The sequence below is a fragment of the Thalassophryne amazonica genome, chromosome 7 (genome assembly GCF_902500255.1).
Source record: "Thalassophryne amazonica chromosome 7, fThaAma1.1, whole genome shotgun sequence".
Classification (NCBI taxonomy): Eukaryota; Metazoa; Chordata; class Actinopteri; order Batrachoidiformes; family Batrachoididae; genus Thalassophryne; species Thalassophryne amazonica.
The window spans coordinates 84,498,697-84,628,001 of record NC_047109.1 but is presented as its reverse complement, the minus strand read 5'-3'; the positions used below and the strand labels follow the sequence as shown (position 1 = coordinate 84,628,001).

Sequence of the window (129,305 nt, the reverse complement as noted above, 5' to 3'; positions counted from 1 at the left end):
GTGGCGGGATGAGACTCCAGCGAGATAAAAAATAAAAAAACTGCAGCAGAGGAAACTCCAGCGAGTTATAAATACTGCAGCAGCCTCCGGCGGGATAAAAGTTCCAAAACAATGCAGACCAGCGGGACAAAAATCTGAGAAAAATCAACAACGGTGTACCACACGCACAATCCAAGTGCAGCAATGTGCGATCACAAAATGGTGCCGAGTAGCGCGGTCTTTCGAGGGTGTGGCTTCGAGTCATGCCCAGTAACGCCTCGTTACCTCGAGTAACGCCTCTTTGCCCCCGCTTGCGCTGGAACCGCATCCTTTCTGCGTCGAGCAGAGGACGCCAAAAAAATTAAACGTTTAATTTTTCGGCGCCCGACTTGCTTCCTCCTTTGCGCACCTCGCGCTGTTGTGGTGCCGAGCTGCATCGTCTCGGCAACGCGTTGCGCCCATGCGGCGTCGCACGGCGCAACTGGGAGCAACTGGGAGCAGCCCCGGTGTGAAAGGGGCTTTAGAGACTGTAGCACGAATAAAAAGACAGGAGGCACAGCTGGAGGTGGCAGAGCTGAAGATGTGATTCTCTTTGGAGTGATGAAGATGGACAGGATTAGGAATGAACATATCAGAGGGACAGCTCACGTGGGACAGCTTGTTGACAGATGAGATTGAGATAGTTTGGACAGGTGGAGAGGAGGGACCCAGGGTATATAGGGAGAAGGATGCTGAGGATGGAGCCATCAGGCAGGAGGAGAAGAGAGAGGCCAAAGAGGAGGTTTATGGATGTGCTGATGGAGGACATGCAGGTGGTTGGTGTGACAGAGGAAGACACACCGTGTACGTGGTTTGCTAGCTGCAAAGTGGCAAACAAAACGTCCAGAGGGTTACCAAAGTGGCAGAGAAGATCACTGGGTGCCCTCTACCCACACTGAAGAACCTTCATGGCTCTTACTGTCTCAGGAGAGCCAACACCATCCTAAAGGACTCATCCCACCCTGGCCACTCTCTGCTTGAACTACTGCCATCAGGCAGACTGTACACAGCCATTACAGCAAGTACAAATAGAATGAAAAACAGGTTCTAAGCAACTGCTGTTAGATCTTTGAATGCCACTGCAACCAAACAGCCAGGTCACATGGCACACTTGAAATGAGTGCAATATTTATTTACAGTAGTGTTCAGAATAATAGTAGTGCTAATGTGACTAAAAAGATTAATCCAGGTTTTGAGTATATTTCTTATTGTTACATGGGAAATAAGGTACCAGTAGATTCTCACAAATCCAACAAGACCAAGCATTCATGATATGCACACTCTTAAGGCTATGAAATTGGACTATTAGTAAAAAAAAAAAAAAAGTCGAAAAGGGGGTGTTCACAATAATAGTAGTGTGGCATTCAGTCAGTGAGTTCGTCAATTTTATGGAACAAACAGGTGTGAATCAGGTGTCTCCTATTTAAGGATAAAGCCAGCACCTGTTGAACATGCTTTTCTCTTTGAAAGCCTGAGGAAAATGGGACGTTCAAGACATTGTTCAGAAGAACAGCGTAGTTTGATTAAAAAGCTGATCGGAGAGGAGAAAACTTATACACAGGTGCAAAAAATGTATAGGCTGTTCATCTACAATGATCTCCAATGCTTTAAAATGGACAAAAAAAACCAGAGACGCATAGAAGAAAACAGAAAACAACCATCAAAATGGATAGAAGAATAACAAGAATGGCAAAGGCTCACCCATTGATCAGCTCCAGGATGATCAAAGACAGTCTGGAGTTACCTGTAAGTGCTGTGACAGTTAGAAGACGCCTGTGTGAAGCTAATTTATTTGCAAGAATCCCCCGCAAAGTCCCTCTGTTAAATAAAAGACATGCAGAAGAGGTTACAATTTGCTAAAGACAAATGGAGGAATATTTTGTGGACTGATGAGAGTAAAATTGTTCTTTTTGGGTCCAAGGGCCGCAGACAGTTTGTGAGACGACCCCCAAACTCTGAATTCAAGCCACAGTTCACAGTGAAGACAGTGAAGCATGGTGGTGCAAGCATCATGATATGGGCATGTTTCTCCTACTATGGTGTTGGGCCTATATATCGAATACCAGATATCATGGATCAGTTTGGGTATGTCAACATACTTGAAGAGGTCATGTTCCTCTTGCTTGCCTCTACTGGTGGTTGCCTCTCACTGCGGTATTGTATCACTTCCTGTTCTGGAGCACAGCGGTGTTTTTCTGTATCTGTTAGCTGTTTAATCTGCGCAGTTAGATTGATCTAGTTATCTAGATTCCGATTTGTTTCCCAGTGTAATCTTTACATGCCTTAACTAAAGCACTCCTTCTGCTGAATCACCTCTAAATTATTTACACATTATTCACTTTGCATGTTTTTAGGAATCCGCTAGGTTAGCGTAGCTACTAGCTCTTAGCCGATTTAGCATGGTGGCTTCTCCTGTCTCTCCCGCACTTTTCTGCTCTGGGTGTGAAATGTTTAGTTATTCCTCGGCCTCCTTTAGCAGTAACGGTACTTGTAATAAGTGTAGCTTATTCGTAGCTTTGGAGGCCAGGCTGGGCGAATTGGAGACTCGGCTCCGCACCATGGAAAATTCTACAGCTAGCCAGGCCCCTGTAGTCGGTGCGGACCAAGGTAGCTTAGCCGCCGTTAGTTCCCCCCTGGCAGATCCCGAGCAGCCGGGAAAGCAGGCTGACTGGGTGACTGTGAGGAGGAAGCGTAGCCCTAAACAGAAGCCCTGTGTACACCGCCAACCCGTTCACATCTCTAACCGTTTTTCCCCACTCGACGACACACCCGCCGAAGATCAAACTCTGGTTATTGGCGACTCTGTTTTGAGAAATGTGAAGTTAGCGACACCAGCAACCATAGTCAATTGTCTTCTGGGGGCCAGAGCAGGCGACATTGAAGGAAATTTGAAACTGCTGGCTAAGGCTAAGCGTAAATTTGGTAAGATTGTAATTCACGTCGGCAGTAATGACACCCGGTTACGCCAATCGGAGGTCACTAAAATTAACATTAAATCGGTGTGTAACTTTGCAAAAACAATGTTGGACTCTGTAGTTTTCTCTGGGCCCCTCCCCAATCGGACCGGGAGTGACATGTTTAGCCGCATGTTCTCCTTGAATTGCTGGCTGTCTGAGTGGTGTCCAAAAAATGAGGTGGGCTTCATAGATAATTGGCAAAGCTTCTGGGGAAAACCTGGTCTTGTTAGGAGAGACGGCATCCATCCCACTTTGGATGGAGCAGCTCTCATTTCTAGAAATCTGGCCAATTTTCTTAAATCCTCCAAACCGTGACTATCCAGGGTTGGGACCAGGAAGCAGAGTTGTAGTCTTACACACCTCTCTGCAGCTTCTCTCCCCCTGCCATCCCCTCATTACCCCATCCCCGTAGAGACGGTGCCTGCTCCCAGACCACCAATAACCAGCAAAAATCTATTTAAGCATAAAAATTCAAAAAGAAAAAATAATATAGCACCTTCAACTGCACCACAGACTAAAACAGTTAAATGTGGTCTATTAAACATTAGATCTCTCTCTTCTAAGTCCCTGTTGGTAAATGATATAACAATTGATCAACATATTGATTTATTCTGCCTAACAGAAACCTGGTTACAGCAGGATGAATATGTTAGTTTAAATGAGTCAACACCCCCGAGTCACACTAACTGTCAGAATGCTTGTAGCACGGGCCGGGGCGGAGGATTAGCAGCAGTCTTCCATTCCAGCTTATTAATTAATCAAAAACCCAGAGCTTTAATTCATTTGAAAGCTTGTCTCTTAGTCTTGTCCATCCAAATTGGAAGTCCCAAAAACCAGTTTTATTTGTTATTATCTATCGTCCACCTGGTCGTTACTGTGAGTTTCTCTGTGAATTTTCAGACCTTTTGTCTGACTTAGTGCTTAGCTCAGATAATTATAGTGGGCGATTTTAACATCCACACAGATGCTGAGAATGACAGCCTCAACACTGCATTTAATCTATTATTAGACTCTATTGGCTTTGCTCAAAAAGTAAATGAGTCCACCCACCACTTTAATCATATCTTAGATCTTGTTCTGACTTATGGTATGGAAATAGAAGACTTAACAGTATTCCCTGAAAACTCCCTTCTGTCTGATCATTTCTTAATAACATTTACATTTACTCTGATGGACTACCCAGCAGTGGGGAATAAGTTTCATTACACTAGAAGTCTTTCAGAAAGCGCTGTAACTAGGTTTAAGGATATGATTCCTTCTTTATGTTCTCTAATGCCATATACCAACACAGTGCAGAGTAGCTACCTAAACTCTGTAAGGGAGATAGAGTATCTCGTCAATAGTTTTACATCCTCATTGAAGACAACTTTGGATGCTGTAGCTCCTCTGAAAAAGAGAGCTTTAAATCAGAAGTGTCTGACTCCGTGGTATAACTCACAAACTCGTAGCTTAAAGCAGATAACCCGTAAGTTAGAGAGGAAATGGCGTCTCACTAATTTAGAAGCTCTTCACTTAGCCTGGAAAAAGAGTCTGTTGCTCTATAAAAAAGCCCTCTGTAAAGCTAGGACATCTTTCTACTCATCACTAATTGAAGAAAATAAGAACAACCCCAGGTTTCTTTTCAGCACTGTAGCCAGGCTGACAAAGAGTCAGAGCTCTATTGAGCTGAGTATTCCATTAACTTTAACTAGTAATGACTTCATGACTTTCTTTGCTAACAAAATTTTAACTATTAGAGAAAAAATTACTCATAACCATCCCAAAGACATATCGTTATCTTTGGCTGCTTTCAGTGATGCCGGTATTTGGTTAGACTCTTTCTCTCCGATTGTTCTGTCTGAGTTATTTTCATTAGTTACTTCCTCCAAACCATCAACATGTTTATTAGACCCCATTCCTACCAGGCTGCTCAAGGAAGCCCTACCATTATTTAATGCTTCGATCTTAAATATGATCAATCTATCTTTGTTAGTTGGCTATGTACCACAGGCTTTTAAGGTGGCAGTAATTAAACCATTACTTAAAAAGCCATCACTTGACCCAGCTATCTTAGCTAATTATAGGCCAATCTCCAACCTTCCTTTTCTCTCAAAAATTCTTGAAAGGGTAGTTGTAAAACAGCTAACTGATCATCTGCAGAGGAATGGTCTATTTGAAGAGTTTCAGTCAGGTTTTAGAATTCATCATAGTACAGAAACAGCATTAGTGAAGGTTACAAATGATCTTCTTATGACCTCGGACAGTGGACTCATCTCTGTGCTTGTTCTGTTAGACCTCAGTGCTGCTTTTGATACTGTTGACCATAAAATTTTATTACAGAGATTAGAGCATGCCATAGGTATTAAAGGCACTGCGCTGCGGTGGTTTGAATCATATTTGTCTAATAGATTACAATTTGTTCATGTAAATGGGGAATCTTCTTCACAGACTAAAGTTAATTATGGAGTTCCACAAGGTTCTGTGCTAGGACCAATTTTATTCACGTTATACATGCTTCCCTTAGGCAGTATTATTAGACGGTATTGCTTAAATTTTCATTGTTAGGCAGATGATACCCAGCTTTATCTATCCATGAAGCCAGAGGACACACACCAATTAGCTAAACTGCAGGATTGTCTTACAGACATAAAGACATGGATGACCTCTAATTTCCTGCTTTTAAACTCAGATAAAACTGAAGTTATTGTACTTGGCCCCACAAATCTTAGAAACATGGTGTCTAACCAGATCCTTACTCTGGATGGCATTACCCTGACCTCTAGTAATACTGTGAGAAATCTTGGAGTCATTTTTGATCAGGATATGTCATTCAAAGCGCATATTAAACAAATATGTAGGACTGCTTTTTTGCATTTACGCAATATCTCTAAAATCAGAAAGGTCTTGTCTCAGAGTGATGCTGAAAAACTAATTCATGCATTTATTTCCTCTAGGCTGGACTATTGTAATTCATTATTATCAGGTTGTCCTAAAAGTTCCCTAAAAAGCCTTCAGTTAATTCAAAATGCTGCAGCTAGAGTACTGACGGGGACTAGAAGGAGAGAGCATATCTCACCCATATTGGCCTCTCTTCATTGGCTTCCTGTTAATTCTAGAATAGAATTTAAAATTCTTCTTCTTACTTATAAGGTTTTGAATAATCAGGTCCCATCTTATCTTAGGGACCTCGTAGTACCATATCACCCCAATAGAGCGCTTCGCTCTCAGACTGCAGGCTTACTTGTAGTTCCTAGGGTTTGTAAGAGTAGAATGGGAGGCAGAGCCTTCAGCTTTCAGGCTCCTCTCCTGTGGAACCAGCTCCCAATTCAGATCAGGGAGACAGACACCCTCTCTACTTTTAAGATTAGGCTTAAAACTTTCCTTTTTGCTAAAGCTTATGCTGCTATAGACGTAGACTGCTGGGGGGTTCCCATGAGGCACTGTTTCTTTCTCTTTTTGCTCTGTATGCACCACTCTGCATTTAATCATTAGTGATCGATCTCTGCTCCCCTCCACAGCATGTCTTTTTCCTGGTTCTCTCCCTCAGCCCCAACCAGTCCCAGCAGAAGACTGCCCCTCCCTGAGCCTGGTTCTGCTGGAGGTTTCTTCCTGTTAAAAGGGAGTTTTTCCTTCCCACTGTAGCCAAGTGCTTGCTCACAGGGGGTCGTTTTGACCGTTGGGGTTTTACATAATTATTGTATGGCCTTGCCTTACAATATAAAGCGCCTTGGGGCAACTGTTTGTTGTGATTTGGCGCTATATATAAAAAATTGATTGATTGATTGATTGATTGATTGATGTTGCCTTATGCTGAAGAGGACATGCCCTTGAAATGGGTGTTTCAACAAGACAATGACCCCAAGCACACTAGTAAATGAGCAAAATCTTGGTTCCAAACCAACAAAATTAATGCCTCACAGATGTGAAGAAATCATGAAAAACTGTGGTTATACAACTAAATACTAGTTTAGTGATTCACAGGATTGCTAAAAAAGCAGTCTGAACATAATAGTTTTGAGTTTGTAGCGTCAACAGCAGATGCTACTATTATTGTGAACACCCCCTTTTCTACTTTTTTTTTTTTACCAATAGCCCAATTTCATAGCCTTAAGAGTGTGCATATCATGAATGCTTGGTCTTGTTGGATTTGTGAGAATCTACTGAATCTACTGGTACCTTGTTTCCCATGTAACAATAAGAAATATACTCAAAACCTGGATTCATCTTTTTAGTCACATAGCACTACTATTATTCTGAACACTACTGTATGCAATATCCACTGCCACTGAAATATCCAGTTTTGTACATACTTTTCTCTTTTTATATAAAATCTATTTTTTTGCTACTACGTACTTGGTTGGTTTTTTATTTGTAATTTGAACACATTTTCCACTCTTAAATTTCATGTTTATTTTTTTCTTCTCCAGGCCTTTCAAGTCTGCATGTGGTTTACTCAGGTTTATATTTGCACTGAAAGGATGGTACTTCCCGTTGTACTTGTTACAATGACAAAGAATCTGAATTTGAATCTACAGGGGACAGGGAAACGATTAAACTGCTGTGGCGAACGGGAGCAGCTGAAAGAAGACAGTATTTATAAATAAAAATTCTTGTCCTTTAGCAATTTGCTTACTGTTAAAATTAATTTGAAGTTGGTATCCACAGAAGTAGAGCAACAAATTTAGACTGCAGTTCTGATGACTACCTGAAAGTTAGAAGTTTCCTCAATGTTCTGAACAGGAATGTATTTGAAAATTCTGATAAATGACTAATTCACCAAATTAACCAATTACACACACTTGTTTCTGCAGATTACACATGAAAAAATATCCATCTTTTTAGAAGGAAGACACTGCAGACACTCAGAAGTCTCACTGTCCATATACAGTAGTGTTCAGAATAATAGTAGTGCTATGTGACTAAAAAGATTAATCCAGGCTTTGAGTATATTTCTTATCGTTACATGGGAAACAAGGTACCAGTAGATTCAGTAGATTCTCACAAATCCAACAAGATCAAGCATTCATGATATGCACACTCTTAAGGCTATGAAGTTGGGCTATTAGTAAAAAAAAAAAAAAAAAAAAGTAGAAAAGTAGAAAAGGGGGTGTTCACAATAGTAGTAACATCTGCTGTTGACACTACAAACTCAAAACTATTATGTTCAAACTGCTTTTATATACCAATCCTGTGAATCACTAAACTAGTATTTAGTTGTATAACCACAGTTTTTCATGATTTCTTCACATCTGCAAGGCATTACTTTTGTTGGTTTGGAACCAAGATTTTGCTTGTTGACTAGTGTGCTTGGGGTCATTGTCTTGTTGAAACACCCATTTCAAGGGCACGTCCTCTTCAGCATAAGGCAACATGACCTTTTCAAGTATTCTGACATATCCAAACTGATCCATGACACCTGGTATGCGATATATAAGCCCAACACCATAGGAGGAGAAACATGCCCATATCATGATGCTTGCACCACCATGTTTCACTGTCTTCATTGTGAACTGTGGCTTGAATTCAGAGTTTGGGGGTCATCTCACAAACTGTCTGCAGCCCTTGGACCCAAAAAGAACAATTTTACTCTCATCAGTCCACAAAATATTCCTCCATTTCTCTTTAGGCCAGTTGATGTGTTCTTTGGCAAATTGTAACCTCTTCTGCACGTATTTTATTTAACAGAGGGACTTTGTGGGGGATTCTTGCAAATAAATTAGCTTCACACAGGCGTCTTCTGTCACAGCACTTACAGGTAACTCCAGACTGTCTTTGATCATCCTGGAGTTGATCAATGGGTGAGCCTTTGCCATTCTGGTTATTCTTCTATCCATTTTGATGGTTGTTATCCGTTTTCTTCCACGTGTCACTGTTTTTTTTTTTGTCCATTTTAAAGCATTGGAGATCATTGTAGATGAACAGCCTATAATTTTTTGCACCTGCGTACAAGTTTTCCTCTCTCCAATCATGAATATCATGAATGCTTGGTCTTGTTGGATTTGTGAGAATCTGAGTCTACTGGTATCTTGTTTCCCATGTAACAATAAGAAATATACTCAAAACCTGGATTCATCTTTTTAGTCACATAGCACTACTATTATTCTGAACACTACTGTAAGTAATCACTTTTTCAAGACTTCACTGCTTCTTTATTAACTGTAACTCCAAAGTGAAAATGATCAAAGTTAAAAAACAAAAAACAAAAAAACAACAACAAAAAAATGGTGTTTATTGATTCAGTGCATATCAATAACAAAGTGCCAGAAAATCTATTAGTTTCAGTGAAAACAAAGCTCTGACAGCTCACAAAATCCATGTATGACAAATGTGCTGCATCACAAACAGAATTAATTTCTCTCTTTTTTTGTATTTTTGGTGCATCAAGTGACAAACTTAAATTTTTTGTCAAGTGCTGCAAGTCAAAGTACAGAGTGAGTTTTCTGGGCATAAAAAATATAAAGATATTTCCTTTTCTTTCTTTTTTTTAAACTCCTGTATATTTAACTAGTACGAGTCACAGTTACCTCATACCATGAAGAACATATATACTTTTTTTATTTTGCAACAGTGTAGTGCTCCTGTTTCTCCCCCAGTTTTAAGGGGTAACAAAAAAGACAGTAACAATAAATCTCATAGAAACCGATGAAAAACACCAAACCATGCTTACTGGTAAAAGTATGCAGTTTGCCAGGAGTTAGATACTGAGTGAATGTCAGTTATGCGAGTGCACATGTGACAGCTCCAAATGCATCTGCCTACTGTGACAGATAATGAGATGTGAAAAAGTGAATGAATGCGAGAAGTTGCATCCATGCCACAGGCTCCACCCTGCATGCAGGGCTGCACAGGGAGCCCACGGCAAACATCACGCACCGTGCACTACAAGAGAGTGGAGAGAGAGAGAGACACACACACACACACACACACACACACACACACACACACACACACACACACACACACACACACACACACACACACACACACACACACACACACACACACACACACACACAGGGAACAGGAGGCCCAAATCAACTCCCAACCTACAGAGACTACTGAAAACAGCAGGACAACCAAACAATACCCCATCAAGTGAACACACACACACAAGACCAATGGGGAGTGTCCAAGGAGACGCAGCCAGAAACCCACAGATCTCAGCCTGGACACCCCCATCCACCTGGCAGTGGGTAATAGCAGACACCCATGTGGGATCACTGGGCTCAGGGCTGAGACACAGCTACCAGGCTGCCCACAATCCAAAGATTCCCCTGTCACACCTGGCTGTTCCTAGAAGAACACCCAAACCCATAGACCAACCATCCCATGGGACCTGCACATATGTGTATGGCCTCATGTCACGGTGGAAGCTAGGGAAGACTCAGCATGCAGCGGGTGATGGATTACAAAAGCAACACTATAACAGAAGAGGTGGAGGAGCTTGATCTTTAAAAAATAAAAATGCTGTATTTTCCAGACTATAAGTCGCAAACTCAAGAAAAAAAAAAATGCATTGTGAAGAGGGGGAAAAAAAAAAAAAAAGAAAGAAATCACACTGGAGTACAAGTCTCACTTTTTTTGTATATGGAACTCACTTTATAACTGTTTCCGCTGGTTGACAAGTTTAACAAGGGACTGGAACTCTAACTGCACAGGCTATGATGTGCACACCACAGCCTGTGCAGTTACTTAACATAAGGACTGTTAAACTCCAAAAATAAGCAAGCTGAACAACATATGGGATAAGACAACATACCAGATGTTATATGACACAGTTTGGACAAAAATAGTCAGATTGATCTAGATTCCTGGGCCACAGCATTATAAACATTACAAAAAAAATAAACATTAAATCAGCTCTCTCAATTTTGGATTTTAGTGCATTGCTGTATTGCACTTTAATTATTGCTGTTTATTTTTGTTTAGTGCTTTGATTCCTGGGAAACTCCTATATAAATAGTTATTCACAAGTAATTGTGATTTCTGAGTATAAGAGTTGAAGGACGTCCTAAACTAGTAAAAACCTGCAATTTATACTCCAAAAAATACTGATAAATGTCATTACATAAGAAGCCACATAATTGTTTTCTTTTAGTTGAGGATATATTCCCTCTCAGAAAGAGATGTCGCACTATGCAATGCTGTGCTAACCTACATTTTCTGGTCTGTGTGTGCACTACTGCCTCCAATGAGTTCAGGTTTGGGAACATGCACTGGTCCTTTCAGACCTGAGGTGTATAGTGCCGCATCCACCATACTACAATAAACTATCTTGGCTAACTTGATGGCAGCCACCTAGACAGATAACCAGCCCATCTTCATCCCCAACTCTTAAAAGTAACTGTACATCTACCACAGCCAGGTGAAAGAAGGGTGTCCCCTGAATGTCACTGATGAGAAGTCTCTAGAGTCTAGAGGTTCAAGCCTTTCAACACATACAGATACACTTGTGACAGCAGAGTGGAGGAAGTCATTGAAAGCTTGGAAGTTAGTTTTAATCCATTCCGATCTCAAATCCACATGCTCCAATTCCTCACTCAGTTTCTGAGGTGATAGTCAGGTTGATTCTGCAATGATTACAGCATCGTCCACAAAGTAAAGGTCAGGAAATATTTCCTCACAAAAAAAGGCACCCAAGCAGCTGGTTTCCACAACTCAACCCAACACGCAATCCATGAAAGCAATTGAACATTGTAGGAACCAGAACACATCCCTGATAAATACCAGCATTCACTGGGGGGAAAAAATCTGAGATTCTGTCACACTGTGTACTGAAACAAGTGCTTTGCAAACATCAACAGAAGGTGCAAAAAAGAAGCACTGGCCAGTGAAGACATAGAGGAACAGCAACACAACTGTTTCTTCTCTGAACACAAGTTAAAACTATGTTTAGGTGGAGCACTGTGGAAGCAAAAACCTTTGTTAAGGCATCATCTTTCTGCAACATGAAATGTTTTCCTTTCATCCTCCCTCAGGAAGATATGGAACGTCATACATCCATCAACTTCTTCTACTGGTCACCTCAACAACTCTTTGGTTTTAAAATAGAGAAGTTCTCTGAAGGGTTTCTCTTTGGTTCGCTCATTAATTTATTTCACACTGAAAAAGCAGCTCAGATGAGTAATGAAAATCTTGCAGACTAGAGTCCAGTTGCTGCTGTTAACCAGGTTTAAAAAAATAACAATAAAACACACGCTGAGATTTCATATCAAATTTTCAAGGCAGACCTGTCAAACGGCTGCATGAAGATGCCAAATAAAAACACTGGAAATAAATAAAATAAGTGTAAAAACAAACAGTAAGAATGAAACCAAAATGATCCACTGAACAAATATGAGTCAATACACACCTAACATTAACACATCAAAAACATAACTATTCATTAATAATAACCAGTGGCCACTTTCAACTTTCAGATCTGGCAACATTATGACATTTTTAACCCCGGCCCCCGGGGTAATTGTGCAGCACACAGACCCAAACTTTAAAAAACATCCCCTTTCAGCAACACTTCACATGTAGTCATGCTTTAATCCCCTTTGCTACATGTACAACGTGGCAACAAAATGTGTTGGGGTTATTTTTAGTTTTGTTTTTAGGAAAACTCGCATTAGCGGAGCCTCAGTAGCCTTTTAACATCAGACAGAGCAGTATAGTTGTTACACTTTCACAGTCTTACTCTGCAGCATTTAATTTTTTTTTTCTTTTTTGGCAGCGACACTGAAATGCTGTAATTGTGAAGCACATTTCTTGCTTTACACATTTCATTTCCTGTCAACTACAGTTAGTGAGACTAAAGACAGCATAACGCTCCGCTCCAGCTCTGCCTGCTCCAGTTGGCGTATGTTTTAGCTGCTTCTGTGTTACAGCGGAGATGGACTGTCAAATGCATGCCAGATACTGAAAATGTCCAACATCTGTCAGATCTGAACCTTAAATCTGTCAGTAACAAAACAGTGGCAACAAAAACTGACATTAAGGCACAAACATTGATGTCATACATATCTAGTGTTGTTCAAGTGCTTTTGTTGGAAACCAAAATTAACTTGACACAAACACATACAGCTACAGAGAACGTACAACCACTGGAGTGAATGCATGTGTGGGTGCATTCTTTTGGAACAACAAAACAAAAATGGTGGAAACCTTTGAAGAGACGCTACGCAAGTTTGTCTTAACAATTTTACCACTTTGCTCTACACTGGCAATGAAGAGGTGGATGACAATCAGCAGCAGGCACACTACTAATATACACATGTATGTTGTATTTAGTTGCATAAAGAAGCCTTTATAGACGAGATGTTTTTAATCGACCACTGTAACATGAACGACGTCTTTCTGTCCCAGGACTGAAGAGATCTATAACAAAGGTTTTCTGCTCAGTTGAACCTTCACCAAAAACGTCCCTCCGGTAGGACCAAAGAATGTATAAATACTGAACAACCTTATACCTTAGAGTCAGGACGTGACATCTACGAACCAGGGCGTTTGTGTATCGCACATTCCATATGGCTTCACCCACAAACAACACATGGACACAAGAATAATTTCATATGACATTATATAAAAAAAGAAAATTAGATTAGGCACTAAAACCTGCAAGATGTGATCAGCAATGTATTCCCCACCAATCCTCAAGGCGTTTTGAGGGCGTAGACTCGGATCAGCCTGTGCATAATTACACAATCTGAACCAGACATCAGCAGAGGGCATCACGGTTTAGCCAACAGCTGCACATCCATCTCCTGAGCAGGATGGACCCTATAGAGTGGAATCTCAGGGAAGGGACCACTTCCCCAAAGCAGACATGGCACTTCTAATTATTCACTGGTCTTCAGCATGGAAGGGGTAGATTCTGCAAAGACCCTGAGAGTGACAAGCACGAAGGAACAGGATATGGCTTGGTGTGCATGTTCTCAGCTTCCTACATGTGTCTGGGGTGTGGCCTTTACCTGAGGGGGTGGACAGGCCAGCTGGACTGCACTGGTGTGGGAGTCGCAGAACTCGGGCTCATCAGCATGGCGCTGTAGATGTTGGCCGCTACCACCAGGATGCAGAGGAGGATGGGCCCAATGATGGCTCCCTCCAGACCCAGATAGTAGGCCCCTCCCGCCACCGCCAAGCCAGTCAGATAGGGATGTCCGCCCCTGACGCACATACAGTTACATGAAAAAAATAATAATAATAATGGGGCACAGTGGACCAGAAGTTACATGTTGATTGTGTTTTTTGTGAAACTTGTAAATATGTCATGGAAGAGTTAAAAAAAAAAAAAAAGTTGTAGGTGAAGTTTTTTAATTAGTAATTATTAATGTATTAATAAGCATTAATTAACAGTTAATTCAGAGTTGATGTTTAAAAATAATTTGTTAATGGTGTAACAAATGATGTACTCATTTATACACTTTAATCATTTAAGATACTGAACAGCATTAAGAAATGATTCGTAAACACAATGAACCCATAATTAATCAGTAGTTAGCACCTATTAGTGCATTAAGTTTCAATTAATATGACCTTATTATAAAGTGTTACCATGGTTTTTTAGTACGTTTCACTATTTCACCTGCATTTCTTGCCATCATATTTGACTAATGAATGACGCCGACAGTTTCTATCTTCAGACCGCCTCCAGTTTTAAAGTATAGCTTTTGAGGTTTTTCAGATTTAAGTCTTAAAAGAAAAGTTCAAATGAACAGACGACCACAAATTACATTCGGTATCAACCCACACAGACTGATACCAACATCATGGATCACATGTCCGACTTGTGCAAAGAATGCTGGGAAACATGTAGGGATTAAAGCAAAAAAAAAAAAAAAAAAAAAAAAATTGAAAAAAAAATTCACAGCCAAATCACAAGCTGTTCACAGTCTGCCTTTTTATTGAAACTCTTTTGCAATGGCATCCTACGATTTAAGGTAAAACAATGTGGAGACAACTAAAGGCCTACTGCTACAAGCAAGCCTTTGATTCACACAATAGCACAACCTGTGTCATGCTGGAGAGTAAACTTGTCTTTAACTGGTACAGACAGGACGTCAGAGGGGCGCCGGTGCGTGCTATTGCGCACAGAGAATTTTGAAATGCTCAAAAACATCTTTCACACACAAATGTGCTATGTGGTGCGATCTAATCTCCAACACGATGTGCAGATCGTCAAGTGGAGTAAAGAAGTGAACAGAGCGAGTGGTGACGTCAGCGGATCACATAAGAGCGCAGCTTGTCTGAAGGATTATAACAAGAAGTTAAATCTGTTATAAACATACTTTAACAGCTGCACACAAGAAGGAAAGAACACACAACTGTTTTATCAACCCATGACAATGTAAATATGACAAATAATTAGCTTTTTAGATGGCTCAAAATGCTTTCTGCAGCTTGATAAGCACGCACGAACAGCTCCGGCTGCAGCCTCCTCTGATTCAGGAAGTGATTAGAGCCAATTTGCAGAAAAAAATGATTAATCCACCACGAAATAATTATTTTATATACGCAGCGTCCAGCACAGAGCACGTGGCAGCTGGTAGAACAAAGAACAGCGTCCAGCTGTGAACACAGCGGGTGGGATAATACTAACCTATAAAATTATTCATGGACTGGCATCTCCCTACCTAGCTGACCTAATTAAACCTTACGTACCGGCCCGGGCTTTACGTTCTCAGGGTGCAGGACTACTTTGTGTCCCTAGGGTGAATAAGAAGTCTGCGGATCACAGAGCTTTCTCTTATCGTGCCCCTGTTCTGTGGAATGAGCTCCCTGCGTCAATAAAACAATCAGATTCTGTGGAGACTTTCAAGTCCAGACTTAAGACGCACTTCTTTTCCCTTTCATATGGCTAGCATACTGGTACAGTTTTGTTTTACGCTTTTTACCCTTTTAATTCATGTTATTAGTAATTGGAGCGGGCCGCGGCCTCAACTTCACCTAAATTCTGGGTCTTTTAGTGAAGTTTAGGGCTAGCGGCCGGCGATCACCTTAGTATTTCTTCTGTTTTTCTTGTTGATTAATGCTGGCAAATTATAGAGGTTTTTTTTTTTTTTTTTGTCTTTCTGATGCCTGATTCTGTTTTTTCTCTGTTTAAGGTGCAGCTCCATCCAGAGATGGGAGTTGTGTTTGTGTTGGCGACCCTCCTGTCCTGTGCACCAACAGCAATTCTTGTATATTCGTCCGTGAATTGTTCTGTGAATTATTTTTGTAATTTATGTTTGTAGCATGGCCCAAGCAGAGGGTCACTCCTTTGAGTCTGGTCTGCTTGAGGTTTCTTCCTCAGAGGGCGTTTTTCCTTACCACTGTTGCTCTGGGGGTTGGTAAGTTTAGACCTTACCTGTGTGAAGCGCCTTGAGGCAACTCTGTTGTGATTTGGCGCTATATAAAGGAAAATAAATTGAAATTGTGGGATCATCACAACGACATTCGTGCTATTGCGGGAGTCACAGGCATGCTCGTGTCAGTGCACCTTTAGTGAGTGAAATATAATCTTGCTCATCAAGAGAACAATTTGCTGTTTTCTTAAGGTAATCATTTTTTTCTGCAAATTTGCCGTTGAAAACGGCTCTAACCACTTCCTGAATCACAGAGGAGGCTGCAGCCGAAGCAGTGCGCACGCACATACAAGCTGCATTTTGAGCCATCTAAAAAGGTAATTATTTGTCTTGGTTACATTGTCATGGTTTGATAAAACAGTTGTGTGTTCTTGCCTTCTTGTCTGCAGCTGTTACAGTATGTTTATAACAGATTTAACTTGTTATAATCCTTCAGACAAGCTGCGCTCTGATGCAATCTGCTGATGCCACCACTCGCTCTGTTCACTTCTTACTCCGCTGTACTTTTCTAATGCAGCAAGAAATACTTTAACCTACAGATTATTTAAATACTTTAGGATAAACATTTTAAGGGGACAGCTTTTCTACGCCTTTTACTTCATTCAGTACCAATTAAAATGTCAGCCCTGTAGCCAGGATGTGAATGTGTGTTGTATTTGTATTTTCTATCTGTTTAAAAAACCTATATAGAAATAATGTAGACCCACTAACTGACTTAACAGAAAACATTTGATATGATTATGTGCAGTTGAGAGACACTGAGTTTGAGAGCTTTTAGCCAAGGTGTATGTAAACTTTAGTCTGTAACTGTACTGCAGGTTATACACATACCCTGAGATATCTGAGTAGATGGCCGTGTCTACAAAGTAGGTTGGGAGCAGGTGGCAGATCAGCAGCAGGATGGCCTTGACACCTTCGCCCTGAGCAAACCACAGGTCACACACAGCCGGCACCGCTGCCCAGTACGTCCCCAGGAACGGCACAGCACCAAGGATGGCAGCCAGAGCTTCAGGCAACAAGAGAGGGGTTCAAAGTGCAAGAAAATATCAGCTGAGCCTTGGCAGGTGACTGTGACTAGACTACACGCTGACTCACCAGAAGGAATGAAGACTATGTTGATGCCAAAGATGGTGTGAGTGAGCCAAGTATAGAGGCCGTAGAATCCAGCCATCTTCAGAGAGGCATCGAACACTCCTCTTCAAAAGGACAAAGGTTAAAAAAAAAAAAACAGCCATCAGCAACGTAGGGTACACACATGGATTTTTTTTTTATACTCAACCTATGCACAGACTGATATTTACTGGAGGCCAAACTGCCCAAACCCACCTGTGCATGCACATATTTAACCGAAACAACTCACATTCAACACTTAACAATAACCATAATCCATTTAGTACAACAGAGAGATTAAAATGGGCAGCGCTGTTCTGAGATCACGGGTCTATGACTCAAAACATGTTCACGCTGGTTGTGAAAAGAATGTTATGCACACACGGCCACTTTGTCCACCATGTTTATTTTTAACTAGGCTAGTAACACTGACTAATAAAGGTTAAAGCATATTGCAAGTTGTTTTAAACATTCATATTACAGCCATGGTTGGTACGGTGGATTAGCGGTTAGCACTGTTGCCTCACAGTAAGAAGGTCATGCGATCACTTCCCGGCCTTTCTAATTATGTTTCAATGTATTGCCAAATACTATGCCCATTTTGATTTGTAAGATTCCAATCTAAAGTTGGACTAATTACATTTTGATGGCAGAGGTCAGACAAGAGTGGTTAGACTGATTTGAGCTGATAGGAAGGCACCTATAAATCTAAAGGCAGTATAGCAACAACAGAGCACACCTGATGCCCCGCCCTCCAGCCAAAAACAGGAAGCTGAGGGTGCAGAGAGCACAAGCTCATGAAAACTGGACAATGGAAGATTAATTCAGTTCAATTCAGTTTATTCATGTATAAGTTACCCCAAGGTGTTTAACAAGGGTAAGGTCAAACCTTAAACATCCCCCTTAGCAAGCAAGTGGTAAGGCAGCAGTGGTAAGGGAAAAATTCCCCTGGGCGTTTTTTTTTTATTGTAGGAAGAAACCTCCAGCAGACCAGACACAGATGGGTGACCATCTGCTTTTGCCATACACATAATATAACAAAAACATAAAGAATTCTAATATGTATATGCAAAATAGAGATGATGGAACTAAGGATCCAGGTAGTTCCAAAGTCCAGTGGTCATAGTGGCCCACAATGCATCACAAAAAGTAAGGTTCACAGACCCGTGGGTTTGGATCATTATAATCAACCAACAGTGCAATTGAAGGACCCTGGTAAGGAAGATACCATGTGCTCAGATAGGAGCTTATCAGAGGAACCCTGTGTTGCTCCTCTTCCACAATACCTCTTACAACCATCAGCAACATCAATCTTGCAATTTCTTTGATTTGATAAGGAAAATATTTCCAGGTCTAATAAGGTTTGATTGCTGGTGCAACATTCAATGAAACATTCTGCAGACGCTGTGCTGGATCGTTGTGGTGATGAAAGAGCTGAGCCAGAAGGTGAGACTCTCGATTTACCAGTTGATTTAAGCTGTTATCCTCACCTATGGTCATGAAGTTTGGGTAATGACTGCTAGGATAATTCTACACACTGTAGCTTTAAATGATTTTCCTCACAGAAAACTGAGTTATCCGGAAAAATAAAAAGGAAAATGTCCAGTTGTACCTGACTGTTTTCACCCAGATGACCTTACAGGACAGTGGGAAGGAGATGGTCAAGTGGTCAAAGTGGTTCCTCAGTTCAAATCCCACATCAGACCAGAAAATGACAAAGGGTCCTTTTGCAAAGTCGGTAATCCCTAAACTGCCCCTCTTTGTGCACTGAGTGCCTTGCATGGCAGTACCCTGACATCATGTGTAAATGGGTGAATGTGAGGCATCACCGTGAAGTGCTATGAGCATGAAAGCACTATATAAATGCAGTCCATTTACCATAACTGTGTAAAGTGACGAATGAGATGGATTTAGTGCCACTTCAAGCCCATAATGCGGACACATGCATTTACCTGATGGCCTCTTCGACAGAGTGGCCTATGATGTTAGAGGAGGGTCCAGGCTGAGAGAGAGGTGTCAGGCTGATCACCCATTTGACAGGTTTGTAATATTCTCCACTGGAGCTCAGCAGGTAAAACAGAGTGGTCAGAAAAATCACCTACACAAAAAAACTGTCACTGTATCAATTGCATTAGATCATGAAAGTGCAGCATGATGCCTACAACCTAATGTATTTTTGATTTAGGTGGTTTAAAGCAGTACATATTCATACCAGACTCAGGGCAAAGTTAAGCAGAGCCGTACCGCTGTGGAATAACACAGTAAGCAGAGTGGTCGTCGTGGAGATGAGGAGGCCAACATTCCTACTCATCACCACCCACAGAGACTCCAGGATCTGCAATACAATGAGGTAGCTGTAAACACAGTATCCACAGGACCACTGCACGCCCCTTTTTAAAAAGGGGTGACTTGTAAAACTGTCACTCTTCGTTGTGACCTGAACAGGAGCTGGTGCTGACAATCAGCAAATTTAACCAAATCACATCTGAGATTTGTAAAACTAGAAAAGTGGGAGCTTTCTTGACGATCTTTGTTGAAGTTGGCGCATGAGAACGTTCCGCCTTGTGATCATAAAGCAACAAGCATCTATGTGTCTGTGGCTCGCATATCTCTGAGTGTTTGTGTATTATTTCTTTCCAGTGGTGGGCACAGTTCAGCTAATCTGATAACCGATAATTATCGAAGCTAATGTTTTTGCTAGCTGATTAGCTTTTCAGATAAGTTTTAAAACCATCATCAGACCAATTATCTTCCGATAAATTTAGTTCCAATAACTTTCAGTCCGATAACATTTTTTTTGCTGGTAAAGTGAGCAAAGTCTAAGGGTCAAAAACATTTGTAAACCCTAAAATCAAACATTTTAGTCGGTCTATTATGTGTTTGTGGCAGACTGGCTGCCTGTCACTTGCTGATGACGTCATCATTAAGCGCAAAATGTCATTGCCTGGTCGATGCAGGGAGCATTGTAGGTAGTGTAGTTCAGGTTCACTTTGGACGTTACAGTGAGCGTTATCGTCTGCTCGACACAAAAAACAAAACAGACTAAATTTTATTTCGTTGTGGCTGATAGTATAATTTAAATCTCCAAGACTCGGTGGGGGAGAGGAGCTCTCACAGACAGAGGGACTTTTCTTCACTGTTTAGTCACTGTTTTGGATTTTTTTTTAAAAAGGATGCTTTATGTGGATTATTTCTTCAGATGAATTCTACTGAAACTAACAGGTAAGAATTTATATTTACGACATTTATTCTGCCAATTAATGCATTAATGGACATATTTCAGTTGTTTAAAGGTGATAGAGAGAGGTTGAATGGGGCATTAATCCTTGTTCTGTGATGTGATATGTAGCCCAAAAAAAAATTGGTTGGGTCTGTAATGGCTCAGAACCTTCCTAAAAGGCTCTCTGAAACAGCTATGTTACTATGCTGGGTTTAGAATGCGTCGTTTGCCCTTAATGACGTCGTTTCGGAGCTTATTTGGCAACCTCATTATGAAATGCACGTAGGTGTTGGCGCTGATCGGTTGCCGTTGTTTGATTGGCTGCCCTTGCTCTCACTGAAAAGAAAGCGCAGAGGATCAGCTGTTTTTAACAGCAGATGCGGAGCGGCTCGGAGAAAAAAAAAAAAAAGCATAAAAATGTCTTTGTAAAGCTCAGTGCCATTACCGGCATCACTGGTAGTTGTTGGCGCTCTTTTTTCTTCTGGGCGAGAAGGTTCTTATAAACAGACACACACAGAACACAATGCGCGTGCTCTCCCTTCGCGGTGCCGCGACCGGCTGCTTGATGAGGATGTAAAAAACATGCAAAATTGGACTAAAAAAAATCTGTGAAACTTCATTTGGTTTGTTTTACTTCGGTTACTGTGACTTCCAAAGGTTATGCATTGAAATAAGCAAGCTGCCCTTTGCAGGCTTACTTGCTGTCAGCATAATAATGCACATAGCTAGCTGCTAAGGGGTTAGCTCATTCCCTTTAGAGCAGGGGTAGGCAACCTGTTCCAGAAAGAGCCATGAGGGTGCAGGTTTTCTTTGCAGCCACTGACTCCACCAGGTGATTTCACTGATTAACTGATTCCATCTGCTCAAAGTGATAATCAGTAAAATCACCTGGTGGAGTCAGTGGCTGCAAAGAAAACCTGCACCCTCATGGCTCTTTCTGGAACAGGTTGCCTACCCCTGCTTTAGAGGAACAAACCAGAGCTAACATGCCATTCTAACGTGCAATTCTTACAACAGGAATATAGCGCAACACAAATTTAAAACAAAAGAAAATGTGATACTTACAGGCTGTACAGATTGCTGGGGTTGATTTTGTCGCAAAGTCGGAACTGACCCTCTACTGAGTATTAAATGCCGACTGAAGCCAGCTCGAAATCAATCAATCAATCAATCAATTTTTTTATATAGCGCCAAATCACAACAAACAGTTGCCCCAAGGCGCTTTATATTGTAAGGCAAGGCCATACAATAATTATGTAAAACCCCAACGGTCAAAACGACCCCCTGTGAGCAAGCACTTGGCTACAGTGGGAAGGAAAAACTCCCTTTTAACAGGAAGAAACCTCCAGCAGAACCAGGCTCAGGGAGGGGCAGTCTTCTGCTGGGACTGGTTGGGGCTGAGGGAGAGAACCAGGAAAAAGACATGCTGTGGAGGGGAGCAGAGATCGATCACTAATGATTAAATGCAGAGTGGTGCATACAGAGCAAAAAGAGAAAGAAACAGTGCATCATGGGAACCCCCCAGCAGTCTACGTCTATAGCAGCATAACTAAGGGATGGTTCAGGGTCACCTGATCCAGCCCTAACTATAAGCTTTAGCAAAAAGGAAAGTTTTAAGCCTAATCTTAAAAGTAGAGAGGGTGTCTGTCTCCCTGATCTGAATTGGGAGCTGGTTCCACAGGAGAGGAGCCTGAAAGCTGAAGGCTCTGCATCCCATTCTACTCTTACAAACCCTAGGAACTACAAGTAAGCCTGCAGTCTGAGAGCGAAGCGCTCTATTGGGGTGATATGGTACTACGAGGTCCCTAAGATAAGATGGGACCTGATTATTCAAAACCTTATAAGTAAGAAGAAGAATTTTAAATTCTATTCTAGAATTAACAGGAAGCCAATGAAGAGAGGCCAATATGGGTGAGATATGCTCTCTCCTTCCAGTCCCCGTCAGTACTCTAGCTGCAGCATTTTGAATTAACTGAAGGCTTTTTAGGGAACTTTTAGGACAACCTGATAATAATGAATTACAATAGTCCATCCTAGAGGAAATAAATGCATGAATTAGTTTTTCAGCATCACTCTGAGACAAGACCTTTCTAATTTTAGAGATATTGCGTAAATGCAAAAAAGCAGTCCTACATATTTGTTTAATATGCGCTTTGAATGACATATCCTGATCAAAAATGACTCCAAGATTTCTCACAGTATTACTAGAGGTCAGGGTAATGCCATCCAGAGTAAGGATCTGGTTAGACACCATGTTTCTAAGATTTGTGGGGCCAAGTACAATAACTTCAGTTTTATCTGAGTTTAAAAGCAGGAAATTAGAGGTCATCCATGTCTTTATGTCTGTAAGACAATCCTGCAGTTTAGCTAATTGGTGTGTGTCCTCTGGCTTCATGGATAGATAAAGCTGGGTATCATCTGCGTAACAATGAAAATTTAAGCAATACCGTCTAATAATACTGCCTAAGGGAAGCATATATAAAGTGAATAAAATTGGTCCTAGCACAGAACCTTGTGGAACTCCATAATTAACTTTAGTCTGTGAAGAAGATTCCCCATTTACATGAACAAATTGTAATCTATTAGACAAATATGATTAAAACCACCGCAGCGCAGTGCCTTTAATACCTATGGCATGCTCTAATCTCTGTAATAAAATTTTATGGTCAACAGTATCAAAAGCAGCACTGAGGTCTAACAGAACAAGCACAGAGATGAGTCCACTGTCCGAGGCCATAAGAAGATCATTTGTAACCTTCACTAATGCTGTTTCTGTACTATGAAATTGAGCAAGGTTGGTGATACAGTCCTCCGTGAAATGCGCAGAGCAAAGAAATAGTCGGCGGTTGTATGTCCTGGGGATGCGGCTAAAAATGAATAAAAGCCAGTGATCGTGTACATTACTTTCCGTGGGAAGAATATGGAAAGATCGTAGTTCGCTATGACAGCCTGGGAAGGCACACCTGTAGCTCGCCATTGCTCCTCTTCCAGTGGTAGGAATGGGTGGGCACAACCTTATGAATAATTAATTTCGAAGGGGCGTGTGTGAGTGTGTGTGTGTGTGGGGGGGGGGGGGGGGGGGGGCTATTGGTGAAAATGTTTCCCTCAAACACGAATTGGCCTATTTTCTGGCGGCAATTCAAAAAAGGAGAATTACTTGAAACAGAGGTTCTGAAACTTGCTGGCACTTCGTGTGTTTTCCCCACAGCGGGGAGACTCTGAAGTAACACCAAAAACATGAAAAAGATGATTTTGATTCTCTATCCCCTTTAAGCTGCAGGGTTCAAAGCGTGTGAAAAAAGCAGCAGCTTTTTAGTTCATAAATGACGGCGTATATACAGTGGGGAAAATACGTATTTGACCCCGTCAGTTTTGCAGGTTTTCCCACCTACGAAGAATGGAAAGGTCTGTAATTTTTATCGTAGGTACACTTCAACTGTGAGAGACAGAAACTAAAAAAAATAAAAAAATCCAGGAAATCACACTGTATGATTTTTAAATAATTAATTTGCATTTTATTGCAAAAGTAAGTATTTGACCCCCTAGAAAAACAGAGCACAGTACAGAAACATTTGTCTGCCATTACAGAGGTCAGATGTTTCCTGTAGTTCTTGACCAAGTTTTCACACACTGCAACAGGGATTTTGGTCCACTCCACCATACAGATCTTCTCCAAATCTTTCAGGTTTGGAGTTTCAGCTCCCTCCAAAGATTTTCTATTGAGTTCATGTCTGGACTGGCCAGGCCACTCCAGGACCTTGAAATGCTTCTTACGGAGCCCCTCCTTAGTTGCCCTGGCTGTGTGTTTGGGGTCATTGTCATGCTGGAAGACCCAGCCATGACCCATCTTCAATGCCTTTTACTGAGGGAAGGAGGTTGTTTGCCAAAATCTTGCAATACATGACTCCATCCATCCTCTCTTCAATATGGTGCAGTCGTCCTGTCCCCTTTGCAGAAGAGCACCCCCAGAGTATGATGTTTCCACCCCCATGCTTCACGGATGGGACGGTGTTCTTGGGGTTGTTCTCATCCTCTAAACATGGTAAGTGGAGTTGATTCCAAAAAGCTGTATTCTGGTCTCATCTGACCACATGACCTTCTCCCATGCCTCCTCTGGATCATCCAGATGGTCACTGGTGAACTTCAAATGGGCCTGCACATGTGCTGGCTTGAGCAGGGGGACCTTGCTGCCCTGCAGGATTTTAAACCATGACAGCATCATGTGTTACTAATGTAATCTTTGTTGTCCCAGCTCTCTTCAGGTCATTGACCAGGTCCTCCTGTGTAGTTCTGAGCTTTCTCAGAATCATCCTTACCCCACAAAGTGTTGGGGTTTGGTCTGTGGCTAGGGTTTTTTTTAGTTGTCCCTGTGTCTTACATCTCTGATCTGATGTCCTGTTCCCTCATCACTCATTTCTTTCTGTGAGTCCTTGTGTCATGTCTGTTTCACCTCTGGTTTGCGCGCCAGTGCATGTAGAACTGTGCTACACGTCCCTTTTCCACTCTGTCACTGTGAGTGTGGTGGGCATGGACATCTTCCTCTGTCTTTCTGTCACGTCTGGTCTGTTTCCTGTGTGCACCTTAGTCTGTCATCTGTGGGTGTGTGTGATGTTATTTGGATGAATGCGCTGCTGTTTTATCATTGTGTATGCATGCTTGTCTTTTGTTCTGTCTGCCAGTGGTCTGTGTGTCTGCTTTCAGGTGTACTCTTTTCTTATTCAGTTTTAGTGTTGTCTAGTGTTTATGTCTCATTATGTTCATTTTCATTACACTGCATTTCCCTTATGTAGGTTTTTTCCTGTGTGCATTTTTATGAGGTTTGGTCATCTTCATGTTTGGTTCTTAATCTCTGCTGCACTCTGGTGTTCTCTTTTGTTACTACATGTTCTGCCATGTAATCAGCACACTCGTGTTCAATCAGTGCAGCTGGTTATTTAAGGTCACAGTTTGGGGTTGGTCTTTGGAGGTCCATTGTCGTGGGTGTTGTGTCGAGCAGTCTTGTTCTCCTGTGTCTTCCAGTGCTCCTGTTTCAGTGAGTAGTTAGTTTTGGATTTTTTGTACTGACTGAGTTCTGGGTTTTTGTATTCCCCTTTGTTGTTGGTTGTCCTAAGAGTTTTTCCCCTCACTTCCTCACATACCAGATTTCCCTCGCCCTTTCTGGGTTGAGTTTGTATTTTTGTTGAACTCCAGTCCTCACCTTTCTGTATTTTTTTGGGTAACCTTCACTTCAATGAATATTGACTGTTTTAGTTCAGACCTCTTCTCCTCTGGATGGAGCGCTTTGTTAATAAAACACTGTTCTTGGAATTTACCTTTTGTGTCCTTGCTGTCCTGTATATTGAGGTTTGATTTTTGATTAGTTCCTTGTTCCCACATCATAACAGAATGGACCTCCCAAAACAAAACCTCGCAGGCAGACCCCTGAATTTGGTGACCTTTACTGGGTTTGGTGAACAATTCCATCTCTGTTTCAATTCTTTTAAATCTTGTCACTCTCCTAGGAAAAGGAAGAAGTTTTTGAATATGGCATGGGATGTGGTGGATGCCTACCTATGGGCTTTTGACCTTTTTCCTTAACTTTTTTCTTTAGAAGAACTACTTGAGCAGGACAACCCCCCAGTTTGGGCACGTGACCCCGTGGGGTATTTCAGGTCTCATAAACTTGATTGTTGGAATCCTGACACTGTTGTAGCTGTTGGCCACACCCTCCAGGAGTCTCAGTCTTGTTCGAATCATGAAACCTGTTACTCTGCCATTCACCTCGGCCATGCCTACTGCACCTCCAGAACCATCCTCTGTTCCGGAGGCAGCTGATTTGCACAGCTTCATTGCTTCCACTCAGTTTTTTGTCTTCTGTTCAAGGTCAGGCTGAAACAACACTGCTCTGCATTCCCTCGTTACCACAATTAGTAAACTGTTGACTAAACTGCAGTCATCAGCCGTTTATGACAATCTGGTTTCCAGAAAAATAAATAAATAAATAAAAAAAATCAAAATCAATTTTATTTATATAGCGCCAATTCACAACAAACAGTTGCCCCAAGGCGCTTTATATTGTAAGGCAAAGCCATACAATAATTACGGAAAAACCCCAACGGTCAAAACGACCCCCTGTGAGCAAGCACTTGGCGACAGTGGGAAGGAAAAACTCCCTTTTAACAGGAAGAAACCTCCAGCAGAACCAGGCTCAGGGAGGGGCAGTCTTCTGCTGGGACTGGTTGGGGCTGAGGGAGAGAACCAGGACAATTGCTTTCTCAGCTCTGAGACATTCCCTTAGTAGTTTGCATACGGTCATCGCCCTTCCCCCAGACAGTCCTCAGGCTGGCGTTCCAGCTTCCGGATCAGACTCTGGGAGTGTAGTCCTGTCCTCACAGCCCAGGTCCCAGCTTCCTCTGCCTCCCATTGCATCAGCTGGTGTGTCATGCTCTCCGTCGGCACCGGACGCCAACTGTGGCTCAGGAGGGGCCCGGAGGAGAAAGAACAAACGCCGGACCTCTGTCTGCAGTGGAGAAATTCAGCCGGCAGCAACAGAAGCAGCCAACTATCCGCTGAAGCCAGCACCAGGGCAAACCCAGGAGAAGCCCAGTTCTCCTGCAGAGCCAGGTCCGGCCTACGGGGTAGGGGAAACTCTTAATGGCTGTACTTTATTTCACAGGTCTGTCAAAGAACCCAGCAGACCAGACGAGGAAGCGGGGAGCACTCTTGCCAGCTTCGTCGATGTCATGGAGGGGAATCCCGTCCCAGCCCCTGGTGATGTCATGGAGGAGCGAGCCGTTTTCTCTCCAGAGCTCTTCACTGGCCAAGCTAACTGTATCTCCATGGAGCGTTCACACCCGTGTGCCTGGCAGAGTCTGTTTACAAGAAACAGACTTAGTATCCTCTAAACAAGACTGTTGTGAGCATGTTGTGTCTTGTGACGGTGACCAATCCTTTGCTAATGACAGTTATGAGTATTATAATGGTTCCTCTAAACAAGACTGTTGTGATCCTGATGGGACTAGTGACGGTGACCAATCCTGTGCTAATGACTATTATGAGGATCACAGTGGTAATCATTCTGAATCCAGTTCACTGCAGAGTTCTCACCAAGAACCACATTTGGAAATTCAGGTTCAAACTGATGGGTCTGATAGTCCTCAGGGTCCTGCTTGTACCAGCCCACATTTTGATCAATACATTGATAGTGCCAGTCCACATTTCGATCAATATATTGATTCTTGTGACCAGAGAGAACCAAGTACTCCTACTCACCTTGAACCCAGCCTGGAGCACTTTAGCTCATGCGCTGGCTTAAGTGTATCTCTTGAGAAGGACAGATTAAATTCAGCATTGATACCAAGCACAAGCCTTCCAAACCAAGATAGCAGTGGTACCATTTTATCATATAATGGTCAATGCTGTGATGTCGTGGACAGTAATGAGCAAAGACTTAATGGTCATAAAGATGCCTCTGTACAATCCCAACTTCATAGGGATCAGTTTCTGAATGATGAATGTGTAACCTCAGAGACTTGAAGCAGCTATTCCCCCAGACCCTGAAGATGCTAGTCTTGGAGCCAGTCAGTGTATGGCTGGAAATGGCAATGATAAAGAAGGTGTTTGTGCTCATGAAGGTATACTGCTGCACAGTTTTGTTGAACACAAGCGCACACTTGCTGTGACTTCAGACCCCATTGTGGACTCTGAAGAGTCATACGGTTCATCTGTTGCTTCCACCATGGACCTAGGAAGGTCACATGGTTCACAGTCATCTCCACCAGGGACATAGGAGAGTGTCATGGTTCTGCAGATATCTCCACAATGGATCCAGGAAGATTGCATAGTTCTTCTGTCAATTCCAGTGTGGACCCTGGAGGGTCACACAGCTCTAACTCCAGCATGGCCTTCAGCCGGCCAACAGGTCATTCTCCATTTGTAGTAACTAACTCCTGTCGGCTGAAGAGCCGCTCTCCTTTGTCCTCGAGGGACTCCAGTCGGCCTTCCCTGTTAGCAAGCTCTGGCCGACCTCCTTTGTCATCAAGGGAATTCAGTCGGCCTCCACTGATCTCCGACTGCCAGCTGCCAGTCCATGCCTTTGGCAGAGGCCACCCGATAAACCCTATGTTACATGGTCATTTTGTTAATCCCGGTCCCCCAACTTTCAAGCCCTGGCTGGGGGTGTTCCAGCCACTTTGCCAGCGCCCGTTTCCAACAGTGGTTGGCCAGTGAACTCTGTTTTTTCTGGTTCCTTTGCTAATCCAGGCCTCTGGGCTTTTACGCCCTGGTTGAGGGGTGTTTCCTCCTTTTTTCCTGCCCCCGCCTCCCACCCATAGGGTTTGTTTGGGGTTTGTTGTGTGTTTTTTGTTTGGTTCTTTGTTCCTTGTTCCCACATTTGTTCTGTTTCCCTGTTTTCCTTTGTTCTAGTTTTGTCATTTTTTGGGGGGGGGGGGGGGGGTGTTTTTGGGGCTGTCAGGGGCCGGCCCTTGGGGGAGGGGTGCTGTCGGGGTTTGGTCTGTGGCTAGGGTTTTTTTAGTTGTCCCTGTATCTTACACCTCTGATCTGATGTCTTGTTCCCTCATCACTCATGTCTCTCTGTGAGTCCTTGTGTCATGTCTGTTTCACCTCTGGTTTGCACGCCATTGCATGTAGAACTGTGCTACACGTCCCTTTTCCACTCTGTCACTGTGAGTGTGGTGGGCATGGACGTTTTCCTCTGTCTTTGTCACATCTGGTCTGTTTCCTGTGTGCACCTTAGTCTGTCATCTGTGGGTGTGTGATGTTATTTGGATGAATGCGCTGCTGTTTTATTATTGTGTGCATGCTTGTCTTTTGTTCCGTCTGCCAGTGGTCTGTGTGCCTGCTTTCAGGTGTACTCTTTTCTTATTCAGTTTTAGTGTAATCTAGTCTTTATGTCTCATTATGTTCATTTTCATCACTTTGCATTTCCCTTATGTAGGTTTTTTCCTGTGTGCATTTTCATGAGGTTTGGTCATCTTCATGTTTGGTTGTTTCTTAATCTCTGCTGCACTCTGGTGTTCTCTTTTGTTACTACATGTTCTGCCATGTAATCAGCACACTCGTGTTCAATCAGTGCAGCTGGTTATTTAAGGTCACAGTTTGGGGTTGGTCTTTGGAGGTCCATTGTCGTGGGTGTTGTGTCGAGCAGTCTTGTTCTCCTGTGTCTTCCAGTGCTCCTGTTTCAGTGAGTAGTTAGTTTTGGATTTTTTGTACTGACTGAGTTCTGGGTTTTTGTATTCCCCTTTGTTGTTGGTTGTCTTAAGCGTTTTTCCTCACTTCCTCCCGTCCCAGATTTCCCTCGCCCTTTCTGGGTTGAGTTTGTATTTTCGTTTAACTCCAGTCCTCACCTTTCTGTATTTTTTTGGGTAACCTTCACTTCAATGAATATTGACTGTGTTTGTTCAGACCTCATCTCCTCTGGATGGAGCGCTTTGTTAATAAAACACTGTTTTTGGAATTTACCTTTTGTGTCCTTGCTGTCCTGTATATTGAGGTTTGATTTTTGATTAGTTCCTTGTTCCCACATCATAACAAAGTGAGAACTTGCATGGAATCCCAGACCGAGGGAGATTGACAGTCATCTTGTGTTTCTTCCACTTTCTAATAAATAATCATAACAGTTGTTGTCTTCTACCAAGCTGCTTGCCTGTTGTCCTGTAGTCCATCCCAGCCTTGTGCAGGTCTACAGTTTTGTCCCTGGTGTCCTTAGACAGCTCTTTGGTCTTGGCTATGGTGGACAGGTTGGAGTGTGATTGAGTGTGTGAACAGGTGTCTTTTATACAGGTAACAAGTTCAACCAGGTGTAATTAATACAGGAAAAGAGTGCAAAAAGGAGGGCTTCTTAAAGAAAAATTAAAGATTTGTGAGAGCCAGAATTCTTGCTGGCTTCTAGGGCGTCAAATACTTATTTTATGCAATACAATGCAAATTAATTATTTAAAAATCATACAATGTGATTTTATGGAATTTTTTTTTTTTTTTAGATTCTGTCTCTCACGGTTGAAGTGTACCTACGATAAAAATTACAGACCTCTCCATTCTTTGTAGGTGGGAAAACCTGCAAAACTGACAGGGGGTCAAATACCTATTTTCCCCACTGTAATACCAAGATAAACTGTGACTTTTAATACTGTGTTTTACTGCTTTTGAAAGACGATGACAGTGTTGGGGTTTTATTTTTTATTCATTCATTTTTCGTGCGTTCTTATGCATTTGTGGTCCTTGAATTTAACCAGCAGTCCCTGCTGCTCTTAAAGTGAAACTGGTTTATCAGAAGCCAACAGTGTAATCTGATGTGGCCGCGTACAAATCAATACTAAAAGTTATTGGTTATCTGTAATAAAGATAAATTTTTCTAGCAGTTTATCGGTTTAGCGTCATAAAACATAACTTTTCAGTTATCAAATTAATTGAAGCTAACTTTTTGGTTAGCTGTGCCCACCACTGTTTATTTCTTTAATTTATTTCTTCCGTCTCTCCCCCACGAACACGTTAGAGATAGGCATCTGTTTAAGGCTCATCTTTGTCTATGAATGTTCCGCATTGTGCCAATAATGATGACTTCAAAATAAAGGTTTTGAAAATGAATCCCAAAAATTTTCATAACGAAGGATGCACATCATCATGCGATGTGCAAGCCATATCCCAAAGCTGAGGCCGATCTGACAAGCAGTCAGAGAGATATTAAACACCCTTGAAGGGTTTCAGATGTTCATTCTTCCTCAGAGAAACAACAGTTCAAAGAAATCATTGAGTGCCCAATATTGGCATGACATTCATGTTCATGGTAAGTGTATGTAAACATCCGACTGCAACTGTATCTAGGGACACTTGAATTGCCAAATGTCCCACTGAGCCTTCTGCTTCATTCAAAGACAAAGTAGCAAAGTAGTTTATCCAAAAACACCAGATAAGTATTAAACAAATGCAAACTTACAGAGAGCAGAGTCTCAATATTTTCTTGTAAAAACGAGGCAATGTCCTTCCAGTCCAGAATGTCCACCAGCCAACTGCTATGTCTGTGAAGCAAAATCTTCTGACTACGGTGGCGTCCAGAGTGGGTCACATTCTGGAATATGCATATATAAACACATTATAACAGCACTGAGAAACACTTGCATGTGGATTTACCCAATTTTCACCTGACTACCTTAACAAACCAGGAGTGGTACAATCTGTCCCAAAGCTCCAAAACCTGTTTCTCAATAACTGCTGTTTGGTTCACCTTGTCTCCTAATATCTTATGGAGCTGTGAGCACACAAAAAAAGAACATAGATTCATTGTACAAAATGCTGGTGTAGCTGCAGTCTTCTGTTTTCATTCCATTATTCTGCACATTTAAATTTACAGGTATAATCTTCTTACTTTATATGTTATCCATTCTCGACCATGCTGGTAGACGTTAGTCGCAGCTGAATTCAGAGCCTTCTGGACCACGCGGGCCTCTGGAAGCCAGCTAGCGGAAGGCAATGTTTTGGATTTTTTTTTTTTTTTAAGTGGAACAAGTGAAGTGAGTTAGTAAAGGAGGACTTACAAATCTGAGGCAAATACAAAGAGAGATTAAAGTGTCATACTTTGCCCATTCTGGGTGGTTAGACAGAGTCTCATTGATGAGGTTGCTGGTTACATCAACTATGTGAACGCTTTCGTGATGAACCTGGGGGTGGTAATCAACAACAATCATAAAGATATGATGGTGAGCCAGTAGCGAGAAACATAAATGCCAGTGGAATCAAAATACAGGACATTAATACAAAGAGGACCCAGTGTACCATTGCAGTTAGCAGCAGAGCCACGAGCAGCGTCCCTGTGACCAGGAGGAAGATGATGAAGATGCTGATGATTTTATCTAGCGATCGCTCCAACCACATGATCATCTGGATGAAGGAGATGGGCAGAAGTGAAGGAAGGGATGACAGAGGTGGGGGACAGAAAGACACAACAGAAAGTATTAGATATGAGGTATTTAGAAGATCGAGAACTAAAGAGCAGTTGGACAAACGGAGAAACCAGTGTTCGTCACATAAGAGGAAGCCATTTTGAATCTAACTCAGACCCAAACAAGTTTGTTGATTCACTCCAATGATCGGCACAATATCTGCAAACATGCATGCACAATCAAATCAGCATTTCATTATGGAAACATGCATGTGGGAGAAAAAAGTTAAGATTGCTTCTGTGCTGTGATCAGGTCCACTGTTTTCCAACTTAATTGTGCAGAGAGATTTTGCAGTTACAAACACAGGTTTCTCAAAGCACCAAAACTGAATCAGCCCGCTAAAGACCAGCTTCTAAACATCTCATCTGTGTGCTACACATATCACAAAAGCCACACAATTAATTCAAGTTACTGAAATTAATTAGTGCCATGGTACTCAAGCTGATGAAGAGATTTGGATCCTGGAAGGATGGTTTCATTAATGGTCACATGGTACAACAGCTTGTTAGTGTCTTGCTCGAATTTCAACTACACAATAATAAACAGAATACCAACAATCATTCAAATTATTTAGTTTATCGAGAGAAAATAAAAGACCCATTTTAATAAGCAGTTAGCAATGTAAGATATTTTTAATCAAGCATTTAAAGAATGGTAAAGATTTTCTGTTTGAGAGAATCAAATAACATCTGTTGCATAACTGTTATATAAAATACTATTATTTTAGGATTTTGAACTATTTGATAAAAAAAAAAAACAGGCAAGATAAGAAGAATGGTTCTTCATTTTCTCACACTGTGTGGATGAATGACATACAAAAAGGAAAATAATTGACAGTCACAGCCTGAACAATCAGAAAAACATTAGCCTAAACTCTAGTTAATCTTTCCAACAACAGTATGAAATTAAGGAGACTTTGAAAAGGTACCCTTTTCCCACAGGAAAATTAAAACTGTAGTTTTTTTTCCATGTCTGTGAGAACAACAGACTTAATTTTAGTTAATATACAGGTCACATTAGGCAACACCTCTAACAAACGGGCACCTTTGAGCTTCAGAAACCTTTCAGTGTTTCAAAACATCATATGCACAGCTGTTAGAAACATCTGATGTGTCACTTTCAAAGGTTTTTATTACTATTATTATTATTATTATTACTGCTGAAGGGCCTAACATGAGCTTAATGTCACTCAAGATGTCAATGGGTCTTTATGCAAAATATATTTCTGCTATACAGCTTGATCCTAATAACCATCTACAATAACACTCTGCCTTTTGTTAAAAGGTTCAATGTCACCAAAGGTCCCTATAAGTACTTATCCTCAGTTCTGTATCCCTCTGTTCTTCTGTGAGAAAACTACAACCCCTGGCAAAAATTATGGAATCACCGGCCTCAGAGGATGTTCATTCAGTTGTTTAATTTTGTAGAAAAAAAAGCAGATCACAGACATGACACAAAACTAAAGTCATTTCAAATGGCAACTTTCTGGCTTTAAGAAACACTATAAGAAATCAAGAAAAAAAGATTGTGGCAGTCAGTAACGGTTACTTTTTTAGACCAAGCAGAGGAAAAAAATATGGAATCACTGAATTCTGGGGAAAAAATTATGGAATCACCCTGTAAATTTTCATCCCCAAATTAACACCTGCATCAAATCAGATCTGCTCATTGACACTGACCCTATGCCATGACATTGATCCTATGTGTCTTTTTGCAAGGAATGTTTTTGCAGTTTTTGCTCTATGGCAAGATGCATTATCATCTTGAAAAATGATTTCATCATCCCCAAACATCCTTTCAATTGTCCAAAATATCAACATAAACTTGTGCATTTATTGATGATGTAATGACAGCCATCTCCCCAGTGTCTTTACCTGACATGCAGCCCCATATCATCAATGACTGTGGAAATTTACATGTTCTCTTCAGGCAGTCATCTTTATAAATCTCATTGGAAAGGCACCAAACAAAAGTTCCAGCATCATCACCTTGCCCAATGCAGATTCGAGATTCATCACTGAATATGACTTTCATCCAGTCATCCACAGTCCACAACTGCTTTTCCTTAGCCCATTGTAACCTTGTTTTTTTCTGTTTAGGTGTTAATGATGCCTTTCGTTTAGCTTTTCTGTATGTAAATCCCATTTCCTTTAGGTGGTTTCTTACAGTTCGGTCACAGACGTTGACTCCAGTTTCCTCCCATTCGTTCCTCATTTGTTTTGTTGTACATTTTTCGATTTTTGAGACATATTGCTTTAAGTTTTCTGTCTTGACGCTTTGATGTCTTCCTTGGTCTACCAGTATGTTTGCCTTTAACAACCTTCCCATGTTGTTTGTATTTGGTCCAGAGTTTAGACACAGCTGACATTGAACAACCAACATCTTTTGCAACATTGCGTGATGATTTACTCTCTTTTAAGAGTTTGATAATCCTCTCCTTTGTTTCAATTGACATCTCTCGTGTTGGAGCCATGATTCATGTCAGTCCACTTGGTGCAACAGCTCTCCAAGGTGTGTTCACTCCTTTTTAGATGCAGACTAACGAGCAGATCTGATATGATGCAGGTGTTAGTTTTGGGGATGAAAATTTACAGGGTGATTCCATAATTTTTTCCTCAAAATTGAGTGATTCCATATTTTTTTCCTCTGCTTGGTCTAAAAAAGTAACTGTTACTGACTGCCACAATCTTTTTTTCTTGATTTCTTATAGTGTTTCTTAAAGCCAGAAAGTTGCCATTTGAAATGACTTTAGTTTTGTGTCATGTCTGTGATCTGCTTTTTTTTCTACAAAATTAAACAACTGAATGAACATCCTCCAAGGCCGGTGATTCCATAATTTTTGCCAGGGGTTGTATGAGCAGTGTGTTCCGAAATATCACACTGTGGACTTGTACCAGGTCGTCTTATGTTACCAGCATAGGTCAAAGGTGTGCAAGCCAACAAGTGAAACACTAGTCAGATGCTATGAGGTAATAACTTATTCATAAAAGGGAAAACTGAAGAGTCTACATTAACAAGGTTTTTACTTGAACTGCAAGGAAAGGAATGTGGACTACAAAGATAAAAGAAGACATTAAAAAAAACACACACACACTTTACCTCAACTGTGGATGTAACCAATGAATAATAACCCAGGAATCTCTGTGTGCCACAATATGATACATTTCCATTCATTAAAAAAAAAAAAAAAACTACATTTTGCATGGGATTTCATATTCTGAAGAGGTGGCTCTGTGGGATCAGCACGGCCCATACACAGACAAGGGTTCAGTTCCAGATGTGTCTGGTCCAGGTGTCTTGTGTCCTTGGACAAGACACATCATCTCCATTGTCCCAGTCCACCCCAACTCATTAAGTCTCAGCCACTTCACTCTACACACTGACTATGGACCTCATCACCCGGAATGGGTTTACAGTCTGGGATCTCTCGTCAGACCTGTTTGGATTTGACTGTTTGAAAGTGGGCACTCAGGTCAGGGAAGCATGGGAGTGGATCCCACATGGTTCTGAACCAAGCAGTAGCATTAGCTCTTTCACCTCTGCTTTTGGACCAGCCTCCTCCTTATGATAAGCCGGCCCCTGAAAAGATTATGGTTTGCTGGACATATTTGTTTGGCAATACAGACATCTTTGCAGGAGAATGACAGTCTTTAGGCTCCTGCTACTTCCTGGCGTAGGCTAGTAACTCAAAGTGCTGCGACAGCCTGCGAACGGCATCTGCGAGGAAATAGGGCACTGCAGTCTCATTTGAACCCCTCCGTGATATTACAAGATTTGACCACTTCCGGAGACAGTCTGCCATTGCGCAACATAAACACAGCAACACTTCACACGGAAAAAAATGGTGCACTGTTTTGTTTTCGGCTGCAATCACCGAAGCACTCGCGAAAAGTGCAGTTTGTTTGAGCTCTGGGTCATAAACAAACCGCAACGCGTCCAGTTTCCACCGCATCTTCACTTTGTCTTTGCATTTTGGCTTTGTTTGCCATGTAATTTGTCCAAAAACACAGAGACAGTCTCATGTTTCTGATGGGGACAGACGAGGGCTGTGCCTGGATGTAGGACTATTGTTTCATATTTTAACCTTTTAGCGCCCACCCTCAAATGAGACTGCGCTGCCCAATTCGCGCAGTTTGGCGCAAAGTTCGCAGCCATTCACTATTTCCTCACATCAGTCGCGGGGTGGTGCCCACTCATCACTTGATTTCTAAACAAAAATAAAATAAAAATCGCTGCAATGAACTCCCACCCCAAATCATCAGGCGGGCACCTCGTACCCCTCACCATGTAGTCTCTGCGACTCAGAACATGCGCACTGCGCAAAATGTGAGACAACTTGACACACACTTTTCTTTTTATATGATAGGAGAGTAACAGCACTTCTGGAAACAACTGAACACTCCAGCAGCCTCCACCCATCCCGCTCTACAGCCTGCTGGGACCCACCCAACGTGCACGCACGCACACGCTGGGCTGGATGTACAAGCTGCACGAACCAGATTTATTGTGTCTATTTATTTATTATTCTGAGGACAGATGTGGATTTAAGTTTAAAGCTTCTGGTCGGTGCACACTCGACATGCAAGCGCAGACAGCATGCTGCACATCACCTGTGAGACAGGACTACATTAGCACTCTGCCTTTGTTTTTTTTTCCATTATATTTTTTTAATCGGAGCACTTCCAGAGGATCACAGACCCTGCGTGCACATGGAGCGGCACGTTGTGCGCATCACAGTGCACAGCCAGTGGATGATTGTGTGGTCATTTGTAGGAGGAGAGGACAGTCACCAGCTGGGACAATAATATTGTGTTTTTAATTATTATTTTATGTTATTTTATTATGTATTTTACTTTATTTTATTATTATTTTCAGTGTTTTTTTGGCCAAAAGTCAGGGGAATTTTCACAGCCTCTTTCACATAATAATAACTATGTAACAGTCCACACTCATTCTGAGTACTGTGTGCACAATTGTGTCATACTGTCAGCCACGCCAGTGGTGCTAAACATCTGTGAGAGTGCCGTATAGCATTTGCACACAAATCCTTGTGCCTGCAAAGGGTGCGTCAGTGCCGCTTGCCTTTCATGTGTGCTGTGCGCCATGTCATTGTCCCTTGCATGGTACATGTGTGGACTGCTCAAGATTTATGGCTGTAATTTTTGCTGCCACTTCAGATGGCATTCAGCGGACAGTTGGCCACTAAGTGTGCACGTGTCGGGAGGACCAATACAGTCAGATTCCATAATAGAAAGTTATCGCCTGTTTTCGCACAATGTTGCGTCTCTCCCTCCTCTCCACTAGTAGTGTGTCAGTGAGGTACTAGCCTTACTGTATGGTTGTGAGACTTGGAGGCTAACCAGTGGTGTCTTGGAACTAGGTCTTTTTTTAAGAGGCTCCTTGGGTACCACTGGAATGACTTTGTGTCAAACAAGCAGTCATTCAGGGAGACTCAGGTAAGGAGCATCACTGTTTCACCTAGCTATGGCAGAAAGCTGGCTACTTTTGATAAGTGGGGACAGACTGGATGACTGTCTGGGTGGTTACTATCCATAACCTGGGTCAGTTGCGTGGTGTGGTGGATGTGACAATGCACGGCACTGACTCCCACCCCCCCAAAAAATCATAGGCAATAGAAGCAAGAAGCTGGAGAGCACAGAGGACAAACAGGATGAAAGGGTGATGACAGTGGATGGGTAAAGCGCCAGTCCAATCTACTATGAGGTGCGCGCACACAAACATACATATAGCTTATGGTCTTCCCCCACCCCCACTTTTCATCACACACACTTTGGGTCAGTCTTTCTCTCAGCACACTGTTCCTCCGAAACATTACCTGCTTGTTAAGCCAATGCCAGAGCTTGGGGAGGAGACAAAGAAACATTTGGAAGTTATTATTGGAAAGATCATTGCAGCAATCACAACATGTACCCGTGCGACAAGAACAGAACCAGTGTTCAGTTTCAGGCAAAGTGGAAACAGGCAGGATTTAACAGAGTACGGCCTAGCCACATTCTGCAGTGCAACTCTGATGACACATGCTAAACATAATTACATCCCAAAACAATCAAGAAAAAGATGACTCTGGTGCCAGCAATTAATCAATCAATCAATCAATTTTTTTATATAGCGCCAAATCACAACAAACAGTTGCCCCAAGGCGCTTTATATTGTAAGGCAAGGCCATACAATAATTATGTAAAACCCCAACGGTCAAAACGACGCCCTGTGAGCAAGCACTTGGCTACAGTGGGAAGGAAAAACTCCCTTTTAACAGGAAGAAACCTCCAGCAGAACCAGGCTCAGGGAGGGGCAGTCTTCTGCTGGGACTGGTTGGGGCTGAGGGAGAGAACCAGGAAAAAGACATGCTGTGGAGGGGAGCAGAGATCGATCACTAATGATTAAATGCAGAGTGGTGCATACAGAGCAAAAAGAGAAAGAAACAGTGCATCATGGGAACCCCCCAGCAGTCTACGTCTATAGCAGCATAACTAAGGGATGGTTCAGGGTCACCTGATCCAGCCCTAACTATAAGCTTTAGCAAAAAGGAAAGTTTTAAGCCTAATCTTAAAAGTAGAGAGGGTGTCTGTCTCCCTGATCTGAATTGGGAGCTGGTTCCACAGGAGAGGAGCCTGAAAGCTGAAGGCTCTGCCTCCCATTCTACTCTTACAAACCCTAGGAACTACAAGTAAGCCTGCAGTCTGAGAGCGAAGCGCTCTATTGGGGTGATATGGTACTACGAGGTCCCTAAGATAAGATGGGACCTGATTATTCAAAACCTTATAAGTAAGAAGAAGAATTTTAAATTCTATTCTAGAATTAACAGGAAGCCAATGAAGAGAGGCCAATATGGGTGAGATATGCTCTCTCCTTCTAGTCCCCGTCAGTACTCTAGCTGCAGCATTTTGAATTAACTGAAGGCTTTTTAGGGAACTTTTAGGACAACCTGATAATAATGAATTACAATTAGGATATTACCGTTAATACATCAAACAAATAAACATTTGGACGCAAAATATATGCCGTTAACAGAGAAATCTGATTCATGGTGACACGAGGTCCATCAGCTCAGCTACAGTTTACTGTACTTTGGCTAAGAGAAAATATGTCCATTTTTGTGTCACATAACTCCACAATGAATCATTTCAGGACTCAATTTAGCATTTAGCAAGGTAGTTTTTATGTAGATATAGAATGGTTGTACTTTGAGGATGTTTACATTTACTGTGAAGGTTAGAGCACCACTGTGAGACTAATGATTGTAAAGCCTGGGTCCCACCGAATGATGAAGGATGAATAATGAGCCACGCAGCATGTTTTCTTTGCTACGAGAGGGTTACGTGACAGATGAAAACGCGGGTCATTCTTCAAATAATTGCTGACACACCCATGCGTGGCTCATTATTCATGGCTTATTATTCAGTGGAACCCAGGCTTAAATTAACAGTAATAGCAGCAGGACCACTGCTAGCCATTTGGATGCCCTAAGCTAAATTGCTTTTTGCTGCACCCCCCACCAAATAAATAAATAAATACATACATACAGTCAATAAAAATCTACAAAGACATTTTCCTTACATATTCATTTACGTGAGTGTGTATGTGTCTTATGCCAAATCCTTATAAGATGTGCTGTGGCATCCAATAGCAAACAGGAGAAGCTGAAATACAGTGCATCCAGAAAGCATTCACAGCACTTCACTTTTTCCACATTTTGTTGTTACAGCCTTGTTCCAAAATGCATGAAATTATTTTTTTTTCCCCTCAAACGTCTACACACAATACCCCATAATGACAATGTTAAAGAAGTTTGAGATTTTTTGCAAATAAATTAAAGATAAACTAGCACATTGCCTGTGAGGATCCACAGGCTCTAGATTGGGTAGTGTTTATAAAATAGGTAGCTGACATTTTTTAAAGGTGGTAATAAATTATGCAATTTCTACAATGATTTTAACTAAAAGTGCAGGAAATTAAAATGAGAAACTTTTGTGAAAAATTCTATTTATTTGGCACATTTAGATGATGTCATGTTTTACAAATGGCAAGGTTGAGATATTTCTTTTGGTCAGACCTTTCTAGTTACCAGGGACTGATTAATGGTTATCAACATCCATTGTTCACTGTTGTTACCTAATATCTCTAATTTCTCCAAAAATATTAGTCCTATCAACTTTCCATTTTCGCAGGGTTCATCTTTGACCCAAAATACATAAGCATACCAAACGGCAAAACAGGATCTGTCTTAATGTTTGTTATGTTGTCAGATTCTGCAGTGAAGCAGTTTAGCCATTTGTTTTTTGTTTCATTTTTTTAGTGTAGACACCAGTCAGTTGCTGTTATTTGTAGCTAAAGCCAAAGCTGTGTGGGGCTTCTTTGAACAAGACGGGGACGTTGTCCACTTCATGAAATGTGACGATAAATATGAGCAGGTACCCAGAAGAGGATGATGAGAAGCCGCGAGTGTGTTCTGCTTCTTGCCCGTAGAAGGAAAGTGCTGTGAACCCTGACCTCTTGCAGGTGGCTAATAAGCTACTGGGTTAGCGGAGTAGTGCGGCTCCAACTACAAGGAGAGGGGGCAATTGAAGTAGCACTCTGTGTGGGACATCATCAAGATGAACAGCGAGGCTCACTGCACTACGTGTCAACAAACAGCGATATATGTGTCAATATGCAACCACCTCTATCAATCTCATGTCAGAAAACGCTTGAGTGATGACATCGAGGACAGTTCTCGGGTCTCCTGTGAATTTGTGCCCGTGGTCTTCAGTCTGTGCACACCCCTGCAACAATCCAGCCCTGGTCTGGTTATTAACGGAACCTAATGTTACTTCATTCACAACTCTGACACATTTTTATTATTTTAAGAAACTCCGTGAGATCTGTGACATGTTGAAAGGAATACACATTTACATTGTCTTAGATGTTTAATAATAAGCGCCTCAACAATGACTTTATGGAAAGCAAAGCGCCGTAGTCCTTCACAAACAAGCTCCACGGCCATCCTTGCTTGACCAATTTAGCTAAAATGTGCATAAGATTGCATCCAATCGAGGAAAAACTGCATTTGATTATGCAAATTGCACAATGTATGAAAAAAAATTTTATTTACTGAAATCGCAGCCTTTTGAGAGTATATAATCAAATATACTCAACTGCAATGTAATTGTGTCACTATGAGTATTATGATCATGATGATCACTCATTAGGCTATTTTGGTGTCCCCCTCAGCACATGGTCCCCCACATGCAGAGTGCGATGTGTGTGCTGAAGCGGCAGCTCTGGTGCTAATGCAGCATTAGGTCAAATTTTCCAAAAGCAAATAAGCATTGTCAACCTGTTTTGCTGGGAAGTCCTTTAGAAACACTGCATGACTGAAACAGATTTTACTTCCTAACCACTTGGCCAAAAACACAATCCTTGGAGAAAGACTGAAGAAAATTTAGAAATTTAAGCGCACCAGAGGTACCTGTATACTGTCCAGGAGTGTTACCTTAGTATCGGTACGCAGCAGGAACTGGGCAAGACCTCTGATTGGTCCAGGTAACAGCGCCTCCTCACGCTCACGTCCAAACTTCTCCAGCACTGCCCACCATGAAGCAAGAGTCTGCTGAGCAAAGCTCATTAGGCCAAAGTGGACCACCAATCTCTTCATCACCCATACTGTAGTATCAATGCAAGATACAATTCAATAACATAGATCAGTCAAGACCACTTTTAAAAAAAGTGTGTTTCTCTAAGGCCATCGTACCAGCCACGAGGATGGGCAGCAGTTGTAGGATCCAAAGGTGTAACCAGATCTGAACCAGTACTATGGCCCAGACCAGCAAAACAAAGTAGATATCACTAGCTTTTTGGGGGCTCTTCTCTTTATGAAAGAGGCCACCTGGCATTGACCGATGGCGCCAAGAGATCCTGGGTGCAGCAGGAACAGAGCCAGGGCCTGCAGACTCCACTCCATCTGGAAAAAGACATGAAGGAGAAACAGCTATAAGCAGGGGTAGCAAGTTATGAGTAGGGAGAAAGAAAAAAACATCAATTTCTGAAAGAAAATAAACTGTCTCACCTGTGGCAGGTGTATCGCTGGGCTCAGTTTTCAGTTGCAAGTTGCTGCAGGAAATTGCCATGTAGATTGTGTTAGCAGCGAATGACAACACCTGCCCTGACAACTCTCCTGGACAGATAACATTAACAGACAAAAAAGAGAACAACTTGTGCGGTGCCCACATGGAACTTCCAAGTCCATCAACAATGTGACAAACCGGTCACAAACCATAACTCTTAATTTTTCTCCCGACAACGTCTCCACATAGTCGCTTAGCAAATGCATGAGTTTAATCAAGGTCTCATGACATTTATGCACATATATGACAGTAATTACTGTTGAACATCTTAAAAACATTGAATAAAATCAGATAAATTACTATTCAGTGTCACTGTACAAGTATTTATTAATTATGTGCCAATGAGGAGATCCAGCAAGCATTTTTTATCCAATACTGAGTATTCTTTTATATACCCTGGAGTTGTTTTTTCTTACTTATGACCAAATAGTAAAGCTATAAGAAATGTGAGAAAATCGTGGACTGCGACAACCAATATTAGCAATTAATAGTGATAATTAATAACTAATAAATTAAAAATTTCTAATCTGAAATACATCTTTATCATCTGCATTTCCAAATTCACATGCAAGTCAACCATAACCTCAGAATTTTACATTTGTCCACTGACAGGGGAAGGCAGAGTTCATCTGTTCACTTTTGTCTGACTGATTGTGCACAAAGGTATCACAAAATCAAAGGACAAGATTCTGTGGGGAGATTGTTCTCAGTCTAGAAATACGAGTTGATTACAATATTTGGACTGGGCAGCTGATCTGCTCTGTGTCAGCCTGATCCTGTCAGATCTCAGAAGCTAAGCAGTGCAGGATCTGGTTAGTACTTGGATGGGAGACCTCTTTGGAACACCAGCGGCTGTGTGCGTTTCTCCAGGTAACACTGGAGTTGCGTCAGGAAGGGCATCCGGCGTAAAACTTGTGCCAAATACCAGTGCGGATCTGACTGTATCCGCTGTGGCGACCCCGAACAAAAACAGGAGCAGCTGAATGAACAACAACAACATTATTTGGACTGGCCTTAAAAACGTCTTTACCAAAAAGTAAAAAAACAAGTCATACCTTGTACATGACGAAACAAGCTTGCTAGCAAAACCTGAGAGTCACTGTTAACATAAAATAAATTAAGATGTATGCTTGTCTAATCTTGGCATACAATTCAGTTGCATTATTGCAATTTAAATGCATCTGCATACATGTGAATCATCATCAATGCATAGAGAACTCAGCATGTTCAAAGTCATTATATTGAAGACCACGAGACTGTAGGTTTTCATTTAAGCTCATCATTTCTGCAATTAGCTGTGAAAGTCTTTAGATGAAATGAAAACCTGTACCCACTTTGCCCTGTATGAGAGCTACCTTTAAGGAATTCACTTAATTTAAGCCCAGTTGATGCTGAGTAAAGTATTTTTAACCGTATGTGTAAATTCATTCTCACCTCTACCAGGTACAGGTGGTTTCTGTTGGGAGCCAATGATGAGGAGTATTACCACAACCACAAATATAGGCACTCTCCAGGAGCCTGTCAGAGACACTAAAGACAAACAAAAATAACTGTCTTCTCTGTGGATAAACTTGGTTTTATTGAACTGTTTGTTGATTTTTACTGGTTAATGTCTGTGGTTTAAAGCATACATAAATGATCACAACTGCAAAGATGTTATAAAACCATGACTGAATTACTATATTATGTCTGTTCTGGTCATTTGTGCCTCACATTTCAAAGCATGCAAATACATTTTAGTAATACTTCCTTGTGAGCAGCACTGCTTCACAGCTGTTACATTTTAACTCCTGAGGGCCAGTGGTTCTTTTCTGCAGGCCTCCAGTGCACTATAAATAGATAAGGAATCGTTGCCTGTCTGTGCAACTGAATATGTGGGTGTGTGCTATCCAGCAGACATGGAAACAACGCCTGAATTAAATGTCGCTCTCTAGCTTTTGCAAAGATAGCATCTATGAAACCAACGAGAACTGTTATATATCTCAGCAGGTCATTCAGGCTTCCCCACCACCACCACTCACCAATGTAGAAGAGTAAGGAGGCCCAGACAGGCAGAGCAAGAGACCTAAGGTATCGCTCAGTGTGGGGACTCCATTTGAAGCATACTACCAACAGGTAGCCAACAACCACAGTACACACCTGCAGGATAAAAATAAGTAGAATGGTGTTATGAGTGCTGTGAACTGTTTGACTGAGTCTACAAGACCGTATCAGTCTAAATAAAACCTCAATATAAATCAGGGGTATTCTACTCGTTCCAGAAAGGGCAGGTTTTCTTTGCAACCACTCAATCCACCAGGTGATTTCACTGAATAACTGATTCCATCAGTGTGTATGTGTTATGGCGCGTTCACACCGGACGCCACGCGAGCAACAGCAGCAACAGTTTGCTATGTAATCCCTATGGAAGGACGCATTGTGGCGCCACAAAAGTCCAAGTCATGCAATGTGACGCGAATGATGCGACGCGAATGAAGCGATTTGCGTGTTTGTGGCGCAATATCACGTTGCATCGCGTTGCGTTGCCCTCTTCCCGAAGTTGAAAAGTCTGAACTTTTTCGTCTTGTCGCGCTGCGATAACCAATCAGAGACTGTATATGTAGTGACGTGGAGATGTCTTGGGTTTATACTTGTTGTGGACATGTCCTTTCTCTGGCAGCCAGTCTGTGAGCAGAACTTATGTCCCTTTTGTCTTTTATTTCACAATTATGACAGAGTTTGATGTGCGCACGCGGACGGGACAGGAGGTCCTGAAACTGGGTCCTGGAGAGGTGGAAGTACCGCTGAAAGCGGCCATCATCTAGACGCAGCTCCTGCAGCAAATAATGAAACTCCCCGAATTGGGAACATCTCATGAGGATGTTGTGAACCCAGGGATGGCGCCACTGGCGACGTTTGTCAGCTTTCCACAACAAATAGAATACAGCAACTCGCTCTGTGTGCTCAAGGTCCACCATGTTTACTTGACGGTGAGAGGAATGGAAGCTCCTCTTATTTGATGAAGCACTGGGGCGAATTTTCGCAGTGAAAGCAGAGCGACACACCGGGCGATGGCGGCGCATCCATTGCCAGGCGAGGGATGCGAATTTGTGGCGTTGCGTGGCGTCCGGTGTGAACGCGGCGTTAGAGGTCTGGTAACTCTGATCAAATGTCAAGATCAGGGGTGGGCAATCATGTGCCATGAAAGGCCAAAACACTGCAGGTTTCCTTTGCAACCAATCACCTCACCAGGTGATTTAATTGATGTTCAGGGGAGAAGCTCATCAGCAAACCCACCTGCTGAGGTGATTGGTTGCAAGGAAAACCTGCACTGTCTTGGCCCTCATTGCCCACCCCTGGTCTAGATAATTTAATATAGTGTGCCCTTCATATTTACAAAGATCCTGTGTAACTGTGTCTGCCTGGAGACAAAAGGTTAATCAAATGATGTTTCTAGTCAAAGCACAATTGGGTTAAATGCCTTGGGGCTGTTTGAGAATAATAACATATTGATTAAAAGTAGCTGGTACAGTTACAGCAGCGAAAATGCTGAATCTTGGGGCTATGCTTTCAGCAGCCAAGGCAATTGATATTCTGTGACTTTGTGCTCATTGCTAACCTCTTGTTAGTATAGTGGTAAGTATCCCCACCTGTCATGTGGGAGACCGGGTTTTGATTCTCTGATTAGGAGAGCAAGACTTTTTGTTTTTCACTCTCATATCAACCAACATTTCCTGTTTCAGTTATTCATTTGGTTCATGTAACTCTGGAAGATTTGGGTCATTTGGTCTATTAGGGTTAGGGTATCAAGAGACAGCCGTAATAATAACCTCCCAACACATACTCATGATTACCATAACAATTATCCACAGCCTAGATTAAACAGACAATGGAAACACACAAAAATTTTTTTTTGATTGGTTGGCAAAATAATGTTGGTATATAGTGTTATTGCAGGACTAAATATTGGCGGGGGCAGACATACTTGACTACATCCAGGTCTTTCATAGCCTAGCGAATAGCATACAGCCCGAGCAGTACGAATTCTCCCCTTCTGATTTGCCACTTCGCCAAGAGTGACGTGTACCCACCCTACTGACCATGTTTTTTGTTTGTTTTGTTTTCTATCAGCATGTAGCAGTAAGAGAACATAAGTCCTGTACAGGCCCTGAGGCCCATCAGATCAGTGGTTATCCCTGGCATGAAGCAGATGACAGGGGATGGGACGACAGTCTATCATTACCTCCCCAAGTCAGCGCAGGTACCCATTTACAGCTGGGTAAACACAGACATGATGCTGATGAAGTGTCCAAGTACACAGACAGGTAGTAACCTGAACACCCACATAGAATTGCACCCTGGTTGGTAGTCCAACTCCTCCTATGGCACAAAGCCATCTGCTTTGCACATAGCAGTAATCAGACCATGAAATTTTAAAGTTTTCAGCTACAGCTGGTACAGTCACTTGCCCAGTTCTGGATCACTGCCGGTTCCAGATCACTGTTGTAGTATTTGCGCCGCCGTTTCTCATAATCAGCGCGAATAAGCTAATACTTGGTACCAATGGAAAGACTGATGTTTTGTCTACAAATGACCACAAGCTCAACCGGATCCAGCCATCTTTGTGATCAGCAGAGGAATCAAAACATCCCGGTCTTCGTGGTGTGCGTGTGTTTTCTGACTCACTCATTCCTGCAAGTTTGAAAGTAACGATCTCTAAGACGTAGCAAAGGTGAGTTAGCCATTTGGTGTTTTTGGTTCTAGAGTGGGAATATACTTACTTACTTGGGTTAGAAAATGCCAGTGTGTTATGTCTTGCTGTTTAATTGCTGCATGCATTTATCTCTGATGTGAAAATTTGCCGGTTGTGGATCACTGAAGCAGCCTCGTGTCAGTACTTGTGAGCCATATGTACTTTGGGGGTCATCTCAACATCACAAATGGGCATGAATGTGGGGGCTGTTACTTTTTAATTCGGGTTAGAATGTGTTCAAAACACATTTTCGGGCACAGTGTGTATCATTCTGCATTAGAAGGGCTCCAGCCAGATGCCAGGAATGCCCCCAAAGTGACAGAGTGTCGTGATCCAGAACCGGCAAAAGTGATCCATTTCCGGCAAATATTTGCACCACACATAATGTGGCTTCACACTTTAAGTAGAAGGGCTACCCCATCCAGACTTTTTCAGCTAGATAACATCCAAATACCCAATACAGGACATTCAGTTTGTTGCATTATGGCTCCGTATAGCGGGACTTTAAAAAAGGTGATGCGGAACTGGGCAACTGTCTGTATTACAATGGAAAAAGTCCACACTGCACAACGTGCTTTGACAAGAAAAGATTGTAATCCACCTGGAACTAGCTGGAATGTGATACATTGCATCTAGACCAAATAAAAGTATGAACTGCTGTGACAGGCTCGTGATAGAGAAGCGAGAGTTTCTGATCAGACTGTGCATTCTGCCTTCGGGCATCATGTCATTGAAGCTGTCATTCCTTTCACTCACCCACACCGCATGGAAACAGTCGAGCGTGACCGCGATGACCCCACAGACATGCCCCAAGATCACCTGCATGCCGATCGTACTCCAGAACAGGTAGAGCAAGTAGAGCAGCGGCGCTCCGGTCCCGAACACCAGCAGCACCGTCAGCTTCTCCAGGACCAGCCTGCCCATGGCCTCCACACCGTAGTTCACACACCACACGGGGACCAGCAACGTCCCCACTACGATGGGGGTCCCGGTGTCCTCCAGGCTGCTGAGCCACGAGCGGCCCAGCCGGGCCAGGGAGTGCTTGAAGGGGTGCAGGAAGGTGCCGCAGAGCACCGCCCAGAGCAGCGGCCGGAGGAAGGCTTCCAGGATGAAGTAGACCAGCACCGCCGCTCCGCAGCAGATAGCCACGAAAATCATCGCTCCCGTGTTGTAGAAGGCCTGCTTGATGTTTTTGTCAAATTTAAGGGACGACGGCTGGCCCAGCAGCTGACTCACCATCCCCACTGCCGGCTGGACGCTCTCAGAGAAAGAAACGGAGTGAGGCCGGGCGCTGCGAACGCTCTCCGGGGGAGACACGGTGGAAGACTCGGACACAGCCTCCCCTTCGTCTGCCATCTTCAAATCAAATCCACCGGCGCGTGACAGAGGAAAATAAACGACGTAACACTGACGAATTGCCCAGATGCATGATGGTAAATGTATTTTTCTTTCGTTTTAGTGACATTTCAGTGTCAACATGACGGCGCGAGTTTTTTGTTGTTGTTGTTGTTGTTGTTGTTGTTGTTGTTTAGACTTCGAGCATAAAGTCATAATATTTTGAGAATAAAGTCGTAATATTACGAGAGTAAAGTAATTTTATGAGAAAAAAACTCGTACATTGAGCTTTACAAAGACATTTTTATGCTTTTTTTCCTCCTTTATTTAGAGCTGAGCTGAGCCGCTCCGTATCTGCACGTTATAACAGCTGATCCTCCGCGACGCGTCAACAACTAACACTATTTTCCACTCAAATGCACCTAAACTCTTTTTCTGGGGAGCGCATAATGTGAAAACGCAATAAAACTTTCTGACCTGTAAATCTGGTCATGTTTTCTGCATAAATAAATGTTATCCATTCTTTGTGCTCAAACGCCAAAGCAGGGGCGAATCCAGATGGAATGGGGGCGTGGGGCAAGGATGTCCCCCCCCCTCACAACACCCCTAGATTAAAGGTCCAGTTTTGAAGCCTTTTTTACTACAACTACTAATACTACTTAAAATAATAATAATTTCGACAAGTAAAATGTTTAGAGAAAATTTAAATGTTAGAAAAATGTTAGAAAGAATTTAATAGTTACATTTATTAACAATGTAGGTTAGAAAATACAAGTTTTACTGTTACAGTGCTGTCAACAGCATCTCGCAAACCAAATTAAACAAACAGATGCCCGCGTTACGGAGCTTGCAGCGCAAGCCGTTCCGCTTCCTGCTGCTCCAGCTGCGGCACCATCGATACCGGTGCAGATAACTCCGTCACCCAGAGATTCGGCTTCCGAACCAATCATTTGTCATCCGGAGCCTTATGCGGGAAACGTTTAAGCCTGTGCTCCGTTTTTGTTCTCTGGTTTTTGCTCAGCTACTTCCTTCTCTTCTGATGGTAGTCGTATCTCATATGTGACAAATTTGCTCAGAGGTGACGCTTTAGCTTGGGTCACTGTGTTGTGGAGTAATAACTCTCCATTGTTAGGATCCTTTAAGGCTTTCTCCCGGGAGTTCCGCTTGGTTTTTGACCATCCGGTGAAAACAAATACCGTTGCCCAACGGTTGCTGAATCTCAGGCAGGGAAGGCGGAGTGCGGCGGATTATTCCATGGATTTCCGAATTTTTTCTGCTCAGTCCGGTTGGAATGCCGCAGCTTTAAGAGGAGTGTTTGTAGATGGTTTGAACGATCCATTAAAAGACGAGCTAGCAGTCCATGACGAACCAAAAGATTTGATGAACTAATATCTTTGGTTATTCGTCTAGATGATCGGATAAAGGAGCGTGGACGCGAGAGAGGACGGACATCAGAGCGGGTTGTTTCATCTCGGGGCTTTCCCCGACACAGATCTGGGCTGCCTCTTCTTCGCCCCACTGACTCAACTTCAACTTCAACTTTTTTTTCTTGTATAGCGCCAAATCACAACAAACAGTTGCCCCAAGGCGCTCCACATTGCAAGGCAAGGCCATACAATAATTATGAAACACAGTCTACGTCTAAAGCAACATAACCAAGGGATGGTCCAGGGTCACCCGATCCAGCCCTAACTATAAGCCTTAGCGAAAAGGAAAGTTTTAAGCCTAATCTTAAAAGTAGAGAGGGTATCTGTCTCCCTGATCTGAATTGGGAGCTGGTTCCACAGGAGAGGAGCCTGAAAGCTGAAGGCTCTGCCTCCCATTCTACTCTTACAAACCCTAGGAACTACAAGTAAGCCCGCAGTCTGAGAGCGAAGCGCTCTAATGGGGTAATATGGTACTACGAGGTCCCTAAGATAAGATGGGACCTGATTATTCAAAACCTTATAAGTAAGAAGAAGAATTTTAAATTCTATTCTAGCATTAACAGGAAGCCAATGAAGGGAGGCCAACACGGGTGAGATATGCTCTCTCCTGCTAGTCCCCGTCAGTACTCTAGCTGCAGCATTCTGAACCAACTGAAGGCTTTTTAGGGAACTTTTAGGACAACCTGATAATAATGAATTACAATAGTCCAGCCTAGAGGAAATAAATGCATGAATTAGTTTTTCAGCATCACTCTGAGACAAGACCTTTCTGATTTTAGAGATATTGCGTAAATGCAAAAAGGCAGTCCTACATATTTGTTTAATATGCGCTTTGAATGACATATCCTGATCAAAAATAACTCCAAGATTTCTCACAGTATTACTAGAGATCAGGGAAATGCCATCCAGAGTAACGATCTGGTTAGACACCATGCTTCTAAGATTTGTGGGGCCAAGTACAATAACTTCAGTTTTATCTGAGTTTAAAAGCAGGAAATTAGAGGTCATCCATGTCTTTATGTCTGTAAGACAATCCTGCAGTTTAGCTAATTGGTGCGTATCCTCTGGCTTCATGGATAGATAAAGCTGGGTATCATCTGCGTAACAATGAAAATTTAAGCAATACCGTCTAATAATACTGCCCAAGGGAAGCATGTATAAAGTGAATAAAATTGGTCCTAGCACAGAACCTTGTGGAACTCCATAATTAACTTTAGTCTGTGAAGAAGATTCCCCATTTACATGAACAAACTGTAATCTATTAGACAAATATGATTCAAACCACCGCAGCGCAATGCCTTTAATCTAATCTCTGTAATAAAATTTTATGGTCAACAGTATCAAAAGCAGCACTGAGGTCCAACAGAACAAGCACAGAGATAAGTCCACTGTCCGAAGCCATAAGAAGATCATTTGTAACCTTCACTAATGCTGTTTCTGTACTATGATGAATTCTAAAACCTGACTGAAACTCTTCAAATAGACCATTCCTCTGCAGGTGATCAGTTAGCTGTTTTACAACTACCCTCTCAAGAATCTTTGAGAGAAAAGGAAGGTTGGAGATTGGCCTATAATTAGCTAAGATAGCTGGGTCAAGTGATGGCTTTTTAAGTAATGGTTTAATTACTGCCACCTTAAAGGCCTGTGGTACATAACCAACTAACAAAGATAGATTGATCATATTTAAGATTGAAGCATTAAATAATGGTAGGACTTCCTTGAGCAGCCTGGCAGGAATGGGGTCTAATAAGCATGTTGATGGTTTGGATGAAGTAACTAATGAAAATAACTCAGACAGAACAATCGGAGAGAAAGAGTCTAACCAAATACCGGCATCACTGAAAGCAGCCAAAGATAACGATACATCTTTGGGATGGTTATGAGTAATTTTTTCTCTAATAGTCAAAATTTTGTTAGCAAAGAAAGTCATGAAGTCATTACTAGTTAAAGTTAATGGAATACTCAGCTCAATAGAGCTCTGACTCTTTGTCAGCCTGGCTACAGTGCTGAAAAGAAACCTGGGGTTGTTCTTATTTTCTTCAATTAGTGATGAGTAGAAAGATGTCCTAGCTTCACGAAGGGCTTTCTTATAGAGCAACAAACTCTTTTTCCAGGCTAAGTGAAGATCTTCTAAATTAGTGAGACGCCATTTCCTCTCCAACTTACGGGTTATCAGCTTTAAGCTACGAGTTTGTGAGTTATACCACGGAGTCAGACACTTCTGATTTAAAGCTCTCTTTTTCAGAGGAGCTACAGCATCCAAAGTTGTCTTCAATGAGGATGTAAAACTATTGACAAGATACTCTAACTCCCTTACAGAGTTTAGGTAGCTACTCTGCTCTGTGTTGGTATATGACATTAGAGAACATAAAGAAGGAATCATATCCTTAAACCTAGTTACAGCGCTTTCTGAAAGACTTCTAGTGTAATGAAACTTATTCCCCACTGCAGGGTAGTCCATCAGGGTAAATGTAAATGTTATTAAAAAATGATCAGACAAAAGGGAGTTTTCAGGGAATACTGTTAAGTCTTCTATTTCCATACCATAAGTCAGAACAAGATCTAAAATATGATTAAAGTGGTGGGTGGACTCATTTACTTTTTGAGCAAAGCCGATAGAGTCTAATAATAGATTAAATGCAGTGTTGAGGCTGTCATTCTCAGCATCTGTGTGGATGTTAAAATCGCCCACTATAATTATCTTATCTGAGCTAAGCACTAAGTCAGACAAAAGGTCTGAAAATTCACAGAGAAACTCACAGTAACGACCAGGTGGACGATAGATAATAACAAATAAAACTGGTTTTTGGGACTTCCAATTTGGATGGACAAGACTAAGAGACAAGCTTTCAAATGAATTAAAGCTCTGTCTAGGTTTTTGATTAATTAATAAGCTGGAATGGAAGATTGCTGCTAATCCTCCGCCCCGGCCCGTGCTACGAGCATTCTGACAGTTAGTGTGACTCGGGGGTGTTGACTCATTTAAACTAACATATTCATCCTGCTGTAACCAAGTTTCTGTTAGGCAGAATAAATCAATACGTTGATCAATTATTATATCATTTACCAACAGGGACTTAGAAGAAAGAGACCTAATGTTTAATAGACCACATTTAACTGTTTTAGTCTGTGGTGCAATTGAAGGTGCTATATTATTTTTTCTTTTTGAATTTTTATGCTTAAATAGATTTTTGCTAGTTATTGGTGGTCTGGGAGCAGGCACCGTCTCTACGGGGATGGGGTAATAGGGGGATGGCAGGGGGAGAGAAGCTGCAGAGAGGTGTATAAGACCACAGCTCTGCCTCCTGGTCCCACTGAGACTCCTCCGACGGGACCTCTGGCTCCTCTTGCGGATGAGCCCATGCAGCTCGGACGAGCTGAAGCCGCCATATTGCCCCGGTCACATAAGCGTCAAGAAAGATAGTGATGATGTATCTCCAGGTGTTCTGGGACAGGCATAATAATGGACACAAAAAAAAAAAAAATTATTTGGGCTGTTTTTGTTTTTTTGTAAGGGGTTATAAATTGTTTGGGGATTTAGAGGCGGTTCTGGTGGAGTGAACGACTGGCAGTTCGGAGCTCGGCTGGACTCAGGGTATTGTTTGTTTTCATTATTTGGACTTAGGTATTTTCTGTTTGAGGATTGGGTCGTTTTGTTTTGTTGTTTTTTATTTCCCTGCTTCCCTAACCCCAACCTCACTTGCCCTAAGACCGTTTGTCTTTTGGGTTGTGGGGTGGTGCAGGTTGGTCACGCTGAGCGTTTCTCAGAAGACCTCTGCACCTGGGGGGGGGGGGTTGTCAGGGGCGTTTTTTTGGGTTTTGTTAGGGCCCGGTTCCACTCCAGCCCCGGTGGGCCTTTGACCATTCGTCATTGGTGTTACCGGGGTGTGGTGCAGCGGAAACATACCTCAGTCGGAGTGGTGGGCCGATCTGTTGCCGTTCGCCATTTCGGTAGTTCCACCCCTCCCGATAGGCTGGTGGTATGGTCGGGTTGGGGCACCGGACGTCTTTCCGGTTTTCCGCTGCGCTTCGGGGATGGGACCAGGTTAGTTTTTCCTGTTTCCTTCCCCAGCTTAGTAGTTTTGTGCCGTTCGCCGAAATTGGGCTAACAATAAGCTCTGGGAGTACTCTGGGGTCTTTCGGGGTGCTGGGGGGGTAACAGGGTTTGTCAGTTGTTTTATTTTGCCCCCGGGGTGTTTTAATGAAGTCCGCCGGGGGTTGGATTTTTGTGTTTTTATGCTTCCTTCCAGGTTCTCCCTCCAGGGTTGATGGGACGGTCCTCTGGGGGGGAATTGGCTTGTGGGGCCGACTAGCCAAGTGTGGCCGGGTCTGGGGTTCCTGGGTTGGGGTGGAGGGTGCCTCCTGGGGTTGATGGTACGGTCCTCTGGGGGGCGCTGTTGCTCCATGTGTACCTGGGGACCTCTGTGGGATTCCGGCTTTGGCTGTTTCTCCTGGAACTGGCGGTAAAGGTCTTCTGGGGGGTGTTGGGCTCTGCAAGTCGTTCTGGGGGGGTTGTTTGTTATTTTTCTTTGTGAATTTATGTTTGTATTGTGTTGTTGGGACTGTGTTGGGTTGTTGGATTTGGGTGTTTTTCTTTTCTTCCCGGGGTTGGATGGGACGGTACCCTGGGGAGGGTTTGGGTGGGTTTTGTGTTTTTTCTTGTATGTTGGGTTGTATATGGGACTTTTTGTTTTTTTTTTGTTGATGCCAGCCGGCCTTCCAGCCGCGGTGCCCTGTCCTGCTGTCTGCGGTGGACCTTGGGAGCATTGCGCCGTCTGCTTCCTGACGTGGACCCCGGAGGGAGGTGCTGTTCTCTGGCCTGGTCTGTTCGGTCACCGGGAGGCTTCCCGTTGATGGGGGGGTACTGTTGTGTGTTGGGGGGTTTGGCTGGACATTTTGGTGTTGTTTTCTTTTCTTTGCTCTCCAGGTGGTATGCAAACTGGTTTTTGTCTGTGGAGAAGGTGCTGGCAGAAGAGTCCTTCACCCTCATCAGCATGATTTGCAGCACCTGTGGATGATGCTCATGTGCAAACTTAAAGACTTTCAGCTGAAGCAGATAATGAGATGGCGTTCTGCATTTAAGCCATGAGTGATTCGAGCAGAATTGCCGGGAACTCGACCTTGTGACGTTCGTTTGTGAGACGCTGAGGACCGCGCCAGGGTTTGACACATCGTGCCTGTGAAGGAGGACGGGTGAGGGACACATGCTGTCAGCACACATCAGAGGTGATTATTGTCTGAATGATCGTTAATAGTAATTTGGTATTTTGTTACGCAGTGTATTTGAACATTGATGAGAATTGTGCAGTTTGCTTCTCACTGCCGTGGCGAATGGACTGATGATCCTCCACCTGTTGTGAGAAGCTGCTCATTTACATAAAGCTTAAATTCAGACCTGAATGTGTTGCTGATAGTGTGTGCCTCTGAGGGATATTTGCTGTAGCTCTGTTGACTTACCTCACCTTTTCCATCCTTCACAGAGTCAGTTTGTCGTGTCCACCTGGGGGGTGTTTGGTGGTGAATCTGAGTCCAGAAGCGCTGAGGCTTCGATCCTTTTGGGCGCTGGAGAACGCGCCGTCCTTCACTCCACCAGACAAACCACATATTTATGTTGTACACTAATTATTGCACTAGAGGGGGAAATAAAATCGTTTTGTTTGTGGAACCGCTTTCTGGTTATTTAGCGCTGGGTTCGGTCAGACGTTGGTCCGCTCCTCAACCTGCGTCTGCACATAACAATATGAGGTCAAGAAAGAGGTCTTTATTTTACTTTTTATAAAACAAGTATATATTTTCATTGAAGTCAAGAAAGGGTGACTATAAAATGAGGCGGGGACCACTACGGCCATGACGGTAAGTGAAGGTTAACTTCAGCTATTAATTGATGAACAGCAACCTAACTTGTTCATAAATCAGACATCTGTGTGTGAGAGAGACATTCTGATGTTCTGGTCCGAAGTAAAGTGCTGTCTAACTGGGTCACTCAGATATGAATTAAGGTTGGATATTATTTCCGTTCGTGCTAATTCTGCCAGTCACGTAACCTAGCCTAGCAATGTAACCTGTGCAAATGGTGTGCATGGCTAGCTACCATGCTGTCGCCGCCAGGTTGTTTATTCTTTATTCTATTTGTGTGACGGCCGTGCATCGGTCATACGAAGTATGCTGTTTTACACAGTCTGCTGTGCGGTGGCGTGGTTTAACGGTGTCCCTGTCTAAAATGTATTTTCCCAAGTCCTGGCATAATTTCACATACCTAACATTTTACTTTAAATTGAGAGTCATTCTCTAAGTTGATTAGTAACACAAATTGGTAATAAAAGAAATCCTTGATGTTACTTGTAGCTTGTAGTGAGATAGACAACTGTCTCCATCTTGTGGCCTTTTTGTGTATTGCAGTTTCAAAAGTTCAACCTTTGTATCCAGTCATTGGTCCAGTCATCCAGTCATTTCTTGCTTTATATGATGAATTGTATCACACAAGTAATGATATATTATTTATAGTATAGCCTACAGTATTTCTATAACAAATGTTTTTATATAATTTCTATTTCTAAATTTAAGTAACAAGGCTGAATGAAATGACGGCTTATTATGTCTAAAAAGTAATGTGACCTACTGTCAATAGATCAGACTTTTGATAAGCCTATGATAACTGTATTTCGGGAGAACTTTTCATAATGCTTCTTATAGTGTTAAAATGTATGTGTCTCCTGGTGCACATTGATCAGCTAAGGGACCAAAAAAAAAAAAAAAACACTGTCACAGCAGGCTTAATTTTTTTCCCCTTCGATACCTGGTGGTGGCCTGGTCTTGGTTAAAAATGCCCCGCCTGAAAAATTTCCCCAGTCCAGCCCTGATTACGAGAATAAAGTCCAAATATTATGAGAATAAAGTGGTAACTTTATGAGAAAAGAACTCGTAATATTACGAGAATAAAGTTGTACTTTTATGAGGAAAAAAACCTCCACATAACCCTGTGGAAAATATTTTTGTATGTAGTTGTAGTTCTTTCTTCTTTCTCTCAGAATTTGTTCGATGTAGCTTGTAATGAGCTTGTCAGTTTCTTTCACTTTCAGATCCTAGCTCTGGTGGCCATTAAGGTCAGCTTTGCTTGCTAAAATATTTTTAATGTAAAAGTTGCCTAATGTGTCAAACAAATAATTTGTTGCTTACTTAATTTCAGAATATTACAAGAAAAAAGTCAAAATATTATGACTTTATTCTCATAATATTATGACTTTATTATCGTAAAATTACGAATTTATTCTCGTAAATTACGACTTTTTTCTCGTAAAATTACAACTTTATTCTCGTAATATTACAACTTTATTCTCATAATATTACGACTTTATGCTCGAAGTCTTTAAAAAAAAAAACAAATTCTATGTGGCCCTAAAATGCCAGGTGTCTGTTCATGGAGAAGTTTATCTGAAGTAACAGTACTTTATTGGTAATAACAGGCATGGCAAACATTTTATAGTTGAATGCATCTGAACATATACAGATTATTATTAGACAGATTATTATTTTAAGACAGATTAAGAAGGCTACAATAACATCCTCAGAAAAAAAAAAAAACGAACCCACATGCACACATCACGTCCTTCCATCCTCAGTTTGCTGCTGTGTGTTATTGCTTTCAGGTACGTGGTACTAGTTCAGTTCGCAGTATCTGAAACAAAGTGTCACAGTGCCACAAACAAACCCAAAAACCAGTGGGTCTGAAAGACAGAGGAAAAAATTGACAGTGACAGAATGAAGAGCAAGTGTGTGTGAAAGGCGTCTGGTTGTTTGGTTGCAGTCGAGCTCAGTATGATGCACTGCTGTCTGGTATATGATGGGTGTTTTAGGTTTTCAAGCCCCGTATTCATTTTAATGACTTTTCAGTGCATGCAGTATTTCACAGAGTTGTAAGTTAGTAATGGTTGTACTTAATCCACAGAGGTATTTGGAAATAATTGTAAATATTGTACGGTAACTGTAAATATAGAAAATAACTAGCCTATGTCAAATAATAATAGTACTTTTTTTTTTACCAGACTTAACACTAGTGCATGACAGCACTATATCACGCTATAATTTGAGCAATGCTTATCTGTCTGTTTATTCCCTTACTCCTCCCAGCTCTTTTGGCTGAGTTCCACCATTCTCGGTATGTAGATGTAGGGCAGCCCTGAAATTACTCTGACAGGGTTTGTTTTGGCAAGAGTCAAGGTCTTCAGAGTTAAGTGTCAAAAACTTTAGATTTTCACCAAACTTGGCTGAATTGGGGGGCTGGTTCAAGGCATTGGACCAGTCTGTGCTCCCAGGTAACATTTGTCAGAACTCGCTTGGAGTAAAGGTCAAGGTTGATGTCACTGGAACCAAGGGTAAAATTTTGATTATCATTTAGATTTGTACCAAACAAGACACAAAATATGAATTTAGGCTTTGGAATTTACCAATTCAGGTCAAATTTGCCAAAGATCAACCATTGGGGTCAAGGTCAAGGTTATGTATGTCTGTCTAGCTGGTGGGCCACTGCTCCCAGGTCCTTTTGGTATTTTCTACCTAATTTGGCATGTTGAAGAGGGTTAACCTCATAATTACTCTTAAGGGCTAATTTAAACAAAAATCAAGGTAATTGTGGTCAAGTTCAAGGATTTTTTTTTCAACCGTATTTGGGTCTTGGCTTGGCAGACATATGTAGCCAAGGTCTGCCAATGGTTATTCATTCACGTGATGGTTAAGATTATTGAGGTGGAGGTCAAACTCACTGGGGCAATGTCACTGAGCACAAAGGCCAGATTTCACCAGGCATTAATAGTGTTTCTTAGTTTTTTAGCTGGGAAATTCTACCCTAAACACAGTGACCACATCCTCATCAAGGCTATATTTACCCAAAGGTCAAATCTGTCAGAGCCCTTCATGCTGACAGGTACTATTGTCTTGTATTTGTATCTTATCACACTCAGCTATATGTGTTAAGAGTATTAAATGCTGTGTATATACTGCCTGTTGTGTTTAATATTGTATGTAATACACTGTAGGTTTGCAAAGCGTGCATTTGACTGTGACATTGGACAGAAACAGTAAATTATTTTATTGCTTATTCTCCTTCTCATCCCCCATCTCTTCTCTGCGTGCTTCATTATGGTGTTCCCATTAATAAGTAGAAAGTGAGAGCTACAATGAGCAGTAAGCAGAGTGGAGAGTTGAAGGTCTGGTAGGCTGTGGAAGGCATAAAGATGTCCTCATACTTGTAGATACTGATCATGTGGTCACTGACCGGTGGACTGTCGATGTCATGCCTCGTGATGGACCCTGTCAGAAAAAGCGATATAGCATGAAAGGCAGAAAAACATGGAGAGTCATTCTAGTGCTGCCATGTCATCATTCACCTTGTATCGCAGGTCCCCAGGCGAACAGGTAATACCATGACAGGTGTAAGTCCACAAGCGTTTCCTCTCTTGGGACATATAACGGCCTCTTAAAACGACAGGTCACGCGGTTGTTCTCAAAAATGCCCTCCTCATCTCTAGCCGGGTTCCTCTTGATCTCCTTGGCCCACTGGCCGACGTTGTAGAAGTGATGGATCCGCACACGCCCATTATCGTCATGCACACAGCCCATGACATCATCTCCTCCCTTAGTGGAGTAGAAGGGGAAAGAAAGGAAGCTGCACGTGAGTATTAATTTACTGCACAAAGCTTTCCTGATTAGCATTATGCATTCAATGAAAAACTACACTACAAACACAGGAAGTGGGTGAAGCAACATCCTCGCTTTTCCTGTACCATTAAACCACAGTGTTATCCATAAATCTTGGTTTGTTTGTCTGTCTGTAGACCATATAATGCCAAATATTTTTAATTTTAATACATTTGGATGAGTTGATTTGAATCTTCCATGTCTGATATATTCAGTTCCCCTAAAAATGAGTACTCAGTATGTACTGACCTTGGTTGGAAACCGACTACCCAAGTATTACTGTCTTAGATACTAGAAGTAAGCACACACTATGGAGGTAGCAGATCATCTGGGTACCATTGAACTACTAACAAGAGCAATCAGAGATTTCTGACGTCCGCCAAGGGTTGACGAGGACACAAAATAAAAGATGTCATTCAAATCATGACCTGGACTTTACCTGGATCCGAATTCTACAACACAATGCAATATTTGCATACTGGTCCAGAATGGTCCGACTGATCAAGATGTTGCAATCTGATATATAATTCACAAGCTGAAAAAAAATAGTGTCTTCCTCATCTTGGTTGTATATCATGATGTTGAATTTTTCTGCTGCAGAATCTGCATATTGATCTGGATCACTCCCAACATCCAACACTAACAGGGTCTTCCTTTGTACAATAGCCACATGTGATTTAAATTTTGTCAAGATCCATCAAGCAGATTTTCAATGATCCTTGAAATGGATCAAATTTAAGAAATTATCCAGAATCTGGATCTTGATCCCAATCTTGATGCACTCCGGTGGTGAAACATTCATCTAAATCCGTGCAGTAGTTTTGATGTAATCCCAGCAGCTGATCTGCTCTGTGTAAGCCTGATCCCGTCAGATCTCAGAAGCTAAGCAGTGCGGGACCTGGTTAGTACTTGATGGGAGACCTCTTTAGAACAACAGCGGCTGTGTGTGTTTCTCCAGATAACACTGGAGTTGCGTCAGGAAGGGCATCCGGCGTAAAACCTGTGCCAAATATCAATGCGGATCTGGTTGTATCCGGTGTGGCGACCCCGAACACAAAAACGGGAGCAGCCAAATGGACAACAACAACAGTTTTGATGTAATCCTTAAAAGCCTATAAAGTGAAGTCCTGAGCCAGAATCCAGGTCCAGATCGTCTCCAAAATTCAATGGAGTCTTCCATGGTCTAATATCTATCTGTGGTGAAGATTTTGTCAAAATCCATGCAGTAGTTTTGATGTAATCCTTAATAGCCTATAAAGAAAAATCCAGAGCTAGAATCCAGATCACCTCCAAAATTTAATGGTCTTCCATGGCGTAATATCTATCCATGGTGAAAATTTCATAAAAATCTGTGCAGTAGTTTTGACGTAATCCTGCTAACAGACAGACAGACAAATAAACGCCGATGATTTTATTATGTCCTTGGTGGACATAATAAAGATTTTACAGATACTGAAGTCAAACATCATAAAATTACTTTCAGAGGGATGCAACACTCTTGAAATATCTAATCTATTGAGGAGTGATCACTGAAAATGTTTTGTAGCAAATAGTTAAAAGGGTCACAAGAAACAAGTGGAAAGGAATAAGTGCAAACCAGTGATGGGCACAGTTCTGCTAATCTGCTAACTGCTAATTAGCAAAGCTAACTTTTTTTTTGCAGATTGCTTTTCAGCTAACCTCAAAAGCCATCAGCGAACCAATTCGCGAACCACCTGCTTGCTTTCCTCAACCACGCCTCTAGCCTGATGATTTTTGTACTTCTGCTCCTGTCTGACTGCCTTACCGTGTATCGACCTCTGCCAACGAATCCAGTAAAAGAGTTAAGCCTACAGACCTGTGAGTTTGTGTTCTGCATTTGTGTCCTGCCAGCTGTCATCACCGAGTCTGATAGAGTGTACCAGAGGCAATACTGAAAGTTATCAGTTAGCTGTAGTGTCCACTAATTTTTTTGGAAGTTTATCGGTTTGGCGTTATAAAAGATAACTTTTCAGTTAGCTGAATAGCGGTTATTTAAGCTAACTTTTTGGTTAGCTGTGCCCACCACTGGTGCAAACTAACTTCAAAACACTTCAATCAACCCTTTTCTTATATAGCGCCAAATCACAACAAACAGTTGCCCCAAGGCGCTCCATATTGTAAGGCAAGGCCATACAATAATTATGAAAAACCCCAACGGTCAAAACGACCCCCTATGAGCAAGCACTTGGCCACAGTGGGAAGGAAAAACTCCCTTTTAACAGGAAGAAACCTCCAGCAGAACCAGGCTCAGGGAGGGGCAGTCTTCTGCTGAGACTGGTTGGGGCTGAGGGAAAGAACCAGGAAAAAGACATGCCGAGAAGGGGGGCAGAGATCGATCACTAATGATTAAATGCAGAGTGATGCATACGGAGCAAAAAGAGAAAGAAACAGTGCATCATGGAGAAGTATTAAACATGATACTTCCAGGAAATCAGTATCCTCTGGTACCACCATATTCCAGAAATGCAACCTACCAGGAGTGTCCAGATGTACAAGGTGTTCAGTGTTCAGATACATAGCCAAAGTAAGGAAGACTGAAACACGACCACCACTGAACAAACTGAAACATCAAGATTATTTTTCACAGGTTTTTTTTGACAGTTGAAAGGAGTTACTCTTGACAGACCAGATACGTAGATGAGCCCGTGGCTGGATCACGAATGGACACACAGCACCACCTCAAGTTACACGCCAGGAAGGAGGAAGAGGGGTATTGGTATGGACTGCTAAATGATGATGCCAGTTGGATCTCTTTGGGTTGAACATAGACTTAAAATCAACTCTCAAACATACTGCCAGTTTTTAGAAGATACTTTCCTCAAGCAGTGCCACAGGAAAAAGTCTGCATCATTTTAAGAAGGCCAAGATTTTTATGCAGGACAATGCATCAAAGTACACCACTGCTTGGCTAGCCAGTAAAGGCCTGAAAGGTGACAGAATAATGACAAGGCCCCCTTCCTCACCTGACTTACACCCTATTGAGAACTTGTGGTCCCTTCTTGAACATGAGATTTACAGTGAGGAAAAACAGTACAACTCTCTGAACAGCATTTGGAAGGCTATGGTTTCTGTTGCACAAAAAGTTGATCTTCAACAGATGAAGAGACTGACAGACTCCTTGAACGGGAGGCTCATGGCAGTTGTTGAAAAGAAGGGAAGCTATACTGGTCTTTGAGTTTTTTTTAATGGCAAAACTGAAAAATAAACACATAAAATGAAAATTTTAGTCTTTTGTTTAGCTGCATAAAAAAATTGCACACATATACTGTAGTTGCATACACACGTATATATATACGAGGTCTGTGATATAAAAAGCGGTCCTTTTTATTTTTTTCAAAAAATAAATGGATCTGATTCATATGTTTTTAGGTCAGATAAGCTTGAACCCTCGTGCACATGCGTGAGTTTTGTCATGCCTGTCGGTGACGTCATTCGCCTGTGGGCAGGCTTTGAGTGAGGTGTGGACTCCCCCTCCCGTCGGAATCTCTTTGTCTGAGACGCTGCAGGGAGATGGCGCGCGTTGCTTTATCAAATTTTTTCAGGACCTGTGAGGGATATCCGTGTGGACACTATTCGAGAAATTCAGCTGGTTTTCGGTGTAAAGTTTAACGGCTGATGAGAGATTGTGGAGTTTCTTTCACTTTAAGGACAGCCCACAAAGGTAGCGTCCGTCTGGCTGTTTCGAGCTGAAAACATCCTAATTTAAAGCTCTGTTCACCCAGGACGTCGTCAGAGAAGCCGGCATCAGGAGTTTACCCGGACATTCCACTGTTAAAGGAGATTTTGTAATGAAAGAACGTGCGGATGAATTTGCCGAGTCGTTTCCATGACGACGTGACAAATCTGTGTGCGCCGCGACATGAAAAACACCTCCGTGTTGAAAACCATTTGTAACATTCAGGCGGCTTTTGATGGCTTTCAACAAATGAGTATCTGAGAAATTGTTTAACAGCTTGGGCATCTTCCAACTTGTCCGTTAAGGTTTCCAACGGAGGTGTTTTTCCTGTGGCGACCCCCTGCGGTCGGGTCCGGCCCGACATGCGAATCTGCCCGCATGTTCTTTCATTACAAAATCTCCTTTAACAGTGGAATGTCAGGATAAACTCCTGATCCCGAATTCTTCTGAAAGTTCTCTGTTATCTCACGACGTCTTGGGTCCACAGAGCCTGAAATTAGGAAGTTTTCAGCTTGATACAGCGAGACGACGCTACCTCGGAGCGCACATCACCGTCAGGCGCCGTGGGCCGTCCTTACGGCGACAGTAAAACTCCAAAATCTCTCATCAGCTGTTAAAATTTTCACCGAAAACCAGCTGAATTTATTGAATGGTGTCCACTCAGTTGTGCCTTACAGGTTTTGAAAAAATTTTTATCAAACAAAGCAGCAGTCTCTGAGCCATTCCTAAACAATGAAAAAACGACGAGAGGGTGGGCCACTCCCCACTCAAAGACTGCCCACAGGCAAATGACGTAACCAACAGGCGTGAAAAAACTCTCGCATGCCCACGAGGGTTCAAGCATGTCTAATGTAATCACACGTGATTCAAATCCATATAGTTTTTGAAAAAAATAATAAGGTCCGTTACTTTTCTCACAGACCTCGTATATATATATAGATATATATATATATCTATATATATAGATATATTTCATTGAGAAAGGCAAAACTTGGGCGGCACGGTGGCTAGCACTGTTGCCTGACTGCAAGAAGATGGTGGGATTGCTTCCCACCTGTATGTATATGTGTGTATATATATATATATATATATATATATATATATATATATATATATATATATATATATATATATATATATATATATATACATATATATACGAGGTCTATTAGATAATAAACTGACCCTTTTATTTTTTTTTTTAACTATATGGATTTGAATGACGTGCGATTACACCAATCATGCTTGAACCCTCGTGTGCATGCGTGAGTTTTTTCACACATGTCGGTGACGTCATTTCCCTGTGGGCAGGCCTTGAGTGAGATGTGGTCCAGCCCTCTCGGCTGAATTCCTTTGTTTCACACGCTGCTCGAGACGGCGCGCGTTGCTTTATCAAAAATTTTTCTGGACCTGTGAGGAATATCCGAGTGGACACTATTTGAGAAATTAAGCTGGTTTTTGGTGAAAAGTTTAACGGCTGATGAGAGATTATGGGGTGTTTCTGTCGATGTAAGGACTTCCCACGGAGCGGGACGTCGTGCAGCGCTTCCAGGCGCCGTCGTCAGCCTGTTTCGACCTGAAAACATCCTAATTTAAGGCTTAATTCACCCAGGATGTCGTGAGAGAACAGAGAAGATTCAGAAGAGGCCGTCATGAGGACTTTATGCGGACATTCCACTGTTTAAGGACATTTTTAATGAAAGACGTGCGTGCAAATTCGTCGAGTCGTTTCCGTGACGACTCGGCAAATCTGTGTGCGCCGCGACAGGAAAAACATCTCTGTGTGAAAACCATTTGTAAAATTCAGGCGGCTTTTGATGGCTTTCAACAAGCGAGTAACTGAGAAATTGTTTAACAGCTTGGGCATGTTCCAACTTGCCCGTTAAGGTTTCCAACGGAGGTGTTTTTCCTGTCGCGACCCCCCGCGGTCGGGTCGGGCCCGACATGCGACTCTGCCCGCACGTTCTTTCATTACAAAATGTCCGTTAACAATGGAATGTCCCAATAAACTCCTCATGCCGACTTCGTCTGAAAGTTCTCTGTTCTCTGACGACTTACTGGGTCAACAGAGCCTGAAATGTGGAAGTTTTCAACTTGAAACGGCGAGACGCTGCCTCCTCGAAGTGCAGATCGCTGTCAGGCGCCGTGGGCCATCCTTACGGCGACACTACCAGACCAAAATCTCTCATCAGCCGTTAAAATTTTTACCGAAAACCAGCTGAATTTAACGAATGGTGTCCACTCAGTTGTGCCTTACAGTTTTGAAAAAATTTTGATCAAACAAAGCAGCAGTCTCTGAGCCATTCCTAAACAATGAAAAAATCGACGAGAGGGTGGGCCACTCCTCACTCAAAGACTGCCCACAGGCAAATGACGTAACCGACAGGCGTGAAAAAAACTGTTGCATGCCCACGAGGGTTCAAGCATGTCTGATATAATCACACGTGATTCAAATCCATATGGTTTTTGAAAAAAATAATAAGGTCGGATACTTTTCTAATAGACCTCGTATATATATATATATATATATATATATATATATATATATATATATATATATATACATATATATATATATATATATATATATATACGAGGGCTGTCCGTAAAGTATAGGTCCTTTTTATTTTTTCAAAAACTATATGGATTTCATTCATATGTTTTTACGTCAGACATGCTTGCACCCTCGTGCGCATGCGTGAGTTTTTCCATGCCTGTCGGTGACGTCATTCGCCTGTGAGCACTCCTTGTGGGAGGAGTCGTCCAGCCCCTCGTCGGAATTCCTTTGTCTGAGAAGTTGCTGAGAGACTGGCGCTTTGTTTGATCAAAATTTTTTCTAAACCTGTGAGACACATTGAAGTGGACATGGTTCGAAAAAATTAAGCTGGTTTTCAGTGAAACTTTTAACAGCTGATGAGAGATTTTGAGGTGATTCTGTCGCTTTAAGGACTTTTCACGGTGCGAGACGTCGTGCAGCGCTCTCAGGCAGCGTCATCAGCCTGTTTCAAGCTTAAAACCTCCACATTTTGTTGTGTGGGCCGCTGAAGAGGAGGTACTGCTGGCTCACCACCACCGGATGGCGCCCTGCTTGGAGTGCGGGCTTCAAGCACAAGAGGGCGCCAGAACCACTGGGAGTGACAGCCGTCAATCATCCTCAACACCAGCTGTCACTCATCATCACCATCACCATAAAGGCCGGGTGGCGACTCCACCTCCTCGCCGAGAAATCTCCTACGATACAAGGTAATCTCTCTGCTGACTTATACGTCAAATAATAATCTGATCTGTTTTGCAGCTGTTTTTTCCTGGTGGTATTTCCTTGACTGGATTTTCGGAGCTGCACGTGTGTATGATTGGAGGTGGAGGCTCTCCCTCCACAAGAATCAATAATCAAGGTTGCTGGGTGTGAGGATTCACACTCACTACCTTCTGTTTTTTCTGCCAGCAGTACCAGGGCCGACAACGGAGGACAGAGACCACCTGGGGACTCGGGGCTTGGCGGCTTCGGTGTTCTTCAGGCCGTTGGTGGTGGAAGCGGTGTGGGTCCCGGCTCTTCGTTCATCTGAGGTCTCCTATCTTCGAGCCTGCCCGCAATCCTCTTGTGTGTGATTGGCAGTACCTTTGTTTATTTTACGTTGTGTTCTTGTGCAACATTAAATTGTTACTCCTTCCCTTATCCATTGTCCGTTCATTAGCGCCCCCTGTTGTGGGTCCGTGTTACGACACCTTCCCAACAGGATTTCTCGGCCATTCGTCATGGATCCCGAGGGGCGTCAACCACAGCTTGAACAGCCAATGGGAGAACAGGGAGCGCAGGCGTCAGCAGGAGGCGTGGTAAGTGATCTGCAGCAAATCCTTACCGCTTTCACTGCTCAGTTACAGCTGGTAACTGAGCAAAATGCAAGCCTCAATCAGAGGATGGAGGCTCTCACCGCCAGAGTGGAAGCACGCGAGTCAAGCGTCGCTGCAGTGTCTCCTCCTGCTGGTCCGGGGCCTAATGTAGATGTTCCACTGGCCGTTCAACTACCCCCCCCACCGTCCCCTGAAGCTTACATAAGTCCTCCTGAACCGTACGGAGGCTGTGTGGAGACGTGCGCAGACTTCTTGATGCAGTGTTCGCTCGTTTTTGCACAGCGTCCAGTCATGTACGCGGCAGACGCCACCCGGGTGGCTTATGTAATTAATCTGCTTCGAGGTGAGGCACGCGCTTGGGCTACAGCGCTCTGGGAACAGCAGTCATGGCTTCTGACGTCATACGCTGGGTTTATACGGGAATTCAAACAGGTGTTTGATCATCCCAACAGAGGCGAGACCGCCTCGACCGTGCTGCTGTCACTGAGACAGGGGCGTCAAAGCGCGGCCGATTACGCTGTCGACTTCCGCATCGCGGCTGCGAGGTCGGGTTGGAATGACGTCGCGCTCCGCGCCGCCTTCATAAGCGGACTGTCTCCAGTACTGAAGGAGCATTTACTGGCTAAGGACGAACCGCAGACTTTCGACGGGCTTGTCACTCTGGTTATACGCTTAGACAACCGTTTGAATGAACACCGTCGGGAGCAGGCCGGGGGGCGTGGCCGGGCACAAGCCGTCCCTCTCTCTTCCGGGTCTGACGGGGTGACGTCGTCCTCACGCTCCATTGCCGGTGGGCTCCGTGTGGCAACAGCTCCCCCTGCTGACGAAGCTATGGACACGAGCAGGGCTAAAGTGAGATCAGATATTAAACAAAGGAGACTGGCCCGCGGGGAATGTTTTTACTGTGGCTCATGTGAGCACCTGTTAAAAGACTGCCCCAAACGGTCAAACACCAACGCCCGTCCTTAGACACTGGGCTAAGGGTGGGCCATAACATGTGCACGGGAAGTTCCCGCAAATCAGCACGAATCCCAGTGGTAATCCTGAGTGGGGATTTAACCCTTCACGCCCCAGCACTGGTGGACACGGGGTCCGAAGGGAATCTGTTGGATAGCAGATGGGCAAAGGAAGTGGGGCTCCCCCTAGTGGCTCTGCCTTCGCCCTTGAAGGTACGGGCACTAGATGGCACTCTACTCCCGCTAATCACACACCGGACCCAGCCTGTGACCCTGGTTGTGTCTGGGAATCACCGGGAGGAGATAGTGTTTTACGTGACATCTTCTACCTCCCGAGTGATTTTGGGTTTTCCTTGGATGGTGAAGCACAATCCCCGGATCGATTGGCCGTCTGGGGTCGTGGTGCAGTGGAGCGAAACCTGCCACCGGGAGTGTTTAGGATCCTCGGTTCCCCCCGGAATGACGGCTAAGGAGGAGGTTAAAACCCCTCCCAATCTGACGGCGGTGCCAGGGGAGTACCATGATCTGGCTGACGTCTTCAGCAAAGATCTGGCGCTCGCCCTTCCACCACACCGACCGTACGATTGTGCCATCGATTTGGTTCCGGGCAGTGAGTTCCCGTCCAGTAGGCTGTACAATCTCTCACGTCCGGAACGCGAATCAATGGAAACCTACATCCGGGACTCCTTGGCCGCCGGGTTGATCCGGAACTCCACCTCCCCGATGGGTGCTGGTTTCTTTTTTGTGGGCAAGAAAGACGGCGGACTTCGTCCATGCATCGATTACAGGGGATTGAACGAGATCACGGTTCGCAATCGATACCCATTGCCCCTCTTGGATTCGGTGTTCACACCCCTGCATGGAGCCAAAATATTCACCAAACTCGATCTTAGGAATGCGTACCATCTAGTTCGGATCCGGAAGGGAGATGAATGGAAGACGGCATTTAACACCCCGTTGGGTCATTTTGAGTACCTGGTCATGCCGTTCGGTCTCACTAACGCCCCCGCGACGTTCCAAGCCTTGGTTAATGACGTCCTGCGGGACTTCCTGCACCGGTTTGTCTTCGTGTATCTGGATGATATACTCATCTTTTCCCCGGATCCTGAGACCCATGTCCGGCATGTACGTCAGGTCCTACAGCGGTTGTTAGAAAACCGGCTGTTTGTGAAGGGCGAGAAGTGTGAGTTTCACCGCACGTCTCTGTCCTTCTTGGGGTTTATCATCTCCTCCAACTCCGTCGCCCCGGATCCGGCCAAGGTTGCGGCGGTGAGGGATTGGTCCCAACCAACGAGCCGTAGGAAGCTGCAACAGTTCCTCGGCTTCGCAAACTTCTACAGGAGGTTCATTAAGGGTTACAGTCAGGTCGTTAGCCCCCTGACCGCCCTGACCTCCACCAAAGTCCCCTTCACCTGGTCGGACCGGTGCGAGGCCGCGTTTAGGGAGTTGAAACGCCGGTTTTCATCTGCTCCAGTTCTGGTGCAGCCTGATCCTACTCGCCAGTTTGTAGTAGAGGTGGACGCCTCAGACTCAGGAATAGGAGCCGTGCTGTCCCAGAGCGGGGAGTCCGATAAGGTTCTCCATCCTTGTGCCTACTTTTCCCGCAGGTTGACCCCCGCTGAACGGAACTATGACGTGGGCAATCGAGAACTCCTCGCGGTGAAGGAGGCTCTAGAAGAGTGGAGACACCTGTTGGAGGGGGCTACGGGGCCTTTCACGGTTTTTACGGACCACCGGAACCTGGAGTACATCCGGACCGCCAAGCGGCTGAACCCCAGGCAAGCCCGCTGGTCCCTGTTCTTCGCACGCTTTGACTTCCGGATCACCTACCGCTCCGGGACCAAAAATCAACGATCTGATGCATTGTCCCGGGTGCACGAAGAGGAAGCCAAGGTCGGGTTGTCGGACCCCATCGACACCATCCTTCCCGAGTCCACTGTCGTGGCTACCCTCACCTGGGACGTGGAGGAGATCGTCCGGGAGGCCCAGACTAAGAACCCGGACCCGGGAAACGGTCCGAAGAATAGACTCTACGTTCCACCAGAGGCTAGGGCTGCCGTCTTGGACTTCTGCCACGGATCCAAGCTCTCCTGTCATCCTGGAGTGCGTAGGACCGTGGCAGTAGTCCAGCAGCGCTTCTGGTGGGCGTCACTGGAAGCCGACGTCCGGGACTACGTCCAGGCCTGCACCACCTGTGCCAGGGGCAAGGCGGACCATCGCAAGACCAGGGGTCTCCTCCAACCCCTGCCTGTGCCTCATCGCCCCTGGTCCCACATCGGTCTGGACTTCGTCACGGGCCTCCCGCCGTCCCAGGGCAACACCGCCATACTGACGATAGTGGACCGGTTCTCCAAGGCGGCCCACTTCGTGGCCCTCCCGAAGCTCCCAACGGCCCAGGAGACGGCAGACCTCCTGGTTCACCACGTCGTGCGTCTGCATGGGATACCGTCGGACATCGTCTCGGATCGTGGTCCCCAGTTTTCCTCGCAGGTCTGGAGGAGTTTTTGTAAGGAACTGGGGGCCACCGTGCGTCTCTCGTCCGGGTACCACCCACAGACGAACGGCCAGGCAGAGCGGGCGAACCAGGAACTTGAACAGGCTCTTCGTTGTGTCACCTCCGCTCACCCGGCGGCCTGGAGTAACCATCTGGCCTGGATCGAGTACGCTCACAACAGCCAAGTATCCTCTGCCACCGGCCTCTCCCCCTTTGAAGCGTGTCTGGGCTACCAGCCCCCGTTGTTCCCACTGGTGGAGGGAGAGGTCGGGGTACCCTCGGTCCAGGCCCACCTGCGGAGGTGCCGCCGGGTGTGGCGGGCCGCCCGCTCTGCCCTGTTGCAGGCCCGGACGAGGGCCAAGGCCCATGCAGACCGCCGGCGTTCCCCGGCCCCTACATACCAACCAGGGCAGGAGGTGTGGCTATCCACCAAAGATATCCCGCTCCAGGTGACCTCCCACAAACTCAAGGACCGCTTCATCGGGCCGTTCCCCATCGCCAAGATCCTCAGTCCGGCCGCAGTGAAGCTAACTCTCCCGGCTTCACTGCGGATCCATCCGGTTTTTCATGTTTCCAAACTCAAGCCATACCACACCTCACCGCTCTGCTCCCCCGGACCCGACCCACCTCCTGCCCGGATCATCGACGGGGAGCCGGCATGGACCGTTCGTCGGCTCCTGGACGTCCGTCGGATGGGTCGGGGCTTTCAGTACCTGGTGGACTGGGAGGGTTACGGACCCGAGGAACGCTCCTGGGTGAAGAGGAGCTTCATCCTGGACCCGGCCCTTTTGGTCGATTTCTACCACCGACACCCAGACAAGCCTGGTCGGGCGCCAGGAGGCGCCCGTTGAGGGGGGGGTCCTGTTGTGTGGGCCGCTGAAGAGGAGGTACTGCTGGCTCACCACCACCGGATGGCGCCCTGCTTGGAGTGCGGGCTTCAAGCACAAGAGGGCGCCAGAACCACTGGGAGTGACAGCCGTCAATCATCCTCAACACCAGCTGTCACTCATCATCACCATCACCATAAAGGCCGGGTGGCGACTCCACCTCCTCGACGAGAAATCTCCTACGATACAAGGTAATCTCTCTGCTGACTTATACGTCAAATAATAATCTGATCTGTTTTGCAGCTGTTTTTTCCTGGTGGTATTTCCTTGACTGGATTTTCGGAGCTGCACGTGTGTATGATTGGAGGTGGAGGCTCTCCCTCCACAAGAATCAATAATCAAGGTTGCTGGGTGTGAGGATTCACACTCACTACCTTCTGTTTTTTCTGCCAGCAGTACCAGGGCCGACAACGGAGGACAGAGACCACCTGGGGACTCGGGGCTTGGCGGCTTCGGTGTTCTTCAGGCCGTTGGTGGTGGAAGCGGTGTGGGTCCCGGCTCTTCGTTCATCTGAGGTCTCCTATCTTCGAGCCTGCCCGCAATCCTCTTGTGTGTGATTGGCAGTACCTTTGTTTATTTTACGTTGTGTTCTTGTGCAACATTAAATTGTTACTCCTTCCCTTATCCATTGTCCGTTCATTAGCGCCCCCTGTTGTGGGTCCGTGTTACGACACCTTCCCAACACATTTCAGGCTCTATTGATCCAGGACATCGTGAGAGAACAGAGAAGTTTGAGAAGAAGTCGGTTTCAGCATTTTATCCAGATATTCCACTGTTAAAGGAGATTTTTTTTAATGAAAGACGCAGCCGACGCGGCGCGGCAGCACAGGAAAAACACCTCCGTGTTGATAACCATTTGTTAAAATCCAGTTGGCTTTTGATGGCTTTCAGTGGAGTGAGTATATGAGAAATTGTTTATCAGCTGGAGATGTTCCAACTTGTCCTCAAGGCTTCCAACAGAGGTGTTTTTCCTGTGGTGGAGCTTCGCGGCGGCTGCGAGCCGACGCTGCAATCTGCCCGCACGTCTTTCATTAAAAAAATCTCCTTTAACAGTGGAATATCTGGATAAAATGCTGAAACCGACTTCTTCTCAAACTTCTCTGTTCTCTCACGACGTCCTGGATCAATAGAGCCTGAAATGTGGAGGTTTTAAGCTTGAAACAGGCTGATGACGCCGCCTGAGAGCGCTGTGCGACGTCTCGCACCGTGAAAAGTCCTTAAAGCGACAGAATCACCTCAAAATCTCTCATCAGCTGTTAAAATTTTCACTGAAGACCAGCTTAATTTTTCGAACCATGTCCACTTCGATGTGTCTCACAGGTTTAGAAAAAATTTTGATCAAACAAAGCGCCAGTCTCTCAGCAACTTCTCAGACAAAGGAATTCCGACGAGGGGCTGGACGACTCCTCCCACAAGGAGTGCTCACAGGCGAATGACGTCACCGACAGGCGTGGAAAAACTCACGCATGCGCACGAGGGTTCAAGCATGTCTGAAGTAAAAACATATGAATGAAATCCATATAGTTTTTGAAAAAAATAAAAAGGACCTATACTTTACGGACAGACCTCGTATATATATATATATATATATATATATATATATGTGTGTGCGTGTGTGTGTTTATGGGCACCTTTGTGAGGTTCGTCAAATAACATAACTTGTTCACCAGACTGAACACAAAAGTAACATAGTTGAAGACGATAAGCAAACAACCACTCACCATTTTCTTGTCAGATGAGAACCCTACAGCCACCCATCCATCTGTGTCTGCACTCAACTCATACTCCACGTCTGTCCCAATGCGGCGGTAACTCAGAAAGTAGTCACATGTCTCTGCATCACAACCTGGCTTCCCATATCTGAACAAACAGTGTAGAAGTCATATTATCAGTCATTTTAGAAAGTCACATTTCCACAACAAGGGCAGTGAGTGGGCACAGTTTAAAAATAGATCCATGAGGTTTTTGTTTCTGCAGAGTATTTGTAAAATCTGATCGCGCTGTAAAGTGAAGAAAAGGAGCCTGTGGGAGAAATACACAAAAGGTTCATCCACCTCTCACCTTATGCAGCCTTTAGTTATCCCACAGTCGATGACTTTGATCTTGGCAAAAGGATCCACTGGTGGAGCGGTGGGGAACGGGTAACCTGTAAAATGTAAAAGCAGTACTTTGTTGGTGCCATGCAACAGCTTATGCTATATTAAATAAAAATATGGTGGTTTTGAAGATAATAAAAAGTATAGGAGAGAGGCCTTCTGCACAAGAAATAGATTTTTTTACAGTGTATGTATATACATTTCATATAAAAACAATCAAATCTGGGAATTAGTCATATGCACACACACGCGCATATGTACACACACACACACACACGATATTAGGATAATACAAGAAGCAATGCAGCTCACAACTTAAAAAAATTAAGGTAACCATTTCCATGGATCTTTTTAAATAAGCAATTCCACCTCAGCCAAACCCAGATGTAGCAAAGTATTTAGTTATGCTGGAGGTTTCTTCCTGTTAAAAGGGAGTTTTTCCTTCCCACTGTAGCCAAGTGCTTGCTCACAGGGGGTCGTTTTGACCGTTGGGGTTTTACATAATTATTGTATGGCCTTGCCTTACAATATAAAGCGCCTTGGGGCAACTGTTTGTTGTGATTTGGCACTATATAAAAAAATTGATTGATTGATTATGTGGTTTAGTATTCTTGATTTGATTTGTTATTATCACACTGAATACGTTTGTTAGTTTTACATGATTTAAATGTGAACATTAATTCCACATGATCAGAATGTGTCCAAATAACATAACTGCCTCATGTTTCTTAGAAACATAAGAAAATGTAAATCCAACAGACCTTTTGTCAGTGTATAAGGTTCATTAAGTTGAGCCAACTTAATTAAAATGTTTTGGTGTTATTAGGTAGCCAATTTTTTTCATTTAAATTATTCCAACATCGTTATTTTACCTCCATTCTACTTAGAAATGTCCATGCAAATTCTTATTATCATTTTGTGATGTTTTTTAAAAGTTCCTTTTAGCTTATTTCACTTAAGTCAAAATAAATGGAATGTTGCAATTCCAGTTTTACAGTCAAACTGTTTCTTTAAAGTCATCTTGTAAATTATCAACTGACTCAATTGGAGTGCGTGTAGGGGTTTAAAAATTCTATGCACATAAAAAAAACAATATAGTTTTAGAGCCAAAACTGAGTTTTAATGCAGTACAGGTTAAGGTTTGGTAAGTTTCCATGGAATCAGAGGGAGCTGTCCGTGGTGCTGAACGGCCTTTTAATGTCTCTGGACGTCATAAACACGCGTTTAACTTGTAAACGAAATCCACCAAAACCGTCAGATGACCTCCATCCTCCTTACCATCATCGGACAGATATCTGGACTCAAGAAACTCGGAGGCAAAGGTGCTGTATGAGTCCTTGTGAGGCTCCTGGTGCCCCGGCTCTCCGTGCTCCCCATGCGCGGCCCGGAGCGCTCCCTCGTCGGTGGGACTCGTAGTGACTCCCCGCCGTCCGCTGTGGATCAGCAGCGCCAACATTTGTGCGAGAAAAATCATGACGAGCACTTAAAAACAAAGAAGAAACACTAAACTAAACCTGAACGGACGCGGATACTCAGGACTGCCTGAATTTCGGCGTATCGGCGTATTTCGGCGATCATGTCCGCTTCCTAAATGGCTGTTTATTCTCCGCAGAGATGAGGAGGATGAAGAGGATCCGTGAGATTACGACGTTAATCCAGTCCTAAATTACCCAGATTCGCAATTTTCCCATTTAATTAGGACGCATCCCTGCAATCCCCTCTGGAAAATGACCTAAATCATAACGCGATCATTCGTCGTGCATCATTTTTCTGCGGCGGGTGGATGAATGGTTTCGTCCAGCCTTCTTCTCTTCCCCCTCCTCGATCACTGTAAAGGCCAATGGGCAAGCGCCACGTGCTGTAACCGCAATCAATCAATTAGGGTTAATGATGTGCGCAAAGCGTAAGAAAATAACAAGATACGTTTTGAACATTTAGCAGTTTAATACGGACGCAGGAGGGATGGGGAGGGGGAGATTCTCATCATCTTCCCCCCCACGACTTTTTCTTTCTCAAAATAATTTCTGCAAATGATCTGTCTGTAATCCAGACCACAACGCCCACTAACCATTCAGAAAAGCCTCACTTGTTAGTTTAACTCGGTCCATTTAAATCTATTTTCCAAAGTCACCCCAAAGATGCGCAGATGATCGCAATGCTGTGCTTTTATTGTGAAATGGAACTCAAATATAGTTCAGGTTGACAGTTACTATTTGAACAATTTAAGACCGGTAATTTTGAGTCGGTGCTTTTTAATACTATTTAGCAGAGCCCATCTCTCACTGATCGCGTTTTATAACAGTTTGTTTGTTTTTTGGCGAGGGGGAAACAACAAATTAAAAGCAAATAAATAATAATAATTGATTGGTTGAGTTTATTCAGTAAAATAATGCACAAGATACAGATTAATGGACATTAAAATACACGGATAACACAAGTGAAAAACAGTTATTTCCATCGTGGTCTGGATGGAATCAAATGACTGCTTACTACTACTAATAATAATCCATTTTTTTTACTTTTGTAACATAACAATGAAAATAATATTAATTATAGTTTTACACAATTGTTTTTTTAATTGTTGATGGAACAGACAACCACTTGCATTTTATCACAAACTGATCCAAATTGTTTCCTAATTTATGTCTGCACTAGCTAGGTAGATGCATTTTGGCCTCTCTTCATTGGCTTCCTGTTAATTCTAGAATAGAATTTAAAATTCTTCTTCTTACTTATAAGGTTTTGAATAATCAGGTCCCATCTTATCTTATGGACCTCTTAGTACCATATCACCCCAATAGAGCGCTTCGCTCTCACACTGCAGGCTTACTTGTAGTTCCTAGGGTTTTTAAGAGTAGAATGGGAGGCACAGCCTTCAGCTTTCAGGCTCCTCTCCTGTGGAACCAGCTCCCAATTCGGATCAGGGAGACAGACACCCTCTCTACTTCTAAGATTAGGCTTAAAACTTTCCTTTTTGCTAAAGCTTATAGTTAGGGCTGGATCAGGTGACCCTGAACCATCCCTTAGTTATGCTGCTATAGACTTAGACTGCTGTGGGGTTCCCATGATGCACTGAGTGTTTCTTTCTCTTTTTGCTCTGTATGCACCACTCTGCATTTAATCATTAGTGATTGATCTCTGCTCCCCTCCACAGCATGTCTTTTTCCTGATTCTCTCCCCTCAGCCCCAACCAGTCCCAGCAGAAGACTGCCCCTCCCTGAGCCTGGTTCTGCTGGAGGTTTATTCCTGTTAAAAGGGAGTTTTTCCTTCCCACTGTTGCCAAGTGCTTGCTCATAGGGGGTCGTTTTGACCGTTGGGGTTTTTCTGTAATTATTGTATGGCTTTTGCCTTGCAATATAAAGTGCCTTGGGGCAACTGTTGTTGTGATTTGGCGCTATATAAATTAAATTGATTTGATTTGATTTGATTTGATCATCTAGGTAGATGAGGAACCTTGGGGTAAGATTCATCCCATCCTGTCTATGGTTGATGCTGAGATTCTGATCCATGCATTTATCTTTTCCAGATTGGACTAGAGCAATGCTTTATTTTCTGGTTTACTGCAGTCCACCTTCTACTGGTTCAAAATGCTACTGCCAGACTTTTGACACAACGGAGAAGGTTCGACCACATTACACCCATTTTGGCATCCCTTCATTGGCTTCCTGTCTCTTTGAGATCAGACTTTAAGGTGTTGTTACTAGCCTATAGATTTGTTCACGGATTGGTACCTCCCTACCTGGCAGACCTGGTTGAGCCCTATGTACCGGCTCGGGCCTTGCGTTCACAGAGTGCAGGACTGTTGTGTGTCCCTAGGGTGAATAAAAAGTCAGCGGGTCACAGAGCCTTTTCTTATCGTGACGGGGCTCTGTGGAATGATCTACAAACTGCCCATGCATGACAGTCAGACTCTGTGGAGATTTTTAAAATGTAAATTGAAGACACATCTTTTTTCCCTGTTTTGTCGCTAGCATTTTATGTTATTGCGTGTCTTCTTATATTCTTTTTACTTATTTATGTTTTTATTCTTTTACTGTGTTTTTAAAAATCTTTTAATGAATTTTGTTTTGCTTTTTTTAAGTTGTGTTGTGTAAAGTGCCTTGAGGCAACCCCGTTGTGAATTGGTGCTATATAAATTAATAAATTTGATTTGATCTGTATCTGTCTCTGCTTCTGCCTTGTGTGACATACGTCATATATGATATGCTGTTACATTTTCTATAGGTGCTACCATGGGTGCCACACATTGATTAACAAGATGCAAGAAGGAATTTGCTTGGGTTAATGAAAGTAAAAAAAAAGGTAGTGGTCATATTCCTTAGCCATGCCATATTACAAATGAGTTAATCATTAATTTATTTTATTTTTTAGTTTTAGCTAGAATGGCCCTGTTGCTGAAATGGCTCTCCACTACACTCACAAAAAAAGACAAAAATTGGCTGAACTTGCTTAAATTTTGTATGTTATTTCCTTTCACTTATTCATGGACAAAGTCGCTCTCCTTTCACAGCACAAGATTTCTTGGATTACTTTGAGAAGAAAATAGACAACATTAGGTTAAACATATTCCAGCATACCTTATCCCAGCCACTACACCCTGCTATTGAGGTGGGTGCCATTACTGAGGTATTATTTACAGAATTTGATAGTCTCACTAGGTGTGCTGAAGAAACTTGTAACCTCTACAAAAGCACTACCTGCTTATTTGATCCTATACCAACAACATTGTTTAAGGACCTGTGGCTCACTCTTGGGCCAACTGTGCTGGAAATGCTTAATCTTTCTTTAACTTCTGGATCTGTTCCTAAATGTTTCAAATCTGCAGTGATTAAACCATTACTTCAGAAATCTAATCTTGACCCTAGTGTATTGAAAAACTATAGGCCGATATCAAATCTATCATTTTGCTCTAAAATTGTGGAAAAGGTGGTTTCACGGCAACTTGTGGACCACTTTACTGAGAATAATCTTTTTAAGCCACTGTAGTCAGCTTTTACAGAAGATCATTCCACAGAGACAGCTGTCACTAAAGTGATGAATGATCTTCTGCTTGCAATGGATTTGGACACCATTACAGTTCTGGTGCTGTTAGATCTTAGTGCTGCGTTTGATACCGTGGATCATTGTATTCTACTCGATAGTCTGGAGAATCATTTTGGGATTACTGGGAGTGCCCTTGCATGGTTGACATCATACCTGACCAGTTGTTGTCACTGTGTTTTGTACAATAACACTAGCTCTAACCTTAGTGACATGAAATTTGGGGTTCCACAGGGGTCTGTCTTAAGCCCCCTGCTTTTCTCCCTTCATATAGCACCCCTTGGGCACATATTGCAGCGTTTTGGGATTACCTTTCATTGCTATGCTGATGATACTCAGTTATACATGCTGATAACTGCTGGTAATCTCATCCACATAAAATCCTTAGAAGATTGCCTTGCATCAGCGAAAAGCTGGATGTCTAGCAATGGCCTACTTTTAAACTCTGATAAGACTGAAATGATGGTTCTTGGTCCAGTGAGACATCGGCATCAATTTGACCAGCTAACGCTTAGCCTAGGCTCGTGTGTCATACATCACACTGACAAAGTGAGGACCCTTGGGGTAATTTTTGATCCTATGTTGTCCTTTGACTTCCACATTAAAGATATTACAAGGACTGCTTTCTTCCACCTGCGAAATATAGCAAAGATTCATTCCATCCTGTCTATGGCTGATGCTGAGACCCTGATTCATGCGTTGGTGTCTTCTAGATTGGACTACTGCAATGTTCTATTTTCTGGTTTACCGCAGTCCAGCATTAGGGGTCTCCAGTTGGTTCAAAATCCTGCTGCCAGACTTTTGACAGGAAGCAGAAAGTTTGACCACATTACAGTCATGTTGGCATCTCTTCACTGGCTTTCTGTCCCTGTGAGGTCAGGTTTTAAGGTTCTGCTACTAACTTATGAAATTGTTCACGGACTGGCATCTCCCTACTTAGCGGACCTAATTAAACCCTACGTACTGGCCTGGGCTCTGCGTTCTCTGGGTGCTGGACTACTTTGTGTCCCTAGGGTGAATAAAAAGTCTGCGGGTCACTGAGCTTTCTCTTATCATGCCCCTGGGTAACACTTTATATTAACTGCACTCTATAAACCATTATTAAAGCATTTCTAAAGTGTAAGTAAGTGCTTAAAATTAATTAATTAATTCATTAATTTAATTAATAAAACATAAAATAAATAAATGATTGGGTGCTAAAAATTAAAATTAAGAAATTTAATAAAATAATAATAATAATAATAAATAAATAAATAAATAAATAAATAAAAAAGATGGAACCGGGGAAAAGGCACAATATGAGGACATCCTTAAACGGTGGTACAGTATTTGAGAGAGCTATAAAGGAAAAGAGGAAAGAATTAGAGAGCAGGTAGCTAAAAGAACAGGAGAGGAATGTGATGAACCACTAACAGGTGCAGAGAGAAGTCGTGGGATTCTTAAATGGTTTATAGAGAATTTAAAAAATCATTTATAAATGTTTTATAAAGACATTACATATTTTGCTATTAATAATTATTAAGCCATCTGTTTATGTTCTTACCAATGAGTAGCTAATAAAAAAGAATGCTTAAGAATTTGTGAGGAAAAAATGTAAAGACAATAAAAATATGATTTGTAAAGTATTTTTTATCACTAATGTATAGTCTCTGATTTTACATTTGTAAATGATGAACTATTAATGATCAGCTTTTCTTAAATGGTTTATAGAGAATTAAAAAATCATTTAAAATGTTTTAAAAAGACATTACATATTTTGTTATTAATAATTATTAAGCAGTCTTTATGCTCTTACCAATGAGTAGCTAATAAAAAAGAACGCTTAGTAAATGTTTTCCAAGTACATATTTAAGCATTTACTTACACTTTATAAATGCTTTATTAATGCTTTATAGCATGCAGTTAATATAAAGTGATACCTGCTTCTGTTCAGTGGAATGAACTCCCTGCTTCAATAAAACAGTCAGATTCTGTAGAGACTTTCAAGTCTAGACTTCAGACGCACTTATTTTCCCTTTCGTATGGCTAGCAAACTGGCATAGTATGTTACTACGCTTTTTACCATTTTAAATTAATTTTATTAGGAAATGGAGCATGCCACGGCCTCAACTTTATCTAAAGTCCTGGTCTTTAAGTGAAGCTTAGGGCTAGTGGCCGGCGATCACCTTAGTATTTCTTCAGTTTTTCTTGATGCTTAATGCTGACAAATTATACTGTATTTGTTATCTTTCCGATGCCTGATTCTGTTTTTTTTTCTCTCCGTTTGAGGTGCGGCTCCATCCAGAGATGGGTGTGGTGTCTACTTCTGCAACCCTCTTGTCCTGTGCACTGGCAAAATTTCCTGTATATTCATTTTGTCAATTGTGTCGATAGCATGGCCCAAGCAGAGGGTCGCCCCTTTAAGTCTGGTCTGCTTGAGGTTTCTTTCTCAAATCATCACAGCAAGTTTTTCCTTACCACTGCCACCTGTGTGCTTGCTCTAGGGGTTGGTAAGGTTAGACCTTACTTGTGTGAAGCGCCTTGAGGCAACATCGTTGTGATTTGGCGCTACATAAATGAAAATAAATTGAATTGGATGGGAATCCTGCCCAAAACTGAATTGAGTTAATCCAATGAAAGTTTTTATTATTATTATTATTATTATTATTATTATTATTATTATTATTATTATTATTATTACTTACACTAAAAAAAAAAAAGAGGAAAAAAAGGACTCACTGGATGAATTCATTTCATTTATGAGCAGGATTTCTATCTAATATATATATATATATATATATATATATATATATATATATATATATATATATATATATATATATATAATTTAATTTAATTTAGTTGGGACTACATATATTTATTAGATGGAAATCCAATCCAATGACTCAATTTTTTGAGTGACTTAATTACTTAATTGCTTTTAACTATTGTTATTTTAGCTTGAATGTATGTGGCTCAGATATGAGCCTGATTTGCTAACATGCAAAGTGACCAACTGCAGACTGGGAGCATCTTGAGGATTAAGGATTTTGCTCAAGGACTCCTTGGTGATTTCTTTGTTATTGTGCTTTTTTTGTTTGTTTGTTTTTCTTTTTCTTTTCTTTTCTTTTTTTTTTTACTGTCTGATCAAGGAACTAAACCGAGAAGCTCTGGTCATAATTATGCCTTTCTAACTGCCTACACACCAAATTCACTAAATTATAGATTAAAAATAAGAAGGTAACAGGATAAAACCCCCACAATGGTTCCAGCTTTTAAGTTTTCATTTGTTCCCTACAACTCTTACTTTGTTCACCCAGTTATTTCAATATGTTACAATAATAATTTCTTAGTTGTCTTTGTGCAACACTTTCTTATTCTAGTATGAGCCAACTGTCTCATTATTTAAAATATTTTGTTTTGTTTGTTAACTCACAAGATCAGTTAAATGGTTTTTCTGGCTCACAGCACAAGTATATACAGTTTTGACTTGTTGCATTGATTTATGCCAGGGGTGGGCAATCATGTGCCATGAAAGGCTGAAGCACTGCAGGTTTTCCTTGCTACCAATCACCTCAGCAGGTCATTTCATTGATGTTCAGGTGTGTCAGTGGGTAATTTCATTGACAACCAGATGTTTATTTTCAAAGGAGAAGCTCATCAGCAACCCACCTGCTGAGGTGATTGGTTGCAAGGAAAACCTGCAGTTTCTCGGCCCTCATTGCCCACCCCTTTTTTATGGTGATGTTTGATTGGCACTGTGGTGCTCAAGGCCTCAACTCCTCACATGTATAAAACAAATCCATTCACAAAATGTGGAGAAACATATGCTGGAATGACTTTGTATCAAATGAGCGGTTACTTGGGGAGATTAAGATGAGGTGCATGACTTGCACTGTGAGGGAGCACCTTCATTGACATTTTAGCCATGTGGCGAATATCTCTACGTGTGATCCAGCACATAAGTGCCTGAGTGTTGAGGTCTCTAATGGCAGGAGAAGGCCAAGGGGATGCTCAGGTTTCACCTGGCTGCAGCACATACATGGTAACTTTCGAGAGGTGGAGATGGACTGGCTGTCTGCCTGAATGGTTGCCATCCAGGACCCAAGGCAACATCAAATGCCTGCTCCCAGGATTGACTGGGCTCCCCATTATATCTGTTTGTCAGAGACTGTGCACAGTCCTGCCACTGAGTGGTGCTATAAATCCACAGTTTGGGCCTGGTGTTAACATCTCTGTCAAGCTTTTCCTGCTTTTTCAAATGTAATTTTAACAAGTACAATTTTAATAAAATATAAAGAAAAGATGAGGACTCACTGGATCTCTTATCATGAGAGGAACCTTTCTAAATGATAGTAGTGATTGTCTTTTTTAACTCTACATTTGAATTACTTCACAGTGTGCCCACATCAGATTTATTCATACATAACAACTCATAAGCTCAGGGTAAATTCTCTAAACATAATTTGTGGCATTGCCTGAGGTTTTAATGCTGAAATGTTCCTGTATGAGATGTCCACTTTTATTGTTAGATCACCTGAAGCATCTTAACAAATCTGATAAATGATGATCACATCACTTATTGGAATAAACATTTCAGAGGTACTGGTACAAAGTCAAAGTAATTTAATGCAATCATCATTCTTCTGTGTATTCCTCAAAGATATTTAATGAGTCAGAATAAGCTGAGACTTTCGATGAGCCATACAATCATATAAAGCTCTGCTTTAAATCTTAACACAATATAACACAGGAATGTAAATAGATGTGTTTAAACATTGTGTTCATTCCCATTGAAATAAATAGTAAGTCCCTTCGGCTGCTCCCTTGTTTGCACTCGGGGTCACCACAGCAAATCCAAGGTGGATTTGCATGTTGAATTGGCACAGGTTTTACGCCGGATGCCCTTTCCTGACGCAACTCCACATTACATAGAGAAATGTAGCAGGGGTGGGAATTGAACCTGGAACCTTCTGCACTGAAACCAAGCACATTAACCACTTGGTCACCACCCCTGCTCCCACTGAAATAAATATGATGTTGAATATATTGAAATCGTTTTGAATAAGTGAAAGTGCAGTGGATGGCAACTACATTTTATGTAACTGGAAAAACGTTTCTAAGAATAAAACAAGTTTGAAGAACTGATTTTGGATGAGAGAGCAAAACATCTGTAGAACATCTTTAATCGCTTCATTTTTGTTCTTTATTTGTATGAAAGTTCTAAGAACGGAGAAGTTTACACGTGTCCTGCAGATAGTGCTAGTGTAACACTGTGAAACAGTGCAGAATTCTCACACACACACACACGTACACAAAATGCAAAGAACAAGTGTCCAGAACGATAAAGATTCTATCATGTAAGTTACCTTTTAATAAATAAATAAATAATGCTTTCCATATGAATATGGGATGGACAGCACGGTGGATTAGTGGTTCGCATTGTTGCCGCACAGCAATAAGGTTGTGGGGTCGCTGCTCACACCCTGGAGCCTTTCTGTGTGGAGTCTGCATGTTCTCCCCGTGTTTTTGTAGAAGAACGTGTTTTTCGCTACGGTTTCCTCCCACATCCAAAGACACGCAAATTTGGTGAACTGAAAACTTTAAATTGACTGTAGGTGTGCGTGTGGGTGTGAATGTGTTTGTTTGTCTGTATGTGGCCCTGCGACAGACTGGCGTCCTGTACAGGTTGTACCCTGCCTCACACCCTGTGGCTGCTGGGATAAGCTCTAGCAACCCCCCGCCTGTGACCCATAATTAGAGTAAGCGGGCATACAAACTGGATGAATGGATAAATATGGGACATACTGTATTTACAGCCGTCCCAGTATTCACTTCAAATGAATACCCCCACAAAAGAAATCCCAGTCAGTTGATAATTTATATCTATCTATCATCAATATTGTGTCATGTGCTGTGCTTTCCATTCATTCTGCAAGTGTGTCTCTATATGCAAAAACAACTCTCCTGCCAGCATGCCATAAGCACACACACAAATATGCTCCATGCGTTTGGGCGTGCACATGCCTTGAAGTGACCTGGATTTGTAGGAAGAGATGTGGAATAATATTTCTTATGGGGTGCTGCTTTCAGTCCCACGGACAGCAATCAATTGGCATATTCCATTCAAAGAGTAGTCCAAGGACAGCTGCTGTGTGAGCCAGCTCAGTGTCACTGCAGTTCGTGGGACTTGATAATGAAAATACGTTAATCTATGGGTTTGTGATGGGGGTAGGAAAATGGGGCGTTGTTCATAATGGGGGCACTAATTAGTTTTGTGATGGAGAGCAGAAAATGTTGGGTGAAGGGGGGTCTGGAGGGAGTCATGGTTAACTTTTGGGAAGGGTACAGGTTAACGCTATGGTTATAGTTAGAGTTAGGACAAGGGGGAGATTATAAATAGCAAAATAAGAAAACTGTCACAAAAAGTGGATGCTTTATGTGGCGGGGCACGAAAAAAAAAACGTGAAATAGGGTTGGCCTGTCAGTGTCACATTTGTTCTGCATCAGTGAAGTCCAATGAAGTTGTAAAAATCAATGCACTCCTCAATGCATCCTTATTTAATACTTACTGCGTTCTGATTTGTCACATATTTTTAACATGTCCAAAGTTTGACCATACTGAGCTCTTTGCACTACCTATTGGGTTCCTAATAAGTTGTGCAGGTTCTGGCTCAGCCTTCCTGTTTTTTTGTGGATATTGTAGAAACATGGCTGAGTGTCACAGGTATTTGAACCAAGGATCATCTCCACAAGCCCAGCCCACGACTTTAACCACCTGACCATTACCTCCCCATTGTGTGCCTCTAAGGATTAAAGCCACCAGTTCTTCGAACTATCTTATACAGTGCTGCAAGATGATGAGACGCTGTGATCGTCTTTCAAGAGCACTGGTCAAAAGTCATGTCATAGATTTCTACTTTAGAATTGGAATATATTATAGAAGACCAAGGTTGGGTAGGATTACTTTGAACTGTAATACAAAAATAATCAGATTACAAGTAATCCAAATGTATGTACATACATACATGTAATCCACATGTATTCTTTCAAAGTAATCCTACCCAACCTTGTAGAAGACATACCTTGCTGAATATTCATGTACAGTTACCAGCAACTGAGAAATTATGATATAAACTTAATGGTGATGAATGCAGCAACGTCATCAAACAACTCCCACACAGCCAAGAAATATGGTGTGAAAGTGTCACATTAGAAGATGGTGAGCACACACAATAAAAGTAAGTTCTTTTAGCTTCTTCCTTTTTTCACTTGGGATCAGTACAGCAGATTTGATATGGATCTGCATGTTAATTTGGCACGTTTTATGAAGGATGCCCTTCCGGACGCAACTCCACATTATATGGAGAGTGGAAAGGGGCAGCTGTGAACTGGGAACCTTCTGCTCTGGAAATAAGGTGAGCACACACAAAAAAAGCCATTTTAAAAATGACAACATTCAGAAAAACATACTGTGGACCTATAGATAGATAATTGCATATATACACTATTCTACCTTAGTTAAACACGATTTGATATTAACAGTTGCTTATACAATAATAGGGTATTCTAGGACAGCTTGACTTAGTTTGAGTGTACAAAATTCAAATAGAAATAACTCGTACTGCTGATTCCATCTTCCCACTAATAAGAACATAAACTTTTCTCTTGTTGAGCTTGCTGTGTTCTTGCATGTGCATGGCTGTGCATGTTTGCACATGTGGGTCTGTGATTTATCTTTTATCTTATGTAGAACTGTGTCCAGCGTTAGATCACGCTTCCTCATGAATTGCATATAAAGTGTGTGTGTGTGTGTGTGCGCACACCCACATGTGTGCAGCAATGTGTGTTCATATGAGTATGTGACCTTTAACCTTTGCTCTCTCCAGACAATCTCTGTCTCAAATCAGCCTGATCAATCGCTACTCTTGTTCTCGAGCTGCCCAATTATCCCCTGTTTATCCTCATATCGTTTCCACTCTAACCCCCCACCTCTCTCTCTCTCTCTGTCTCTCTCTCTTTCTCTCTTGCTGTCTCTCCATCCCAATTACCATTCCTTGTAGGGGGCAATGCTTGCTGGGTAACGAGAAACTCTGGGCATTACAATCTTATATTAATAGCCTTAAAGTGTCGCTCATTAACACAAACACTTTCGCACATCCCCACACATCATGCCAGCGAGAGACGAGTGACAGAACGAAACAATGAGCAGATGAATGAGCGAGAGAGAGAGAGAGAAAGAGAGAGAGAGAGAGAGAGAGAGATATGTTGATGTGGGGGAGGGAGGAGTGTGGTAAATGTCAGTGGTGTGTCTCCTGGGCCTGAGAGATGAGTTAGTGACAGGAGAACAATGACTTCTGCATCCATTCAGAAACACAGCTGCTGCGAGTGCAGACCTTCATCTGTCTGCTGCTTCACCATCAACCACCTGTGACACGACACACAGACACTTGTACTGTACAGTGGCTGAGGCAAGATGCAATAATCAGCCTGAGTTACAACAACATGCACGTGAACCAATTATTATTTTTAATTTCCTTTTAAATCCTGCAGAAGAAAATTGCAGCACATCACATTCAAACGTTACTCTATACAAATCACATACATAAAGTGTATTTTGGGCCAAGAGTGATGCAAAGATAAAGCTAGATTTATTCTCCAGGTTTCTGCAACATTATAAGAATCTATGTTTGCAGAATGAGGTGATGTGGAAACATCACCTACCACTGCAGTCCAGTACACAAACAGGATTCTCACATAGTGTGCAGCATGCAAAGTTTTCAGTCTACATACATGCAGACAGAGAGATGGAGCACAAGTTTGTGAAGCTGTTTAAAGGACACTCTGTTCATGTCAAAATAACATGAGTAATCAAGTTTCAGTTCTCAGATTTGTTGATTCCTTTGCTGCAGGCAGGACTTAGTTCCCTCCAGTCAGTACACCTACTTCCCATTGGCTGGTCCAGTTTTGGGGCAGGGCAGACCTTTGCATGTCTGGTGAACCTGTGGGATGTGGCCTTGGTGCCTGGATTGTTAGGGAGGCATCGTCTGGCTGTCTGTGTTGGGGTCATGCTGCTTTCTGGCACACTGGTGTTGTCCCATGCTGTTTGGTGGCAGGGATGAGGGTGGGGGGTGGGGTGGGCAGGGGATTCCGATAGACTGCAGGAAAGGATCAGATCCAGCGTGTGGCCACAATCATGTGTCGTGCTCCCATCACAAAATGATTCAAATTTTCGTGACATGGTTTTTTAAAACTCATTATTACTAACCCTACCCCTTCCCCCAACCCTAACCATAACAACCCCCCCCCCCCCCCCCCCCGCCCCCACTTCACTTTTAATTTCGTGCAGGCGTCACGGAATGTAGTAGAATAAATTCATGCTCCCATTACAAACATTTTCACTTTTCATGACAATATCACGAACCAATAGATTAATGTATATTTCGTGCTGCTGAATCACAACATGCCGTGAGACTGGGTTGAACCAATCATACAACCAGCTCACATATACATGTAGGGCTTGCGGGATGGTTGATTTATGGGTACTGACTGGGCAGTTGGGATCCCTTGGTGGCATCAACACCTGGTGCCTCTTCCAGCCATCTTGTATTTTAATTGCTTGTCAGACACATAGGTGGTGGGATGAGGGAATGTCGGAGACTGGGGAACTAAAGGGCTATCTGGCCTCTGCTGCCACTCACTGTGATGCTTGTGCCCCAACCTGCATCACAATTTTAATTGCAGCACCCGTGCTATACACTCGATGTACATTATAACATTGCAGTGGACTGCTGAGCGGGATGGGTGGTGAGAGTCACCTCCCATGTGGCTGGAGATGGTGTGTCTCTGGTGCTAGCAGCTGGTGGGGGCATTTCTTCCCTCCACCAGTGTGCAGGAGCCTCAACCCGGGGGGTGTGGTGGTATGTGCAGGTGTTGCCTTGGTTCAACCCAAAAACGTTTAAAAAATAGGGCCAAGGCTGAAAAATCCAACATTCCCCCTTAAGTTTTAGGAAAAACACAGGTTGAGTTCATTTGGAGCTCAATTACAGGTGATATGTGAATAAATGTGTATTTCCTTTTCAGTTGTTTGCGGAAAAAGGCATTTCTGTCATATTCATAGGATTGGTTGCTATTTAATAAGACCTTTTCAAAAACATATGGAAAATTATGTGCTAATATTTCTAATACTAATACAGTATTAGCATTAATAATAATAAAAAAACACATTTATACTGAAACAAGATGGTGCACATGACTGTTGCACAGTACTGCATATGCATTTGATCTTGAGTCACCCAATAACTTGCCTAATGTATCATCAGGAAAGTGCCCATGCACTGCCCCTAGTGGTTGGGAGTTAACACCAGTTCTTCTGGAGGTTAGGGTCACATTTCAGATGCATCAAGATGTGATGCTTCATTGTCATTGTGTACACACAGATATCGACCATCGCTATAGTGATGCACGGTGTATCTGCTTTAAATGAAAGGTCTTAAGTCATGAAATAAGTGTTTCTCTTTGGCAATTTTTATCTATAGTACAAAGTAATCAAATATAATAAAGTCCTGACCTGTGTAAGTTTGGTTTGGAGGGCAAGGGGATGCTGGGTGATGTGGCTCCTCTTCTTTTGGCTCCTGTTGCATAAACAATTACGCTCACTAAAAGAAACCTGCCCAGTGCACAACCACACACAAAAGGTAAGTCCAGAATCTTTAGCGGATCAACAGCCATGTCAATAGTTTAGTTGGAGCTGTCAGTCAATAAGAGCCTTTGTAGACTCGTGGAAACTGTCCAATTGACCATAAATCTTGTGTATTCATAATAACATTCTTCCTCTGCCCCCTTAATCCAGTCGTGCCACCTCTTTTTTCCTCTCTCTATTTCCTGTGTAGTTAAAATATCTTGACTCTCCTCATTCTTTTTGTTCTTTCTCTCCTGGTGTAGATCTCTAGTCTTTCTAGGCTAATTATTCTCGACCAGCCCAGGAGGGCCGTTGGTAATCTGTACCATTTCAGTGGGTCTTCTTTCAATATCATCTGGGTCTGGATTTGAGCTTTTTATTACCTCCGCCGATGAAGTTGTAGGAGGTTATGTTTTGGCCGATTGTTTATTTGTCTGTATGTGAACAATTTTTCATATATCATAATGACATTTTTACTGAAGATTCATATCCTGATAGGCAAATACTGATTACATTTTCATAGGTCATAGGTCAAAGTCAGAAAAAGTCTTGGAAAATTGGAAAAATCTCTATCTTTAACACTGAATGAATTTTCAAAAATTCATAACTGCCAAAAAAGATCAGATTTATTTCATATTATGTAGGATGGTATCCTTTATCGACTGACAAAGTTTGATCTGGATCTGATCCAGGTTACAGATTTTGTGGCCATTTAAATTTAACATTGAAAACCCCTTTAATGTATATTTTACATTATATCTTAATCAACCATGCCTCAATCACTCTCATATTTCAAAGTGAGGTGCAGACTGGCACTCACTATTGCCTGACAAACTTTGATCTGGATCTGATTCATACTGTGCATTTTGTGGACATTTGAATTTAATGTTGACAAGTCCATTTGTTGTACATATTTCATTATATCTCAATCAAAAGTACCTCAGTCACTCTCATTTTTCTGTTCTGGATTTATCTACTCCACCAAAATTGGATGGAGGTTCCAATTTTATGCCCGTTTGTCTGGCTTCCAGTTATCAGTCGGAAACCAAGTGCCAAAAACCAATGACAAATAATGACAATGACAAAATTATCTGAAAAAGTTGAAAAGAAAAAACAAAAACTTGACAACGCCACAAAAAAACTTTGATTCAAGTGCATGAACTAAATACATACTCCTGACATTTGATCACATCTAATTTAGCTCATGAAAAGCCACTTCTAACAGGACTTTGACCTTGAATTTTTTTCCAAGGTACAATTTTGTGGAATTGGAAACTAGTGTTGCTGGAGACTTGCTCTCTATGAGCGCAGTGCTCTAGTTTATTTCATTTTATTAATCGCAGTGACCACAAGAGATCAGAACATGACTGAGTTTGGCCTATGATATCCCTAATTAAGTAATATATTTTATTTCTGAAATCTTCACTATTTTGTTATTCCACTCATCTGTTATTGTACACCAACACTACATCATCACTGCGTTCCTTCGGTTCTGCAGAAATACATTTATTAATGATAACGTTGATTCGGATTTTCTGGTGTCGTTCAAGTCTAAAGGTTAATTTGTTTTCCTGTTCATATGACTAACATACATTCATAGTGTCTCACCATTTGTCCTCTCATTTTAACTTTGTGTTATTACTAATGGAGCAGGTCTCAGCCTCATTGTATCTAAATTCTGGGTTTGTTAGTGAAGCATAGAGCTAGCTGCCAATGGCTACATCAGTACGCTTTGTGCTTCTCTGTTATTTCCTCTTAATGAAACTAATGCCTTAGGTGCTGTTAGTTCCTCCTGACTGATTTCGCTCTCTTTTTCCTCTCTGTTTAAGGTTCTCCTGCTGAGACCAGGCCCTAGGCTTTAGTAGTGTTGGAGCCGTATGCTGATTGAATCGATGCAGCATGCAGAAGACAACAAGAACCGGGGCAACACGGATTCTCATTGTCAGGCAGACGAAAGGACTTGGACTTCTTCGAGATAATATAATTATAATATAATTGCACCCTGTTTGTGTTTTGGGTGTTTTTTTGTTTGTTTGTTTGTTTTTTGCAAAGTAGCTATACCTCCCAATAACTTATACTAACATATGAACTGATGATCTTGAAATATGCAGATGCTTACAAACAGCTCCAATGGACTTTTGTGTGTAAATCAACAGGCAACCGACTGCAAGCTCTAATTTCTGTTTTATGGTTTGTAAAAATATACAGATTTGATCATCAATTTAATCCCTTATTTGTAGCAGGATTACAATCTCAGTTTTCTTTTTTACATCTGAACTTGTTTGATACCTCCAATCTTATTCTCACACAACAGTCAATCAGTAGATCACTTATCGACTGAACCCCATGTACAGCACCAAGCTATTACCCCTGTCTGTAATTCTGTCAGCCATAAAGCAGGTGGGGGATCTAGCTGCAGGGCTAACCCGCCTTCAGGGCTCCCCGCCTTCAGGGATTCACTTAGGAATTGTCAGAAATCACTTTAGTCACAGAGGAAAGAAGCAGTGCTGGCATGTTCTTCTGTTGGCAAAGCTAATGCACTTCAGTGCCGCCAATTCCCTCCACTTTCACTCACACAAATGCAACAAAGAGACACATCTCTTGTGGTGAATACTTGCAACACATACAAGTAACAGTGGGGTATGAATTAAGTAGGTTTGTCTCATTTCTACACGTTGTTGAATTTGTGCAGTTTGTCTGTTTGGTTCATTGTGTTGACTGAAGGCTGGAAGGTTTCCACATTGCCAGTGAAATGTTAATTTTACAGATAAGGAGGTGCAGATACCAATCATAAAACACCGTCAGCTGTGTTTGATCCACTGAGCCCAACATCCAATGCAGCAGTTAAAATAATAAATGTTATTGTTTACTTTTAAAGTTTTGAGTGTCTTTGCTTCCACGTATCTGGTAGACCTCTTACATATATACACCCCTCAAAGGTCTATCAGATTGGCTGACCAGTTACTTCTTGCTGTCCCCAAGTCGAGACTGAAATACCGAGGTGATCGAGCTTTTGCTGTGGTGGCCCCCAAACTATGGAATGAGTTGCCTTTGGGTTAGGCTGGCTCCTTCACTAGAGGTTTTTAAGTTTTGCTTAAAAATACATCTTTTCTCTAAGGCTTTTCAAAATTGTTCATGTTCTAGTCAGTGTTAGTCATGTTGGTCACTTTTTTACTCATTTTTTGTTTTATCTGTGTTGTATTTTATTAATGTCTTATGTGGAAAGCACTTTGTGAACTCTGTTGTTCTTGTCAAGTGCTCTATAAATAAAGTTGGATTGGATTGGAAAATAAATACATAAATTTTAAGCTATTAAGTAACAGAGCAATTGTCATATTCTTTACGTAGTAATGTTTACAGTTGTTGCACTGTTCTGGGGATGATAATAATGAACATAAACCACGCTGCTCTCCAGATGGAATTTGATCAATGAAAATAACATGGGCCCCATGGTTAAAACAAATTTCTTTGGCAAATTTTCTACATAGTTCCTCTTTTGTTAATGGGCAATGGCTAGTGGACCAACAGAAACTGATTTTTTGGTGGATCTACTGGGCAGCGCTGGACTGAACTACCATGTTACTGAACTCTGTAAAGAAAGAAATGTGGACAGACCTTTTCTTCAAGTGATGAACAGCTTTCCTAAGTTCAATTGATTTTTAAGTATTTTTACTTGCTGTGGATATTTTCTGCTGGTGTGAATAACATCTGTGGTTCATCTCTGTCAGTGTGCATGCAGCAAGTGCATTCAACAGATCAGGCTGGAATCTGTTGAATTCTGATTGTGTTTTTTGAGTTTATGGCATTTTTTCTTGATTGGTGGTCGCATGAGTAAATGTGGCTGTTGTGACTTTTTTCTTGTTCCTTTGTGTTAATATTTCGGCTTCGGCTCCCCAAACATAGTTAGAATGATATTGTCTTTTCCTGCTCTCTCTCTCTCTCTCTCTCTCTCTCGTTTACCTAATCCATGCACGCGCTGCACAGCTTTGTCTCCTATTGGAGACAAAGCTTCTTATCTGCATCTGTTCTTATAACATTTACTAATGACCTCAGTTTGGGATATTTGACTCTGCATCATGTGATACTGTGTATAACTGCGAGAAGATAACTCTGACAGCCTAGGTGTAAAATGCACTGACCGCCGCTGCATTTATGTCAGTGCTAACGAGGTTAGAGAATTGTCCTTGTAATCAGAGGTTCGTAGGTTCAATCCCTTGACCGGACAGCAAAAATATAGGTGAAAGAAAGGGCAGTAGTTGTCTCATTTGCATTAAATTCCTAAGGTGTTCTTGAAGAAGGTCCTTGATCACTAAGGTGCTCCCCATGTGCAGTTGAGCGCTGTGTGCGAGCGAGAATGGATGAATGTGACACATCATTATAAAACATTTTGAGTGTTTCCCTTAAATGGCAAAAAAATAAATAAAATAAAATAAAATAAAAAAGCATGTGTAACTGGCACTGTATTGGTCCTCACTGGATGTGAACTCATGACCACAGGCATGGGAGGCAAACAACCTCATGAGGAGACTAAGGCTCAAGGTGTCTAACACAACCCAAATTGTGGCTGTCTAACATCTGTCACTAGTCATTTGGTGTTGGAAAATGAGGTTTCCTCAAAGCACAGCACGTGCTGGCTCCTGTTATATACAGCAGAAATTCAGTCAGTTTACACCATCCGATAGATCTTGCAATATGTACACTTTTCTAGTTTGCACATGCTTGTGTATCGTCTAGACAAAAATTTAAGTAATGATGAAATTCCGTGTGAATGAAAGAATAAAAAGACAGTTGTCATGCTTGTACGTCATGGAGTGTCCACAGTAGCAGGTCGGATGAGCTAATCAATGTGTCTACTGTTTCAGAGGTGAAGCGAGTCGATGTTCAGCTGAATGACTGACCACGTATCTCTGAAGACCACAGCAACACCACCATTTATGTATGTCCACATATCAGGTTTTGCAGTCAGAGATGGCTGGACACAATTGTCAGCTCGGTCCGATACACAAAAAGGCAGTTCAAAATCAGTAAGCATACCAAGTTCATCAGGCAAAAAGGCATGGTTGAAAAAACAGGCAGATGGTCAAAAAACACAAGGAGGCGAGCAGGCTGAGAAAATACAAAGAACAGAGCAGGGAAGCAAACATCCATCCAAACCCTGACACCACCGTCAACTCTTATGGCATCACTGCGCAAACCAGAGGACACACATGTCCACAACTAAATCAGTCAGCACACTGTAAGAATGAAAACTTGAAAGTGCTGGTTTTACTGTCATTGCTAAGTTAAGTATTATTTGGCCATATAAATAAACTGTACAGTAATCTTCTTTACTCCACCAAATGTATTGAGTTTGAAGTGAAAGGTTGAGCTGATTGCAAGAATACTTTGGCAAAGACGAGCATTTTTCAGTCCAACTCCCTCAGGGGCGTGTCCATTTACATTGTGCATGTGCGCATCAACTCACTGGGTGGGCAGGGGTGTCCACCATATTGAGTTTCCCATGTGGCTCTCCTCCATGTTATCCTCACGAAAAAAAAATGTACAAAATGTGATCCAATAACATTCCTACATATCCCCATGTATTTGTCAGCCAGGATACTGTGATGACATCACAGAAGACAAGATGGTGGATTTCCTTCAAAAGAAAGGCAGAAGTTCATCTTATTGTTATTGTAACCACAACTATATTACACATTTCTGAACATTAACTGCAAAAATTACATTACACATGGAAATGAGTAAAAATATGTACAAAATATTGCACTTAACATTTCGGGTATCATACAGAATGCTTCATGAGAATACGTTACCGCCTCATGTGATTTTGAATGGGTTACAGTCGTAAAACCTGTACTTTTTGAGCTACATTTGTTGATTAAATGATAACTGTTTTTGTCTCAAAATTATTCATTTCAATTCAATTTCAATTTATTTCCTTTATATAGTGCCAAATCACAACAGAGTTGCCTCAAGGCGCTTCACACAGGTAAGGTCTAACCTAACCAACCCCCAGAGCAACAGTGGTAAGGAAAAACTCCCTCTGATGAAGAAACCTCAAGCAGACCAGACTCAAAGGGGTGACCCTCTGCTTGGGCCATGCTACAAACATAAATTACAGAAATAATTCACAGAACAATTCACGGACAAATATACAAGAATTGCTGTTGGTGCACAGGACAGGAGGGTCGCCAACACAAACACAACTCCCATCTCTGGATGGAGCTGCACCTTAAACAGAGAAAAAACAGAATCAGGTTGTTGTGAAAAGTGTAGGAACACGGACCCACAACAGGGGGCGCAAATGAACGGACAATGGAATAAGCCAAATATAACAATTTAATGTTGTGAATGTGCACAACAGAGCAACAGACAACACAATTGAGATCACCAGTCAAATAAGTTACGGTGGTGTGTGAGCAGGCTCGAGGATAGGAGACGCCTGTCCAGAAAAGAGCCGGATCCCACACGCCTTCCACTCCACCGGACCTGAAGCAATCCTGGAGCCGCCAAACACTGGGTCCCCAGGTGGCCACTGCCTCCGGCTGTCAGATCGGGTACTGCTGGCAGAAAGAACAGACAGGTGATGGTGGGTGTATGAACACCCAGCAAACAGTTCAACACGAAGGTGAAAGCACCTCCACCTCTCAATCACGGTGTTTGTACAGATCCTGCAGTAACAATTAACAGTCTGCAACAGTCTGTACATACAAAATCAGTACGTACAGAAGTAAAAATGTTACTACTGTATAAATCAAAGGCTGAGACGTTTACTTCATGGTAGACGATTTCTTGGCAGTGAGGTGAAGATGCTGCCCGGCTCTTATGGAGGTGTGGATGATGATGATGAGTGACAGCTGGTGTTGTAGATGAGTGACAGCTGCCACTCCCGGTGCTCCGGCGCCCTCACGTGCCTGAAGCCCGCACTTCAGGCAGGACGCCCTCTGGTGGTGGGCCAGCAGTACCTCCTCTTCAGCGGCCCACACAACACAGGTATCAGAAAGACAAAAAATACTGTATAATTTGCCAGCATTAATCAACAAGAAAAACAGAAGAAATACTAAGGTGATCGCAGATTAACACTTCCCTTAACCATTACTTTTATAAGTTTACTCAAAAATTTTAAAGTTGGGTAATTGTTCATCATCCCTCCAACTTTCATACTGACTAAAGATGAAAAGTTATCTGAACAAAATTATTAGTTTGTAAAACTGTTCCAAAACTTAAGAATTCGATTTGGGCTCAAAATTTCAAAAACTGTTGCAGCAATTTACATTATTGCATTACATTCATTCCATTATTTATTATATCATTATTCATTAGATCATTCATGACATTCAAGTTGACAAGAAATTGAAAGTTTTTCCAACTTTTTTGTTTTCACAGTGCAGGAAGCTGGTTTGTGAAATGGAATGATTAATGATTAATCCAGAAAGACACTAATATGGTTTGGATTATGACGCTATACTAAATATATATAAAAGAATATCACGCATGAAGATCATATCAGAGCACTGCGTTCAAAGTTACACTCAGCGATCATTTGCGTTTATGTGCTTGACCACTTGCACAGGCAAAGAAATCCAGAAAATTGTATTCAAGCTTTCAATATATTTGATCTGATCTCAGCTTCTCATTGGTCTCTTGTCATTCGGGTGAGTTTCAAAGCCTGTATTGACGGCTGACTTAACGTGCTTGTTGTGGGCAGACTTATCCATTAAGCTGTGACACTGCTTTCTCTCCTTATAGACCCAGCAACTGGACAGGGCTTAAAGCAGTGATAATGGTGTTGGGCCGTGAGAGCTGTGGGCTGCACCGTCATTAGTCTGGTTAATCAGGGCCTCGCTCCGGGTTAAGCTCCGCAGACTCAAGAGACGAGCTGATGAGCTGAGAGCTGTGTACAGCCTACAGGTCTCAGGCTCGGGCTCCGGCAGCTCCCTTGGCCCCCCGACTGCTCCAGCCAGTAATCTATAGCGCTCCCTTGGAGCACCGTGCCGAGGCTCAGCCTCCTGGAAAACACTGACACGAGATGCATGGCAATGAGACACACAGAATGACACACGCCTGTTCACACACACCCACACTTATCACTCATGCAGCGTTAGGAATCATCACTGGCTGTCTGAGTTTGGCTTCTGAGAATGTTGCATTTGTTCAGTAACACTCCACAAGCGTGAAAGTTCTTGTGTTCCACACTAGTCGGCTCTGACCTTGACATAACAGCCAAGTGTGATTCAATGTCTAAATGCTTCACTATCCCGTCCGTGGAGCGCAACAAGAACCAGCTCAGCAGAATGCACGTCTAACGACCGCAGGGACTATTCAAAAAGGACCTAACTGCAAAATAATTCCCTGCTGGCACAAGGGCCTTGGCTCAGCAGGGATGCTACACAGAGGTGCATCGGCACGAGGCCTGCCTCTGCTATCCCAGCGTCCCCTGTGAGCTCATTAGCCCCATTCATAGCCCCTTCCCTATGCTGCCTTTCCACGCTCCATCCATCCCGACCCTGCCCTACACAAATTACACTCTCCATCAGGATCCAATGGATGGCCTGTGCATGCCAGTGACTGCACGTGTGCATAAGTGCTTACAGGACAAGGAAGGTCAGAGACAAGCCCCTGTTATTTCCCACTAGACTTTGCACACCCAAGAAGACTGGTGGCTCCAGAGGTTTTTGTCTTAGTGAAGTGACCAAATTTATAGGAAATGTTCAAATATGCATGTTAAAGCAAATTTCAGGTGACTAGCTTCATACATATTGTGGTGGAGTAGTTAAGTATTTAGGTAGGTGATGGTCCAGACCGATAGAGAGGTGGGTGTCTGACAAGAGGACCTTTGGTTTGGTTCCCTCCTTTGGAGAAAAATTATTAAGGATGATGTCAGTCACCCTCAGCAACCAGAGGAGCCTCTTCCGCCACAGATTGCTCCTTCCCAAGTGCAGGACCAGACAGACTAAAAAACCCCTTTGTCCCTCAGGCCATCAGACTGTACAACTCCTCACTCAGGGGGAGGAGAAGTAACAGGAAGACAGAGGAAGGGAAGGAGAGGAACAGTATTAGCCAGTAAACCAGTATTGATCAGTATGCCTGGTATTTATATTGTGTATTTATATTTATAATTGCAACCTTTTTTCTTTTTTACTTTCACTTTTGATATTCTGTGTGCTTCTTACCCTGTGTACTGCTGTACAATGCTGCTGGAACCTCAATTTCCCTGAGGGAGTCTTCCCAGTGGATTAATAAAGTTCTATCTAATCTAATCTTTAGCAAGGTCCTTAATCCCCAAATTGCTCACAGTGTTCAGCTGAGCACCTTGCATGGCAGTTCACTGGCATCAGTGTGTGAATGTGAGGTATCATTGTAAAGCATGTTAAGTGTCTCCCTCCGATGGAGAAGTGTTATATGTGCAGTCCATTGAACTGATGGACAGAGCAGCTGTTTAAAAGCCTTAAAATATACTCTCTTTATGGGACAAAAACAAATTTAGGGAAATTTTCCTTCACCTTTTCTGAAAGTTGTTTTGTTCTTAAGGAAATTATTCATTTTTAATCATGATAGTTTAAGAAAACAGATCAAATAAAATAATTAATGAATAAATATATATTGGATCATGTTGGCCCTGAGCTAGATCATGCCCAGTGACTTCTGGGATAGGATCTATGCCCCTTAACAGGCCTAAGCAGGTTCAGAAAATGAATGAATATGTGGCATGGAAATGCTCAGATGATCCCAGTCCAGTTAGTGTTATGCAGGCCTGAGGTGCAGTGGGCCAGTGATTGTCCTCGATGGATACTATAGTGTGAAGTGGATGAGAGTCCACAATTCCCATTGGATGGGATGCCAGTACATCGCAGGTTACTTCTCCAGCCAAGGCCGGTGCCTTGGCCGGTGCCTAAGCTACATGGACTGGGATCATGCAGTTGAAGTGTAGTAAGGTAGCCTGATACACACACCTGGACTTGAACCCTGGTCTATACATTGAAAAGCCAATTCTTATCCCCCACAGCACCTCCATATTATCCACATTTCATGGATGGTATGGAAACTGGTGAGACTGTCATACCGGTGTCGCAGACCAAAAAACTGGTCCGCCCTGCCTTAAGTGCACATGCGTCATTTCTCATTTGGGAGCACAGCAGCTCATCTGAGACAGACTGTCTACACCCAAAGCGATCAAAGGGATTAATGTGATTATTAACTGCCAGATGACAAAGTAAAACCTCTGAAATCATTCTAAAGTTTGTTTTAAGCAGAAATAAGGCGATAATCGGTAAGTTGCTACTGACGCTTTAAAATGATGGAGGTGCAGTGACAGCATCAGCAGCAGCTCGTCTGGCTGCTGCGCTCTAATCACTTCCTTCATCTTTTATTCTGAAATAATACTGAAGTTATGTGGAAATGATTGTTGTACAAAAGAGATATCTGTCGTTGAGAGAGATGATGACTGGAGTGCAGTTTGAAGCAGAAACGAGGTAATAATCGGTGAACCGTGGCTGACACACCAAAATGACACATGCACAGTGAAGTTAGGGGGGCCGATTTTTAGAGGGGACTGTTTGGTTGATGACACCGGATAAGTCAGTGAAGATGGCGAGAAAGTGAGGCTGAAAAGCAGGATGTTGAATAACAAATGTCAATTTCATGTGTGCTACTGAAATTCTTGGGGAGGAGCTACAACCCAGTAATGTAGGAGGATTCTATAGTGGAGTTTAAGAATGTATGTGATTTTATTACGTCCACCAAGGACGTAATAAAATCATTGGCCTTTAGTTATTTATTTGCATGACTGTTAGCAGGATTATGTCAAAATTACTGCACGAATTTTGACAAAACTTTCACCACAGATAGATATTAGGCCATGGAAGGCTCCATTAAATGTTGGAGGTGATCCAGATTCCAGATCTGGAATCTGGATCAAGATTTCACTTTATTTAGGCTTTGAAGTATTATGTCAAAACTACTTCATGGATTTAATTCTCACCAAATTTGTACCACAGATAGATATTTGGCCACATATGTGGACACTCCACTGGATTTTGGAGGTGATCCTGATCTGGATTGGCGGACATCAGAAATCTTGGATTGCTCTTGTTTATTTATGTTTTTAGTTGATAAACCAGACAACCAACTTTTAGTTTGGACTCAAGGCTGCTCTTCTGCGAGATCATGTGACCCACATGAAAAAAGGGGGAGGCGTGAGTGGAATAAAAGAAGCTTTTCATTAAAAACAAAAAATAAAGAGTAGGCTGCAGACGCTGCAAGTACCCCAGAGAACCAAAGAATGGGATGAGACAACAAAGAGCCCCATCATCAGTTTAGTGAATAGATGTTTTTTTTCTTCTCACATCCTCTCCCCATCTCTTAAACCGCCTCTCATTGTGCCATTAGCTCAACCTGTAGTCTAATTAGAGTCTTGGCACCAACATAATCATTATCTGCACACACACACACACACACACACACACACACACACACACACACACACACACACACACACACACACACACACACACACACACACACACACACACAAAATAAACACATTTTAATGTGACACTGATCATGTCATCCACTCAACAATTGCTCCTTCCAGCCCAAACATAACACATGGGGCACCCATCCCTGCTGTCAGTCACACAACACATTACCCCCCCACCCCACCCCACTACCACCACCACCACCACCACCCCCATCCAAAAAAAAAAGTGTGAATCCCAGGACAAAAGCAGACTGATTCCACTACAATCACCTCCCAAATCATCTGTGTATGAATACTGTACATACACACACACACACACACACACACACACACACGAGTCCCCATCAGTGAGTGTGTATTGATAATAACCATTAGCATATTTATGATCATTGCCAGCCTCTTATTGTTCGCAAGCTCCATTAATCTTCATCTGCTGCCTGTCGACTGACAGCTCAATCTCACAGGCCATCACTGGGCGCGGAGCACACACGTGCATATTTGTACATAAAGCATATACGTGCACCAGAGGCTTTGTCCCACATGTGCAGACACACATTCAGATGGACAGTGTGATTGACATTGACCCCTGTGAGTGTAATCACCGGAGGTTGTCCTCTCCAGCTGGGTGGCCTGGGTGAGGGTGCACCTTTAAACAGGGTGCATCAAACCTGCCTCCCGCTTTACGACAAACGCATCACAACGTGTCACCCTGATTCTGCATTATCCCCTTCCTGCGGTTGCACCCAGGCCAGACCAGCACCAAACACGCAACGTCAGAGGAGCATAAGCAAAATCTGAAATGAAAACCTTAAATAAACGATAACTAGACGTGTAATAAATGGAACACAGCCCTCCACCAAGACATCACAGTCCACTTTAATTTAAACTCCAAAACAAATACCAGTCCAGACTCACTTGTCTAAATTTATATATATATATATATATGACACGTTTTTACACTACATCAGTACGTACCAGATCCAGATAATGATCAAAGTATAAAGAGGATCAAAGTGAATAGATAATCATAGTCACTTTTGATCCTGACCACAACTTTGATGAATCACTTTTTAATCCAGATCTTTCAATGTAATTGTTGAACATTTATTCTGATCCTGATTAGTCATCTTTGATATCATTTGCTGAGCATTAATTTTGATACCTCATCTTTGATCCTTTTCTTGTCCTAAATGGACTGCTTCTGATGATTGCAATAGAATGCCGATGATGAACTGGACTGCTTTCATACACATGCTCAAGACACTTTACAGTAATGCTTCACATTCACACACCAATGTCAGGGTGTTGCCATGCAAGGCACTCAACTGCACATCAGGATGAACTTGGGGATTAAGGACTTTACTGAATGACACCTTCGTGATTTTCCTGCGACTAACAGGAAATTAGACCAAGGAAAGCCCACCTTGTTTGCAGACTTTTGATTTTTAACTTAATCTTCCTGATCACTCATCTTTGACCCTGTTTCCAACCTTCATGCTGATTGTTCACTTTTGTTTCTGATTGCAGACCTTTGGTTGTTATTTTGATTTTTGTTCCTGATCACTCATCTTTGTTCCTGTTTCTGACCTTTATGCTGATTGTTCACTTTTGTTTCTGACTGCAGACCTTTGTTATTTTGATTTTTGTTCCCGATCACTCATCTTTGATCCTGTTCATGACCTTTATGCTGATTTACACTTTTGTTTCTGATTACAGACCTGATCTTTGTACCTGTTTGCTAATCATTGGTCACTGATCTTTCATCATTGACACTTGATCTGAGATTTGATCCTGACTTCTGAGCTATGATCACAATCACTTACCTTTAATCCTGACCTTCGTCATGATTGCAGAGCTATAACTGTGATTGCTTATCTTTGGTGTTAACCATAGAACCTGATTTCTGATCTTTGATCCTAATCACCAAGTTTACATCCTTGCAACAATGTTATGTTTCACATGCAGTTGATCTTTGAGCTTTGTTCTCTGATCAGGAAACAGGATTAAGGGGCCATTCTGACCTTTGATCATAATTGCTAATCAAATCAGAAATCTTGACAACAGAATGAAAATCAGAATGACAAATAAAAATTCAAAAACAGGATTAGGATTAAAATAATCTGTGTCAACCATCAAAGGCAAACGTCACCCCTTAATGTGGATCCACACCAAAGTGTAATCAGATCTTTGTCTTGACTGAAGGCCTACATCTCCACCAAGCATCATTTAAATCAATTCAGTGTTCTTTAGTGATATCTTGCAGACAAGCACACTGATAACTGGCAATGAAAACATAACCTCCTTGGTGGAGGTAAATGGTAATACTTCATGATACTTGACACTGAAATATTCAAACACAAAATTGTGCAGCGTCATTTTAAATAAACTCATACACTACGTCACTCCATTGAATCTTAATAACTTTTAAATCAATTATCATATTCTAGTATTTTAGCAGAGTGGAACTTTTTTCTGCTTCTTTCTTCATATCTTCACACCAGAAACAGGACACCTAACATTTTTATTGATAAATCTACTGTAAATTTTCTGGAATCTATAGACTCGTTTATCTTTATGCTATAAGATTTCTTAAAGCACAACACACAAAGCAGAGCAAGTCGTAATGTTTCTCTTTGCCGGGCCATAAAACTAGTTTTATAGGGCTAAGCTATAATATCAGAGATTATGGAAGTTTTATTAGAATCTCCCACAGAGAACAGTTTTATATGGCGTTAGTAAATCATTCCTTTGCTCAGTGATATCACTGAGTAAGATTGTTTTCCTAAGACTTGTGCAGTGTGAACATTTATGAGGTGTAAGCTAATATACGTATGTGAATAGTTTATGGGCGCAGTAAAGAAAGAAATGCATAATTTGCTAACATGTTCCATGTAAAACAGTTCTTAAAGATGCGCTCTGAATACCAATGCACTTTTTTCTCTTCTTTAAGTAGATTCCATCATTTATGGTCGTGAAATATCTCCTGTCTGTTATGTGGCAAGTGAAAAATATCCAGAGAGAGAAGAAATGTTATATGTTATAACACGCTGTATTCCGTGGCGTCAATCAGAGAAAATTGATTAAATTCTTCTTGCAGTGTGTCGGGTTGGATTTTTAGTGTGTCTCTTTAACTAAAGGCAAAACAGCTCTTGATAACCCTGAAATATTTGGTTTTAGGTTTATTTGTAACATTTTTTCACTTGATTTCTGTTACATTATAGTTATTTAAAGGCATTTCTGTTACAAGAATGTCTCAACCAGGTCCAAATAAAAAATAAAAAAATTTAAATAAAAAATACCTCTGCCAAAACCATCTTTGTCAGAACAAGAACCTACAGCCCACATTTAACTGAATTTAATCTGAAACGACAAACAGCATTAAAGGGGTCATATTGTGCAAAATGATTTTATCTACTTTTTACAGTTACACAGAAATAATCGAGGTGGATGGATGAGTTTGTCTGACTATATGTGGCCCTGCAATAGACTGGTGTCCGGTCCAGGGTGTACCCCACCTCTCACCCGATGACTGCTGGTATCAGCTCCAGCCTTCCCATGACCCTTGACTGGAGTAAGCAGGTAAAGAAAATTAATGAATGAATGAACCTCCATAAAATTGGACATTTTCTTATATATTAGCATGGTTCAGAAATTTAACCTGGACCTTTGACCTTGATTATTATCTGATCCCAACCAAAATCATAATAGTCCTTCCCATTCACAGAATGAATGTACCTAGCAAATTTGATCAAAATTGGATTAAGCGTTCTTAACATACATACAAGCAAATGCGGTTACATAAAGACCAAGGCCATCACAAAAACATATGCCTCTGGTGGAAATGCTAAAAACAACAACAACAAACTAGACCATCATACCCGTAGAGTGCAAAACTCTGCCAACACTAATTTCCAATTCCAGAGATTTTTACCTTGGAAAAAATTTCAAGGCAAAAGTCCTGTTAAAAGTGACTTTTCATAAGCTAAAATAGAATACAAAATATAGATCAAAAGGGCTTTTCGATGTTAAAATCAAACATCTGCTAAATCAGCAGTACAGATCAGATGCGGATCAGACTTAGTCTGTTCATTGAGATTGCCAGTTTGCACCTCATTGTCACAAATGAGAGTGATTGAGGCAATTTTGATTGAGATATAATGCAAAATGTACACCAAATATTAAATTCAAATGTCCACAAAATCCACAATCCGGATCAGATCCAGATCAAATTTTGTCAGATAGTGAGTGCCAGTCTGCACCTCACTTTCAAATATGAAAGTGATTCTGGCACGTTTGATTAAGATATAATGTAAAATATACATTAAATGGGGTTTTCAATGTTAAATTTAAATGGCCATATAATCTGTAATCTGGATCAGATCCAGATCAAACTTTGTCGGCCGATAAAGAATCCCATCCTACATAATGCTCTCAAATATGAAAGATATTTCTTTTTTTTTTTTGACAGAGTTATGACTTTGAATATTCATTCAATGTTAAAGGAAGGGATTTTTTCCCAATTTTCCAATTTGACTTTGACCTATGACCTTGAAAATTAAATCAGTTCTTGCCAAACAGGATATGAATCCTCTGTAAAAATTTCACAGTCATATATAAAAAATTGTGGGCTCTAGGCTGTTAACAAACACACAAACAAACAAAGAAGCAGAGGTGAAAACATAGCCTCCACCCAACTTTGCTGGTAGAGGTAAAGATTATTTTTTTAAAAGAGACTCAAGAACCAGTGTAGGCAAGAACCAGTGTAGGTTATTGTAGTTAGACTCTGTACAGTCTCTCCCATGAGACTGAAAAGGTTCACTTTTCACATATACATATTTTCACACCATACAGTTGTATGCAAAAGTTTGGGCACCCCTGATAATTTTCATGATTTTCCTTTATAAATCATTGGTTGTCTGGATCAGAAATTTCAGTTAACTATATCATATAGCAGATGAACATACTGATATTTGAGAAGTGAAATGAAGTTTCTAATATTTACAGAAAGTGTGCAATAATTATTTAAACAAAATTAGGCAGGTGCATAAATTTGGGCAACTTTGTCATGTTATTGATTTGAATACATATAGCACTAATTACTGAAACACAAAATTGGTTTGGTAAGTTCATTGACCCATGACCTCCTTACACAAGTGAATCCAATCATGAGAAAGGGTATTTAATGTGGCCATTTACAAATGTTTCCCCTGTTTGCATCTCTTCTAATGAGTGGCAACATGGGAGCCTCCAACCAACTCTCAAATTACCTGAAAACAAACATTGTTCAACATCATGGTTTAGGGGAAGGATACAAAACGTTATCTCAGAGATTTCAGCTGTTATTTCTGCAAAATAAGGATCTACTGAATATTAATGTATTTTTTGCTGTTGGGGTGTCCAAATTCATGCATCTGCCTATTTTTTGTTTAAAGAATTGCACACACACTGTAAATCCTATAAACCTCTTTTCACTTCTGAAATATCACTGTGTTTGTCTACTATATGATATATTTAACTGAAACTGCTGATCCAAACAACCAATGATTTATAAAGGAAAATCATGGAAATCATCAGGCGTGCCCAAACTTTTACATACTACTGTATTTCAATAATTTCAGGGGTCACCTCACTTTCTCTGAAAATGAGGTAGCATTTTAGTGAGGTGTCCTGTCATCAGTGGTGGGCACAGCTAACCAAAACGTTTGTTGTGTGGGCCGCCGAAGAGGAGGTACTGCTGGCTCACCACCAGAGGGTGCCCTGCCTGTTGGCGGGTTTCAGGCACTAGAGGGCGCAGTGGCCTGGTGGGATCACCAGGTGCACCGGAGCTGTCAGCTGTCATTCATCATCATCACACCACCCATAAAAGCCTGGGAGAGACACCATAACTCTGCCGAGTTATCTGCTTACCTTTCAGGTAAACCTACTCAGCCGTTTTGTGCCGTACGCACATTCATTGTAACTGAAGTCTTTGCAGTTGTGACTTATACTTGCAGCTTGTAGCCGAGTTTGTGGAAGTTGGAGGAGTTGGCATCTCCACTCCTCACTTCTGACTTACTGAGTATAACCATTGACACTGCACGTTCTCCAGTTTTCCTCTGCACTCTGGGAGTATCTGGATTATTTCCTCCAGGAGGATTTCTGTGAGTTACTGACTGTTTGCTGGGTGTACACACACCCACCTTAACCTGTGTTTGTTCCTGCCAGCAGTACCGGGTCTGACAGCTGGAGCGGTGGCCACCTGGGGATTCAGGACTTGGCGGCTCTGGTGTGTTGCAGGTCTCCGTTGGCGGTGGAACTTCGTGGGTCCCGGCTCTTCTCTGGATAGGCGTCTCCTACCCTTGGGCCTGCCTGTAACTGACTGTCTAAAGCATATTTGGGTTTTTGTGCACATTTGCAGAATAAATTGTTATTTATTTGGAAATCCTGTTGGCCATTCATTTACGTCCCCTGGCGTGGGTCCGTGTACTTCACTTTCCCAACAACGTTAGCTTCAATAACTGGTAATCAGCTAACTGAAAAGTTATCTTTTTTAACACTAAAGCGATAACGGAAGCTACTGATAACTTTCAATTTTGCCTCAAATACGCTCTCAGCTACTATGAAGCTGATTTTGAGTTTAAACACCGCCAAAGCTTCTAACAGAACCAATGGCGATCACAAACCCTAACAGCCAGTGAGACAGCGCTTCTGTCTTTATGCGCTCTGCCCCTTGCTGTAGGAAAGCGTCATTTACCCTGACAGGATACAGTTGTTGTGTGGGCCGCTGAAGAGGAGGTACTGCTGGCCCACCACCACAAGATGGCGCCCTGCTTGGAGTGCGGGCTCCAAGCACGAGAGGGCGTCGGCTTTGCTGGAGGTGACAGCTGTCATCAATCAACACAAGCTGTCACCCATCACCACCACTACAAAGACCGGACTGCAACTCCACCTCCTCGCCGAGAAATCAACTACCATTCAGGTAATTTCTCTGCTGCCTGACACTGTGTGTGTTTAACCTGAACTTCTATTTGCAGCCGTTTTCCTGGAGTGTTTCCTTATCTGGAGGATTGGCGTTTGGTGTGACAGCGACGGCTTCGCCTCACACCCCAACTCAGATAAGTGGTTGACCAGGAGCTGCACGAGTGTGTGTGATTGGAGGTGGAGGTTTTCCCTCCTTTACTTAAGACAGACTGTGGGATTACTGAGTGTGCGAACTCACACTCATCTGGACTGTCTCTGTTTTCTGCCAGCAGTACCGGGTCTGACTGCTGAAGACAGCGGCCACCTGGGGCGCAGGGCTTGGCGGCTCCGGTGTTCTTCAGCTCCGTTGGTGGTGGAAGCTGTGTGGGGATCCAGCTCTTCTCTCTCCAGGCGTCTTCTATCGTCGAGCCTGCCCACACGTCACCTGGTGTATGATTGACAGTCCACCATATTGTTATTGTCTGTACGTTGTTGTGCGATTCACAACATTAAATTGTTACTTTTTGGCTTATCCATTGTCCGTTCATTAACGCCCCCTGTTGTGGGTCCGTGTCACGTCACTTTCACAACAGGATTTCTCGGCCAGCGTCATGGATCCCGAGGGGTGTCAACCATCGCTTGAACAGCCAATGGGAGAGCGAGGTGCACAGGCAGGAGGCGTGTTGGGTGAGCTGCAGCACATCTTAACCGCCTTTGCCGCTCGGTTGGACTTAGTTACCGAGCAGAGCAGTGTTCTCAATCGCAGGATAGAGGCTCTCACCGCCCAGGTGGAAGCGCGTGCTCAGGGCGCTGCTGCAGCACCTCCTCCTGCTGACCGTGTGCCAGAAACAGACATTCCGCTGGTCGTTCAACGACCCCCCCCACCTTCCCCTGAAGCATACATAAGCCCTCCAGAGCCGTACGGAGGCTGTGTGGAGACGTGCGCGGACTTCTTGATGCAGTGCTCGCTCGTCTTTTCACAGCATCCCGTCATGTACGCGTCAGACGCCAGCCGGGTGGCTTACGTTATAAATTTGCTTCGAGGAGAGGCACGCGCCTGGGCTACGGCGCTTTGGGAGCAGAATTCACGGCTCCTAACGGTTTATACTGAGTTTGTGAGGGAGTTCCGACAGGTGTTCGACCACCCTCATAGAGGCGAGACCGCTTCAAGTGTGCTGCTGTCGATAAGAGAGGGGCGTCGAAGCGCAGCGAAGTATGCAGTCGACTTCCGCATTGCGGCAGCGCGAGCCGGCTGGAATACTGTTGCGCTCCGCGCCGCCTTTATAAACGGACTGTCTCTGGTTCTTAAGGAGCACCTGGTGGCGAAGGACGAGCCGCGGGATTTAGATGGGCTTATCGACCTGGTTATACGGTTAGACAACCGATTAACAGAACACCGATGGGAGCGAGACGAAGGGCGTGGTCAGGCACAAGCCGTCCCTCTTCCTCCCGGGTCTGAAAGGGAGCCGACTTCCCCACGCTCCACTGTCAGGGCTCTCCACGTGACAACAGCTCCCCCTGCTGACGTTGCTATGGAAACGAGCAGGGCCAAAAAACGATCAGATCAGAGACAAAGGAGGCTGAGCCGTGGAGAGTGTTTTCTCTGCAGCTCTACTGAGCACACACAGAGAGAATGCCCCAAACGATCAAAACAGCAGCACTCGTCCTTAGAGACTGGGCTAAGGGTGGGTCACAATACCCACGCGGGGAAACCCCGTAAATCTGCACGAATCCCAGTCACGATCCTGAGTGGGGATTTAACCCTTCACGCCCCAGCACTGGTGGACACGGGGTCGGAGGGGAATCTGCTGGATAGCAGATGGGCAAAGGAGGTTGGGCTCCCTCTAGTGGCCTTACCGTCACCATTGTTGGTGCGGGCACTAGATGGCACCCTTCTTCCACTAATCACACACCAGACTCAGCCAGTGACATTGGTGGTGTCTGGGAATCACAGGGAGGAGATTGTGTTTTATGTAACACCTTCTACCTCCCGAGTGATTTTGGGTTTTCCATGGGTGTTAAAACACAATCCCCGGATTGATTGGCCGTCTGGGGTTGTGGTTCAGTGGAGCGAAACCTGCCACCGGGAGTATTTAGGATCCTCGGTTCCACCCGGTGTGACAGCTAAAGAGGAGGTTTTAGTCCCCCCCAATCTGGCGGCGGTGCCAGCCGAGTACCACGACCTTGCTGACGTCTTCAGCAAGGATCTGGCACTCACGCTGCCCCCGCACCGTCCGTACGATTGTGCCATTGATTTGATACCGGGCGCTGAGTACCCGTCCAGCAGGCTGTACAACCTCTCACGTCCGGAACGCGAATCAATGGAGACCTACATCCGGGACTAGTTAGCTGCCGGGTTGATCCGGAACTCCACCTCCCCGATGGGTGCTGGTTTCTTTTTTGTGGGCAAGAAGGACGGCGGACTCCGTCCATGCATTGATTACAGAGGGCTGAACGAGATCACGGTTCGCAACCGATACCCGTTACCTCTGTTGGATTCAGTGTTCACGCCCCTGCATGGAGCCCAAATTTTCACGAAATTGGATCTTAGGAATGCTTATCACCTGGTTCGGATCCGGGAGGGAGACGAGTGGAAGACGGCATTTAACACCCCGTTAGGTCACTTTGAGTACCTGGTCATGCCATTCGGCCTCACCAATGCGCCCGCGACGTTCCAAGCATTGGTTAATGACGTCTTGCGGGACTTCCTGCATCGGTTTGTCTTCGTATATCTAGACGATATACTCATCTTTTCTCCGGATCCTGAGACCCATGTTAAGCATGTACGTCAGGTCCTACAGCGGTTGTTGGAGAACCGGCTGTTTGTGAAGGGCGAGAAGTGTGAGTTCCACTGCACTTCTTTGTCCTTCTTGGGGTTCATCATCTCCTCCAACTCCATCGCCCCTGATCCAGCCAAGGTTGCGGCGGTGAGAGATTGGCCCCAACCAACGAACCGTAGGAAACTACAACAGTTCCTCGGTTTTGCAAATTTCTACCGGAGGTTCATCAATGGCTACAGTCAGGTAGTTAGCCCCCTGACAGCCCTGACCTCCACAAAAGTCCCCTTCACCTGGTCGGATCGGTGCGAAGCCGCGTTTAGGGAGTTGAAACGCCGGTTCTCAACTGCACCGGTTCTGGTGCAGCCCGATCCCAAGCGCCAGTTTGTTGCTGAAGTGGATGCCTCTGACTCAGGGATAGGAGCCGTGCTATCCCAGAGCGGGGAGTCCGACAAGGTTCTCCATCCATGTGCCTATTTTTCCCGCAGGTTGACCCCAGCTGAACGGAACTATGACGTCGGCAATCGGGAACTTCTTGCGGTGAAGGAGGCTCTTGAAGAGTGGAGACACCTGTTGGAGGGAGCATCGGTACCATTTACAGTTTTCACGGACCATCGGAACCTGGAGTAAATCCGGACCGCGAAGCGTCTGAACCCCAGGCAAGCCCGCTGGACGCTGTTCTTCGGGCGTTTTGACTTCCGGATCACCTACCGCCCCGGGACAAAGAACCAACGATCCGACGCCCTGTCCCGGGTGCATGAAGAGGAGGTCAAGACCGAGCTGTCAGACCCCCCTGAAACCATCATCCCCGAGTCCACTGTTGTGGCTGCCCTTACCTGGGACGTGGAGAAGACCGTCCGGGAGGCCCTGACACGGAGCCCGGACCCGGGTACCGGTCCGAAGAACAAACTGTACATCCTACCAGAGGCCAGGGCTGCGGTCCTTGACTTCTGTCACGGTTCCAAGCTCTCCTGTCACCCAGGGGTGCGAAGAACCGTGGCAGTGGTCCGGCAGCGCTTCTGGTGGGCGTCTATGGAAGCTGACGTCCGGGAGTATGTCCAGGCCTGCACCACCTGCGCCAGGGGCAAAGCTGACCACCACAAGGCCCAAGGCCTCCTCCAGCCTCTGCCAGTGCCTCGTCGCCCCTGGTCTCATATTGGCCTGGACTTTGTCACGGGCCTCCCGCCGTCCCAGGGAAACACCACCATCCTAACGATAGTGGACCGGTTCTCCAAGGCGGCCCATTTCGTGGCCCTCCCGAAGCTCCCGACGGCCCAGGAGACTGCAGACCTCCTGGTCCACCATGTCGTGCGTCTGCATGGGATTCCATCGGACATTGTCTCGGATCGTGGTCCTCAGTTCTCCTCCCAGGTCTGGCGGAGTTTCTGTAGGGAACTGGGGGCCACCGTCAGTCTCTCGTCTGGGTACCACCCCCAGACGAACGGGCAGGCAGAGCGGACAAACCAGGAACTGGAGCAGGCCCTCCGTTGTGTGACCTCCGCGCACCCGATGGCCTGGAGTGACCATCTGGCCTGGATCGAGTACGCTCATAACAGCCAAGTCTCGTCTGCCACCGGCCTCTCCCCATTTGAAGTGTGTTTGGGGTACCAGCCCCCATTGTTCCCGCTAGTGGAGGGAGAGGTCGGGGTGCCCTCGGTCCAGGCCCATCTGAGAAGGTGCCGTCGGGTGTGGCGTACCGCCCGCTCTGCCCTGCTCAAAGCCCGGACGAGGGCCAAGAACCATGCAGACCACCAGCGTGCCCCGGCCCCTGCGTACCAGCCTGGGCAGGAGGTTTGGCTTTCCACAAAGGACATTCCCCTGCAAGTGGAATCCCAAAAGTTGAAGGACAGATACATCGGACCTTTCCCCATCCTCAAGGTCCTCAGTCCAGCCGCAGTGAAGCTGAAGCTGCCAGCTTCACTGCGGATCCACCCGGTTTTCCATGTGTCCCACATCAAACCTCACCACGTGTCACCCCTCTGTACCCCCGGACCGGCGCCGCCTCCTGCCCGGATCATCGACGGGGAGCCGGCTTGGACCATGCGCCGGCTCCTGGACATCCGTCGGAAGGGCCGGGGGTTCTAGTATTTGGTGGACTGGGAGGGGTATGGACCCGAAGAACGCTCCTGGGTGAAGAGGAGCTTCATCCTGGACCCGGCCCTCCTGGCCGACTTCTACCGGCGGCACCCGGACAAGCCTGGTCGGGCGCCTCCTGGTTGAGGGGGGGGTCCTGTTGTGTGGGCCGCTGAAGAGGAGGTACTGCTGGCCCACCACCACAAGATGGCGCCCTGCTTGGAGTGCCGTCTCCAAGCACGAGAGGGCGTCGGCTTTGCTGGAGGTGACAGCTGTCATCAATCAACACAAGCTGTCACCCATCACCACCACTACAAAGACCGGACTGCAACTCCACCTCCTCGCCGAGAAATCAACTACCATTCAGGTAATTTCTCTGCTGCCTGACACTGTGTGTGTTTAACCTGAACTTCTATTTGCAGCCGTTTTCCTGGAGTGTTTCCTTATCTGGAGGATTGGCGTTTGGTGTGACAGCGACGGCTTCGCCTCACACCCCAACTCAGATAAGTGGTTGACCAGGAGCTGCACGAGTGTGTGTGACTGGAGGTGGAGGTTTTCCCTCCTTTACTTAAGACAGACTGTGGGATTACTGAGTGTGCGAACTCACACTCATCTGGACTGTCTCTGTTTTCTGCCAGCAGTACCGGGTCTGACTGCTGAAGACAGCGGCCACCTGGGGCGCAGGGCTTGGCGGCTCCGGTGTTCTTCAGCTCCGTTGGTGGTGGAAGCTGTGTGGGGATCCAGCTCTTCTCTCTCCAGGCGTCTTCTATAGTCGAGCCTGCCCACACGTCACCTGGTGTATGATTGACAGTCCACCATATTGTTATTGTCTGTACGTTGTTGTGCGATTCACAACATTAAATTCGGTTGCTCCCTTGTTTGCACGTGGGGTCACGACAGCAAATCCAAGGTGGATCTGCATGTTGAATTGGCACAGGTTTTACGCCGGATGCCCTTCCTGATGCAACTCCATATTACATGGAGAAATGTGGCAGGGGTGGGATTTGAACCCGGAGCCTTCTGAACTGAAACCAAGTGCATTAACCACTTGGCCACCACCCCTGCTTGTAAACTCTTTAAATGTACAAAGTGATATATAACACATATATCTGACTGCTTTTTTGCATTTGCGCAATATCTCTAAAATTAGAAAGGTCTTGTCTCAGAGTGATGCTGAAAAACTAATTCATGCAGTTATTTCTTCTAGGCTGGACTATTGTAATTCATTATTATCAGGTTGTTCTAAAAGTTCCCTGAAAAGCCTTCAGTTAATTCAAAATGCTGCAGCTAGAGTACTGACGGGGACTAGAAGGAGAGAGCATATTTCACCCATATTGGCTTCTCTTCATTGGCTCCCTGTTAATTCCAGAATAGAATTTAAAATTCTTCTTCTTACTTATAAGGTTTTGAATAATTAGGTCCCATCTTTTCTTAGGGACCTCATAGTACCATATCACCCCAATAGAGCGCTTTGCTCTCAGACTGCAGGCTTACTTGTAGTTCCTAGGGTTTGTAAGAGTAGAATGGGAGGCAGAGCCTTCAGCTTTCAGGCTCCTCTCCTGTGGAACCAGCTCCCAATTCGGATTAGGGAGACAGACACCCTCTCTACTTTTAAGATTAAGCTTAAAACTTTCCTTTTTGAAAAAGCTTATAGTTAGGGCTGGATCAGGTGACCCTGAACCATCCCTTAGTTATGCTGCTGTAGACTTAGACTGCTGGGGGGTTTCCCATGATGCATCCAGTGTTTCTTTTTATTCACCTCTTTTTGCTCTGTATGCACCACTCTGCTTTTAATCATTGGTGATTGATCTCTGCTCTCTTCCATAGCATGTCTTTTTCCTGATTCTCTCCCCTCAGCCCCAACCAGTCCCAGCAGAAGACTGCCCCTCCCCGAGCCTGGTTCTGCTAGTGGTTTCTTCCTGTTAAAAGGGAGTTTTCCTTCCCACTGTCGCCAAGTGCTTGCTCATATTTGACCGTTGGGGTTTTTCCTGTAATTATTGTATGGCTTTTGCCTTACAATATAAAGCGCCTTGGGGTGACTGTTTGTTGTGATTTGGCGCTATATAAATAAAATTGATTTGATATCTGTTAATTTTAAAATAATGCACTTATTCTGAAGATCTGAACATTAACACACAGATGCCCGAAGGGATTATGGGTAAACTAAGCCTCCACTCATACTGATTGGTTGATTCATTCATTCTATGTAAAAAACTAACAAGTGAATCAATGTGACATGTGTTGGTGTTTACAAATAAATGTGCTTTTGTAAAATATGTCTTTTTGTTTCATTTGTATGAAAAAGAAAGAAATTTTCAAGATCCCGCTAGACAGCGCCTAAGCGCACGCATGATGACATCACAACTCTATCCTGTTAAGGAGATGAGGTTTCTTTCAATAACAAGAATTGTCAGAAAACTTTCTTGTGCGGTTGGAGTTGTGTGGCGATAGGAATCGCCTTTCGAATGCTTGAATCAAAGTCAGTCGCACAAAGAAATCAAATAATAGTGAAAACACCCTTACCAAAAAGTAGTACATGCAAGTATGTTTCAAGTATACTTCCAGTTTACTTTTTATATATTTATCAGTACTATTTTTTGGTAAGGGCATGTTCGGTGCAATGTCATAATGCATCAATCAGTCGCTCCGTGAGGCGTCATAACATCAAGCCTGGTTCACATGGCCGATATCAGACTCAATCTTCTCCTTCCGACAATCTTAAGTACGCCCCAACAATCGTGATGACGCTAAATATAATCTTATCAGTTATTTCTGCCGTGTGTGGTGTGTTAAGAAGGATGTGAGGAGCTAAATGTGACATAAGCCAATCAGAAAGCGAGGTGTCTGACCTGGGAATGTTCATGTGTAAAATCTGTTTGTGTGTGTTGTTTTTACTGTGTGGCTGACACCACACACTGTACAACTAAACCTGTCAGATCTATGATTTTTTTTTTTTATCTCCACTTGTGTGGTCTCTCAGGTTTTGGAAACCTAGATCATTTTAAAATCCTGCGGTGACAACACTCTGATATAACCGGTCACCAGTAGATGGCAGCATATCACTATGGGGTCAAAAGAAATGAGCTTTTTTTCTTTTCTATGACCAGTTCTCCTTTGCCTGCAGAGGATAGAGCAGTTTATTCTAGAACTAGCTCTTCTGTTTGTAGAGGATAGAACTGCACATCTACTACAAAAAGCTACGTCTGCAAAAATGTTAGCGGACTAAAAATTATAGGACCAAAACCTATCAGAAGATAATTGGTCCGATTATGGTTTTCAAAGTTATCTGAAAAGCTAATCCTAATGAAAACATTATCTTTGATAATTAGCAGTTAGCGGACTAGCGTAACTGTGCCCACCACTGCCTGTCATACACCCAGCCTGCAACATGCCAACCCAGTCTGTGAAACACAGAGAAGCGGGCGTGGCAAGCCGCAGCTCCTTTCCATTTAAAACAACAGTCTCAGAAACAGGTTGATTTTTAAAAACCTGGAAGGAGGTTTAATTAGGATGCACCACCTCAGTGTCAGTGTGATTTCTTGGCTTCAAACTTGAATATGTTTGAAAGTTGCTCGGTGACATGTATGAACTTGCTGAAAAAGTAAAAAACACACACTCGGGGTGCTGTGTTTCTCCTCACGTGCGTTTCTCTTTTCAGTCTATGACCTGTTTGGTACAGACGATGTATTAATGTTGTGTTTTTCTCATCATCAGCGCCATTTAGCCCATGATTAACACCCAATCACAATGCATGATTAAAAGTCTGAGTAAAAATATTCCATACATATTTAATATTCCACTAATAAGGAAGCCAGCTCCCAAACTGCCAACAAAATAGATATACACCTACAACACGCACACACGGACGCATACATCTCTCATTTCCTCGCCTGAAAACACACCTAAGCATTTCACGGATACCTCCCCCACACCTCGGCGAGGTGGAATTAGAAAACCAACCCTGCGGTCTCATTAATTAATTAAATAGCATGTGCCAGTGGCACCTGGGTACCAGTTATCGCTGCCACTCAGACACACTGTGATCCCAATAACCACTTCACCACAGGGCATAAAGGAAAGGAAGGGACACGGAATCCTTTTCTTTCTTTCTTTTTTTACAGCTTTGAGTTGAAGTCAGTTTCTTCAGAATGAGAAACAGACTTCAGAGTGTGCTGGTTTAGTTATGGAGGGGAGTAAACTGGGACACGTTTACACTGCATCAGTACAGAGTGTTTATTACTCTGTTTATGTCTTAGGCTCCCCTGAAGCCTCCACGGGGCCTTTTTTATCATTGTGCCTAGCAGAAGCCCCTAAATCACTACAGCAATGCCCCCCTCATCATCGACTTACTTCTGCGGGAGGAATTACTGCAAAAGCACACATGCACCCCAATTTAGAGCTCTACCTTCCACCTGTGTGCTGTGCAAAGCAGCGCACAGCACATTGCACAGTGCATTGCAACCAACAGTTGCCATTTTCACACCCAGTCCCCATGCAATATCATGCACAGTGTATTTGTTTTTTTGAACTGACACACCTGTAGCAAGGGTGGGCATGTTGGTCTTAAAATGAGATGTGGTCCACACAGCACTACTTACTCTGTCATTATAACCTCTGTAACCTCTTACTTCTGTCAGAGTCCAATATTTAAATAGAAATGTGACAGATTCAAGCACACTCTGCTCCTCAAGTTAATGACACAATGATAATCTGATTGGCATAATTTATGTTAAGAACAAAACACAACCACAACTAATTAAGAGACTAAATAATAATAATAATAATTTATTTAAAAATAAATAATATATATGCCATGATATAAATAGCAAAGTGGAGTTGGACACGCCCCAAATGCAGTTCCATTATGCACTTTAAGACTAGGTAGGACCCTTAGCATTTTGCATCAAAGTATTTTCTGCTGTTTCTGCTAGTTGAACCAAACTTGAATGTGGACTGAGCAGCTCAGTTGTTTTGATGCCAGGCTGCAATGTAAACTACAGTTAAAATATAATGCAGGCTGTGTTATTTGTGAAGCGAGTGGTGGGCAATTTCTGTGCAGCGGCGTGAAAATGTCTGGACCAGACAACGGAGTGCAGTGTGTTTGGGCAAGTACGTTCAAGGACTCACTGTTCACTGACCTCTCCTCTGGAAGTACAATGTACATCTATAATCCCATTAAAAAAGCATGCCGCACTCTTCAGCAGAAGACAGTTCTCAGATGTTAAAAGATAAATTTTATCTTTGTGGTAACCACAGACATTAGGGTATAGACTGCACACAGTATTGTAATGAGTATGCCCAGTAGCTCCCCTGTCACATGCCTGCATGCAATGTCACGTACTCTGCACTAAAATACTGTACCTTTCTCTGAAAAACCTTTTTTCATTCTTTCACATTTGAACCCTCCCCTTGATGCCGAACCATCGTGCATGATGTCTGGGGAGTTTTAGGTCACTTGTATCACCTTTTAGTTTATCTGATTGTTTTATAGTCCTCATTTAGTGACAGTGCAGTGCTTTGGTCAAAGGTCACTTTTTTCAGTGTGCTATATAAATACATTTGACGTTGACATTTGTATCCATATTTAGTTTTCTTCTGACATTTTTTAATACTGTCGGCTGATAAATGTATTGACATGATTTCATATACTAATTAACTGAAAACTCTCAGAGTAAGAACACTAATACTAATCATTTTTTTCATCCACCAAGGATGTAATAAAATCATTGGCATTAATCTATTTATTTGTCTGTCTGTTAACAGGATTACATCAAAACTACTGCATGCATTTTGACAAACTTTTCACCACAGATAGATATTAGGGCATGGAAGACCAGATCTGGATTCTGGATAAAGATTTCACTTTATATAAGCTTTTAAGGATTACGTCAAAACTACTTCACGTTTTCTCACCAAAATAGAACCACAGATAAAAATCTATAAAAAAAAAACCCCTCCGTAAAGCTAGGACATCTTACTACTCATCACTAATTGAAGAAAATAAGAAGAACCCCAGGTTTCTTTTCAGCACTGTAGCCAGGCTGACAAAGAGTCAGAGCTCTATTGAGCCGAGTATTCCTTTAACTTTAACTAGTAATGACTTCATGACTTTCTTTGCTAATAAAATTTTAATTAGAGAAAAAATTACTCATAACCATCCCAAAGACGTATCTTTATCTTTGGCTGCTTTCAGTGATGCCGGTATTTGGTTAGACTCTTTCTCTCAGATTGTTCTGAGTTATTTTCATTAGTTACTTCATCCAAACACTCAACATGTCTATTAGACCCCATTCCTACCAGGCTGCTCAAAGAAGCCCTACCATTATTTAATGGTTCGATCTTAAATATGATCAATCTATCTTTATTAGTTGGCTATGTACCACAGGCTTTTAAGGTGGCAGTAATTAAACCATTACTTAAAAAGCCATCACTTGACCCAGCTATCTTAGCTAATTATAGGCCAATCTCCAACCTTTCTTTTTTCTCAAAAATTCTTGAAAGGGTAGTTGTAAAACAGCTAACTGATCATCTGCAGAGGAATGGTCTATTTGAAGAGTTTCAGTCAGGTTTTAGAATTAATCATAGTACAGAAACAGCATTAGTGAAGGTTACAAATGATCTTCTTATGGCCTCAGACAGTGGACTCATTTCTGTGCTTGTTCTGTTAGACCTCAGTGCTGCTTTTGATACTGTTGACCATAAAATTTTATTACAGAGATTAGAGCATGCCATAGGTATTAAAGGCACTGCGCTGCGGTGGTTTGAATCATATTTATCTAATAGATTACAATTTGTTCATGTAAATGGGGAATCTTCTTCACAGACTAAGGTTAATTATGGAGTTCCACAAGGTTCTGTGCTAGGACCAATTTTATTCACTTTATGCTTCCCTTAGGCAGTATTATTAGACGGCATTGCTTAAATTTTCATTGTTACGCAGATGATACCCAGCTTTATCTATCCATGAAGCCAGAGGACACACACCAATTAGCTAAACTGCAGGATTGTCTTACAGACATAAAGACATGGATGACCTCTAATTTCCTGCTTTTAAACTCAGATAAAACTGAAGTTATTGTACTTGGCCCCACAAATCTTAGAAACATGGTGTCTAACCAGATCCTTACTCTGGATGGCATTACCCTGACCTCTAGTAATACTGTGAGAAATCTTGGAGTCATTTTTGATCAGGATATGTCATTCAAAGCGCATATTAAACAAATATGTAGGACTGCTTTTTTGCTTTTACGCAATATCTCTAAAATTAGAAAGGTCTTGTCTCAGAGTGATGCTGAAAAACTAATTCATGCATTTATTTCCTCTAGGCTGGACTATTGTAATTCATTATTATCAGGTTGTCCTAAAAGTTCCCTGAAAAGCCTTCAGTTAATTCAAAATGCTGCAGCTAGAGTACTAATGGGGACTAGAAGGAGAGAGCATATCTCAGCCATATTGGCCTCTCTTCATTGGCTTCCTGTTAATTCTAGAATAGAATTTCAAATTCTTCTTCTTACTTATAAGGTTTTGAATAATCAGGTCCCATCTTATCTTAGGGACCTCATAGTACCATATCACCCCAATAGAGCGCTTCGCTCTCAGACTGCAGGCTTACTTGTAGTTCCTAGGGTTTGTAAGAATAGAATGGGAGGCAGATCCACCTTGGATTTGCTGTGGCGACCCTGAGTGCAAAACAAGGGAGCAGCCGAAGGGACTTACTTGTGAATTAAATGTCAGATTTTGATCAGTTGGACCATTCTGGATCAGTATGCAATTATTGCATTGTGTTGTGGAATCCGGATCCAGGTAAAGTCCCGGTCATGATGTGAATCACATATCTGTTATTTTGAGCCCTCATCAACCTTTGGTGGACATCAGACATCTCAGATTGCTCTTGTTCTACATTAAATCAAATTCATGAGGCACTACTTAGGTCTGTTGGGAGAAATAAGTTACAGTGAGGAAAATAAGTATTTGAGCACCCTGCGATTTTGCAAGTTCTCCCACTTAGAAATCATGGAGGGGTCTGAAATTTTTATCTTGAGAGACAAAAAAAAAATCCGGAAATCACAATGTATGATTTTTTTTAAATAATTTATTTGTATGTTACTGCTGCAAATAAGTATTTGATCCCCTACCAACCAGCAAGAATTCTGGCTCACACAGACCTGTTAATTTTTTCTTTAAGAAGCCCTCTTATTCTGCACTCTTTTCCTGTATTAACTGCACCTGTTTGAACTTGTATAAAAGACACCTGTTCACACAATCAATCACACTCCAACTTGTCCACCATAGCCAAGACCAAAGAGCTGTCTAAGGACACCAGGGACAAAACTGTAGACCTGCACAAGGCTGGGATGGACTACAGGATAACAGGCAAGCAGCTTGGTAAAAGACAACTGATATTATTTATTAGAAAGTGGAAGAAACACAAGATGACTGTCAATCTCCCTCGGTCTGGGATTCCATGCAAGAGCTCACTTTGTGGGGTAAGGATGATTCTGAGAAAGCTCAGAACTACACAGGAGGACCTGGTCAATGACCTGAAGAGAGCTGGGACCATAGTCACAAAGATCTCTGTAATTGCAAACAAAGGTTACTGTACCAAATATTTACACTGATTTTCACAGGTGTTCAAATACTTATTTGCAGCAGTAACAAAAAAATAAATTATTAAAAAATCATACATTGTGATTTCTGGATTTCTTTTTTAGATTATGTCTCTCACAGTGGACATGCACCTAAGCTGAAAATTTCAGACCCCTCCATGATTTCTAAGTGGGAGAACTTGCAAAATTGCAGGATGTTCAAATACTTATTTTCCTCACTGTATAGTTTTAAAATATGCGAGGTTGGTTTATAATTGATTAATCTAAAAAAAAAAAAAAAATCATGCATTTTAAATGAACTAAAACTAACTAGAGATCTGTCAGTAAGCTCACAAAATGATGAATGAAATGAATTAAGAAAGTGATCAACATCTGTATTGAGGAGGCCAACAGGTGTGTTTACACGCATTTACTTGACAAATATGATGTATGAAATAAACAAAAGTCTAGTTATCTTCCCTTGAAGATATCAAACTGATACTGATATGGTGTGTTATCACTCTGTGACGCTTCATTCAAATCCACTAACCAGCGGTTTAGGAGCATTTGTGCTTACGAGGTCAATCAAATACAAAATTCCAAATATCTCACCTTGAAGACATCGGACCACAATGCACTTCTTTCATGCATACCATCATATGTTGTTGCTATCACTGCATGGAGTTCCTTAAAATCCAGAAACCAGTGCAGGAGTTGCATTTACAAGACTCATAAACAAATGGATAGGGTGATACCCAAAGTTTTGTGTACAGATGGTAATTACATAATTTCATCTAGTTTACTTTTGAACTGTTGTGTCTCAGCTTGTCAACCTGGAGCTGATATAAAACTTCAGATTAGATAAATAGGTAACATACTGGGCTGCGTATTACCCTGAAACACAGACCAGGCTAATGAGGATGGTTCAGCTGCTACTCAACCTGCATACAGTGTCTTCATAATTATTACAGAACGTTGTGTTAGTCTGTGGAGTAATAATGAATTCTATGGGAAACTGGAACATGTTCTCCCAAATGACATGGAGACAGGTGAGCCTCCACAAACTACCGAAAATATCTCCTTTATGCAACAATCATTTGTGTTTAAACACAATTTAAAAAGTAGATCGTAAATGTAGTTTGGAGACCATCTAAGATTAAGGTTTAATGTGTAATTAGTGATTTGCTCCAGAAGAGCACCCATTCATTCATGGAGACTAATTGTTTTAACGGCTTCATTAATTTTTGGTGTTTTTTTGCTTGTATCTATTCAGAATGACTCCAAACTGTTTTAGTTCAGTTTGGAGCTTTGTTGAATTTTTGTCTCACCTTAAAATGTTCCTCAGGTTACATTACACATTAAAACATACTTCTGTTTAACATTTCTTGACATTTCTTCCCTTAATGTATAATTTCTTTTCTTGCTGCTCTTTTGGCTTTTAGAATGATAAGAGCATGTCCACAGCCAGACTTGGGGACTTGAGTTTCAGAACCCCTGGCTGGGACTGTCTCTTTGGGCTGTTTATGCTGGAGAAGGTCATGTTATTCACTTTGGGGTGGGAGGTGAGAAACCCAATTTTTTATTTTATTTTAAATGATTTCTTGTTTTCTGTAGAGATTTCCTCTGTATGCACTTCATGGATATGAATCTAAAATCTACCAACTTTTGATGTCATAATTTTGTTGGTTTCCTACTCAAGATGAGAACATGACGCAGAAAGCGTGTCGTGGCTTCCTTCAACTAATGGTTCCAAACTCCAAGGGCGCTCACCTTCTCAAAAAGACCAAGATTGTCATGCAGCGCATTGACGACATAAAGTTGCCTATAGGAACTTGCATCAAGGTCAACAACAACAAGCATAACCTGGATGCATCTCCAGAAGATCGCTGCAACACTTTTCTGCATCAGGAGTTCAAATACGACTTGGTGAATTTCAACAGCGAGCATTTTGCTACCTTTGTCCGATACGGCCAGGCCGTGTGTATCCAGGTTTGTACCTACGCATCAACTGAGTGGTGTCCCAAATATCTGTAGTCAGGTCTGAAAATATTTGGACAAGTTAAAAACAAAAGATGTGTCCACCACAGCATATACAGTTCACAGGTGGACAAATACCTGACCAATTGGTCAAAGTGTATTGCACAACACATTGCAAGTCAATGCAGTCCAGAGTTTCCCCACTAATTTGAGGGGGTCTCCATCAAAATCCAGATGACTACACACAGCTAAATCAAATACAGTACTCATAAATAACCAAAAATGGATTTTTACTACAAATCCTTTGCAGTCAATGTCAGCCTAAAGCCTGGAACATACACATTGCTGTGTTTCCACCATGACGATGCTCTGCAAGGATTCTGCTGCAGCATTCTCCAACTCCTTCTTGTATCCGAGGCATTTGCCTTCAGTTCAGTCATTAAGACAATCTACTTTATTTTCTATAAAATAAATAAATTATGTTTGTAATTATTGTGTAGTACATTTTCTGATCCCATTATCCAGTTTTCTTTGTCTCATCTCTCCATAGGGCATCATTCCCCAGTGGTGTTGACATTTTCAGGGTTTTTTTTTTGTTTGTTTTATTGGCACCCTTTCTAGCTCCTGGTGGAGTGTCTTCTTGATCTGTCCAACTGTTGTGAAGCTGTTTTTTCCCCCTTAATCTGATAAAGATTTTTTTCTGTCATTTTTACTTTTCACATTTGTACTTTTTTTTTTTTTTTTTGGCCCTTTGGTGTTCCTGGGCTCATCAGTTTTCTTCTTTTGAAGAATGTACCTTTGGCCACACCTAAACTTCTTGCAGTATTTCAGCTAGGTTTTTTTTTTTTAATAAAATTCCAGCCTAAATGGGTCAACCATCCCTTTATATATATATATATATATATATATATATATATATATATATATATATATATATATATACACACACACACACACATACATACATACAGTGAGGTAAATAAGTATTTGTACAGTATTTTGGCAGTTTTGCAAGTTCTCCCATTTAGAAATCATGGAGGAGTCTGAAATTTTCATCTTAGGTGCATGTCCACTGTGAGAGACATAATCAAAAACAAAAAAAAAAAATCTGGACATCACAACGTATGATTTTTAAAAAAAAAATAATTTATTTGTATGTTACTGCTGCAAATAAGTATTTGGTCCCCTACCAACCAGCAAGTATTCTGGCTCACACAGACCTGTTAATTTTTCTTTAAGAAGCCCTCTTATCCTGCACTCTTTACCTGTATTAATTGCACTTTTGAACTTGTTACCTGTATAAAAGACACCTGTTCACACACTCAATCAATCACACTCCAACCTGTCCACCATAGCCAAGACCAAAGAGCTGTCTAAGGACACCAGGGACAAAACAGTAGACCTGCACAAGGCTGCAATGGACTACAGGACAACAGGCAAGCAGCTTGATAGAAGACAACTGATATGATTATTTATTAGAAAGTGGAAGAAACACAAGATGACTGTCAATCTCCCTCGGTCTGGGATTCCATCCAAGATCTCACTTTGTGGGGTAAGGATGATTCGGCGAAAGCTCAGAACTACACAGGAGGACCTGGTCAATGACCTGAAGAGAGAGATGGGACCACAGTCACAAAGATTACATTAGTAACACATGATGCTGTCATGGTTTAAAATCAAGCAGGGCAGCAAGGTCCCCCTGCTCAAGCCAGCACATGTCCAGGCCCGTTTGAAGTTCACCAATGACCATCTGGATGATCCAGAGGAGGCATGGGAGAAGGTCATGTGGTCAGATAAGACCAGAATAGAGCTTTTTGGAATCAACTCCACTTACCATGTTTAGAGGATGAAAACAACCCCAAGAAAACCATCCCAACCGTGAAGCATGGGGGTGAAAACATCATACTCTGGGGGTGCTCTTCTGCAAAGGGGACAGGAGGACTGCGCCGTATTGAAGGGAGGATGGATGGGGTCATGTATTGCGAGATTTTGGCAAACAACCTCCTTCCCTCAGTAACAGCACTGAAGATGGGTCATGGCTGGGTCTTCCAGCATGACAATGACCCCAAACACATATCCAGGGCAACTAAGGAGGGGCTCCGTAAGAAGCATTTCAAGGTCCTGGAGTGGCCTGGCCAGTCTCCAGACCTGAACTCAATAGAAAATCTTTGGAGGGAGCTGAAACTCCAAATCTGAAAGATCTAGAGAAGCTCTGTATGGAGGAGTGGACCAAAATCCTTGCTGCAGTGTGTGCAAACCTGGTGAAAAACTACAGGAAATGTTTGACCTCTGTAATTGCAAACAAAGGCTACTGTACCAAATATTAACATTGATTTTCACAGGTGTTCAAATACTTATTTGCAGCAGTAACATACAAATAAATTACTAAAAAAAAAAATATATATATATATATATATAAATAAATATAAAGACTCCTATTATCACTAACTGAGTAAGTTGGACCAGAATTATCACACATCTTGACATGGTGTGTTACTGTGAAGCTTCATTGAGTTCCATAAAACAGTTTTGGCGTTGTGCATATGGTATCAATATTGAAACCACATTGGTAACACACCATATGAAGATGTGCACAAAAGAAAATAATTCCAGTTCGGAATTTTCAATTAGAGATAACTGGACGCTCATGTTTAACGAATACATATTGTATGATATTGCAGCCCAGTCTCACGCTTTCTTCTGTGCTCCCATCACAAAATGAATCACATTTTCGTTACACTTTTTTTTTTTTTATTATTATTTCTAACTCTACCCCTTCCCCTAATGACTCCTGGATGGATGGGCAAGGCACTTACTGGGTAAATAATTCTCTCTCACACTCACACTTCACCACTTTCTGTGAAAGTGGAAATCAAAGTTGAATTTTAAGCCCTGATGAAATTGTTTTTATGTATGTATATTTATTTGAAATGGGACAGTGCATATTAATGGACATAATTACATGTAAATATGCTGGATTATAGCAAAGTGCTAATTTCCATCCGTAGTCCCAGTAACATAAAAACAGACTAAACTGTTTAGACATTATGGTCCAACTTGGAAGCTCTGGATGAAAATAAATAATTTATTCCTCAATTTAATACCATTTCTTTGTGAGGTGATGGTCTAGTGGTTGAGTCCAGAAGATCATGGGTTCAAATCCCCGCCTGACTGGAACATCACTAAGGGCCCTTGGGCAAGGCCTTTAATCCCCTATTGCTCCCGGTGTGAAGTGAGCGCCTTGTATGGCAGCACCCTGACATCGGGGGGAATGTGAGGCATAACTGTAAAGCGCTTTGAGCGTCTGATGCAGATGGAAAAGCGCTATATAAATGCAGTCCATTTACCTCTTAAATCATTCTAAAGTTAGTTTTAAGCAGAAATGAGGCCGTTTTAAGCAGAAACTCAACGAAATTCTGTGATGCTTTGAAATGACTGACACGCAGTGAACGCATCAGCTAGCAGCTCGTTTAACCGCAGTGCTCTGATCGCTTCTGCCGCCTTTTATGATGAAATAATGCTGAATTTATGTGAAAATGATCGTTGTACAAAAGCTTCAGATATCAGATAGATGATGACTGGAGTGCAGTTTGAAGCAGAAACAGGTGTTAATCTGTGAACCGTTTCATCAGGGGGACTGCTTTTTAGGGGGACCGTTTGGTTGGCGACACCGGGTTGTGTTTTGTGCAGTCCATTTACCATTTATGTGTGTGTGTTACAGAGAAGTAACAATACCACTAATAAATAGTAAGTTATTTTTAGTTAAATTTACTATGTGATTTGCTCTACTTTTACTTTCTTTTTTAAATCAACTGCATTTGGAAGTCATCTTGCACTTTCATGGGGTCCACACAGGAAATAAGTACTTCATTACGCTTTACTGTGGAATCCTTGGTCTTAATTTATACATTAATTCATTGTTTAGATTTTACCTAACTAAAATCAAACCAAAAAATGTTACCACATCCAAAACTGCTGTAAAATGTACACCATTCACCTTCTAAACCTGCTCAGCCCAGTTAAGGGTCAAGGGGGCGGGCTGAAGCCTATCCCAGCAGACACTGAACAAAAGGCGTGGGTACGCCCTGGACAGGCTGCCAGTCTGTCGCAGGGCCAACAAATATAGACAAACTCAGTCACTCTCCAGTTTCCAGTGCACCCAAGCTGCATGTCTATGAAAGTGGGAGGAATGTGGAGGACACTGAGGAAACCTGCACAAACACAGTGAGAAGATGCAAACAGGTCAGATTTGAACCAGAGACCTTCCCACTCTGACCACTAATCTACCATGCTGCCCCTGTTCACCTGCTGTAGATGCAAATACCCTTAAGTGACACCTGAAGATGCTCCCTATTTGCATTGAACTCCAACACACTCCTGTAGACAGCCAAATGCAGCAAGAACTTTGTCAGTGTCATATCTTTTATGGACCCGTTGTATCTACACAATGTCCAATTTACTGTTTCAACCTTTTTTTGTTGTAGATTCCCTTTAAGAGAAACTACGAGGCCACCACTCAAACTCTGCAGATGATCATGCAACGCACGGAGACTGAAACTTGAGATCCCGTTGTGTGCATCCATCACCCCGACTTTGTTAACGAGCAAAATAAAAACTCCAAGACAAATCCTTCCAGAACATATGGTCTGAGAATGTTTCATTTTAACAACTCGCGCCGTAATCAGAACTGTTCAATGAAAACCGCCGCAAACAAGAATGTTTCTTTGCTCTTTGTCCTCCCACAACATTCTTAGCAATCGCAATTAAAGGCTAAATAAATAAATAAATGTAACCCTACCAACAAAACAAACCACATAACAGTCAGGCAACTATGTGTCTTCTTGTTTATTGAGACTTCAGGAATGTCAATAAGAGCGTTTCTATACAGGAGGGCAGCATGCAGACACAATGACCTTCTGCTTTTCTCCTTGTTGATAATGACCCAGACACCAGCATCCTGCCCATCAGCCAGACCTCTAATAACGCCAAACACTCTCCATCTTCTGCTAATAACCATCATGCAGCCGAAGGAGTCACGGACAGGCCAACGACTTCTGAATGTGAGCGCAGCGGACAGGACGCGAGGGAAAGCATTTTGTTTATCGATAAGGAACGGTGCACGACCCCATTCTTCTTCAGCCACAAAAGCACAAAGATAAATGGGACTGTGGAGAACAAACTATTACATGAACACTGTGCAGAAGATTTCGACAAGCAATCCTTTTACTGTGCCTTTAGTTGCTGTGCTCCTACTTTCGCACACGTACATGTACTGTTCCCGAGGTGGTATTTTTCTAGCTGTATCATGAGTAAACTCGTTACTCTTTTCTTAATTGGTATAGAGATTCCGTCCTTTGTATGCCTCTCAGCAACATCTCCTGGGGAATTCTGATTAATTGTTGTCTACATAATCCTCCTCCACACTAGTGTAAACACACACACACACACAGTCAGGAGAAACCCAGTTTCACTGCAGAGCTGAACATCAGGAGTCCAGCATTAGTTTCACAGTTCAGCAAGGCCAAAACAATTCCTGCACCAGTGTAGAGTTCTCACAGCTACAGAAACGTGCGGTGGTTGAGTTGTAACCACGGTAGAAGATTTTGGTGCAAAACCAAAAAAAAAAAACACAATCCACACACACACACACACACACAAATAAATAAATAAATAAAATACACTTGTAAGTTTTCAAACCCACACCTGCAAGAAAATACTTATCTGCTGTCCATCCGTAATCACTAAGGATGGCATAATACAACCCCTGGCAAAAATTATGGAATCACCGGCCTCGGAGGATGTTCATTCAGTTGTTTAATTTTGTAGAAAAAAAAGCAGATCATAGACATGACACAAAACTAAAGTCATTTCAAATGGCAACTTTCTGGCTTTAAGAAACACTATAAGAAATTAGGAAAAAATAATCGTGGCAGTCAG

At 42.7% G+C, this 129,305-nt stretch overlaps 2 protein-coding genes and 2 long non-coding RNA genes across 5 annotated transcripts; 2 read left to right on the top strand and 2 right to left on the bottom strand.

Moving 5' to 3' along the window:
• Nucleotides 1–9,510: 9,510 nt before the first annotated feature.
• Nucleotides 9,511–48,796, bottom strand: tmem245 (transmembrane protein 245). 2 transcript variants are annotated; one of them, XM_034174908.1, is made up of 18 exons: nt 48,161–48,796; nt 44,694–44,811; nt 44,107–44,202; nt 42,615–42,722; nt 42,300–42,509; nt 42,042–42,211; nt 38,385–38,408; nt 32,382–32,486; nt 32,184–32,266; nt 31,975–32,065; nt 31,759–31,857; nt 31,546–31,677; nt 19,605–19,727; nt 19,345–19,490; nt 17,378–17,478; nt 17,114–17,288; nt 13,910–14,104; nt 9,511–13,823 (listed from the first exon to the last, which is right to left on the bottom strand). In XM_034174908.1, exons 1-18 carry the CDS (start codon nt 48,758–48,760, stop codon nt 13,778–13,780), a joined length of 2,622 nt encoding a protein of 873 aa, XP_034030799.1. In that variant the 5' UTR covers nt 48,761–48,796; the 3' UTR covers nt 9,511–13,777. The 2 variants fall into 2 exon arrangements, with proteins under 2 accessions (XP_034030799.1, XP_034030800.1); XM_034174909.1 differs by lacking the exon at nt 38,385–38,408.
• Nucleotides 37,584–55,980, top strand: LOC117514438. Its single transcript, XR_004561885.1, has 3 exons — nt 37,584–37,889; nt 38,503–38,508; nt 55,970–55,980. It is a non-coding gene; the product is annotated as an uncharacterized LOC117514438 (long non-coding RNA).
• Nucleotides 55,981–58,794: 2,814 nt separating this feature from the next.
• On the bottom strand, nt 58,795–75,654 carry LOC117514436 (DOMON domain-containing protein FRRS1L). The gene is made up of 5 exons (XM_034174907.1): nt 75,120–75,654; nt 73,807–73,891; nt 73,467–73,605; nt 59,550–59,796; nt 58,795–59,472 (listed from the first exon to the last, which is right to left on the bottom strand). Exons 1-5 carry the CDS (start codon nt 75,313–75,315, stop codon nt 59,300–59,302), a joined length of 840 nt encoding a protein of 279 aa, XP_034030798.1. The 5' UTR covers nt 75,316–75,654; the 3' UTR covers nt 58,795–59,299.
• A 46,620-nt stretch (nt 75,655–122,274) lies between these two features.
• Nucleotides 122,275–128,931, top strand: LOC117514435. Its single transcript, XR_004561884.1, has 4 exons — nt 122,275–122,440; nt 122,834–122,953; nt 123,091–123,380; nt 127,853–128,931. It is a non-coding gene; the product is annotated as an uncharacterized LOC117514435 (long non-coding RNA).
• The last annotated feature ends 374 nt before the right edge of the window (nt 128,932–129,305 follow it).

Bases quoted from the DNA above. Each gene is read 5' to 3' on its own strand.
- tmem245 (XM_034174908.1), bottom strand. From the start codon at position 48,760: ATGGCAGACGAAGGGGAGGCTGTGTCCGAGTCTTCCACCGTGTCTCCC. The intron at 32,066-32,183 runs GTATGACACTTT...GCCTTCCGCTAG, and splicing joins AACCACCCAGAATGGGCAAA to CTGGCTTCCAGAGGCCCGCG. The intron at 13,824-13,909 runs GTAAAGGCCACA...TGTCACTCTCAG, and splicing joins TGGCCTGTCCACCCCCTCAG to GGTCTTTGCAGAATCTACCC.
- LOC117514436 (XM_034174907.1), bottom strand. From the start codon at position 75,315: ATGATTTTTCTCGCACAAATGTTGGCGCTGCTGATCCACAGCGGACGG. The intron at 73,892-75,119 runs GTAAGGAGGATG...TACATTTTACAG, and splicing joins CAGATATCTGTCCGATGATG to GTTACCCGTTCCCCACCGCT. The intron at 59,473-59,549 runs GTGAATGATGAC...TTTTTCTGACAG, and splicing joins CTGGGGACCTGCGATACAAG to GGTCCATCACGAGGCATGAC.